Here is a 144,179-nt window from a genome sequence, read left to right on the forward strand (position 1 = left end):
ATTATGTGGATCAAGAGAGGTAGAGATAGAGGTTAGAAATGACCTGAAAATTTGGCCCAGCGACTATGAGGGAGAGAAGGGATGAAGTAGGCAAAAGCCGAATACAGCACCAATGGTGGTCATACTGGGCTGTTAAAGTAGGTGTTATAGAGAGTTTGGAATATCTGCTTACCTAGTTGTCATTGTATTATGATGTCATCCCAGTGTTCCCTAGAATTCTCTGCTTTGTTAACAGTCACAGCCCACTCCTGAGACTTTCCAAGACTAAAAACAATCAGATTTGGGACGTTCTGGTCCTCCCTCCATCGGGGACAATTTCCAAAATTCCACTCGTTTCCATTTCCCGATCTTCTTGTCTCCTGAGTTCACAATTTGAATTCGGGGACTGAGGCGGACAAGTTTTAAAACTTTCCTCATAACTCGCCCCTCCCTTCTCTCCCTTATCCACAGCCCTTCAAAGCTCTATTTCCACTCTCCAAAGTAGAAAAGATCTTTGAGACAGTAAAGGTCCTCACAGGTCAGAGGCTACTCCCGGCGGAGGAAGATGCCTCCGAAAGGATGAGCACTTATGCCCATTCAATTCCACAAACCTTGGAGCACTTATGTGCAAGACACTACTGAACTAAGCACTGAGATGGGGGAGGGGAATGAGAGCGGGAGTTCGACCCTAAGACCCATGAAGAGGGTCTGAGCATTCGGTCTGTATCGACTGCTCAGCCTCCCCTGGCTAGTCCTACTCAGTTCACCCTTAGGCTGCCACTACTCCCTCACATCGCTCTCCGCCCAGCTCTCCCCGCAGGCCCCGCCTCCGCAGGCCCCGCCCCCTCCCCGTCTCCGATCCTCCCTTCCCCCTCTTCTCTCTTTTTTCTTCTCTCTCTCTTCTCTCCCCTCCCATCGGAGGCCACCCCGGTCCCGGCCTCGGCCCTAACCCCACCCCCCTTTCGCCGGCTGCGGCGGGCGCGTAGAACAGCTGGAGCTAGCGGCGGCCCGGACTGGAATGGGGGGTGGGGGAGGGCGGGGTAAGAGGTCAGTACGAGGAAGAGCCACGCCGTCGACTGCAGCCGAGGAGGAAGAGGAGGAGGAAGAAGGAAAAAGAGAGGAAGGAGAAGGGATTCTCGCCACTGAGGAGGACTTAGGCGAGGACGAGGGGGAGGAGCTGCAGGCTGCCTGGGTTCCGCGGCTGCGGGTCCGCAGCAGGACGCGCCCCCGGGCTTGCCAGTCCCGCCAGCCCAGTATGACGCCCTGGAGGCTGCTCCGCTGCTGCCAGTGGACCGCGGCCTGGGTGCCGGTGCTCTTCATCGCCGTGGTCATCTGCTGGTCCTACTACACCTTTGTGGTGGAGCTCTGCCTCTGTGAGTACCGGGGCCGAGGGCCCGGGGAGGGAGCGGAAGAAAAGGAGGAAGAGAAAAAAGTGAAGGAAGGCATTCTGGGGAAGGCGACTCCCCTCCCCCCCCACTGGAGGCCGGCGGAAACTCGGCGGGCGGCTCACCCCCACCCGGCTGAGCTTTTCAGGAATCGGAGAGTCCTTATCGCCCTCGCTGGACTCGGGGGCTACTGGGGAGGTTTTATGTCAGAAGGGGGGGGGGCGGAGAGGATGATCGCCCTCGGGCTAGGACCGCAGGGGGGTGATTATTGTCACCGTCCTCTTCCTCCCCATCCTTACTTCCGAGCTACTCTCACTGAAGCTCCCGCCCGGAGCCTGTCCCGGGAATCTGCCGGAGCCCGTCTGCGGGACTCTGAAGTACTCTCCGCCTGGCCCGAGGGCGGGTTTGAGGGAATGAATGAATGAATAACACCCCAGAGGTCCCGGCCCTCCCCCGGAGCTTCTGCCTTGGGTTCTTCCACAGCTCCCCCGGTTCCCCGCTTCTATCGTCCTCTGCGTGCTCCTGGAGGAGAGACTGTGGTGTTTGCATTTTCATCTGTAAGCACCGCGCCTAGCCCCGCTGCCAGTGCTTAATCCGTGCTCGCTCCTTCTTCCTCCTCCTCTCGCCCTTTTTCTAGCTTTGTATCCCAGTCTCGGCAGGGTCGGGTCCAAAGTGGTTCTTACTTCTCTTCTCTTCTCTTCTCTTCTCTTCTCTTCTCTTCTCTTCTCTTCTCTTCTCTTCTCTTCTCTTCTCTTCTCTTCTCTTCTCTTCTCTTCTCTTCTCTTCTCTTCTCTTCTCTTCCTCTTCTCTTCCTCTTCTCTTCCTCTTCTCTTCTCTCCCCCTTAGTACTTAGTACTGTGCCTAGCACAGCGTCAGTGCTTAATTAAATTTCTCTTCCTTCTCCCTCCCTCTCCCTTTCCCCCTTTTCTTTGTATTCCAAGTGATTAGTACAGTCCCTGCATAGAGTGCCAACCTCCGAAGTGCTTTATAATATTCTCTCCCCCTTTCTTTCTCCCCCTTTCCGCTTCTTTGTATTCCCAGTTTTTAACACGGTGCCTGCTCTTAGAGTTAAGCACTTAATCAAGCACTTGCCAGACTGACCCCTCGCCTGCAAATGTGGAATCGTGTTATTTTCTTCTGAGAGGGTTGAGAAAGATGTTTGTGGGAGCTTTTGAAAAGAAATTTCTTCTGACTTTTTTTTTTAGAGATCGTGTGGGAAGTACTTATGACTTGGAAAAAAATAAAAATAGGCCGATGTGTTATGTGCAGAAGAGAAACGGATTTATTTTGAAATCTAACATTGAATAATAATTCAAATTGGATGTGACACTTCTACACATTACCTTCTGTTGTAGCCACCTTAAGATGCTAAGAATCAAAGCGGTCTCTAGTAGTGATTTTTCTTGTAGACTACATTTACCCGGAGGTTGGATTGAATAACCATGCCACAGAATTCTGTTCTAAGGAATGCTTTTAGTGAAGTTTAGGAAATGAGCCAGATAAAAGTCCTTCCATTATGTTGTTGGAAGCTTATATTGTGATATAACATAAGACTATATATAATTTATGGTAATATTTTACATAATCTGATGGGTGTAGTGGCATCTTCTGACTACAATTTTTATTTCCTTTTTCAGAGAGTTTCTGTGTGACTGGGTTCATTTCTAGGACTCTTAAGTCACTTGTTTAATTTGGCTCTACATATGCTTGGAGGAATTAGTCATTAATCCACAAATATTTATGCTATATGCAAGGCACTATGCCAACCAGTCACTGCAGATTATTGTCTGTAAATTCTTCAGAGATGTTGAGGAGAAAATGGCCCTTTCCAAACAACAGATTTGCAAAAAAGCTTTAGAAACACAATGTTTTCTAAATTAGAGGTTGTATGCACCTCAATACCAGTCAACAGTATTATCTTTACTATTTGTTCCATGATGATATTACTTTAGCCACATAACGGGTTAAAGAGACTGAGGTTCCTAGGCTATTAGAGGTCATAGGATAATAGGATCATAGAATTAGCACTGGACTAGATTTAGTTCAACCATTTAATTTAACAGATGAAGATAAATGATGTTCCCAAGGTCATTAACTAATAAGTGGCAGGGCTGGGATTTGAGCCAGGTCCTCTAATGTGGGATCCACTGTTCTCTCCATTGCACCATTCTTCCATACTACTAGCACCAAGCTTCCAGAGTGCCTTCCCCCCCCCCCCATTATCTTTTGCTCTTGTTGGGCTTTCTTGGAAGTACCTATAATAATATAAATAAACTATTTTAGAACCCAACTTGTAGAACCTAACCATGTGAAAATACATTTGGAGAGCCCAGTTCTGAATATGTCAGGCACACACCTCCTTTACCTTTTTCTCCTTTTCTCTGCCCATTCCTTCAGTGCAGTGGAGGTGACAAACCTTCCCTTCCCCCTTTTCTGCAGGACCACAGCAGCATCCCATTTTTAAGGCTGCAAGGCTAGGGTAAAAAGGAGCAAGGATTCCTGGTATACAAACATTTATAGGAAGAAAATAACTTGGCCAGGTATAAAGGAGCTCTGAATAAATTCAATTTAAGTCAATAAATATGTATCTCTAGACTAGAGATTGATCTGGCCCACTTAATCCAATAAAGAATGAATTCCAACAACAGAAAGTTTGAGTGTTAAATATCAAATTTATAAGCAAAGAGCTGTCAGATTTGCTTTTGGGCTCTTGGATTTCTTTTCTTTTTTCCTCTCTCTCTCCCTCTCCTTCCTGCTTATTTGTCTTCAAAGAAACCTTATTTATTAATATTGGGACTTATGGCAAGTAGTACCACCAAAAATTAATGAAGTTACTCAGATTATTAGAGGTAAACCACTTCTGCAGAGTTGCATTTCTCTCCTTTTTCTTCCTAAAACGTGAGGCACAGAAGGAGAATTGAGCATTTTTGTTTGAGGTCCTGAAGTAAACTTAAAATGATTGAGATGTTGAATCCATCTTGCAATAAGCTGGTATTAATTGTATAGATATAATTTAGAAATGAGAATGGTTTAGTAGTAATCTTTATACTTTGATTGGCAATAGGAAAAGCCTTTATGTGTGTTATGTGGTATGACCAGGATTCATTGTGCTATTTAAAAATTTTTTGCCTGCCCTTGATTGTTCCTTTATCATATCACTAAGAATTGGTCTCATTGTTGTATAATGGTTTAATTTTTATATCTAATATTCTATTTGAAGGAATTTAGTTTATGTCTAGAATGTTATTTTTATAACCTGCTTCTCATAATTTAAACCAGTTCTAATCACTCTCCCCAAAATACAATTTACACATTGTTGTGTCTGAAGGATTTATTCATGTTGTCTCCTTACCTGCCCTCCTTTCTTTGTGGGTTTTTTTTTCCCCCACTTCACCTATTCAATTCTTACCCGTCTTTCACAGCCCAGCTAAAGTTTCACCTTTTTTTTTTTAAGCCATGAACTAATGAAGGAATGAAGCATTAATTAAGTGCTTATCATATAGAAAAGTAATTAAATCCCTTATGTCAAAGAGTTTGTGATAAGATGATCTTTATGGATTCTTCCAACTCTATAAAGTAATGATCCCATGATCTTGCTCTCTTCTGAAATCATATCCTATTTGTTTGGACCATCATTTGACAAGTTTACAAAATCATAAACATTTTAGAGGTAGCTGGAAAGAATGTTAGAAATAATTAGCAAATCTTCACTTTTTAGATGAAAATGAAAAGCCTGGATAGACTTAAGTGGTATGATGGAGGCAAATAGGTAGTGCAGAGGATGGAATGCTGGGCCTGGAATGAAGAAGAATTATCTTCCAAGTCCACATCCAGCCTCACTGATACTTACTAGTTGTGTGATCCTGGGCAAGTCATTTAACCATATTTACCTCACTTTCCATACATCGGTAAAAGTGAGCTGGACTACTCCAGTATCTTTGCCTAGAAAATCCCAGATGGAGTCATGAAGAGTCAAGAGACAAAAACAATCATCATTTCAGCCTAAGCAAAAGCTTATCAGCCCCATTTTCCTCAACTAAAAAATAAAAAAAAGAGATGATAATAATACTTGCCTTAAAGGATTGTTGTGAGGCTTGACTGAGATAATATTATTTTAAAGTGCTTAAGTGCCTGGCACAATAGCCGCATGATATAAATAAATGCTCATTCCCTTATCCTTCTTTTAGACTAAGCTTAGAGTTTCAAGAAATTTTGATTCTCATAGCATAGTGTAGCACTTTTCTGTTCTTGAGATAAGCATATCAAGAATTTGCTTTGATTCTTTCTTAAATGTTGCCAAGGCAAGGAAACCCTGGGCCAGAACAAAATCTATTATTTAAGTATCTTCACAATATTGTGGTGCAGGAGGGAGAACAGCTTTTGGAGTTGGGTCTGTGTTTGAATCTCAGGGTTAGAAATTACTCTTTGATTTTTTTTTAATTAAATTTTTTTTTTACTCTTTGATTTTTGACAAGGTACTTACTTAGTCTCACCAGAGACTTTAGTTTCCTTATCTGTTAAAATAAGGGAGTTGGATTAAATCTCCTTTAAAGTCATCTTCCAGTACTAGATCTATGATCCTGTGATTATCTTTTAGAAAACTTTTTTTTCTTTTCAGAAATAAAAATATCTTAACAACTTTTACATTGTCATGTGGATGTAAAAATTCTTTTCATTTATCATTATTTAAACTAGTCTGTACCAAGAATAGAGAACTTGTCCTTTATTTTAGACTTAGTTAATATTTTGCTTATTGTTTGAAGAGCAGTTTTTAAAGTTAAAAAAAAATGAAAGGACATAATATGAATTAACAAGTTAACACATTTCTTTTAGTCATGTTTTTTAAAAGTTAAGATGGTTTTGAGTCCTTCCAGAACAAAGTTTAGTATTCTCTCTCCTGTTAAGCTCCTTTCTTCCCATTCCCACTCCCACCCCAGCTTCAATTTAGTACTGATAATGGGGAAAATAATATAAAACCTACTTTTGTTCCATCTTACTACAATATTTCAGATAGTTTTCCAATTGCATCTCTACAGTGAGGTATGGTATATGAGTTACAGTGAATTCATAGTGTATCTGAAGTCTCCATATAGAAACTTATTCATGTTCTTATGCCTTGGGCTTAGATTAATGGCATTCAGGGCAAAAGAATTTGCTGTAACCCTTCTTAATTGTAGTGTATCAAGCTAATTTTAAACAGCATGTACATTGTTTTTTGCATGGTTTTGTGAAAGGAGTAACTCAGATTAACAGTTCATTTTCTGGAGGTAGATAGTGTTTTCATCATGTCTTTTAGGATTGCTTTTGTCAGATAATGAGTTCTTGTCCCAAAATTTTATATCTTTAAGTCTATCAAGTATTATGTTACTATGGTCATTTACTACTGTGTATTGTATACCTAATATATTCCACTGATCCACTTCTCAATTTCTTAGCCAGTACCAGATTGTTTTAATGATTACTACTTCATTTTTTCTTTTCTTTTCTTTTCTTTTCTTTTCTTTTCTTTTCTTTCTTTCTTTCTTTTTTCTTTTTTTTTTTTTTTTTTTTTTTTTTTTGTAAACTTAAATGCAAAATAAGTGAAAAGAAAGGGGAAAAAGAAAAAAAAATTGTCATGTGCCCAGTGGAACATAAGGAAGGATTCAGAATATGTAACAATATATTTCCATTTCAACAAAGCATATAAAATAATAGCATAAATTATATATTCATATCTTTCCATCATTTTTATGCTTCCTTGTAGGTTATTCTTTACTCTGTATCTTTTACTTTATTACCTCCAAGCAGGTTAAAGTTAAGCACATATATAGTGTATATATGTATATATATGTGTATGTGTGCGTGTGCACATATATATATGTGTGTGTGTGTGTGTGTATATACACACACACACATAAACATACCTGCACATGCATCTAGAACAATATTATATGGGCTACATTATATAAAGCTTTTTCTCTTGACTGAATCTTTTAGTTTAACTTTGTCTCAGATCAATGATTATTAGCCCTACTTTTTTTTTCTTGGTAAATTCTACTCCTGATCATTGTTATCTGTTTGTCTTATCTTACCCTATCTCTTCTATTTTAATTCTACTGCTTGTCTTACTAACACCTAACCTCTGCTTACCCACGATTCCCTTATCTTTTTCCTCATCTCTTTTCCTCCCTCTTTATTCCATTCCTATTAATCTAATACCCTTCTATACTTCACCTTATCATATGCCACCCTTTTCCTATCTTTTTAATCCTTTCCTGTTAATCTATACATCTTGTTCCTCTCTTGTTAATCTACACACCTTTCTATATCCCTACCTTATCCTATTCCCTCCCCTTCATTTCTTTATAGATTTTTGAGGGTGCTATATGTCCTTCTTGGCATGTATTTATTGTTCCCTATTTAACCAATTTCTGATGTGAGTAGGTATTCAGAGTTATCAGTTCTCCTTCCCCATCTAATGCCTCTGTATATATTCTTCCTCTGCATCTCATTTGTATAGCATAATTCCTATTTTACCTTTTCCTAGACAGTTTTGCTTTTTAAATTCAGATCATACTCAGCTATGCCCCACTTTTTCTTTCCCAATTACTAATGTCAGTCTTAGACATATGGTTTATATTTTCATGTATTAAAAAATTAGTTTATCCTTATCGAGTCCCTTGAAATTAGTTTTTGATGTTGGCTCTTATACATTAACTTTCTTGAGTTCAGGTTTGTTTGAGACTGTCATGAAAATATGAGTTAATTGAATGTCCATTTTTTTTCATTCAATATAATACTTAATTTTGCTGGATATAATGTTTTTGGCCACAGGCCTAGTTGTTTTGATTGTCAGTATGTAATATTCTGGGACCTGCAGTCTTTTGTTACAGCTGCTGATAAATCCTCTGAAATTCTAATTATAACTTGATTATAATTAACTACATGTTAACTATAATTATAAGCATATTTGAATTGTTTGTTTCTTGTGAAATTTTCCCTTTGATCTGGGAGTTTAAAAATTTAGCAATAATGTTCTTATGAGTTTTTGTGGATGAATCTCAGGTGGTAAATGGTGGATTTTTTCAATTTCTTTTGTTCTACGACTTCAGAATAATTTTCTTTGATTGTTTCTTGTATTATTGTGTCAAGATTCTTTTTTTTTTTTTTTTTTTGGTCACAACTTTCAGGTAGTCTGATTATTCTCACATTTTCTCTTCTTGATTTGTTCTCCAGCTCTGATGTTTTTCTATTCCGTTGTTTCATTCTTTGGTTTATTATTTCTTGGACTCATATCTTCATTGGTTTCCCCTTGCCAAATTCTGATTTTCGAAGAATCATTTCTTCTTTAAGACTCTGAATCTCCTTTTATAGTTCATTGATTTTCTTTCATAATTTTGTGTTTCTTGGAAGGTGGTTCTTTTTTTTTTTTTTTTAATTTTCCTCAATTTCTCTCATTTGATTTTTAAAGGTGTTTTTTTTTTTTTTGTTTGGTTGGTTTTTTTTTTTTTTTTTTTTTTTTTTTTTTTTTTTTGAGTTCTTTCTTAAAAATAAGTTTCCATGGTTAGGTTATTTCTCCTCTGTCTGTTCTTTAATTTAAAAAAAAATTATAAGAATTTATTAGTGTAACCACTCTAATCCTGATGTGGGGGACATGGGGCATCAGGTTTACTTTAGCTCTCCCCTCTTTTAAATGGAGAAGCCAGCAGCTTCCCTGCCCCACTGCTTCTGCACCCATCATTCCTTCTTGCCCAGGGCAGTGACTCAGCAGCACAACTGTGCTTGGAATTCCTTATCATCTGGGAAAAAAAAAAAAAAAAAAAAAAAAAAAAAAACCCTGGTGAAAGTTTCTGTGATTTGGGTTGAGGTTACCTTCTGATCCAACTAGCCTCCGGGCTCCCCGCTTGCTAGCCTGGAATTGTTTACACTTCATTCTGGTTAAACCTTGAATTTTCTTTTCTTTGGGTAGTACCAGAGGACCTCTGTTCTGCCCCAGTTTTGTTTGTTTTTCCTTTCAGTGTTTCCCCTGAGGTACAATTTTGTTTTGTTTGTGGGGGAAATCTGGAGAGCTTGGAATTTTCTGACCTATTCCCCTGTCATCCTTGATTACACTTTCCTTCATACTTTTTTTCATTGATTCCCTTGCAATTCTGTTTTTGTTTTTGTTTTTTTTCCCTCTCTGAGGCAATTGGGGTTAAGTGACTTGCCCAGGGTCACACAGCTAGGAAGTGGTGGATGAGGGTGGATTTGAACTCTAGTCCCTCCTGACTTCAGGGCTAGTGCTTCCCTTGCAATTCTTAACTTTTTGTTCATTCAGTTAAATTTTGTTACTATTTTTTTTTGAGCTTTATAAAATAATTTTATGTAGCTAATCATAATGGCACTGAATAAGTAAATTAATTTAGGTAGAATTATCATTTTTATTATATTGGCTTCGTCTACCCATGAGCAATTAACATGACTAACTTAACTTTTTTTTTTTCTTTTTCTTTTTTTTATTATAGCTTTTTATTTACAAGATATATGCATAGGTAATTTTTCAGCATTGTTCCAACTTTTCCCCCTCCTTCCCCCAACCCCTTCTCCCAGATGGAAAGTTGACCAATACATGTTAAATATGTTAAAGTATAAGTTAAATATATGTACACATGACCAGTTATTTTGCTGTACAAAAAGAATCAGACTTTGAAATAGTGTACAATTTGCCTGTGAAGGAAATCCAAAATGCAGGTGGACAAAAATAGAGGGATTGGGAATTCCATGTAGTGGTTCATAGTCATCTCCCAGAGTTCTTTCTATGGGCATAACTGGTTCAGTTCATTACTACTCTAGTGGAACTGATTTGGTTCATCTCGTTGTTGAAGAGGGCCACATCCATCAGAATTGATCATCATATAGTATTGTTGTCGAAGTATATAATGATCTTCTAGTCCTGCTCATTTTACTCAGCATCAATTCATGTTAAGTCTCACATGAGTAACTTTTCACAATAATTTCATTTTTTGATAATATACTTTTAAAAAGAGACTTTTAAATTTATTTAAATTCTGTTTAATATAGGGATGTACAACAAATGATGGGGAAATGCCGTAAATGAAAGCTCAGTAAAATGTTGAGATAGAGGTGGGCATAGAATTTGTTTTGCCATGTTAAAAAAAAAAAGGATGTTTTCAAGTGAATGCTTCTAAAGAAAAACGGAGAATTCTGTTTAAAAAAATGAGGAAAAACTGTTGCTGAAACTCAACAAGGAGGTGGAAACAAATATGGTATGTGAGTAGGGAAGCGAAAACAATGGCCTGATTGGAGAAGGATGATTGTCTTCGTGCCTTCGTGATGAAAGTTAGAGTTATGGAATAGATTGATGACCTAGTCCTAGAGCATAATTCTTTGGGATTATATAGCCTGGGGAAAATACCTTGGCATAGTCATTATTGTCTTTAAGTGCTGGAAGGACTTTTATTGTGAAGGGAGAGGCTTTTGCTTACTCTCCTAGGCAAGAACTAGAATAGTAGGTAGAAGTTGCATAGAGATAGATTTTAGCTTGATAAAAGGGGAATCGTAAATTAGTTGCCTAAAAATAGAATAGGCTGTCCAAAGAGTTACCAGTTTCATCATGGAAATCTTTTTAGAAGAGATTTATGGAAGCATTTATAATCCCTTTTTAGAAGGCCTTTTTATTTTTACTTTTTTCCTCAATGGTATTTTATTTTTCCAATTACATGTGAAGATAGTTTTTAACATTCATTTTTGTAAGATTTTGAGCTCCAAATTTTTCTCCCTACCTTCTTTATCTCTCATTTCAAGTCGGTTATCTAATATAGGTTATATTTGTATCTGCCATTTTATTTTATTTTTTAATTACATTTTTAAAATTAATTTTATAATTATAACTTTTTTTTGACAGTACATATGCATGGGTAATTTTTTACAACATTATCCCTTGCACTCACTTCTATTCCGAATTTTCCCCTCCTTTCCTCCACCTCCTCCTCTAGCTGGCAGGCAGTCCCTGTATCTGCCATTTTAAACATATTTCCATATTAGTCATGTTGTGAAAGAAAAATCAGAACAAAAGGGAAAAACTACAAGAAAAAGCAAACAAAAAATAAAAAGGTGAAAATAATATGCTTCAATTCACTTTCATTCTCCATAGTTTCCTTTCTAAATACAGATAGCATTTTCCATCCCATTTCCGTTGGAAATGTCTTGTAGTCACTGTATTGCTGAGACTACACCTGTCATAGTGGATCCTAGTGATCTTTATACAATCTTGCTGTTACTGTGTACAATGTTCACCTGGTTCTGTTTACTTCATTCAGCATCAGTTCATATAAATTTTGTTAGGCTTTTCTAAAATCAGCTTATTCATCATTTTTATAATAATAATATTCCATTACATTTATATACCAAATCTTACTAAACCATTCTCTAACGATCCACATTCACTCAATTTCCAATTCCCTTCCACCACCAAAAAGCTGCTTATAATGCCTTTTTAGAAGACATTTATAAATGTTGACCATATGACCTCTTGAGATCTATAAATAGTTGGAGTCCCTGCCATAAACTTTGGTTGAATTGGAACTGTATCTTTTTTCCAAATGATAGCCACAAGAAATAGAAACTAAGTCCTCATTCAGATGGACTCCAGAAGAAACTATACTTTTGGAAATTCTTGGAGATCTATCTTCACACCGTACTTATGTGAACACACATTGAAAAGATCCTTAAGGACAAATTTTGCCACTACTTTATACTTTTTAATTCTCCACCGTACTTAATTGTTTTTAATTCCGTAAAGGTCCAGTTTTTGATCAATCAACCTTCATAGAAAGTCATAATCACAGAAAGACTTGGAATTTATTTGGGCTCCTGCTTTTTCTACTATACTGAATTTTCCCATGAGTAATGGATTCTGTGTCATCACAGGGCTTTTCTGGTTCTTTGTAGGCACTTTATAAATACTTGTTTTTTAATTCATTCTTAACTTATAGACTGTTACTTATTGTAGAAAAGGGTGTGTGTGTGTGTGTGTGTTTATGAAAGAACATGAGATTTATCAGTAATATGGGCTCATATAAAAACTTTGCCACTTAATAAACTTTGTGGCCTTGGGTAAGTAACAATTTATCTGACTTTCCTATTTCACAAATAAATGTGAACAATAACATAACATGTTCATAATAATTTAAATAAATGTACATGATAATTATATCATTTATCTTACAGTTGCTGTGAGAAATGTTCTCTTTAAACTTTAATTGGCTATATAAATAGTGAGTTATTATTAATAATGCCATGCATGGTGTTGACCAAAATAGGTATTTTAAAAGGTAGCTGCAATATAGACGTAAGAATAATAATTGAAATATGTGGAAATTCATAGGAGACGAAATTCAAGAAAGGGATCAGAATAAAAGGACAGGTACCTATATGCAGATTCACAAAGTCTGGATAACAAGCAAAATAAATTAGGAGATGCTAATGTCAGAAGACAAATCTGACCTCAAATCTCATCTGGCAAGATGAAATCCACGATTAGAACATTACTCTGAAAGAGTATAACTTATTCAAAAGAAACAATGTTGTATATTTTATATCATTCTTTCTCTCAAACTATACTGTATATGCTCCTAAAATATAGAAGTATAATTGGATTTGAAGATATATACTTTAAAAAAGGAGAGAATAATTATTCCTCTTTAGGGTTTGTGATTAAGGTTTAGCTAAGCCATAATTAGTTTGCTAATACTCTCTAGATTTTGGGACATCACATTTCAATGAGTTTAGAGCAGAGTTTGTTTCTTTCTTTCTTTTTATTAAAGCTTTTTATTTTTCAAAACATATGCATAGATAATTCTGCAACATTAGCCCTTGCAAAGTCTTGTGTTCCAGTCCCCCCCATCTCATCCCTCTCCCCTAGATGACAAGTAGTCCCAATATATGTTAAACATGGTAGAAATATGTTAAATTCATCATATGCATATGTATTTATACAAGTATCTTGCTGTACAAGAAAAATCAAATCAAACCAAAAAAGAAAACGATGAAGAAAATAAAAATGCAAGCCAACAACAACAAAAAGAGTGAGAATGCTGTGTTGTGAATCACACTCAATTCTCCCAGTCCTCTCTGGGTATAGATGACTCTTTTGATCACAAGACCATGGAACTGGTCTTAATCATCTCATTGGTGAAGAGAGCCATATCCATCAGAATTGATCATCGATATAATATTAGAGCAGAATTTCTTTTTTTTTTAACCTGTTAAATCATTTATTAATCTGTTATTTATTTTTATTTTTATTTTTAATTTTTCAGTTAATTAATTTTTATAAAAAAATTTATACATATTTCCAGCATTGACAATCGCAAAATCTTTTGTTTCAACTTTTCCCCTCCTTCTCCCCAGCCCTTCCCCCAGATGGCAGGTTGACCAATACATGTTAAATATGCTAAAGTATAAGTTAAATACAAAAAAAAAAAAAAAATATATATATATATATATACACACACACACACACACACACACACACACATGTCCAAACAGTTATTTTGCTGTACAAAAAGAATCAGACTTTGAAAGTGTACAATTAGCTTGTGAAGGAAATTAAAAATGCAGGCAGACAAAAATATAGGGATTGGGAATTCTGTGTATTCATATGTATTCTATGAATTCATCGTCAACTCCCAGAGTTCTTTCACTGGGTGTAGCTGGATACTGCTCTATTGGAACTGATTTGGTTCATCTCATTGTTGGAGAGGGCCACGTCCATCAGAATTGATCATCATATAGTATTGTTGTTGAAGTATATAATGATCTCCTGGTCCTGCTCATTTCACTCAGCATCAGTTCATGTAAGTTTTTCCAGGCCTTTCTGAAGTCATCCTGTTGGTCATTTCTTACAGAACAATAATAATATTCCATAATATTCATATACCACAATTTATTAAGCCATTCTCCAATTGATGGGCATCCACTTAGTTTCCAGTTTCTGGTCACTACAAAGAAGGCTGCTTTAAAATCTCTTTGGGATATAAGCCCAGTAGTAATGCTGCTGGATCAAAAGGTATGCACAGTTTGATAACTCTCTGAGCATAATTCCAAATTGTAGAGCAGAGTTTCTTAACTTGGTCTATGAACTTGTTTTAAAAAAATTTTTGACAAGTGGTTTTCTTTTATTTTTTTTGTTGTAATAATTTTTGTTGCTTTATGAATCACGTTGGGAGAGAAAAATCAGAGCAAAAGGGAAAAACCCTGGGAGAGAAAAAAATAGAAAAAAGAAGTGAACACAGCATGTGTTGATTTACATTCAAACTCCTTAGATCTTTTTCTGGATGCAGATGGCATTTTCTGTCCAAAGTCTATTGGGATTGCTTCAGATAACTGAAGTGTTGAGAAAAACCAATCATTGCACATTCATCATTTTTATAGAACAATATTCCATTACCAAATGATTTTCTTTGTAATCTTGTGAATTCTATTTTATGACTTTAAAAAGATTCTGAGAATAATGCCATAGGTGTCAGCAGACTGTCAACTGGGTCCATGACACAAGATAGACACACATATAAAAGCGATGTCAGCAGGATGTCAATACTTCAAGAAAAGTATTCTGACCATATGAAGAGAAGTAGTGCTAGTAAGGAAAAGGGATCATTTTCTTAAGAAATTAACATGGATCCATAGTTAGATTGTCTCAGTGGCAAGCGGTCATTGGATATGAACAAATAATTCTCAAAAGAATTGCACTGTCAATAACTTGTGAAAAAATGTGCCATAATAACTAATAAACAGAATGAGATGTTTTGCTTCTTGCTCAGCAAATTGGCAAAGATGACAAAAGATGGAGATGTTGAAGAAGAGGCTATTGAAAGACATTAATGAACTATTACAATTAAGTTTTAATGGAGCTTTGAGTTAGTTCAGTTCCTCTGGAAAGCAGAAATTATGTGAAGAAAAGTGATTAAAATGTCCAACTATAGTGATTTGACCTTAAGATTCTACTACTAGACATATGTTCCAAGGAGGTCAATAATAAAATTAAAGGCTTTGCTCACACTTAAATATATACATAATGATTACAGTAAAATATAAATGAAAAGGATAACAACAAAATTGTCAAATCTGAATGGTGTGATATAATAATAAGCAAGTTTGGCTTCAAAGAAGAGAGCAGAGAAGGTACCTTGGAGATGGGATAATTTGGTTATGCAACAAAAACTAAATTTGTCAGACTTTGTTTTGTTTTGTTTTGTTTTTTTCTTTTGATGGCTAGTTTTGCTTAACTTTTTTGTTGTTATTTTGTTTGTTTCTTAACAGTGATTTTCTGGGAGGTAAAAAATAGAGGTAAACACAGGGGATATTTAAAAGAATAATAGTTATTAAAAGAAATAATCATGTCAATGCAAGAAGGCCATAACATATAAATGTCAGCTATTAATAATCTATACAAAGAAGTAAAGAGCAGCTAAGTAAGAGTTTGGAAAAGACAAGTACAGATAGAGTATTAGAGGAATGAGTATAAAATAAATCTTTAGAATAGTTTCAGAAGTGATAAAGGTCAAAATGAACTAATGCTAGTGAGAAAACCTAGGGAAGAAAAAGAAATTTGGTTCTTAAGCTCTCAACCCACTATTGAGTAGGAGGAAAGATCAATGAAAAGATAGGGCTACTGGTTGGGATGAGTAAAATTATATGATTGATTATAAATACAACATAAAGTAGCTCAAGTTTGTTTGGTTTGGGTTTTGGTTTTTGCTTGGCTTAGCTTCTATTTATTCTGTCAAACAGAATGATCTTAGCATTAGGAAGGATAGACTCAAAATTGTTAATGGGTAGCTAATGCCAAAGATAAATAAGGAGATAGTCACCTGCCTGGTGCCAAAAGAACAGGCAGAAAAGATTGCTGAGCTATTATTGCTCTCAGTTATCTGGGAACGATCTTGGAGAAATCTTGTAAGTTAGGAGAATGGCAGATGTCCTGATTTTCAAAAAGGAGAAAAGGATGCAATATGCAAACTCCAAGCTTTAGAGTTTCACTTCAATTTCTGAGGTCAAATTGTAGGACATATTGTTAAACAGATGGTTAATGAACATCTAGAAGCAGTAAGATGCTTTTTCAAGAATAAGTTGTACCAGACTAACTTTATTCCATCTTTTGGCAGGCTGCTTAAATTGGTAGATATGGGGATCATTTTAAATTCAGTTAACCTAGTTCCTAGCAAAGTATTTGATATACTTTCTGAAGATGTTCTTGTGAGGAAAAAAAAGGGGAAGATGTAGGGTAGGCAATAAACATAAGTAAACAAAATAGTTTCAATAGATATCTTAACTGTCTAAAAAGAGGTCTCTTTTCCAAGATGATTAGTGAAAAAGGAAACAAATCTATTTTAAAATACTTACAGCAGCTCTTTTTGATGTCAGAGGATTGGAAATCACTTGGGATGCCTGTCAATTTGGGAATGACTGAACAATTTGTAGTTTGATTTGGATAGAATATGACTGTGCCATAAGAAATGATGAACTCAGTAAAAAATATGGATAGACTTGCATAAAATGAAGGGTAACGAGCAGAACTGAGAAAATGTTGTATATAGTAACAACATTATTTTTAGAATAACTTTGAGCGACTTAAGTCATTTTGGCTATTACAGATATCCAAATTAGCTAACAAAGAATAAATGAAGACACTATTTGAATCCAGAGAAGTTAACTGACAAATAAATAGATAGAATGATATTTTACACATATATACATACTTATTGGTAACCATCTTGGGGGGAGGAGAAAAAAAAAGGAAAAGTTATATAACTGTTATATTTTTAATAGGAATAGCAAATTGTACATAATATATCTGCAGATTCATGTACAATCTTTTTTATTCTACTACGTTATTCTTAATTTTCTTAATTTTAGAATAAAATAATTTTTTTAAAAAGGGATCTCTGGTGGAGTGTCCCAGGAATATAATATGGGCTTGGCCTTATGTTTAACATTTTTATCCATGATTAGAATAAAAGAACCAGATTTACAGATGACACTAAGCTAGGAGCAAAAACTGACACCCCTAGATCAGGGGTCTTCAAAGTGGGTACCATCCCTATCAATGAGAAGACAGATTGCATTCCACTCTAGATGGGATGGCGATCGTGGAATTTGTGTGAATCATACCATATCCATTCTTATAGCCAGCTTTGTCCTATTCTCTCACAATTTTCCTCCTTTTCCTATTCTCAGCCTCAGGGCAATTATAATCTAAAGTAATTACAGCAATCCTAAAGGTGAAGGGAAAATTTCCTCACTGCTTGCTTTCTAGATTACTTTGTAGCTGCAGCAGAATCAGTTGTCACGTCTTGTCATTCTACCTTCATATTTCTCATACTTCTCAGCTTCTTTATTCATAAATCACTACCTTAGTTCAGGCTTTCCTCAGAGAGAAGAGAATATCAAGAAAAAGGAAATTCATTTTGTGAAAGAGTAGAAAGGCAAGATGAATGAGGGTCAAGAAGAGACAATTAGATTTTGCAATTAGAGATCATTGGTAACTTTGGAGATAGCAGTTTCAGTGGAATAATGAAGTTGTAAATCTGACAATAGATGGCCTTCTCAAGAGATTTGGCCAAAAACAGAAAAGATAAAGAATCTATAGGTAGGGAATGAATGAATCAAGGGAAGGTTTTTTGAGAATGGGTGAGACATGGGCATGTTTATAGGTATCCAAACGATGGGGAGAAATTAAAGATAAGGGAAAGAATGGGGATGATAGAGGGAGCAATATTCTAGTGAAAACATAATGAAATGGGATTACTTGTATATGTAGAAGGCAAGAAGGGTCACCTCTCTGTGGATTTAGAGATGAAGACAATTATCTGGGTAATGTTAGAAAAGGATGGAGGGAGAAAAGGTAGTTATTGCCAAATGACTTATTCTTTCAGTGAAGTATGAGGCAAGGTATGAGGAGGAATGAAAAGATTTCTAATTGCTTCTGTGATGAGTGAGATATCGAATCATTTAGAATGCCTTGCCACAGTGAGGATCCAGTGGTAATTATGTAACATAAATTTGAATTGGATCCAGTCAACATGACTTCATAACTTTCTCTTCTTTGGTAGCATGTGAGTAGGAGTATATAATAAAAACAGAAGTAGAAGTAGATGGCCTTGTAGATCCAGGGCTGTGTCTTGATGGGATAGGGGACTTACAAATACAGTGTAGAGTTAAGCTTGTTCAACAAGGGGTCAAGATGGGGAAGGAAAGAGAACATAGCTAGTATAAGAATGAGGGCTTCTACTGAGGGGTTGAAGTATTGGAGGATACATTGAAGAAGAGCAACAGATTTGGAGATTGCACTGCAGAGGGGAAAATGGAATGACAGCATTGTGCGTAGATAGATTTTAGAGTTCACAGACATGGAAATTGTGCTGAGTATGTGGGTGATGGGAAGATGAAGAATATTATAATTTTTGCATGTAGCTATAAAGTGTGAAGGAGTAAAAGTTCATGTGGAATGGAATATTCCACTATATCATCCATTCAGCTACTTTAAAAAAGTGTCCAAATTAGCTCTCAGGAGGGCCTCAGGATCAGTTAAAGTCCTTAGTCTTTAGGAGGAGAAGTGAAGGAGGCAGGCAAGTTGCTACATGGCTCATTAAAGATGAGTCCTCAACTCTGGAATCTGGAGCCTGAAATCTTCTTTCCTCAGAGACTCTGACCTTCTCCCTCAGTCCTTCAAACCTTGCCTACGATTCAGCAAGCGCCAATTCTGAGGAGAGCCATCACATCACTTTATCAGCTAAGTATCTGTTTATAGAACCATTATCACATATTGAGTAGGATAGCTTTAAGTTCTCTGCTGTCTTAGATTCAAATACACCTTTTCAGAGTTCCAGCCCTCTACAACATTCAAAATAATTTTTTTAACATTTGTTTTTAAAATTTTTGAATTCTAGATTCTCTCCTTTATCCCCACTCACAAATTAAGAAACCACTTGTGAAGTCATGCAAAAAATTTCCATAAAAGTCAAGTTGATAAAAAAAAATAGATTTCCCACCCTAATGAAAATCAAAATCATCAAGAAAAATTAAGTTTATATATACTTCAGCAACAATACTGTATGAAGATGTATTCTGATGGAAGTGGATATCTTCAACATAAAGAAGATCCAACTCACTTCCAGCTGATTAATGATGGACAGAAACAACTACACCCAGAGAAGGAACACTGGGAATTGAATGTAAAATATTAGCATTACTGTCTTATCTACCCAGGTTACTTATACCTTCAGAATCCAATACTTAACGTGCAATAACAAAAAAATTGGATTTACACACATATATCTAGGTTATACTGTAACATGTAAAATGTATGGGATTGCCTGTCATCTAGGGGAGAGAGTAGAGGGAGGGAGGGGAAAATCTGGAAAAATGAATACAAGGGATAATGTTATTAAAAAATTACTCATGCATATAATACTGTCAAAAAATGTATAATTATAAAATTAATTTAAAAAAAGAAAAATTAAGTTTAAAAAGGAAAGAAAGAATGCTTCAGTCTGTATTTGGACACAATCAGTTCCTTCTCTGAGTGTGGATATGACTTTTCATCGTAAGTCAGAGTAGTCATGAATGATTGTATTACTCAGAATAGCAAAATCATTCACAGCTGGTCATCCCAGAATATTGTTGTTGCTTTGTATACAGTACATTTCACTCTGTTTGAGTTCATGAACGACTTTCTAGATTTTTTTTTCCTGAGAACATCCTGTTCATCATTTTCCCTAGAACAATAATATTCCATCATAAACACACATCACACTTTATTGAGCCATTTCCCAATTGATGGGAATCCCTTCAATTTCCTTTTTTTTTTTCTTTGAGAATTGCTAGTAATATTTTTTTTTGTACATATAAGACATTTTCCTTTTTTAAATTTTTTTTTTAATTCTCTTTCTCTTGGTATTCATACCAAGTGATAATGTTTTTAGGTCAAAGGATATGCATTAATTTGTAGCTCTTTGGGCATAGGTTTTTTGATTATTTATCAATTGGGGCATGGCTCTTATTTTTTATAAATTTGATTCATTTCACTCTATATTTGAGAAATGAGGGCTTATCAGAGAAACTTGCATTGAAAATCATTTTACAATTACTATTGCTAACTTTTATTTCCTTCACTTATTATCTCTCTTTTCATCCTGTCCTCAAAAATGTTTTGGCACTGACCACTCCCTCCCTTAATATGCCTTCTCTTTTATCACCCTCCACCCCCTTCCCCTATTCCATTCCCCTCCTGTTTTCTTGTAGGGCAAGATAGATTTCTATATCCCTATTGAGTATGTTACAGTATTTCCTCTTTGAGCCAGTTCTGATTAGAATAAAGTTTACTCCCTCATCCTCTTCTACTCCTTCACCCCTCCACTATTAAAGCTTTTTTTTCTTTTTTTTTTAATGGCAGATAATTTGCACCATTCCATTTCTCTTTCTCTTTCTCCCAGTACATTCCTCTCTCACTCCTTAATTTCATCATTTAAAAAAAATAAGTTATTATCCCTTCATATTCAACTCACACCTGTGCCCTCTGTTTTATATTTCTTCTAACTGCCATAATAATGAGAAATTCTTTTTTTAAAAGCTTTTTATTTTCAAAAAAAGTTTTCATTTTGGGATCTTTTTTAGTAGCTGATCGGTGCATTCTTTCAGTTTTTATTTTACCTTCTGGTTCTAGACTATCAAGTCAGTTTTCCTTGATAATTTATTAAAAGATGATGTTCAGGCTCCTTTTTATGATCATGACTTTCAGATAGACCAATAATTTTTAAATTTTCTCTCCTGGATCTATTTTCCAGGTCAGTTGTTTTTCCAGTGAGATATTTAACACTTATTTTTTTTCCTGTTTTTTCATGGTTTTGCTTTATTGCATTTTGATTTCTCATAAAGAACCACTTTCCCTAATTTTTTGTCTGCCTCTCTACCCAAATGTACCTGTTCTTTTAAACCTTACCTTTTCCCTCCCCCTGTTCCCTATTTTCCTATTTAACTTATTTCTACCTTAGGTTGTGTGTGTGCATGTGTGTATGTGTGTGGACATGTACGTGTGGCCCTGTTCGTGAGATGTTTGCTTCCCTTTCCCACACTCCATATATGTATAATTTTCTGACATCTGTCTTAACAAGACAAAGAGTAGTTCCTCTTTTTCCTCATTTCCTTCCTAGTGTGTTTCTCTTTTTCCTCCCCTTCTTTTCTTTTATTTTCCTAAAACAAATACTCCATCCCCTTGGAATTGAAAAGGAGGGCAGAATGTGAATGCAGAAAATTGTCATGGTGGTCATTTGGATAAGATAGAAACAATGGTATGATCTGCGACTTGCTAGATACCAAGTTTCGAAACTAGATGAGAAGGTCTAGTTAATCCATAGGATGTAACAGCAGTTCAATTGGCATTCAAGAATATTTGAAATTAATTCATTTATGCTATGTCATAAAAGGCACTCATTTTCCCTCCCCATGTGTGGTTATATTCAGTTTTGCAGTATTTGCAATTATTTAAAAATACCATTTTATAACTTATATTTATAAGGTTTATTATTATAATATTAAAACTTATAATTTAGAATTAAATTATGTCATAATAAATTATCTTTGTTCATAAATTTTTTCTTTTGCCTTTTGGTATATTATATCCCAAGTTTATCTTTTCTTTATTATAATTATTGAATATCTTTTGTAATCTCAATTCTGGTTCTTTGGTACTTGATTGTTTCCTTTGTAACCAATTGTAGTAATACTTTCTTGAGCTTGAAAAGATAAATTTTGCCTGTGACAATTCTGGGTGTAGAGCTCTTGAGGCATTTGAGTTTGTAGGCTGTAAGGGGTTCTTTGTTCTCTGGTGTTGATTATTCTGGGCAATTTCCCTGAGGCAATTTTGGATTAAGTGACTTGCCCAGAATCACACAGCTAGGAAGTGTTGTGTCTGAGGTCAGATTTTAACTCAGGTTCACCTAACTTTAGGGCTGGTTTTCTATCCACTATGCCATCTAGATGCTCCTAATTCTGGGCAATTTTCATTTATGAATTTTAAAAATATGATATTCACATATCCAAGTTTGATTGTGGTTTTCAGATAGTTTTATGTATCTTAAATTATCTCTCCTTTACCTGTTTCCTACATCAGTTGTTTTTGATAATAGAGACCATTATCAGTTTTTGGACTTTGCTCTGATGCTTCTTCTTGCATCATTGAACAATTTAATTGTTTGCTCAATTTTATTTTTCCCAGTGTCTGCTATTTGAGTAAAGTTTTCTGCTTTCTGTTCTAAACTCTTTCCAGTTGTTTTAATTTCATTCTTTAATTCTTATTTCCGTTCTAATAATTATAGCACTATCTTGAAAAATTATTGTGAAGTTCAAATGAAATAATAATGGTAGATTCTTTAGCACAGTGCTTGACCCTGTAGTAAGTGCAATATAAATGTTAGCTATTACTTGCTATTCTTATTCTTCCATATTTGGAGTCCTTGTGGTAAAGCCTATTCTTTTTTCTGAGATTTCATCTGTAATTATTTAGTAAGTTAATTATTTGTAATTATTTTCACTTAGGATCATCTTAACTCATAGTTTATTTCCAGTGTATTAGGAGTTTTATTCTGTTTATTCATTTCTACAGTGTTAGTTACTGGATTTAGACTTTGTACCACTACCAGGCTGAGTTCCTCTCACCCTCTTGCATAAAATGACTAGGTCCAAATCCTATTGCTTCTGCAGACTTAAGAGTGGTACCCTATCTGTTCTACCAGGAATTTGAGCTAGCCTTAGCCTTGTCTCCTTATGCTGTCATCTTCCTGGGAAGTTTCTAGTTTTGTAGACCATCTTTCCTGGTACATTGACCATAGCCCATCTTCTAGACTTAATTAATTTATAATATTTCAGATATATAATCTAATTTTTAAAGTTAAACAATTGAAAACAAAATTATAAAACTGACAAACCTGTAAGATACTTGAGGACATTAAGTCCTTTCTAACTTCATCTCTGTTTCCTTCAGTTGGCCCACGGGACATAAATCAAAGACCCTTCTCCTTCAGTCTAGCTAAGCTAGACTATTTACCATACTTTATACATATGCAGTTTTTTACTTCCTACCTTACCTTATGTTGTTCCATATGCTTCAAGTACTTTCCTCACATTTAACTTCTCACACATTATTTCTACCTAGAATATCCATTCCTCAACAGCCAGTTAAGCTGCATTTATATATTCTGCATTATGGTTATTATCCAGTGTATTGCATATTTGCATGTCTGTACATAATGTAATTATTGCATATTTGTATATATTATCTTCTAGAAAGTAAGCTCTATGAGGTTTATATTCATTTTTATACTCTAGTATAGTGAATAGGGCACTGAATCTAAAAGGCAGGAAAACCTGGTTTCAGATCCCACTTGAGATACTTCCTAACTATGTGGCTTTGGGTAAGTCACTTCACCTCTCTGTGCCTCTGTTTCCTCGTCTGTAAAATGAAGGAGTTATATTTAGTGGCTTCTAAGATTCATTTAAGCTTTAACTTATGATCCTGTTGTCTTTATTTTATAATAGTTATATGTTATTTAAATGATAGAATTATAGACTTAGAAAAACCTATTTAGTCCAATCTGAGTAAGAGTTTGGAACATAAATACTGAAATAGAAGCTGCCAAAAAGAGATTATTTACATTCTCTTAAGGATAATACAATTAAACCTTACACTTATTCATTTTACCAGTTGCTTGGTTTTTTTCCCCAAAGAAATGATTGCTTAACTAAGCATAAGGATAGGCTTTTTCGAGTTCAGTTTAGCAATAATTAAATTTGATGCATATGTTGCTTATTAGGCATTATGGTTACAATTAATGGGATCTGTGACCTCCAAATTACAATTTATCCATACCTTATCCTTTGTAGCTCTTTTCTGTAACTTCTACAGAAATTTATCTAACATGATAGAGGACTTTCTCTATATTTGGGGTTTTATTATTTATTTTTTAAAAGCTTGTTTGTTAGTACCAGTCCAACACTCAGAATGACCACATTAACCCTTTCATACCAAATCAAGGAGCAGGGGAGCAGCTTATCAGTCCAGCAAGAAAGGTCTGTCTCACTGGAATGGGAGGGGAATGAGCTCCAACATCAACAGTGGCAGCTAGTCAGCTTCACAGCAGGGAGCCTGCAGTGAGGCTCCCAGCTTGGGTCAATCCATCAGGGAGGCCTTGCCCTCCTGCAAATCAGCAGCATCCTAGGAAAATGAGCAGTCTGTGCAGCACAGTAAGGCTGTACCCCAACAACTCCACCCCAGCACAAGCCACCAACAAGACCTTAACCTGGTTGTTGACCAGTAGTGAAGCTCCAGGGCTGGCCACCAGCAGGACATTGTCCTTGGGGCCTGCCACAGAAAACCCTATTTCTATAGCAACCCAATAGCATGGCCCACTCCTCCAGCTGATCATCAATAAAATTATTCCTTCAGAGCTTTGCTAGCAGAAAAGCCCTGTTTCTATAGCAACATGCAGTTCCTATCTCTGGAACAGGTCAGCAGCTAAATCTTAACACCCATAGGAGACCATCAGGAATCCTCCCTGTACAAGCCAGAAGGGAGCTTACTCTTTGGAGAAAGAAACAGCTAAGCCTTAAAGCCCAGTGAAAGCCAGCAATAAGACCCAGAGCCCCAGCATAGAAAGCTTAGGACAATGCAGGACCAGAGCCCAACTCTGACATAAAAACACCAAGTCACAAAAAAGGTAGAAAAAGAGCAAAAACCAAAAAAAGATTTCGATTATAGAAAGATACTATGGTGATAGGGAAGATTAAGGCATAAACTTAGAAGAGGACCTTAGTGTCAAAATGGCTATATGTGAAGCCTCAAAGAAAAATATATTTTGGCCTAAGGTCCAAAAAGAATTCTTGGAAGAGCTTAAAAAAGGGTTTTAAAAAAGTAAGTTAGAATAGTAAAAGAAAAATTGGTAATTGTGGGAGAGAATGAGATATTTGCAAGACAGAATCATGAAATCAGTCAGTAGCATAGAAAAAGATATACAAAAATTTACATATCCCTTCCCTTAAAATAAAGAGTTTAGAAAGACAACTGTACTGGAAAGAGGGGTGAGATTGAATGGAGTAAATGATCCCACATAAAAGACACATGAAGAAATTATTGTAATGAAAGGAAAGATGGAGAAGGGATTAGTGATTAACAAAGTTTAAACCTTATTCTCATCTAAATTATTTCAAAGAGGAAATACCATACCAACTCAGTTGGATATAGAAATCTTTCTTACCCCATAGAGCTGTAAAAAGGGGGAGGGATAATGATAGAAGGGGATGGGGAAACTGATAAAAGGGAGGGTATATTGGAGAAAGTGGTGATTAGAAATAAAATACTTGTGAAGAGGAAAAGGATGGGGAGTAAGGGAGGAAATAAGAAACTTAAAACAATGAGACAGCATACCAAAATTTATAGGATACAGTCAAAGAACTTAGGGAAAAATACACTTGAAATTTATTAACAACTTTAGCAGAGTTGCAAGATTCAAAATAAACCTAGATAAATCATCAGCCTTTCTATTTTTAATTTAACTATTAAAATGTTTTGTAATTATAATTTTAATTATTTATAATTGAAAAGACTTTGCATAAACAAAACTAATATAACCAAAATTATAAGGAAAGTAGAAAATGGTGGGGGAGGGCATTTATCTCTGTCAAAGGCCCCTCTCAGATATATAGAGAAATGAGTCAAATGTATAAAAATAGAAGTCATTCCGCAATTGACAAGTCAAAGGATATGAATAGGCAACTTTCAGACAAAGAAATCAATAGTCATATGAAAAAATTATCATTGATTAAAGAAATGGAAATTAAAATAATTCATGAAGCATCACCTCACACCTGTCAGATTGAATATGAAAGAAAAGGAAAATGGACTTTAGAGGAGATTTGGGAAGAAAACTAGGATATTAAGGCACTGTTAGTGGACTTGTGAATATAATCCAAACTTTCTGGAGAGTAATTTGTCCAAAGGACTATAAAAATGTGTATATCCTGTGATGCAGCAATACCACTACTAGGTTTATATCCCAGAGACATCCCAAACAAGAGGGAAAAGGACCTATTTGTACAATAGTATTTTTAACAGCTCTTTTTGTGGTGTCTTAAGAATTGGAAATCAAAGCAGTGCCCATCAATTGGGGAATGGCTAAACAAGCTGTGGTATATGAATATAATGTGATATTATTGTACTATATAAGAAAAAACAAGTAGGATGATTTTATAAAAACCTGAAAACATGTGAGCATCTGATATAGAACCAAAACATTGAACATAATAATGATATTGTTGTATGAATTGTGAATATCTTAATTGTTTTCAGCAATACAAGAATCCAAGATAATTCTAAAGGACTAATGATGAATCATTTTATTCACCTCCAGAGAAAGAATTGATACTGACGGAACATATACTAATGCATGCTATTTTTCACTTTCTTTTTTTTTTTCTTTTATTCAAGTCTTTTTTTTTTTTTTTTACAAAATGACTAATATGGAAATGTTTTACATAATTGCACATATATAACCTATATCTGTTTACCATCTCTAAGAAAGGGGAGGGAAAAAATTTGGAACTCAAAACTAAGTTAAAATGTGTAAAGATTGAGGGAGGGGGAAAGAAGGTTAAATTATGGAAGGGGATATAAGCTTTCTAAATGAATTTTTAAAATATTATTAAAGCTTTTTATTTTAAAAACATATAGATAATTTTTCAACATTGATCTTTGAATAGCCTTGTGTTCCAAATTTTTCCCTCCTTTCCTTCACCCCCTCTGCTAGATGGCAAGTAATCCAATATATGTTATATATGTTAAAATATGTTAAATCTAATATATGTAAACATATTTGTGCGATTATCTTGCTGGATAAGAAAGATCAGATCCAGGAAATGAATGTAAACTGTTTGCATTTTTGTTTTTCTTCCCAGGTTATTTTTACCTTCTGAATCTAATTCTTCCTGTGCAACAAGAAATTCAGGTCTGCACACATATATTGTATCTAGAATATATTATAACATCTGTAACATGTATGGGACTGCCTGCCATCTAGGGGATGGGGTGGAGGGAAGGAGGGGAAAATTCGGAACAGAAGTGAGTGCAAGGGATAATGTTGTAAAAAATTACCCATGCATATGTACTGTCAAAAAAAATTATAATTATAAAATTAATTTTAAAAAATAATAAAATAAAATAGTATGTTTTAAAAAAAAAAAAAAGAAAGAAAGATCAGATCCAAAAGGAAAGAAATGAATGAGAAAACAAAATGCAAATGAACAACAAAAATAATGAGAATGTTATGTTATGATCCATACTCAGTTCCTGCAGTCCTCTCTCTGGGTATAGATGGCTCTCTTCATCATAAGATTTATGCTTCTCCTTTTCCAGATGGTTTTTAAAAAGGATAAATGTGAAGGAAAAAAGTTGTCCATTAGAATCCATATCTTTATCATTTAAAAAAAAATGAAAGTTGGTTTGGTGAAGTGATAGGAGGGCTTAATTTTATGAGGTCTTGTTTGTTTTTAATTATTAGGAAGGGGCTATAGAAGAAGTAAGGAGTGCCAAATCTGAGAAATTGCCATGCCAAGGGAGCATGTGAAAGAAATTGGAGGAATAAATAGGACTTTGTTAAATTCTTGCTTGGAAGAAATAGATAGAGTCTATTCAGAGCCTTGTTTGTTCTCAACTTCACCTAAGTAGGAGGTTGGTTCATAATAGTAGTTTCATAGTGTCTTTCAGCATATTCTTCATTCCTATTAGTAGATTCCCTATTGGAGGAAGGGGGGAAAAGGAAATGGGTGACAAACAACCCAAAGGCAAAGCACTCTGTGTTTATTGAATTGAGGTAAGATCCTTAATTGAAAACAGTGAATGTACACATTTCCGCAATACTCACTAGGTTTATCAGTGATTCCCATTGAAGCAATTTGTGTACGATGGAAGAAATGGGACACCTTGGTTTGAATCCTGTTTAGGACACATAATAACTGTCCATAGTAGGAAAATCACACCCTCTATGAGTTTCAGTTTTCTCATCTGTGAAATAGGGATAATAACTCCTGTATTATTTATCTTAACTAGGCTGTTGTATCAGAAGAGATGGCGTGTGGAAAGTGCTTTGTAAGAAACCATGTTCGGCTATTATCATTGTGATGATAGATAGCAGTTATGCTTTGACTCCAAAACCAACAATTCTCTTTGTAGTTGAAAGAATGATGACAAATCCTAATTACAAGTTTTGTCTGTTTCTGATGTTTTATTATGTTTTTCCAGATTTTCTAATCTTTAATGATACTGAGCAGATTTAGGTATTTTCACCTTTTCTATGCCTTTCCCATGAATTTTGCTCTCTGGAAGTTGCTCAATTAGATGTATCAGTTGGTTTTCTTTTATTCCAAGGGAAGATTCTGTGGAGAAGAAAGTAGTAGAATGTTATTATGGTGTAAAATAAAATAAAATAGATAGCACTAACAATAACAGATTAGAGTGAGACTCATTTTCTAGTGTTATTCACTAAAGATGGAAGGAAAGGGAAATGAAATTGTATTTTAAGAGGGTGTTGTCTTCCATTTCAGAGATTAGTCAATATAGCTATGTATAATCACAGTGCAGCAGCTAGGTAGTGCTAGCCAGGAGTCAGGAAGACTTGAGTTTCTGTGTGGCTTCAGACACTTCTTAGGTACATGATTCTGATCAAGCCACTTTGCCCTGTTTGCATCAGTTTCCTTATCTATCACATGCACTGGAGAAAAAGATAGCAAACAGCAAAGTATATTTGCTAAGAAAACTCCAAATTGGTTCATGAAGAGTCAGGCACAATTGATACACTTGCACAACAACAATAAATCACAAATTTCAGTTATATCCTCAGAAAGCATAGACAGAAGAAAGTGAATTTCAAAGAGATTTCATAAATGTTCTTAAAAATTAAAACCATCCAAAACCCCAGATTAGAAATCTTACACTTAAGAAAAATATGAATAAAAATCTGACAGCATAGATGTTTTTATATTGAATACAAAGGAACATTAAAATTAGAAACTTTATGTTTTAAGGCATTTCAAGCATTTAATATTTGAAATGTTTCCTTTCCAAACAAAATTAATAGTACTTTGGATGGTTGGCATTTTTTCATTAAGAGATGATAGCAAATTTTCTCTGACAAAAAAAATTCCTTAACATATATGAGCTTGAGCAAGTCAAAGTCACAGAGCTTGTTTTTTAGTTTTAATTATATTAAACTTAGTGATACTGTGTTGTTAATAGTTGAATTTTGTAAATTTTTAAAGTTAAGTCCTATCCTGGCTAAAAGTTTCTTCTTTGAAATGGATTCTAGTTAATAAATGAAAAAGAACAGCAAAATAACAGACAAGAAAGACTGGATTATCTCTAAGCTGAATATCCTTCGATAAAGTAGTTTGGTTCATACTCATTTGGAGTCTTCAGGGTTGGATGACCTGGTTGGTTATGCTCTTGGGGATAATTATGCCTTTATTTTTTTTTATTAATTTTTATAATTATAACATTTTCTTTGACAGTACATATGCATAGGTAATTTTTTTTTTTACAACATTATCCCTTGTACTCCCTTCTGTTCCCAGTTTTTCTCCTCCTTCCCTCCACCCCCTCCCCTAGATGGCAGGCATTCCCATACATATTAAATATCTTATAGTATATCCTAGGTACAATATATATGTGCAGAACCGAATTTTGTTGTTGTTATTGCAAAGGAAGGATTGTATTCCCAAGGTAAAAATACTCTGGGAAGAGAAACAAAACAAAACAAAAAAAAACCACAATGCTAACAGTTTACACTCATTTCCCAGTGTTCCTTTTCTGGATGTAGCTGATGCTGTCCATCATTGATCAATTGGAATTGAATTAGCTCTTCTCTATGGTGAAGATATCCACTTCCATCAGAATACATCCTCATACAGTATCATTGTTGAAGTGTATAATGATCCCCTAGTTCTGCTCATTACACTCAGCATCAGTTGATGTAAGTCTCTCCAAGCCTCTCTGTATTCCTCCTATTGGTCATTTCTTACAGAACAATAATATTCCATAACAGTCATATACCATAATTTGCCAACCATTCTTCAATTGATGGACATCCATCCATTTTCCAGTTTCTAGCCACTACAAAAAGGGCTGCCACAAACATTTTGGCACATACACGTCCCTTTTCCTTCTTTAGTATTTCCTTGGGATATAAGCCCAGTAGTAGCACTGCTGGATCAAAGGGTATGCACATTTTGATAACTTTTTGGGCATAATTCCAGATTGCTCTCCAGAATGGTTGGATTCTTTCACAACTCCACCAACAATGTATTAGTGTCCCAGTTTTCCCACAGCCCCTCCAACATTCATCATTATTTGTTCCTGTCATCTTAGCCAATCTGACAGGTGTGTAATGATATCTCAGAGTTGTCTTAATTTGCATTTCTTGATCAATAGTGATTTGGAACACTCTTTCATATGAGTGGAAATAGTTTTAATTTCATCATCTGAAAATTGTCTGTTCATATCCTTTGACCATTAATTATGCCTTTAAACTTAGGCTGCTAATCAGAATGACAGCCCAGAAGGAACCACTAATTGCTTTGGTACAATATTGTATATAATATTGCTTTGATTTTTATTAATTTAACAAAATATTTATCATTTATCTCATGTAAAGAGATAGATTACTTTTAGATATGATGAAGATTTATACAGTAATCTTTTATTATAAAAAATTATTTATTATTCCTTTCTCTCTGCTTTTCTCACCCACCTTGTGAGGTGCTTTATCCATTTTCTTTTCTGGGTCCCTCAGAAAGGATCCAGTCAATTTTCCTGATTACATTTTATCAATACTAGTTTGAACAGCTTTTGGACTAATCATTTATTATTATCCCTTACTCTCACAAAATGATTAGCTCATTTATCTTTCTCAGAATGATGACACACCGTGCACTATTTTTTGTTCTCACGAAGCTTATCTGAGCCAACTTTGTTTCTGCCTCTCTCTATTGTCTTCTAGTTTTGATGTTTCTATGATTCTATAATATTCTAAAATTTCAATTAAATAGCATAACTGAAAGAATATTTGTATGGAAAATGATGTTTTGGGCACTGAGGATATGCAGTTTCCCAAGTGCACTGTAAGATCTCTTTGCTTTATTCCATTCTCAGCCTATTTCTAGCCCCTTTAAAATGCTTGTCCCATATATATATGTTGTTGTTATTCAGTCATGTAACTATATCCAGATCTCTTTGTGTCCCCATGGACATACCTGGCCATTAATCTTTCCCAATGTCAGAGTCTTTTCCATTTTCTCATTATGTGGCCAAAGTATTTAAGCTCCAACTTCTGTATTTGACCATCCAGTGAATAGCCTGAATTAATTTATTTAAATATTGACTGATTTGAACTCTTTGTTGCCCATGTGACTGCCAAAAAATCTTCAGTACCACAAATTTAAAATATTGATTCCATGGTCTCCGTGTTCCTTATGGTCCAACTCTCACAACTATATATTGCTACTAGAAAAACCATACTTTGACTAGTTTTTGACATAGTTTTGACTTTGGATCTTTGTCAGCAAGGTGATATTTCTGGTTTTTAGTATGCTATATTGTTTTGCTATAGCTTTCTTCCAAGGCAAAAACATATTTTAATTTCATGGCTACAGTTGCCATCTGCAGTGACCCTGACCCTCCCCCACCCAGTATAAAATCTTACACTTTATTCCTCACACATGGCATTCCATTTCCTGACATCTTGTTTAGTTCTAGCCATTCTTTATACTTGGAATTGTCTTCTTGCTCACCTCCCTCTCACAGTATCCCTTGTTTCCATCAAAACCCAGTTTAAACACCACTTTTTACTCTACCAAGAAGAATGGAAGGGTATTGTGTATACTAGTAGAACTGGGGTACCTTAAGTTACCCTTTACTCCCTTTTAGACAATTCAATATGATTCTGGTTTTTGTTCTTTGGCAAAGACGAGATCACTGACATAAGCTAAGTGTATGATTGAGTTTTTCTGCAAAGTTAGCACCGATTGCCTTCCAAATTGTCTTTGACTCATTGCTCATTTGTTTCCATGAGAGAGATAAAACCTTAATGTTTACCTTAATTATAAAGACGTTAATTATAATAGCTATCATTTATCTAAATTTCCAAAGTACTTTACAAATATCGCCTCATTTTATCCTCATTACATGATTATCATCATTTTGCAGAAGAGGAAACTGAAGCACAGAGAGGTTGTTAGCTGGATTTCACAGCTAGAGATTAACATGATTTGAACTTTGGTCTTCCTAAACTCCTAGGCCTGTGCCATTTAACTATTTTTGTAGAAAAATATATATTATATACATGTAATTTTTACTTTGAGAAAAAGGAGTATAGTTCTGTCAGACAGCTTCAATTTCAGGCAATGTAGGTTTTTTCCTTAGTTAAAAATTCAGATAATATTAATGTGATATAAAATTTTTGTCCCATAAGGAAAGTGATAAAAAGTGGCCAGACTATTAGGAGGAAAAACAGAGGAGAGAGCAAGCAGTGTCAGAGAATCCCAAAGAGGAAAGATTAGAGGTGGAAAATGATGAGAAAGTGGTCAAAGGACATGCATGAATAAACAATTCTTAAAAGAAAGCATTTAAAACCTGGCTTCTGGGCTATCTTTGTAGGCTTTTTACACCAGACTTCTCTCCATGTATTCCAATGTGACATTGCCCTCCTTTTCTTCTGTGCATTTTCACTGGTTGTTTCCTGTCACTGGCTTGAAATTTTCTCCCTCCTCATTTCTGCTTTATGGTTTCCCTAGATCCCTTCAAGTCTCAGCTAAAGATCCTACCTTCTACAAGAAGCCTTTTCTGATTCCTCCTAATACTAGTGTTTCCTTCCTCTGCCTTTTTGTCTTTCCTCTTATCTCCAGTGATTAGCATAGTGGTACATCTAGGGAAAGTTTGTTGTGTTGACTAACATATATTAAATATTGCTCCAAAGGATTATAATAAGAGGAATGCAAATCAGAATAACTCTGAGGTTTTTCTTCTTATGCAGGAAATTGGCAAAGATGATAATAGATGGAAACAGTCAATTTTGGAAAGGCTGTGGGATGATAGGCACACTATTGGAATTGTAGAAAGCATTTATGACCAGATTGTTTGACTAAGAGGTATCAAAGGGGGAAAGAAAAAGTCCCATATACACCTAAAGATTCACTGTAGCCTGTGTTATTGTAGAAAAGAACTGGAAACAAAGTAATTGTTGATTGATTGGAGAATGGCTGGACAAATTGTGGTGTACCAGTGAAGTAACATATTTCTGTTCCATAAGTCAATTAATATGAAGGATCCAGAGAAGTATGGAAAAAAATTTATATGACCTATTGCTGATTGAAGTAAGGAGAAATGGGAAAACAGAAGATAACTATGACATGTAAACAAAAAACTAAAATGAAATTGAAAACTCTGAAATTATGTCAGTTATGCTTGCTTCTAGACAAGAGTTGAAAAAAAGATGTAACTCTCCTTTCCTTGTAGATGTGGAAAATTATTGGGTGTGGAACATTACAGATAAGTAAAATATGTTAGTCTGATTCCCTCCATCCCCCTACTTTATTAAATCCTTCTTAGAGAGGACAGATCCTGTTCTTTTAATTTTTGTTGTATTAATTTTTATATGCCTTTGCCAAATTGTAGCTTTTGAGGAGCTATTTTCTTCCATAAGATTTTGGATCTCATTTTGGTTAACTTTCTTTTCATAATTTTCTTGGGGCTGCTTTAATTTTTTTTCTAATTTTTCCTTGATCTCTCTTGATTTTTTTTTTTGTATTGTATATTTGTTTTGTCCTTTTTAAGTTCTTAGGAATACTTGTTTTATTTCATAAGTTCATAATAAAAAAATTAAATTAAAAAAATTTTAAACAAAGCAAGGGATCTCTGGATAAAAAAGGAATATGGTAAAAATATAATCAGAAATGAATTTAAGAAGAAAATAAAGGCATCATTAAAACTTTTTTTTTAAAGAGATTATTATTCACATACCTTAGAGATTATCAAATCCATTTGTTCCCACTGTAGACATCAAAATTTGGGCATAGTTTTGGGGAAAGGACAGAAGAATGGATGGGAAGAAAAGTGGTAGAACATTTATTGCATAAAATTCATATATGGAATTACCAAAAAGCAAATTACTTTGTTTGAACTGAATAGTGTATATCACAATATACATAGTGCTAGTTTGCAAACATATATCAATGCTGATGTGTCTTGAATATAAAATTCAAGTTCAGTTAAATGCAAAAAAAAAAACTTTGGTAAATTTGGAAATAGCAGACTATTTAGTGATGAGGTCAGAAGCCAGACTGCAAAGGCCTGAGAAATGAAAGCAGTATAAACCATTCATTCAAATGACTGCATAAAAGAAAGATCTTAAAAAGTCACAATTATGGGTATTAGTATACTTCAGATGTATGAGACTTTAACTAGGAAAACATAATTTTCTAAATGCCTTCAAGTTCTATGTAGTAGTCAAATGTTGACAATTTAATTTCTAATTTAAAGAAAAAGATGATTAAAATGAAAAATGAAGCTGATGATTTTCTTGAATATTTAAATGCAATTTTCTTTATTTTTCTTTTATTCTAGTTACTATTGCTGCACAAGAAGAAGAAGGTAAGCATTTCTTTTTTGTAATTTAATTTAATAATTTTATATAATTTAATAAATTTAATATAAATTTTGGCATATTGAGGGCAAATTCCCTTTTAATTCATGCTATAGTAAATACATTAATGTATATAATTATTCCAAAAGGGGAACACTATATTTGTTTCAAAGTTAAACATTTTTAAAAAATAGATGATTCTGTTGGATACTTGACTTTATTCCCATTTATTTAGCATCTTTCCATGGAAATTGGTAATGGAATTTTTAAAGGTTACTATAGTACTCTTAGTGTATATTTATTTCTATAAATACTTAATCTAATTTTTCTCTCCTTAAGCCTCTTACTATTATATATAAAAGGAGTAGTAGTCCTCTAGTTTTTGAGACTGATAATAATACATTCACAAGGCATTGTGAATCCAACTATCACGATAGGCTAATTAATTGGCACATGGTTGAGAATTGTTGTGAAAGAGGTCCAACCTAATTTTGGCAGTGAAAATACTCCCATTACATGAGACAAATATATTCTCCTTAGGAAACCTTTTAGGTTTGCATAATTATATAAGTTGAGCTCCCATTTTTTGAAAATACTCTATATTATCTACTCAGGTCTTTCCTTTAGACTAGTGGTCCTCAAACTTTTTAAATAAGGAGCCAGTTCACTGTCCCTCAGACTGTTGGAGGGCCAGACTATAGTAAAAATAAAAATTCACACTCTTTCTCTGCTCCTCAGCCCATTTGCCATGGGCTGCGCAAACGTCCTCAGCGGGCCACATGTGGCCTGTGGGCCATAGTTTGAGAACCCCTGTTTTAGACTAATTATTAGTCACAGTGTCATCACATTTTGAAAAGTTAAATATAGTCAAGCAGGATAAACAGATTGAAAGAATAATGAATCTTTCTTAAAATATCATATAAGTAGAAAGCAGGTTTCAAAAACACTTAAGAAATGAGATTCCAAAAATAAAACAATTATTTATAGAAATAGAAGAGTTTGGGGAAAGCAGTAGGATATTGTTAATGTTATAAATCTCTATTCTCATTAGTGTGCTCTCTCTAGTGCTGTAGACTCTAGCCTATCATCAGTATTTTTTCCAGTGGTGAGAGCACAAACCATTTCTTATGGCTCTTGCGCATAATTTTCATAAATCTTTAAAAGAAGGTCCACCCAACCTTTTGCAGACTTTCCTTTAGACCTTTTAAAATTATTTAATAATAATAATTGTCGTCATTATAATTAGCATTTTTGCAGTACTTTTAAGATTTGTATAACACTTTACAGTATTATTCTGACAACAACCCTATGAGATAGGTACTTTTTGTTATCCCCATATTACAAGGAAAAAGAAGAGATTTTTAAATACTTGCCTGTTGTCACACAGCTAGTATCTGAGGCCAGATTTCAACTTGAGTCTCCTAACTTGCCTAAGTCCAATGCCCTGTATGTTGTGCCACCCAGCTGCCTCCAGCAGAACATGCAGGCTATATACCAATCACTTAAACAGCTATTATGTGCCAAGCATTGTGCTAAGTGCTGATAAAACAGTCCTGTTCTCAAGGAGCTCACAGTCTAATGGGGGAGACAACATGGACATGACAAGTACAAAGAAGCTATATATATGGTAAATTGGAGGGAATCTTGGAGGGAAAATGCCAGGAATAAGAAAGATTGGAAAATGTTCTCACAGAATGTAGGAAATTTATCCATCTCTTACTACATGATAACCACTTCTTTTTCTAATTATATTAATATCTTTCATATTCTTTATGTCACACACTCACTTCTACATCTTGCTTTTCCATTGCCCTTTTAAACTATATATGTATAACAAAAGAGAGAGAGAGAGAGAGCATCTCATGAAGAGTATTTTGTTTAAAAAAAAAAACTTGGGATCCTCTGAAAGTACAGTGATATTCCCATACTGTTTCTGGAGCCAGAAAGCCTGGGTTTCAATCCTGTTTCTGACCCTTCCTACCTGTATGACTTTGAACAAGTCACTTCCTGAGCTTCATTGTCTTTATCTATAAAATTAACTAGAAGGCCTTTCCACTCTAAACCTGTGTTCCCGGGATTTATCTCTCTTCCTGTTCAATTCTAGACACAGTTCATCATCCATGTTAAGTATCTGTCTAAAGTGTACAGTATTAATAGACCAGTTCTATGGGTTGTCCCTTTAACTGCCTATCATTATTTATACAGTAGCCCTTATTCAACTTGTTTTTTTCTATGTGATAGACCAGCTTCTTTGAGTGATTATAGATTTCATTTAGGAGGATCTAATATTGTAGAATTTGATTCAATCAGCATAGTGTTATTCACAAAAAAGCATCTGAAGGACCTCAGGGTCTATATAGGAAATTTTCCTCATCCTTGCATGACAGTGGCAGATGCTTTAGGAAGTTTAAAGGTCCTGTTTTTATTGCCTCATTTGATCGTAACCAGAGCATTAATGAACCAAGTTTTCTCTATGAAATCTTTCAAGGAATTGTGTATGATTTTTTTGATATATGTATGAGAAACATTTTGTTAAAAGGAGAGACATAGACCACATTTTCCTTTACTGAGTCAAATACTTTTATTATAATCAATATATATTCCAGTATGTTCTTTTTTTGTATATTTTACTCAGTTCTAACTGTAAAAATGTGATCTACTATGGAATCAATTGCAAATATCTGTACCTTTCTCTTACACTTATTTTTTTCCCTTTTTAAAATTATAAAGATAATGTCTAATAAAATGTTCATTTTAATGTGCACTGTAGAACACAAAAGGATTATATGTGAAACTAAATCTTGTTATGTAGAATGTTTCTTTTTAAGTATATCATAAATTCAACATATAACTTTTCAGAGCTATTCCATATTTTATTTCTCCTGGATTTCTGTAATCATTTTCTAGGGGAAGAAGGGTAGGGGGGAGGGTGTGTGTTGTTAATTATACCATCTTTTCTTCCCAAATCTCTTCTCTAATGGAAATAAAATTCTACAAAACTCTTGTTAAAGCTTAACAGTATAGTCAAGCAAAACAAATTTCTGTATTTGCCATGTCCAGAAATGTATGCTTTACTCTGCATCTTCTCTAATGCTTTCACCAAGCATGCCCTCAGTTTACATGCAGATTATTTTCATAAAGATTTTAGAAATATTTGAAATAAGAATGGGTTCGTAGTTATGTATTCTCCATAGCCTTTTTTGGGTATTAAAGTCTATGTTTTTTTCCTCCAACTGTTGAGATATTAATAATAATTGTTTGTTAATATTAATGTAATACCACTTGTCAGAATAAAAATATTTTGTTTGGATCTCTTAGCTGGCAGAGTATAAAAACATATGTAAATTAGGATGAGTCATTTCCTTCTAGTCAAAACTACAGATTCACACAACCACAGAATTTCAAAATTGAAAGAAATCTCAGAAGCCATCTTATCCAGTGCTTAATAAACAGATTCCCCCTTATAGTGTAACTGAAAAGTAGTCATCTAGTCTCTGCTAAGATCAGCCTATTAAGTTCCAAGATGGCCCATTCTACTTTTATATAACTGATTAACATCAGTTCTTTGTAACTTTCAGTCATTTTTTTTCCCTTGAGTCTTCTTTGCATCTCATTTAAAACAACAACAACAAAGCCTAAATTGATCGATAGATTGTGTGTCTGTGTGTTTTCTCATTTTTATTTCTTTTTGGAATGGATCCCTTTGAATATTTAGATTTTCAGCCTAGTCATGGAGTGGCTTCTATTCTGTTTTAGTCTATATGATCCTACTTAAGATTCTTATGAAATCTTTGAATTTTCTTTCTCAAAATCTAGGGTGGATTTTTTACTTGGCTTTCCTCTCCTTTACCACAGATTTTAATAAGTAGTGGGCACTGTTCACCATGGTTTACATCATTCTCATCCCAGCAATTAGTTTCTTCCTGTTGGAGAGAATCAGATACAGAAGAACCCTAAAAGGTAGACAGAATCAAGTAAGCTTATATACAGTCAGAATTGTTCTAGGCAGTTACTTTGGTTTAAATACCTGGAAATACCATAGAACAGAAGACAGTAAATTGTGTCAGAAGTCTTGGGGATGTTCACAGAGCATAATAGAGTACATATTATCTCAAGGTTACCTAGTTGAACAATTTTAATTACTGTAACTTTTATAACTAGCAGCTTCTGATTCTTGTATACCCTTTACATCTTTGCCTACATATCCATGCTTTACCTGATAAAGTCTGCTTGATTTTACTTCTGCCCTAGGGAACATAAATGAAGAGCATACATATAAGGATTATTGTGGTTAGGTCAACTTATACCTCTTTCCTTGCAACACTGATTGTCTTCCATCAATCTTGTTATATTTATCACTGATTTTCATGGCTGCTGAGCCGCTTTCTGTTATTTCCTGGGCTTCAACTCTTTTTCAAGACACCTGCTGTTCTTTCCTACCATTGCTAGGGGATAGCAGGTAATAAAGGGTACTAATAGGGTTTTAAAACCTTGGGAAGAGCTCTAAGGCTGGCTCAATACATAGCTTAGAAAAGTGAGCTATTGTGTTCAGACAATAACTCTCTATTAGTTAATTAACCCCACCATATCTTCCGACCCCCAAAGTCCTAGGATATGACAATTAGAGTTTTGTACATAAATTGTACAGTATGTGTATATATAAATAAACAAGTATGTAAATAACAATAATTTAGCAAAACCTCCAGAAAACCTGAGGTAAAATTTTTTATTCTTTTAGCTGCTTTTTTTACTTGTCCAGTTTGGATTTAGAAAACTCCTTTTCTTTTTTATGAAATATTTGATTGTCAGTTTGTCTGCAAGGCCATTTTTGGAAACTATATCCAACAATATCCTCTGGAAGCTATTTGGGAGCTGAATCTGCAAATTTGCTTCCAGATAAGCATGCAAATAAACATAGGAGCAAGAAAAAAGGACTTGTTGAGTTGTTTAGGGGCTTACTTTCATTCTATATGCCTTCCTTTATTATACATATCTGCTAGAAAAAATTTTTTCAAATGTGCTCAAATGTTGGTCTCCCTACAAAACATCGAAAAAAAATGGAATAATATCTACAAGGTGCTGTAAAGGAAAATCAGCAGTATCTTTACTGTATACATTCTGATATTATAACTATATAAAAGAAGGAAGAAAGGAAGGAAAACAGGACCAAAATTAGTGAACTTCAGCAAGTCTGGGAGATACAAAATAAGTTTCTTTGTTTATTTGTTTTGATTCTGCCTTGTTGAAAACCTTGGGTTTGGGGCAAAAGTTTAACTGTCTGTATTATCTGTTAATTTGATTGTTTTTATTAATGGTTGCTATGTTAATTTTTTCTTTCCTGAGTATATATCAGGCATATAATGGGCTACTAACCTTAAAGAGGTTCAGAAATGCATGAAATTTTGGCTTCATTGCCCTCCCAGACATCTGAATTAGGCAGAATGCCTAACTTGAAATTTCTCACGACTGGGAAGAAGAAATTGACCATTGAAAGGTTTTTTGCTACTTACTTCAGACCTTCTGTCCCTTCCTCTTCTGTCTCTCTTATTTCCCTTTCTTTGCTTCTTTTCTCATCCCCCAGACTTCTAATAGAAGTCTATTCACTCTCTACTTTTTTTAGTCCATTTAAACTAATCTGGGCATTCAGTGTCCCTCGTTGAAAAGTTTTCTCATTCTCTGATCTGAAAATTTGCTCCCAGCAAATGTCCTAGAAATAAAAATTGAAATCATAGATGTATCATTCCAATTTTTTTTTACCCCTGAGGCAATTGGGGTTAAGTGACTTACCCAGAATCATACAGCTAGGAAGTGTTAAATGTCTGAAGCCAGATTTTTTCAAATGTGCTCAAATGTTGGTCTCCCTACAAAGCATTGAAAAAATATGGAATAATATCTGTGAGGTGCTGTAAAGGAAAATCAGCAGTATCTTTACTGTATACATTCTGATATTATAACTATATAAAAGAAGGAAGAAAGGAAGGAAAACAGGACCAAAGTTAGTGAACTTCAGGGCTTGTGCTCTATCCACTACACCACCTAGCTGCCCCTAATTGTTTTCAAAATCTTTTTCTTTCCCTTCTCCCCCAGTTAGTCAGACCACTAAAAATTCTTGGGTTAGACCCATTAATTCCAACTATATCTTGCTTTATGAAAAGTTTGTTTGTATTATGCTGGTTTTTTGCTTGCCTCACTGTTGTTTGCTTGAGTGTTGAGCAACTTAATAAGAGACTTATAAATTTCTTAATATTATCTCATATCTGGGCCCTGAGTGAACATTTTTCTTTTCTCTTCTCTACTTTTAACAATGCCTATGGTGTGATACATTGTACCTGATTAGGGTGGATTTATTGTCATAGGAACCTCTCTGCCCATATATACTAGTTTTCTCCAAGAAACCATTCTTGAAATTTAATTATCCATCCTAGATATTAAAGATTAAATTGTTGACACAGTTGCCTGGTTGTCTAAGTCCCAGTTTCTTAAATTGTGGTTCACGACCCCTTAAGAGGTCTAGTAACTACATGTGGGAGTCACAAAATTAAAATTTTAATATATTTATTAATATATTGATATTATATATTATTATTATATTAATATAATTATAATATCAGTAAATGTTTGATTTGTACATCTATTTTTTGTGCCTATATTCCTGGGGTAATATAAAAATTCTTCAGGCAAATGAGTAGGAAAAGTTTTAAGAAAGCCAGCATTATGCTGGGTATTATACCCTTTGATCCAGCAGTGTTACTACTGGACTTATATTCCAAAGAGATCTTAAAGAAGGGAAAGGGACCCGTATGTGCAAAAATTTTTGTGGCAGCCCTTTTTGTAGAGGTTAGAAACTGGAAATTGAATGGATGCCCATCAATTGGAGAATGGCTGAATAAGTTGTGGTATATGAATGTTATGGAATATTATTGTTCTGTAAGAAATGACCAGCAGGATGATTTCAGAAAGGCCTGGAGAGACTTACTTGAACTAATGTTGAGTGAAATGAGCAGAACAGGAGATCATTATACACAGCAACAACAATACTATATAATAAATCAATTCTGATGGATGTGGCTCTCTTCAACAATGAGATGAACCAAATCAGTTCCATCTGTTCAATAATGAAGAGAACCAGCTACACCTAGTGAAAGAACTCTGGGAAATGAGTGTGAACCACAACATAGCATTTCCAATCCCTCTTGTTTTTGTCTGCCTGCATTTTTTGACTTCCTTCTCAGATTATTTTTACCTTATTTCTAAGTCTGATTTTTCTTGTGCCGCAAAATAACTGTATGGATGTGTGTGTGTGTGTGTGTGTGTGTGTGTGTGTGTGTGTGTGTGTATTGTATTGTATTTAATATATACTTTAACATATTTAACATGTATTGGTTTACCTGCCATCTAGGGGAGGAGGTGGGGGAAAGGAAGGGAAAAGTTGGAACAGAAAGTTTTTCAAGGGTCAATGCTGAAAAATTACCCATGCATATATCTTGTAAATCAAAAGCTATAATTAAAAAAAAAAAAAAAAAGGCCAACACAGTTTAGACCCAACAAGGGATAGCAAATCTAAAGTCATGCCTTGATAGGGAGAACAAGGAAAGCTGTATCCAAATGAACCAATGTTGTAAACTCTGCTGAATATCCTGCCTTTGCTGGTGTTGAGTAAATTTCTCTTTGCAAAATGTTAGATGATCTAACAGGTATCTCATTTCATTCTAATACTGTAACGTGCTATTGTCTCCAGAAATTGCCGATCGCTCTCTGGTCTAGAGGAGAGACTTCTTCCTCCAGAGAGCTGCCTTAAGTCTGGCCCAGACAAGACTCCCTATCTTTTGAGTGCCCCCCTCTTTTATCCTCCCAGAGAATGGGCGTAGGATAACACAAGGGCTTCTGGGAAAAATTACTTCAACCAATGAACTTGCTCCTCCTAAGCATGCAAATTTATCATGTGGAAGGTTTGAATTTGCCTTTTAAACTATTCTCAAAAGCTTTTCCTTTTTCAATTTCCTCTTGCTTAAAACAAAGAAAAAAAAAGCTTATGATGAGAATTCTTGAAAATAGATAGGAAGTCATAAGGGGAATACTTCAGCCCAGATGAAATTTATGTAGAAAGAAAAAACCATCAGGCCAAGAAATATTTGGGATCTGGCTTTTGAGTCAGCTTTATCAGAGAAGGACTAAGGAAAGTTGAGGCAAACAAGACAAAGGAAAATAAAATTACAGGGATCCATAAAGAACTATATTAAAAGAACTTTAAAAAGATTTCTGTAAGGATGTGGTTCCCGCAAAACAAGAGAAGGGAACTGTAAGGGCCCTTTAAATGGGCGCCACAGTGCAACAGGAGATTGAGTGGCCCGGAAGTATTCTCTGTGGATATTAGCACTGTCCTGTGGGTAGGATCTTGACCATCTAAGCTTTTCCTTCTTTCTCTATTCATATGCTCAAAAGGAAGGGGAGAGAAACAGACACATAGAAAGAGGATACCTTGTTACCAAAAAAAAAAAAAAAAAATACCTTTACCCTTCCCTATCCTTAACTTTTTTCTTTGTCCAGCCACCATAGGATACTTTCCCATTTTAATTTTTATTTCTCTGTTCTTGTTAACTATTTAATTGCATTAATTTTAACCTAGATAAAATTTGATCTGTTGTAAAATACTTGTCTGTTTTTAATATTATGTTGCTCGAGATTGTATCCAGAGAAGTTTTTTAGTGATCTATAACAAATCAAGTCTTTAAAAAATGGTTTGAAAAATGTAAATACAGTTTTAAATAAAAGTTTAAATTAACTTCAAATATTGAAATGTTGGATAGAAATCACTTTGGAGAACTAGAAGATTCCATTTCATCACTGAGAATCTGATATTGAAAAAATTTATTGGCTAAAAAACCTCTAATTTGAGGTGCTTTTTTACCAGCATAGGAAGTCTGTACTTTTTCTGTGTTAGCCATGGGCAGATAAATGCTAAAATTTCTAAACAAAGAACTTTTATCCTTTAAATCAGGGTTTGGGAACTTCCACTCCAAAGGTAATGAAATCATTTGCTAAGATTATTGGAGGCAATGATGAAAACTAGGTATCCCAACTTCCCACTATTTGAATTTTGCATGACCTGAAAATGATCTTATAAATATCCAAATGACCCTTCACAGAAAAAAAGGCTCCCCATATTTGCTCTAAGTCATGGTCCAGTAGCAACTGAGATCTTGGATATTTATCACACTGCTGCTCAATTACTATAACAAGTAGTAGTAGTAGTAGTAGTAGTAGTAGTAGTAGTAGTAGTAGTAGTAGTAGTAGTAGTAGTAGTAGTAGTAGTAGTAGAAATAGTAGATTTAAATATTTCTTGTGTAAAGATATGAAGATGGCTGCTTTGGATAATATTTGCTGCTCATGGGGGATTGAGCTGTTTTTTTGGAATACCAAATTAATGGCTCCTTAACCACTTTTCAAGTCCTGTCATCTATACTCAGCTCCCTACTTAAATTTACTCTTTCTCCTCTGTTTCCACAGAGCATTTACCTGTAGAACACAAGATAATGAAAAAGAGAAAAATACCAATATGTCTCACAAACTCTTTGACTGCTCTTCCTAGAAGTATAGCAGAAGAGCCACAGTCACACCATAGAAATAAGAGGGTGAAAGCCTAGATCACTCTTTCTCTACTTCTCTTAGTTTTTCAGAGCCTTGTCTACTTTTTACTTCCTTCAGTTTGCCAAACTGTGACTATTTCTCAAAGATGAGTTGATATAACCAGGATAAACCAGCAATGAAGGTAGTAGAAAAATGGTTTAAATGTTATATCTGGGGTTTTTTTTCCTATGTTAAGTCATGGGTAGATGACATGACAGTTACCTCTGACGTGGAGCCATAGCTCAGATCCATTGTTCCATGTCCAATAGAAAACAAGACTAATGTATCTATTTTCTCCAGCTTTGCAATTAGAAAAGATAAGTGAGTCTTAGCATAACCTTTCCTTATAACCATAACCAAAATAGCAACAAATATTGATATTTTTAATTTCCTTGACATCTATGTCATGACTTTAGTTGTCTACTACTTTCAATGATCGCAAGCTGCTCCCCAATGAAAAGACCCATTTTCAAATACTGATATGCAAATATTGAATTTATGATTGTAAATCTTGGAATACCACAGTCTCCAAGGAAGTAGACTGCAGCATATATCAAGTGATAATTTACATTTTTAAAATTACTTACAGGATATCATTGGGAAATTTATAATGGGATGAGGAGTGGGGGAACTGGACTGGTGACAGGCTACATGTGAGAGATATGTTCAAGCAATGTGTGTGCTTGAAAAAATAAAAAGATTTCTAGCATGTTGGGTAGATCTCCTCTGGGGGATGTATAGGAAAATATGGACAAGACTCATCAAGATGAGAATATTTTTATAAGTCATGATCTGTATAAATGGAAGAGATGCCCTCTTTTGGTGACGTCATAGTTCTGTTGAGTCATTATGTTATAACTCAAGGGAAGTACCTCATAGACCATAGCACACCAGACCATTCTATCCTCCCCCATCTCCCAAACTCTGTCAAGGTTCTTGTTGCCATGAACAATTTTTCTATTTCATCCTTTGCCATCTCCTTCTTTTGCCTTCAATCTTTCCCAACATCAGGGTGTTTTCCAGTGAGTCTTATTTTTCTCATTATGCATTTAAGTATTTAAGCTTCAGCTTCCATGTTGGTTCTTGAGAAGTCTGAATTGATTTCTTTAATTATTGACTGATTTGATCTCCTTGTTGTCCAAAGGACTGTCAAGAGTCTTCTCCAGTATGATAGTTTGAAAGCCTTGGTTCTGTGGTGCTCAGCATTCCTTAGCTTTCCTACTCTTAACATCCATATAGTGCTGTTAGAAAAACCATATCTTTGACTATATAGAATTTTGTTGGCGAGATGTTATCTTTGCTTTTTTAGTGTGCTGTCTAGATTTGTTATATATTTCCTTCCAAGACAGAAACATCTTTTAATTTCATGTTTGCAATTGCCATCTACAGTGATCTTTTTGAGCCCAAAAATGTGAAATCTGATACTGCTTCCATTTCTTCTTTTTCTGTTTAACAGGAAGTGATGGATCCAGTAGCCAGCTATCTTAATTTTTTTGATTAAGCTTCAAGCAGTTTTCACACTCCTCTTTCACTCTCATCAAGAACCTTCTTCACTTTCTGTCATCAGAGTGGTATCTCTGAATATCTGAGATTGTTGATATTTCTCCCAGATCAGGATTTAATTCCAAATACATTTAAAACAAAACTGAATGCAGTTCTAATGTTTAAGTAAATTTACATAAACTGGGGTTAAGTGACTTGCCCAGGGTCACACAGCTAGGAAGTGTTAAGTGTCTCAGAGCAGATTTGAACTCCAGTTCTCCTTGAATTCAAGGCTGGTGTTCTAGCCACTGTGCCACCTAGCTGCCCCAACATAAACTTTTAAAAATATATGTATGTAGGGTCTTTCTCAAAGAGAATGACAAAAATTGCTTCAATTAATTTTGAATTTAAGCTTCATAGAGCATATTGCAGTGATCCAATCAGAAAAGTCACAGCATGATGTTCAAATGGTTCAACATGATTATAGTAATGGTAATAGTAGCACTAGGTTTACATTTTTTGGTAAATGTTGAAAATGGGGACTGAAAAATAGGAAGCTTTTTCTAATCAGCTCTTCTGCTAATAAGGACTGGATTGTTTTATTATAATGCACAATATTGCAATTCTTTCTCATTTACTTTCATTTTGTAATTCCACATGTTGAATGTTTCACAGCACTAAATTACAAATTCAACTATTTTTGCTCAATTAAAAAATTTTTTTATATAAGGCTGAAAAGAAAGTGAGTAAAGGTAGTCATTTTTGAAAGTTTGATTCTGAAAAGCCTTGGCACCAGTTTTATGAAATAACAACCTACCTTACTCATCAGTTACCTTTTTTAAACTAAATTGTTAATGTGGATAAATCCAATACCATAAATTTATTCCCTCTGGTAGAATTCCTAGCAAGTGTCAAGAAAAATTCACATTAAAAAGTTTTATTGACATTTTCATTGACCTGGATTAAATATTTTAGTCCAGCTAGAAAAAAAAATTACTTAAGACTTCAAATATATTATATGTTTTGTAATTTTTACCTACACCCACTGAAACCTTGTTTGTATTTATTTTTATTTACCAGGAAAGGCAGCTATCTACCTTGTGATTTTCCATCTGTCGTTTGTCTTGTTTATGTGGTCCTATTGGAAGACAATTTTTACACCTCCAGTTTGCCCCTCCAAAGAGGTAAATTTAATGTTGGTAAAAACTAGAATCTTTTCACAGATTGAGGAAGTATTTTCCTTTCTGTGGGATTTATTTAAAGCATAATGAAATATGCCTGGTTTTTATTTCATTTCATTGAATTGCTTGATAAATTAATATTGTAAGTTTCAAATTTTGGGCCTACTCTGAAACAGTTATGTGATTTGGTGAAAGAAACTTTAATGTGCATAGTATATGTCTTTTAGCCTCTCATAGTAACATGATATTGTTTAAAAGTTGATTTAGGTATGGATAGTATAGTTCTAATATTTTCCTAAATTTCAAATAAGCTTTGGGATAACTTTTTAAAAGAGGCAGGGATGAACATGAGGATAGTTTCTAAGCAATAAAGTTAATTTTCATTTTGAATTTAAGTTTTGTAGGTATTATTATCTCCATTCATAGCAGAGGACACAGGGAGATTAGTGGTTCATGCTTAGGCAAACTAGTTAAGTGTCAGAAGTAGGATACAAATGCAGGCCTTTGACTAATCTCTGTGAGCCTCATTTTCCTCATCTATTATTATGAGGAAAGAAAGACAAGTAGAAAGGATTTAAGTATTTATATAACTCTTACTACATCTGAGAAATATGCTTGACACCTTTCAAATATGATCTTAGTTGATCCCCACAATAACCCTGAAAGGTAAGTGATTTTATTATTCCCTATTTTACAGAAGAAACAATTAAGAAAAAATGAAGGTGAAGTGACCTTAAATAATTCTAGGGTCACATAGCTAGTAAGTGTCTGAGGCCAGATCTGAATTTCCATTTTTTTGGATCTCCAGATCCAGTATGGACTTTAAGACTGCCACTTTAAGATGGTAGTCTAGGTAATATCTAAAGTCCATGTACATCCAGAAAGAGAACTATGGGGACTGAAAGTGAATCATAGCATAGTATTTTCACCTTTTTTTGATGTTGTTTACTTGCTTTTTTTTTCCTTTCTGATCTGATTTTTCTTTTGCTGGTTAATAAATGTGGAAATATATATAGAACTGTACATGTTTTACATATATTGGATTGTTTACTATCTGGTGGGAGAGAAGGATGGGGGAAAACGGGGAGAAAAATGTAGGATACATGGTTTTGCAGGGGTGAATGTTGAAAACTATCTTTGCATGTATTTTGAAAATAAAAAAGCTATTAAAAATTGAGCCCACAAGTATATAATGAATGGAGAAATTGAATAATAGAAGATAAGCTGAATTTCTAATTTATCGAATTAAATTTTGAAGAAACTATAGGCTGTACTCTAAAGAGTTAGATGAAAAAACAACCTAGTGATATACTATCTGTGAAAAATGGACTCAATATGAAAAATAATAGGCTAAAATTAGAACTATATTGTGATAATACAAGAAAGACTGGATGATCAACCATAATATTAGATAACAAAATTTAAGTAGAAAAGCATTGACAAAGATAAAAAAGGTATTATAAATAATAAAAGCCATAATAAAAATTGAAATATAGCATTGAATTTATGCTCCAAATAACATGGATATTTCCTTTGATACTTAGATTAATCTTTGAGCATAAAAATAGATCTCCATCCAGGTAGATTGTAACCTCATCCTTAGATCTTTCTAAAACACAGAATTTGCATTACTTGCTGGTGACTTTTGCTGGAGGTGTTTTGTATTCATAAGGAGTGTTGTAGTTACATTTGACTTTCACATTGCTGTATAAGTAAACCAGCTCCTTTTTTTTTTTTTTAAATTTTGTATTTTATTGCTATTTCTCATACACAGATCAATATTGAAAACATATCACAATCTACTTTACAATCACTATATGTTTGTCTAGATTCACAGGAAAGAATGTAATTTTTACATTTTACATTTTAAAAGAAAAGATTTCAAAGTATTCAAAGAAAAGATAGGGTTCTGGTTGCACAGAATTCTGGGAATCCTCAGAATTCTGCTAAAACAGCCAAAGGTAGATGGGAATCTCTTAGGAAAAAAGGCCTGACAACATACACACACACACACACACAATTAAGTTAGTGAGAAAGAAGAAATATGTGGCATAGCCCTGTGAAAATAGCATTGAGAACATTAAACCTCAGAATAAGCCAAGAGTAGTGATAGAATAAAATATAGATGATAAGATAAAAAGGATAAAAATAAGATCTTTGAAAAAAATTTGAGAAAGAAAAAATTAGGAAGATAATAGAGCCATATTATTTAGAATTTGAGGAGATCTTAACCCTAAACCTTTATTTTATAGGTAAGGAAACTAAAGCCCAGAAAAAGTGATTTCCCCAAAGTTATGGTACATACCCAGAAGGGACATAAATTCAAATACTCTGGCGCTTTGGACAATGATAACAGATGATGGAGAAAAAACAGATGTTCTCATCTCTTGTTTTGTTTTTGATACTCCTGCTAAGGAGAATGATTTTTACACTGAAAAAGAAAAAATAAAAGTTGATAAATTAGGGTATTGGAATCCAGTCTAAATAAGAGAACAGTTAACTCACCCAAGTGAATTTAAGTTGCTTTTCTTGAGGGAACTACATATCCCAGGTTATTGAAGATCTAATTGCCCAGTCATTGTCAAGTAATCTTTGAAAGATGATGGAGATTATGCTTCAGGGTACATAAAAGTATAGGTACCAATTTATAAAAAAAAAAAAAAAAGAACTAGAAAAGATAAATGTACTAATTTATGAAAAAAAAGAGGAAGAGGCCAGTTAGCTTGATTTCAACTCCTGGCAAAATTCTAGAAAATTATTGAAGAGATGTTTTTAAAATATCTAGAAAAGGTAATAGTAGTTGTCAAGAACCAGCTTGGCTTCATCAGAAATATTTTGTGCTAGAATAATTTCATTTCCTTTTTTAATAGGGTTACTGGACTGGTATATTAAAGAAATGATATACAGACACTCTACCTAGATTTTCTCATGTCATTTTTGTAGACAAGATGGAAAAATTTAGATGCCAAATAAGTGTATTTAAAATTGTATTAATATCTCCTGGTATTAGACCTCTTAGTATTGTTCCCTGTAACTCCAAGTCTTAAGCAGATTGAATGATCTTTTGGGAGGTAGAGGGGTACAGGTTTATTTTAACCTTTACAAACATCAAATAAAATTGGCATCATAGTAGAATGGTTGGAAATGCTTATTATACATGAAATTGCAAATATGTAATGTACAGCTGACTTTTTAAGTATATAAAAAATTTAACACACAACTTTGAAAGCTGTCCTTTTTGTCTTTGATTTCTTATAGACTTGCTTCTGATTTCTCTGGATTTAAAAAAATGCTTCAGTGATCCTTTTTTGCTCAACCCTATTCTTAACTTTTTTTCCCTTTTATCTATTTCCCCAAATTGGGGGGGGGGGGAAACAACATAATGGCCTTATCTTTTTTTTTTTTTTACTATCCATTAAGTCTCACATTTCCATCAGAAGACGTGTTGTATGCTCCAGCGCTATTTCTCTGCCGTCAAGGTTGATTATGGAGTGGATCAGAGTTCTTAAGTATTTCTTCTCTTTTAAAATTTAATTTGTTTTAAATAATAAGTTAATTTTTTTCTCCCTCCAGTTACCCCTATATTGAAAAAAAAAAATGAAACCCCTTGTAATAAATATGCGCAGACAAGCAAAACAAATTCTCACATTGTCCATGTAGATGGACATTTTATTCTAAATAGATACATTTTATTCTAAATTTTGAATCCCTCTCTTCAGGGAGGTGAGAGACATGTTTTATCATGGTTGGTTATTGTGCTGATAAGGTTTCTCAAGTATTTTAAAGTTGACTTTATAGCGTTATTGAATCAGTTATTTTTGGTTCTATTCACTTTAAGAGAATTCATAAAAGAATGTGTAAGCTTCTCTGAAACTATTCCATTTGTCATAGTTTGGGAGCAACGTAATATTCCATGACAAATGTATACCATAATTTATTTAGTCTCTTTGCAGAAGATAGGCATTCCCTTGTTTTTAGGTTCTATGACATTACAAAAAGAACTTCTCTAAATATCTATGTACATATGGGTCCTTTTCTTCTGTCTTTGATCTTTCTTGGGGTATAGTAGTCCTAGAGTGGTTTTGCTGATTTAAAGGGTATGCACAGTTAAGTAACTTTTGGGGCGTAGTTCTAAATTGCTTTCCAGAATGAGTGAATTAAATTTGCAGATTTGTTTTCTGATGTTTCTGGTTTTTTAAAACCTCTCTAACAGTTATTTTCTTTAGTTGTCTTCTTTGCCAATTTGATGGGTGTGAAGTAAGCTTTAAAATGCTTTAATTTGCATAGTCCATGGAATAATGAGTCAAGTAGGGAGGTAGAGAAGGATTGCCTAGCAGTAGTGAGGCCTAGTTATCATGGATCCAATCTGCACAATATGGTGATTTTTTTCTCTAGTGTCATTGTGTTTAAGAGCAAAGGCAGCTAATAGTGGTACTAATCCAAGCCTATGGTTTGGCATAGCAAGATCTTCAATAGGTTAAAAAGGCAAAGGATTTGCAAGAAGACAATATAGTTCACCAGAGTCAAGATGGAAGAAAAATCAGGGCAGGGCTGATGGCCTGAAAAAGAATTAAGGAGGAGAGAGGATTTCCAATCATATGAGGGCAAAAAAATAGGTTTGGGTGTTGCTTTTTACCTGTTTTAATTTTATGTAATGAAAATTGTCCATTTTACCTTCTATGATGCTTTCTATCTTTTATTTGGTCGTGAACTCTTTCTCTTTTTAGTATTCTGGACTTGCTACAGTGTTATCTGCAAATAGAAGCATTTGTACAGCCTAATCCAAGTGAATGGACTGGAAGAGTATGGGAGAGCTTTTACTAGTTTGAATGTGACCAAAGGCTGTATATATTTTCAAATGAATCAACAAGAATTTATTAAGCACTACACTATAGAGTAAGGAAACAAAGGCAAAAGTGAAAGTTTCTGCTCTTAAGAATCTTCTAAAAGAGTAAACATGCATATGTATTGGTATATACAAAGCTGATAGAAGATAACCTTGCATTACCCTTTATGGAGAGACCAGGGATGATAGTGCAGAAAAGTATCTTTTGAACTGAGTCTAAAAGAAAACCAATGATTCCAAAAGAGGGAGTTGAAGAGGCAGGAGAAGTCAAGTAAGGGGGGCAGCTAATACAAATGCAGATTTGGCATTAATGTGCAGAAAAGAATAACAAGGAAGCCAGAATAGCTAGAGTGGGTGAAGGAGAATAATATTTAATAAAATTAAATAATATTTAATAAGTTAGGATGTGGTCAGGTTGTAAAGATCTTTAAATGCCAAACTGAAAATTTATGTTTGGTCCTTAAGAAGATAAGGAGACAGTGCAGTTTATTCACTATCAAGAATGGTGTAATGTGATCAGACCTCTCTGCTTTAGGAGAATCTCTTAAGCAGTTTATATAGGATAAATTGGAATAGGGAAAAATTTGAGGTATGGAAATTAAGTAGGAAGCATTTGTAAGAGATGACAAAAGCCTCAACTAGAAGAGGAGGAGTATAATGTAGTGAAAAGAAGAGCACAGTCAAGAGATGTTGTGGAGACAGAGATTAGTTTATAATCATATCCATATGACCTAATTCATCTGAGATGGACATGACCAGACCTTCAAAATTGATCCACTGAAATAGGAGTAATCTCATCCCATTCTGATTTAAGCAAGATTCCTGCTATAGGCTGATCTCTCATCTGGAAGATTATTTTCTACCCAAAAGCCAGTGTGGCTTCAGGAAGGATGAAGAAATAACAGTGTTTGCTGCTTGACAACTCCAGGAATAAGGCCAAGGGCACAACAGAGATCTGTGTACAATGTTCATCCATTTGACCAAGACCTTTGATACCATTTAGCCAAGGGCTTAGGGTGAAATTGTGTCAAAACTTGGTTTGCGTAGAGAAGTTTTTCTACATTGTCTACCAGTTTCAGGATGACATGCTTGCCCAGGTTCTGGACGATGGACAGCGCTTGAGCTTTCCCAGGAATCAGCAGAGTGAAGCAGGGCTGTGTGCTTGCTCCCATGCTTCTTAGCATGGAGTTTTCAGTGATTGTTAGACACCTTCAATGAGGACACAAAAGGTTGGCTATTGCCCTGGTGGTGAATTATTTAATTTTAAAATACTACAAACCAAGACTAAACTGACAGTAGAGTTGGTGCATGATTTTTTGTTTGCAGATGATTATACACTCACTGCAGCCGAGATGCTACAAAGTAGTTTGTGCTAATTTTAGCTGAAGAGTTAACACCAAGAAAACACGGGTTCTCCACCATCCATATGTGGAATCATTGGTTATAGCAAATGGAGAAGTGTTTAATACTTAACTTCATTTACCTTGGCAGTGTACTTTCTAGTGATATACAGTGTTTGGGAGGCTTCAAAGGAGTGTGGATGAGAAGAGGTATCAGACTGTTACCAAACCAAAGATCTACAGAATCAATTGCTGATCTTATTGTTGTATGTCTGTGAAACCTAGACAGTGTAACAGGGCCATGCCAGACAATTGAACCACTTCCACCTGGATTATTTTAGGAATATTCCAAAGATCACCTGGCAGAATAAGGCACCATACAGATGAATGCCAAATATATCTTTACCTAAAATGCTGTTTTATAGAAAACTCACACAAGGCAAATGCCCACACAGAGGTCAGAAGAAATGACAAAAGGACCCTCTCAAGAGCTCTGGTGAACTTTAGTATATGGATTGTGAGATATGGGAGATGCAGGTACAGCACCATCTAACATAGCATTCCCACTTCAAAGGTGACACCGTGCTTTATGAGCAAAGCAGAATCACAGTAGCACAAAGATTTCATGAAGTGTGCAAATCTAAACATATCTCCATTTTTACCTATAGTAGAACCTTCTGAGCTCATGTTGGAATTATCAGCCAGTCAAACACACTGTTCCTTGATTCCCAACATTATGATATCATGGATCCTCCTCAAATAGAAAGATGAACAGTAGTTTCAGGAGGAGCTAATATTCTTTATCCCATTTTTATGCTTGCTGAAGGAGATAAATCTTCCATGAAGGGAGCATAAGAAATTTATAAGGCCTGATCTTAAAAGGCTGAATGAATTTAGGATCTCACCCCCTTCAGTGCAAAAGTTGGGAATTATGGTTGTGAAATACTGCATATACTATTAGACATAGTTGATGTGTCAGTTACTTTTGCTGAACTGATCTTTTAATGGGGGAAGGAGAAAATTGTCAATAAAATGATATTTTTAAAGTATTAAACTAAGGGATTCTTTTTGAGTGAAATAAGGGTGTTTTTTTTTTAAGTTGGAATACCTCAAGATCAACTTGGTCCTCTCTACAAGACATTCCAAATTCAGAGGATTTTAATATTTTACAATGAGTGAGGGAGCTTGTATGAGTTCTCTACCATGAACTTGGCTGCCCTAAAGTACTTGGAATTTTCCAGATGCTATTTATTTGTGTTTGACTGTACTGCCTTCAGAGACATAAAAGTGTTTTATAACATTGCCAGGTTTGCAAATATCTGGGACAAATATTCTGTCAGCACCATGGACTTTGAAGTCTCTTATGGGGGGCTACCTAGCAAGGCAAGTGGTCTTTCCTATTCCTAATTGGAGTCCAAATCTGGAAGTAAGGAGAAATAAGTGTAAACCAAAATCTAGGTTAGGTTAATAGCAAGATGTCAGCATACTACTGAGGCCTGAGATAAATAGGAAAACTTGGTTACAGGAGCTAAGAAACTTCAGGTTCAAAAGTTCATTCCAGGACAGATAGCAAGATGGATGCTACAGGAGTTGACCATATGGATGCTGGTGGCGTTCTTCACTCTACTTTAGTTAGTGCTGACATACCAAAGAAGTTTGCCAAGCTTCCCCCTGAGTTATGGCCTGAAAACAGACTGGATGCCAGAGACAGCACTGCTCACCTTGCTTGGCCTTAAAGTCTTTCCAGTTTAGTAGAACCTGACAGAGCTGTGTTCTGCTGAATAGATGTTATGATCCAAGGTCACTTTATTCCCTGAGGCATTAAAGGAGTACTTTTGAAGTAGGGAAATACTAATAGAAGTGTTGAATTTATTAAACTTTAAGGTTGAAAGAAGATATACCCCCCTAAAAATTGTATTTCTGTATATTAGATATAAATAACTGAAAGATAAAATGAAAATATTATATTTTAAGTGACTAAAAAATTGAATATTTGGATAATAATATGAAGTAGGACACTTCACAAAACTTTTGAAGTTGATTTCATTAGTGTGTGGGTGCTTTTCCTACTTAATATTGTAACTCTTCCATGTCTTAATAGAAAGTTCTTTATGAGTTATGATGATCAAAAAATGTTATCCTCCTTGTGATCCATCCTTCTAATAAGGAGTCTCTGAACTTAGCTGGAGCAGTCCTTAAAAATTAGTATTGGTACCTAGCTCCTAGGAAAGAGAAAAGTCTACAATGCATCCACAAGCCTTATATGTCCAAGTAAAAATTATTAAAGGAGATTCTGTACAAGCTATAGAGACCTCAGACAGGAGGAATGCTGTAGCTATCCATGTCTACACAGATTTGGGATGGTGATGTGGCAGCTTCCCATATGGCTTCCCAGATTTCCTCTTTTGAACAGGAAGAGTCCCATCTGTGATTTGTAATGCTCCTTTGCTTTTGGGGGTCTTCCAGAATGGTAACATGAGAAAACAATGTGTGTTACCTGTTCATCTCTGCTTTCAGGTCTTCAAGTTAGAATTTTTTAACCTCATAATTGGTGGAAGGATCAAAGACTATTATAAAAGAAAGTAATAAAGACTCTAACTCAACCCATAACTGACTTTGGACCTGTTCTTAGAGATTCCCATTCCCCTGACTGTGATATGAGCTTGTAGAAAGAGGTGCCATAGCTTTTTCATGTTCTAAATTAATATATTTGGGTCTTAATATCTCTTGAAGGAGCCTTCATTCTCTAAAACATACTATAAAAAACAGTGCATAAGTTAACATTCATTCGTGGCCTTTTTTTGTTCAGTTCTTGACACATTAAGATATCTTACACCAACAAGATAGACCAATAAGTAATAACCCAAGACTAAAAAACTGATGAAGTTGAGTAATGAAGAAAACAGCTACTGCTTAATAAATGTTATTGGGGAAATTAAGTCATAATATAGAAGAAAATAAATTCTTGCAATCAGAATTTCTGCTAATTAATAACTTAAATATTAAAACAACAAATAAATGAAATAACTGAGAAACGGAATCACATACCCAAAATTGGAGAGATATAATTTTGTAATTGAAGCATTAAAAACAGTTATCAGAACAAGGTTAATGTATTTAATTATCTAAAAAATAAGACATACAACCAATATCAAAACTAAGAAAAATAAAAGCAACAAAATAGGGGAAGGGTTCATGATAAATATAATGGATAAAAGACTCCAGAATTTTACATGAAATAGAAGTAAATCTACAAGAACAGTCCCCTATCTCCAATAGACAAAATGGTCAAAATGTATAAACAGACAGTTCAATATGTTGTAGTGGAAAGAGAGTAAGCACTGAAGTAAGATGACATGGGTTCAAACCATGCTTCTGACACTTTCTATCTTTGTAACTATAGCAAATCACTTGCCTTCTATGCCTCAGATTTCTTTTAGATGAAGAGATTGGACTGTATGGTCCTTGTCTATAGTTCTATTAAATAACATACTAAATATTTGGGAAAATAGTCCCACTAATAATTGAGGAATTGTTTATTGAAACATTTATGGGAATTAATTAAGATGAATATAAATCATAAAATCCAGTGATGAAGGGCAGTTGTGGGGAAATGAATATACTCACTGCTGACTCCAATGCAGATTACAATAATTTTTGTTGAAGAGTAATCAGATCAGAGTCTTAATAGTCATTTGTTATTAACATTAAAATAAAGATGTGAATTAAAAATCCAATCTCTAATTCAAATATGTGACCATGAACAAAATACCTAATCTCTTTGCTTCTGTTTCCTCTTCTGTAATAATAATAAGACTTACCTACTAGAATGGCTGTAAAGATAAATTAGATAGTCTTTGTAAAGTATTTTGAAAACTAAAGTCATTTATTGTGAAGTTCTGTTGTCTCCAAAAACTGCCAATCGCTCTCTGGGAGGAGATCTGCTGTCTCAACTCAATCTCTCGGCCAGATTTTTCTTCCTGTAGAGAGCCAACTCTGACCTATAGTAGAGACTCCTCTTCCTCCAGAGAGCCGCCCCAGGTCTGGCCCAGACAAGACTCTCCCCTTGCTCAATGGTGTCTTCTTTTATCCTCCCAGAGAATGGGCGTGGAATACCTCAGGAGCTTCTGGGAAAAAATACTTCAACCAATGTACTTGCTCTTCCTAAACATGTAAGCTCCTCCCCAGGAGTTCACAGGGGTAAAACTCCCCTAAAGGCCGGAAATAGAGAATTGTTTAAGTAGTATGGACTTGGCACTTAGTAAGAACCTATCATCTCATTATCTCATTAGCACTTAGTAAGAACCTAACAATTTATATATATAAAAAGTTATTCATTTTGTTTGATTTCATAATCTCAGTATTTGGTGTATTTTATAGGAAAGCATTTAAAGTAAAACTTTTGTTTTTTTAACAAAGATATTTGTATTTGCTCTAAATATAATAAGAAAAAACTAGAAAAAACAACATTTGAGGTTTGGCTAAGTTGGCTGATACACAGGTTAAATTTAACTATGCCAAATTTTTTGAAATTTCATGTAAATCTTGAGTTGTTCTGTTGATATTAGTGTTGCAAGAAGGCATTTTTATGAAAAAAAAATTCTCAACTGTTAGCCAAACATACCTGAAATAACCATGTTTAAACTTTTTCTATATTTTTGTAGTTTTTTTTGCCAAGTACCTTTTTATAATAGAAAATTTTATAGATGATAAAATCTTAGGATCAAAAATCAACACTTCTTCTCCTCTTTTAGTTCTTTTTATCTCAGTCCGATGAAGAACATTATGAAAAGGAAGAACGACCTGAAGTCCAACAAGAAATTTTGAAGAGAGTAGCAAAAGAGTTACCTGTCTACACTATGACTTCAACAAAATGTAAGCAAAACAGATGATTAGATTTCAAAGTATCTCTTCAATTGAATTCACTTCCATAATGAAATATATTGATATATTTGTGATTAAATGAAAGTTATGACTAGTCACAAAATAATATTCTATTGATCATCTATTTATAAGTCATTGACAACTTTTATTGCTATCCCATTTTCTTTCTTTGCCTCTCCCTCAATCACATTACTGTTTTTATTTATTAAATTAAAATATTGAAAATGTCCATTATCCAAATACATTAAAACGGAAAATATTCAGTGATCTATAACTTAACTATTGGTAATAATAGCTATCATATACAAAGCACTTTTAAAAATACTGCTCCAATTTTCCTCACAGCAATGATAGGTGAGAGGTACTATTAAGGTCCCCATTTTATAGATAAAGAAACTGAGGCAGACAGAGATTAAGTGACTTACTAAGGTCACACAACTAATAAGTGTCTGGGGTCATATTTGATCATGGATCTTATGTATCCAGAATTAGTGTTCTACTTACTGCACCACCAGCTACCTCTTTCACTATTTGTAAGAAATGCTTTTTCTTTAAGTTCAGGGTAAACTGTCTTCTGCTGCAGAATCAATGTTAGTTCATTGAGGGCAGGGACTCCAATTTTTTTCTTTTTATGTCCCCATCACCTACCACTGGTGGAAGAAATGAGTATCTCCAGTGTTGCAGTTTTTCCCACTACCAGGTTATCTAGAATGGCTTCTAAAATGGCCTAGGCTGGGGAAGAGGATAAAAGGATGGGGGTGGGGGGAGAAATAAAAGAGGAGTCATTTTTATTAGATCATACTTGAAATTGATATGTTCAGTCATTTAATGCATTTTTATAGTGCTTTATTCCAGTATTTGTGAACTTATAAAAATGTATAGCTAATTTAATTGTAGGATCAGGAATTCTAACAACACATCCTTGCTTGTTCATGTCCCTTTGTGAACTTTCTTTTGTGTATTTTTTTTCCACACCTGGAAACATCAAGAAATATCAGAACAAAATAAAGAGTTGAAAAAATAGAAAAAAAAAAAAAAAAAAAAAAAAAGGAACATGTTAAAAATAACTTACTTGAAAAACAGGTCAAGTAAAGTTAATTTAAGATTCACTGGACTCTCTGGAATTTATTTTCTAAAAATAAACACCCTGAACATTTTAGGAAATGATAAATTAAAACTTTCATATGTACAGGCAATTTTCAGATGGCAAAGTAAAGATAGAAGAATCCACTGATCACCTCCTGAAAGGAGTACACAAAGGAAAGGTCTCTAGAATGTCATAATAAATAATTCAAAGCTTCCGGAAATCAAAGAAAAATAGATGCTTGCAACCAAAAAGTATTAAGTATATTCAGTGAAGGTTACATAAAACCTAGCAAGAAGAGATATTGGAATATAATAATCTAAAAAGAGTATGCTTACTACCAAAAATAAAAATAAAAGTAAATCAACTCTGAAAAGCTAAATATAAACCTTTAGGGGGAAAAAAGGATCTTTAATAGAAAAGAAGACTTGCAGGTATTTATGATGAAAATATCAGGACTGCAATTAAGAAATTTGAAATGTAAACATAGAAGTCAAAAGAAATCTTATGAAGGTTAAATGTATTTGCACCATCAGAGAGGGATATAAATGAGGATGCAGCTAACATTCTAACAAGAGAAAAAGAAACGAGCATCTGGGGCAACTGCATTTTATAGGGCTCAGGAGAGTATGAAAACCCAGGAAAGCAATAATCCTTTTTCCTTAAATGACACCTTAAATTTCATAATTAATTATCTGACAAAATAAACGTCTATAATCCTCAATTATTAACAGTTTCAATAAATGAAATCTCTAGAGGAAGAAGATGGACTTCATTATATATAGTTCAAATACATTTCTTTTGTAAGATCAGTCATAATACCATTTGTGGTTTAACAGAGAGAACACTTGCACTTCAAGAGAATTGAGTTATAGGAGCAGCTAGGTGGTGCAGTAAATAGAGCATCAGCCCTGAAGTCAAGAGGATCAGGTCAAATCCGGCCTCAGACACTTAACCAGTTCCTAGCTGTGTGACCCTGGGCAAGTCACTTAAACCCAGTTGCTTCAGCCAAAAAAAAGAGAGAGAGAGAGAGAAGGAGAGAATTGAGTTCTACACTCAGCTTTACCATCAACAGATCATTGAACTTATATTAGCTTAGGTATTCTTCACTGTAAAATGAACAGATGAATTTAACTAATCCTAAAACCCTTTCCAAGTCTTAATATCTTTTGGTTCCTGTGTATTATTTTAAAGTTCTTAATTAAAAGTAATTTGTTCCATAAATAAGTTTGAAAAGTTAAATAGATTTATTTGTTGAAGTTATTTAAGCAATATTTTGTCCATTTTAATAATGTTCTTTTTCTTGAATTTAGTAATCAGATATTGTGAAAAATGTCAACTGATTAAGCCTGATCGATGTCACCACTGCTCTGTATGTAACAAGTAAGTAGCTTTTATCAGCAGTTTTCATTATCACTGAGCATGGTATTGGAAGTTTTGTCAAAGGGGGAAATCTAATGTTACAAATGTACTGAGTTTTACATTTATACCCTAGTTCTAAAAAAATTTACACTCACTTCTCAAGAAATAAATATTATGGTGCCCAAAAAAGCAGTAATGATATACTGTAATAATCTGAAGAAGAATTCAAAGTAGAAAAGTGATGTATCATATTTAACATTCAGGTTCTCTCTCTCTCTCTCTCTCTTTCTCTCTCTCTCTCTCTCTCTCTCTCTCTCTCTCTCTCTCTCTCTCTCTCTCTCTTTCTCTCTCTCTGTCTATCTATCTCTCTGTCTCTGTCTCTCTCTGTCTCTCTCGAAATAGCTTTTGTTGGTAATTGTTTTAACTTATGCCATCATTCACCCACCTTTCTTTTACCTTTTGGGTGAACCATAACTTTAATTTTTCAGACTTTATAGTAATCCATATAAAGAACAGGGCTATTCAAGTACCTTTGGAATACCATGCATGTGTTTTAAATGAACTAATCCTGTTCTTTTTTAATCTCAATAGAGCAGTTCTATATTTTAATTAGTTTGTAAGTAGTTCTGCCCTATATTCAGTAGTTTTTACTGTGGTTTTCCTTACTTGTTTTAACTATTGTTAACTTGGCCTTTAGTTTAGAACCGAAGTTCTAGGTTCTAAAAAAATTTGTAAAGATCAATCTCGTTAGACAGTCTCTTTCAGCTTTCTTAGAGAATACTATGCTCCTGACCATGGCGGTTATTTAAAATGTTGAATATTATATGTAAAGAAAGCTTAGAACAAGTTAATTTGTTCAAAAGAATTGTCTCACCAAATTCTGCCACACATTTAGATATAACAAAATATAATTAAAGATAATAAATGAGCTCCACTAAGTCAGTTAACTTAGTTTCCCAAAGGATAAAGCAAATTTTCAGATTTTCCTTGTCAGTGAAGCATATGCCTATAAATTTATAAATTTTAAGACCTGTTAGGTCTCAAATAAATTATTAAGAATTTACATTTTTATAGTTTTAAATCTTCATAATTCCATAGGAGAATGCTTGGAAATAAGTTTTATATCCTATAGTAGTTTCACTTGTGTGTATTTTATGCCCCATAGTGATGTCACTTGTGTGTCACTCCTATGACTTCAATGCTGAAACAAGATAAAATCTCTAGACCTGTCTCAGGTCTCTCCCCATTCTATTTCATCTTCTACTGCCAGAGTGATTTTTTTAAAGCATAGGCCTCATCTTGTCACTCCTACCCCCTGCTTATTGAGCTCCAGTAGTTTTCCTGTTTCCTCCAGGATCAAATATAAATTCCTCCATTTGGTATTTAAAGCTTTTCAGAAGATCCCTTCTTACACTTCTAGTCTCTTTACTCACATGTACTTGATGATAAGCTATCCCAAACTCCTTGCGACTCCTTGAACATGACACTACCTTTTCTATTCTGTGCTTTTGCCTTATTTCCACTCTCAGTGCATGCATGAATCCTCATCTTAGCCTTTTAGTTAATTTAACTTTCTTCCAGACTCAGTTCAAATCCCACTTTCTGCAGGAAGCTCCATTCCAATCCAGTCACTCCACTCTATTTCCCTTACCCCTCTTCCCTGATAAGTTGCTAATACTTTCTCCCATCTTAGATTAATTTATACTGATTATTTTGGATATACCTAGTCATTTATATATTGTTTCTCCCATTAAAATGTAAGCTCCTTGAGAGTGACAACCGATTTTACCTTCCTTTATTATCACCTAAGCAGATACCTATGGTTGAATCATTGGTTTGATTCATATAATGTTTATGTTTGTACTTGTCTTATTACCCCCTACCAGTTATAAGTATCTTGATCTTATAGAATCATGGATCTAGAATGAGAAGGAATTTCAAAGGCAAAAATAGTTCAGCCTTTTTATTTTATAAGTGAGAAAATTGAAGTCTGGCATGGTTAAATGATTTGCCTAAGATCACACACACACACACACACACACACACACACACACACACACACACACATCTATATATATAAATAATCACCAGAAGTGTAATTTTAATCCACATCATCTTCTGTATCATTCTAAAATTCCTAAAGGTATAGATTTTTTTTATATGCCCAGAATCTACTATATAAGAAGTGCTGAATATTAATCACCTGAGAAAGTTTTATATATCCTGTTAAAATAAAAATGCTAATTATAATGCTCTTCTTGGATAACATTTTAAAATAAAATTTTAAGTGTATGGGAATTTATAAATGGGAATTTGAAAATAGAATTTTATTGTACTTTTTTTCTTAGATGTGTTCTTAAGATGGATCATCATTGTCCTTGGTATGTATGAAAAATATTAAAACTTTTTTTGGTGGGAAAGGAGATTTTTAAATAATTATTTTTTCATTTAAAATATAAATTCTCCATATAGTTTCCCTACACAATCAATAATATATTCTGAAATGGTTCTAATAACTAAATTATTTAAGAATTAAGATGTGGTACTATTCTAGATGGCTAGATTTATTTACTAGTCTACTAATCTAATCTTTTTTTTCCCCTACTACCCATAACTTTAAAAATTGGTTTAATATAATTTCACTGTGTAATATTCTTTATTTTTTTCCTTTAAATTTGTATTGATATCTTTGTATTACAGTCATTTATCTCCATTGCTTTTCTAGGGTGAATAACTGTGTGGGATTTTCTAACTACAAATACTTCCTGCTGTTTTTATTTTATTCCCTTGTGTATTGTATTCTGGTGACCACAACAGTTTTAGAATATTTTATAAAATTCTGGACGGTAAGTTTGTTAAAATCTTAAATGTATATAGTTAATTTTTCATTGAGATATTATATTGCTATAATATGTTAATGATTAGATATTTGACTTAGTACAAATGTAAGAGCTTATTAACTAGTTTATACTATTTAAAATTTGTAATGAACCAGATAGGACAAGGCAGAGTTTGAATATTCCTTGTTCTTCATTCTTCCAGATTCTTTGCTTACCTCTAACATTCAATAACATGTTCTCTTTTGAGGTTTCATGTTGTCCATATTTACCATCCAAAGCAAGCCCTGGTAGCTATTGTCCACAGATCTCCAGATCACTCCCTTTCCTTCCCCAACAAATTCAGTACCTGATTCACAATTTTTCTCTCCTCCCCTACACCTGCACTCAAATTAGAGCACTTTATATATATTGACTTATATTACAAATTTATTACACAATCTCAACTGGACTTTCACTGCAGCTAGATAATCTTGACTATATCTTTTTTATCAACTCACTTCCACTTCCAACAATGATTTTTCCAAACCTTTTCATTACTCTTCAAGCCTCCCATGGATTACTACCCTTTCCCCTACGTGCTCATTCGGTTTCTCATATATTACAGAAAAAAATTTGAGACCATTCACCATGGGTTCTTCTTCCTTTTTCCTTACCTCTTCACTTAGATACTTTTTGCCACCATCACCCCATCTCATATAATGAAGTCTTACACCTCTACTTGTTCAAGCAATCCCATTATATCCCAACAGCTTATAGCCCCCCATCATTCCAACTTTCACACTTATTTTCAATTTCTCTCTACTGGTTCTTTCTCTCCTGCCTATAAATATATAAATATTTCCCTCATCCCAAAAAACTTTCACTTGATCCTTCCATCCCCACTAACACATTTTCTTATATTTCTTCTGCTTTTTGTGGCTAAACTCTTGGAGGAGGGGGCATCTATAATCCATGTCCCTTTTTTCTCTCCTTTTACTCTCTTCTTAACCTCCTCCAGTCTGTCTTCCAACCTTACACTGAAACTATTCTCTCTATCATTATTAGTGATCTTTATAATTCCCAAATCCAATGATCTTTGACACAGTTGAACATCCTTTTCTTCTTGACATTCCCTTTTCTCTAGCTTTTGGGACATTGTTCTCTCCCGATTCTCCTCCTGTCTATTAAATTGATCCTTCTCAGTCTCTTTTTCTGAATCCTCATACATATCATGCCTTCTACCATGGGTGATGCTCATGTTTCTGTCCTGGACCTCCTATACTTTTCCCTCTGTCTTACTTCATTTGGTGAGCTCATCAGCTGATGGTGCAGTGGATAGATAACTCCATTGGACCTGGAATAGGGAGACTAGGGAATTCAAACCTAGCTTTAGATCCTTTCTAGCTGTGTGATCCCAGGGAAGTCATTTAACTTTTGTTAAATGTCCTCCTCAACTGCTAAATGAGAATAATAATAGCATTTGTCTCACAGGGTTGTTGCAAGGATTAAGTAAGATCATATTTGGGAAAATCACATAGTAAATGCTAGTTTATAAATGCTTATTATCTTCTCACTTCTCCTTCATCAGCTTCTATGAATTTAGTGATGATTTTTATGCTAATGATTCTCAAGACCTGTCATATCTTAAGTTCTCTGTTGATCTCCAGTCTCACACATCCCACAGCCTTTCAGACATTTCAAACTTGAATGTCCAGGAGACATCTTAAACTCAACATGTCCAAAACAGTTCATTGTTTTCCCTCCCAGACCCTCCTTTGGTTCCATATTTTCCCATTACTGTCAAGAATATCACCATTCTCCCAGTCTTCTTCAACTCCTCTTAGCACCAATTCCCCCATATCTAATCTGTTACCCAGGGCTGTGAATTTTACCTCTGCAGAATCTTTCAGGGACACCCCTTCTTGGGTGCGGGTCCATATCATGCCTGAATTACTACTATAGCCTGCTAATAGTCTGCCTGTTTTAAAGCTTTCCCTCCTCCACTCCATTTCTGACTGTGTCACTCCTGCTGCTCCATACTCAATAAATCCCAGTGGTTCTTTATCACCTTCAGAAGTGGCAAAGAGCTTTAGAGGCTAAAATAAAAGACAAGGAAACTGAAAAGGATTTCAAGAGAAAAATAGAATTTTTTAGCTAGATAAGACCTTAGAAATTAATATAATCCCACATCATATTCTGCGAGAGCTAGGTAACAGAGGGGCTAGGTCTGAAATCCAGAAAACCTGGGTTCAACTCTGGTTTCTGACATTTGCTAGCTATGTGACTCTGGGAAGGTCACATTGTTTTACTTCAGTTTCCTCATCTGTCAATGAGTTGGAGAAAGAAATGGCAAACCACTTCAATGTCTTTGCCAAGAAAGCCCTAAATAGAGTCTCAAAAAATCACACACAACTGAGTAACAGCAGCAACAAAACAACTCCATATTTACAGATGGAAAATTGAGGGATAAGACAGTGAAATGATTTGCCCAATTTTTAAATTTCAGAGCCAGGAGTAAGGTAATCTTTTCTAGCACCAGACTTAGAATAGGCTAATCTGGAGTGAAAAAACTCAGACAGTCAAAACCTGAGTGTCCTGTTCCAATTCACTTTCTAGCCCAAACCAAAAGAGACTAGAGATTTTTTGGGAGCACATATGGATTTTCTTCCTTACCTGGTGAAGGATTTGAGCTGATACAGATTGTGCAGTTTTGTCCTTTGAATTTAAACTCTAACGTTGCCTTTGTTCCTGTCCTTTGCTTCCCCTAGTGCAAATGAAACTACAGGTTATTGAAAGCAGTGGTGTTAGGTGGTTATAAGTGATTAGCATTTCACGTCCCATGACCTGGAGGACTAAATTGCCACATAACCCATAGCTTCTTTTTCTCTGGTGCCGACACAAAGTCTTCCTGTGATACTTCTGTGTGTGAAAGTAGCCATTGGTCTTTGTAGCACATCCTAGAAAAAGTCCCTGTTCCTACCACACTAAAAAGCAAATTGTTTAATAGCTCCAATTTAAGAAGATTATGTATACATGTTAGAAAGATTATCATCAAAAATATAGCAGTATGTAAGTAATCTGTGATTTTGTTGACTTGAGAACTCTCCCTTCCCGAGTACAGCCATTTATGACATTCTGACTTAGGGAGTTACTGGAGACTCATAATAATAAAGCTCAAAGAGCCCTTAAGGGTCACAGTTGGGATTTGAAACCAGGGCTTTCTTTCTGATACCAAGTCCAGTGCTTCAGTGCTATAGTGTCATCAAAAATACCTTAAAATATTAAAAGTTTTGATATTTAAAGAAGCATTTCTCCTATTCTTAGAAATTTATTTATACCATTTCAATTCCCAATGATACCAGATAAAACATCTCTGTAACTGTCATCCAATAACATTACTGAAGACTTATTTGTTCAGAGTTAGAATGGTCATGGAAGTGCTGGAGATTGCTAACCCTTTCTTCTTGTCTCTGATTTTTTTAAAACAATCATTAGATAGCTCTAATTTAGAAAACTACTTATATTTAATATATTGGACTTACAAATTTAAGACTTTTTCTTATGTATCTTCATTTTTAAGAATCAAGTAAATAGCCTTTAAAGAGTCCTAGAAATATGTTCCTGTATTTGAAGATGGCAGTATACTCGCATGGAATCTTGTCTATTTTTCTTTTTTCTAGAGGATGAAGGGTAATCTAGTAATCCTTAAATACCAACCAGTATTTAAATTAATGTTTTCAGGTGCTTTTTTAAACTTGATAATGTTATCTTAATATATTATCTTTATTTGTACAAGCTTTGCCGCAGGAAATCTGCAGAGAATTGTCCAAAGGTAAAATGCATTGTTGATGTAATTTATAAGTTGATCTTATTAATTTTCACGATTTCTTTTTTAGCATTGATTATGCTATATTATTATTTGTCTTGAACAAGTAAGCCTTATGTATAGATGGAAATAGGTAGCTGCCTAATTTGTAAAATTTGAGGGGTGCCCCTAAGAGACTTAGGTTAAAAAAATAACTTCAATCAATTCAAATTGCTGAAGAAGTTAATTGTGGGTATTGAAAAGCCTAAAGTTGTCCCATGAAGACAAAATAATGGGAATGCTTGCTAGACAGGGGACAGCATGAAGTCAATACAGATTGCCAAAAGGGAGAAGGAAGTGCAAAGAAAAACTTCATGGTTTTGCTAAGTACAGGCACTAGTTAGCAGCATATATGTAATTTTCACATTATCTTTAAAAAATAACTTCTTCATACCTGAAGTTGTTTTGTGTCAATTTTGTGGAAGGAATTTGATTCTATATCATTTTATAATAGATTTTTTTTCTGTAATTGATTCTATCCATTTTATGTCATTACTCCATCAATATTTTCTTTTTTCTGCCTGTGAGCTAAGTTTAGGAGTTCAGTTCTGCTAATCACCATTCTATTTTTGCCTCAAGGAAATCTGTTATCCTGATTCAGGTGGACAGAGAGTCTGGTCCATTATCTCTAAACTTTCAGGTAGACACCAACAGTGAATATTTCTTAGTCATAGGAGTCACAAGGAGTCCCTCTGAGTTAGTAAGAAAAACTTGTTATTCCTCTACTTTTGGCTTCTGAGGAAATAGCAAGATATCTGGCATATAAGTCCCTGAAGCTGACTTTAAGAGATGCATTGTCCCTGATCTGTACTTATACCATTAATAATGAAATATCATCTCCAAAATGCAGATGGATCCTAAACTCAGTCAGCCAGTCCTCTCTGACAGATATGGTTACTTACTGGCCCCACATGGTACTAGCTTACTCATCTTAATGTAATCAGTAATATAGTGCTTACCTCATCCTGTAACTAGTTATCTTCCCCACCGACTCCCCTGAACTATATTAAAGGTATTGAGCCCTATCTTGGGGTCTTTGGTTGTCCAGAGAGATCATTGATCCAATTTTTTGGTTACTGCTAGCCTAACTAACAAATTGGTCATGCTCAGATCTTTGTCTTTCAGTTTACTTAATTTTCAAACATAACACTATAGTGTACCAAACAAATTATTGAATTCTTCCTTTTGGACAAGAAAATGCTTTTTGTTGTTTTTGTTATCATTGTTCATTGATAAAGCTAAAAAGCTGTGAAATTAATTTTTAAATAACTGATCCATAGTTATATGAGATTGTGAACCCTCTTCGATAGGTTGGTGATTAGATTTAACTCATCTCCTTTTGTGCTTTTCCTGCATTTAGAGTATCTTATTCATATAGTCTTTTATCTTTTTTATATGAAAAAATTTGTTGACATATTTAAGTGTCTAGGAAGATTTTTACCAGAGAATGGTAGACAACCAAATCAAAAACCAGTAATAATAATAATAATAATGGTGTAAATGGAAACATTTGAAAAGATCAGCTGTGCTCTGAATTAATTTTTTTTTCTTTCTTTTCTCAGACCAACCTAAGAAACACACGTGCACAATTCCATGTCCTTTTTCTTTTTTTTGTGGCTACTATGTTTTTCATTAGTATCCTGTCACTTTTTTGCTACCACCTCTGGCTAGTTGGAAAAAACAGAACAACAATAGGTCAGTTGATTTAAATAAAACCATTGCCTGCCCAGGTAAATGTCTGTTATACATTTTGTGATGAAGAGATATTCACGATAGAATCATTAAAAAAAATCAGTAAAATTTACAGATATTTGGTTTTTGCAGAACCATCTAAATTATGAACTAAATGATAAGATTGGAATTATGCATACTAAGCTAAAGACAAATGTGTGTTAACTAATATTAGAGCTGATTTTCTTTGAAACAGGTTAAGAAAAGGAAATTCCATGATTTTTTATAAAAAGGATAAAAATTACTTTTTTTTTTTCCTTTAAAATTTGGAAACCTGACCATTAGAAATAACACAAAATTTTTAGTTGGGCATAATAATCACTTGCCTTAAATAGTATATTTTTCTAATTTGAAACAATTGGGAAAAGTTAAGCATATTTCTGAATCTACTTTTAGATCTACTTTTAGAAGGTATTTCCACCAAAGAATTGGGGTATGAAGGACAGGGGAAAAAATGTTAACAGTAGAAGGAAAAAATTAAAAACTTAATCAGCTCTTTGGGAAAATGTTTTTACATGGTATTAAATAGATTAGTGTCTAATGTTTGAAATTGATTGGCCTTTATTATGAAATTTTAGAATGATCTTTATATTGCCTGCCTTACCAGATAGCTAGGAGGAATGCTTTGTAAGCCTTTAAAAATTCTTTAAATATTGCTTGCTACCACTAATATTACTATTACTTTTAGTTCAGTTAAACAAGCAAATTTGCATGGTCCGTGAATCTAAGACCTAAAAAAAAAAAGTTTCATGTAAATGAGAATTTTAATACAATCTGAAAATATAGCAAAAGTATGCATGTAGAATGCTTTATAAGCTTACAGTGTACTTTAGTCAGTCTAGTATCTCATCATTATGGGGACTCCCTGCAGTGGTATAGATGACAACTCTTTCATGTTTCTTCATCCTTTTTGATTCTACTCCATATCTTACACAGAGATTATCTGTGTAAATGTGCAGATCTATATAGCTCATAGCTTTATCTCTATGCTATTATAGAAATATGAGCTATTCTACTGTTTCTACTTACATAGATAACTGTTATGTGTTGTGATTCAGACCTAAAATACATTAAAAAATTTATTCCATACCTAATTGTATTTTTAATCTGTCCATTGTGTGTGTGTATGTGTGTGTGTGTGTGTGTATGTGTGTGTGTGTGTGTAAATAAAGATTAGAGATCTTTTCCCAACAATATGCTTGATCTAAAATAGTTTTCTTCTGCCATAGTATGAGATGTAACAGAGGAAAATGTTTTGTTAACCTCCTTACAAAGAATATATTGCTTAGTTTCTTGATTTTATTTTTAACAGAGGCATTCCGTGCACCTGTGTTTCTAAATGGACCTGACAAAAATGGTTTCTCTCTTGGATGGAGTAAAAATTGGAGACAAGTATTTGGAGATGAAAAAAAATACTGGTTATTTCCCATCTTTACAAGGTAAGTTACTCAGCCTGAACTCGGGTCACCAAAGTGGTAGATTTTGATGAAATTTATTGTCTTATTTGCTGAAGCTTTATGAGAAATGGGCTTTTGGAACATAGGATGGAGAGGAGGGAAGTAAATGTGTTTTCTGCATTAAAAAACTTAATATACATAACTTTTCCATTGTCTCTTGCTTTGCATCTTGTAAGCCCCTGCAAAGACAGAATACTTAGAATTTATTATAATTTTGAAAGTAAATTGAACTATCAAATAATATTGGAGATTATACTTAGGCAGTGTAGCATAAAGGCAATAGCATTAGAAATTCTGAGTTTAAATCCTAGTGTTGCTGCTTACTGACTCTGACAAGTCATTTAATTTTTATGAGCCTTTGTTCTTCAAAATGAAGACTAGTAAGTCCTATCTCATGGTCTTCATTGGTTTCTCCTAACCTAATACATTGATCATCCTCAGACCATTGTCTTTCAGTGAACCTTAATTTTCAAACATAAGATATCTCTAATAAAAGTCTGATGTAAAAAACATAAGAAATTGCTGCCAAGGTATAAAACAAAGTTCTATTCTACTATACATGGTCATCGAATGATATGAACAGTTTTAAAAAAAAATGTAAATGACCAACAATACTAAATGAATTTTAAAAATGGTCAACATCATTCAGAAGAGAAATTAAGGGGCAGCTTAGTGGATAGAGCATCAGCCTGGAGTCAGGAAGGCGAGTTCAAATCCAGTCTCAAACACTTAATACTTCCTAGCTATATGACCCTGGGCATGTCACTTAGCCCCATTTGCCTTGAGAGAGAGAAAGAGAGAAACTAAACAACATATTATTCTGATTTGATCTGCACAATAACCTTTTGAGGTAATTGCTATTATTATCCTCATTTTAGACTTGCCATGAATCACACAGTATCTTACACAAGATTCAAACATGTTTTTTCCTGATTTGAAATAAATTACAGTACCTTTTAGAAATAAATTTTATTAATGCCTTTTTTTTACATTACCATATTTTTCCCCACTTTTCCTTCTACTACTTCTTTCCTCAGAGACTTCCCAAATAACAAATAATATTTTTTAAAGAGAGGAAAGAAATATAACTGACCATTAAATCAAAGAAAGTCCAAAAATATGTACAGCGTATCACGTTAATTGACCCATCTGAATAAAGGAATAGGATGATAGGTCTTTACATATATGTTCTTTGGAAGCATGCTTCTTTTTAATTTTGTGGCATTCTTTTTGTGAGCGTGTGTGGTTCTTTTCGTTTACATTGTTGTAGTCATTGTATATATAAGGTTTTCTTAGCCTTGCTTACTTTATCTTGCATCATATCATGCTTCTCTGTATTCATCATATTTGTCATTTTTTACAGCACAGCAATATTCTGTTATATTCCACAATTTGTTTAGCCATTTCCCAACTATTGGGCATTCACTTTGTTTCCAATTCTTTGTTACCAAAAAAAAAAAAAAAAAAAAAAAAAAAAAAAATTCTGCTCTTAATTATTTTTGTGTAATAGGGACTGACCTCCTTAGAGTATAAGCCTTATTGTGGAATTTTTGAGTCAGTGGATATGGACAATATAGCCACTTTATTGACATAATTCCATATTACTTTTTTTTTTTAATTTCAAAAGCAGGCAACAAGCCTTATTGCTTTAATTTAAGCAGTTTTGTAAAATTTAAAATAATCACATATTTTAAATCATGCAGTTTAGGTGATGGTGTTCATTTCCCAACTCGCCTCATGATGGATAAGGAACATGTTACTGGCACAAACCACCATGAACACATCAGGAGGTGAGTCACCCTTCCATCTTTTTTTTTTTTTGTATGATGGGTTGTCTTTCATCTGTAGAACATTCAGTTCTGTAAATTAAGATGGTAGCAATATGCATACATTAAATTCAGCTGATTGGCATAGTTGAGGAAAGAGTTCTAGTTGACTTAAATTTTCCTGTTAACTGTGTTTCACCATTTATGTACAGAGTGTACAGCCTTGCACAGATGGTCAAGAATGGTGCTCAAGAACTCTTTTCAGGTATTCATGATTGTACTAGTTAATCTTTTATTTATGTATAAATAATGTAGCATTTTATTAAACTCAGATCTTAATTCTGTTAAATCACCCACAATAGTTTCAGCATTCTTCATTAAAAATACAAAGTTTAACCAAATATAATAAATCGAGGGAATACAGCAAGGTATAGTGGATAAAGGAATCAGGAAGGTATGAATTGAGTCCTACCTCTGACTCTTGACACATACTAAAGCAAGTCACTTAACTTCTTAAATATCCCAGGCAACTCCAAAATTGCAGAGCAATTTCACTCTACTCTTGTAGAAGGAATTCCCTTACTGTAAGTTCCCTCACAATTGTGTCTCTTCAGCAAGAATATACTCCATCTATACTTGGTCCAGTACAACTCTTTCTCCCATCTTTGTTCCCTTTGAAGCCATTTCTACCTCCATGTAATCGCACCTGGTATTGTGACCTTAGGGTTCTAGTGTGCTGATCCCTTCTTGATGGTAAACACAGTTTGTTAGATTATCTGATTTTAGAATATAAATACCTTGAAGGTGACAGGTGTTTCTTTTCTTTGGTTCCCCAGAACTTAACACAGATCCTCACACATTTTAAGTGTTTAATAAATATTTGCTAGTCATCTACATATCATTTTGCATTTTTCTTCTGTTTTTTTTCTCTCATTTTAATGTTTAAATGGTGACATGACTACTTAGTTGGATTTCTGGACAAGCTTTGTCTAAACTGGCTTCACCTACCTTCTGCTTCATAAGGCAGTACAGCTCATGATTGCCTATAATCTTTTTTCTTTTTCTGAAAATTTTTCTGAATGAATTTCAGTTCTAAACTAGTGTTGATTTTGTTCACCATCTCTCTTTGCTTGGCAAGTATTGCAAATGTTTGCTGATTAAAAAACTCTGTGGTTCTTTTGAACTTGATCTTATGGCAGACCATTTATAACCATTAAAATTCTGTGTAAAATTATTGTAATCCATGTCAGTAATGTTTCTGATGTCCATTTCCTATTTTTTAGAACTAATTACTTGCTTAAGTAATTGAGGAGTGGGTTGTTTCCATTGAATACTCTTTATTATTATTAATCTTGCTTTTTACCAATTTTTATCTTTGCCTTATAAGTTGGTAGTCAGAGCTTGCAGAGGCAGCTAATCTAAAAATAACTCCCATATATCCATAGTATCTTATTTCATATCTGTTAAAATATCTTATTTCTTTTCCTTTTTCTTTTTTCTTTTCTTTCTTTTTGTTTGTGTGGAAAGAAAATACTTTTTTTTTTTTTTTTTTTTTTTTTTTTTTTTTTTTTTTTTTTTGCTGTTTTTTTGGTTCCTGGCACCTACCAATTTTTTTTCCCCACACAAACTGGGCCCATTGTATAAACATGTGAGGCTTCTGTGTAATCTCTTAAGTATTTGGTCTCATTTTTTCATGAACCACATTTTCCTTTATATTTATATTCCTTCTTATCTTGGCTTTGAAGTCACCAAGAGTGCTACTGGTTGTTGATAGAATTTGGAGGCTCTTAACAAGTTTTTCATAGATTTTTCCCTACCTCTTTATCTTAGGCAAAAGATATTGGTGAATAAAATATGATTATTTCCTTAATCGTCAAACTCAGCATTTTTAGGGAAATTTAGGAAATTCATTTCCCCTGCTTTGATGCTGCTTTTCAGTCTGTTTTTAACTATACAATCACAGCAACTTAAAAGGAAATGCATCCACATAGTGTCTGACATTTACACAATTATCCACTCACAATAATGACACCAATAAAAATAACAATTTACTTAATTAATGTGTCAAGTCAACAGGCATTTTGTTAAGTACTTCTATATCAAGTGTTGTGCTAAGCAGTGGGGATACAGATTTAGCAAAAGAAAGGTTTCCCTGCCCTCTAAGAGTTTACTTTCTAATGAGGGAAGACTGCACATAAAAAGCAACTGAAGAGAGAGCTGGTAGGGGAGAGAGAGAGAGAAGGAAAGTACCCATGTAGACAACAGCTTAAGAATAAAGAATAATTGGTTTGAGTCCCTCCTCAAAATGAAAGTTCCAGGAGAATTGTACCAGTGATAGAATGAAGCCATGGGGCAGAGGGAGAAGGGAAAGGAAGCAGTTAAATTATGATTACATACTGAAAAGTGAACAACTACTATATGAAAACAAATGAATAAATATTGAAGTAAATCATACTCTTCCACCAATGTACTTAATAAATATGATGAAGAATTGACATCCTTTATAAGAATCTTATCAAGGAAATACCGAAGGGAAGAAAGCTCTTGTACTTAGGCTCCAGGGCTCCACATTTCAGGACTGCTACTGGTCCATTAAGGAACATCCAAACCACAGGAAATTGCTTCTCTGCTCACTGCTTGGTGGTTGTTGATTCTTATCACTCTTTAGTGGGGAAAATTCTCCTCTCTTCTCTATTCAGACATAGTCTTTAGAAGCTTTACAAGTTAGTCATCTCACTTAAAGGAGTTTAGAAAGTGTAAGCTCTTGGTGTGTATAGCAGTTCTCTTAAGCCAGAGTGCTCTAGGCTTATCCAGCTGTTGTGCCTACACTCTCATACTCAACTCAGCATAGTCGGGTAGTAGGAGAGGCACCAGGATACTTTCATTTTCCAGAAGTGCTCAAAAAGCATCTCCATCTGTCTCTGGCCATGATCTTATCAAAGAGATTGTTCCTTCTAATATTGCAGAGAGGACCTATTTTTACCTGCCTGACCTATCAGTCAACAATCATTTATTTTGTGCTTACTTGGCATTAAGTTAAACACTAAGAATACAAAATACAATAAGAAAGTTGCTGCTCTCAAGGAGCTTACATTCTAATGAGGAAGACAATACATAAAAGGGAACTGAAGAAGGGGTGGATATGATATGTAGGCTGGGGACATAATATAGAAATTCATAGTGTAGCCTGGTGAAAATTAAAGAAATTGCCCTCTTTAACTGCACTTTCTAGAGAAGCCATCCAATCACAGGGAGAGGCCATAGGGGCTGAAACATTTCTGAGGAATGAGTTCTAGGGCTTAAGTGATCTTCCAAGATGAATAATTTTTAGGGCATGATGTAGAAGTCTAGATTGCACCCAGGTAAGAAATAAAGATGACCTTATGTAACATGTGTCCATGTTGTCCCAGAAAACAGGTCCAGTGGTTGCATCCAGAATGCAGGAAATCTTCACTTTCTTATAACATTTTGAGGATTGCAGTGAAACATATGTGTTATCCATCATTTATTGCCTACTATGCCCACATTACCAGCCCATTTTTAAAATTTTTTATCATCTCTTCCTTTATTTTTAATTTGTAGTTTTCTACTTATGTTCAATCTGCAGTCACCCATTTATCTTTTACTGATAATTTTAAAAAAATTCTTTAGGGAGCATAGTATTCCACGATCTATCTACATCCATATAACAATGGTGGCAGAATATTGGTATTAAATAGATTAAAATTGGTATTAAGTAAAATTAAATTTTCTTGAAGTGTGGGGTCCTTAAACAAGCTTTGCAATTTCTCAAAGGCCACACAACTGCTTTCCTTCTCTTCTTTAATTCTAGGCCCAATTCATTGTCTGTTTATAACCATCTATGGAAAGCACTGGTATCTGTACAAATGATCTCTGCAAGTAGTCCGTCTAACTGTGTATTATAATCTGGATAATCCAAAGAAAAGACCTCCTTCAGCTATTTTATTTTTATGTTTACCATGGTTAGCATAAATTCTTTTTTTTTTTCATTTTTTTATCTTCTTTTTTGCTGAATGAGCAAATCAATCACACATCAGTATTGTAAATTTATGTGCAAAAGCATTGAAGTAGCTTAAATTCTTTTGAATAGTAATGGCTTTTGTCCAAAAGATCAAAAGAAGCTAAAGAAAAATCACTTAGCTGACCAGCTCTACTACAAATATATGTTACATTATTTCAATTGGATCTTCATTGTTGCAAGACAATCCTTTTACACTTCTCTAATGAATCACTATTCCACTTACCATAGCAGCTTTTCCAAAGCCTTTTCTTTCTTTTTCAGATCTCCCATTCTTTTCCTCCCCCATCTTTTGAAATCTGAACCTTTCCTCATATTTTATAGAAAAAATTGAAACTAAGAGCTCCCTCTTTTGCCCTCCTCATATCACTCAGATGCCTTTTGCCACCATCCCCTTTAGCCCTGTCTCACATGATAATGTTGCCCCTCCTTGCTATGTTGTATAATGTATTCATGAAAAAAGCAGAAGGTAGGTTAGTGAAGTTTTTAAAACATTTGCAATCTAATTTAGTGGCTCATCCTCACGCTCTATTCCATCAAGTGTCTGCCCATTAGATTGTAAGCTCCTTGAGGGCAGGGACTGTCTTTTACCTCTTTTTTATATTCCCAACCCTCTCTGTATGGTACAAAGTTAATGCTTAATAAATGTTTGTTGACTGACTGGCTACTTTATTATCACAGGATTAGATAAGGGGAGTAACACAAGTGAGAACAGGACATCTGATAGTGGTAGCAGGTCTTCCCAATTCTAGACAGATATTCTGAATTGCCATCAAATTTATGAATCTTAAATGATTAAATACATTATTTGTTAATTCTTTTCAGTTCTGGATCGACTCAAAATTTTCCTGTTGGACCACTTAGTGAATCAAAAAATTTCCTGTTGGCCACTGGATCAGAACAAGATGTCAGTTCAGGTAATATATATTTATTATATTCTCTTTTAAAAATGTGTCCCAAAGTCTCAGTGCAGATTTAAGCTTAAACTCTTTCTCTTTTGATTTTATATTGTGTGTGTGTGTGTGTGTGTGTGTGTGTGTGTGTGTGTGTGTGTGTGTGTGTGTGTGTGTTGAGGGGTAGTTTCTTTAGATTAAATGTAATTTAATAATCAGATGTAATATAGATAAAATATAGTAATTTCTATATGACACAAAATTGATATTGTATGATGAGCTCTTATCACAAAATGAAATTGTTATTGAAAAGGCTAAATTAGGTATGATGGCACAAATCTATAGTTCCTACTATTGGGGAGGTTGAGACCAGTAGATTCTATATAGGAATAATGGGAGCTTTATGGGACTCAAGCTTTCTGCATAAAGTCTGGTATGTACATGGTAAGCCTCTAGTAGCCAAGGGACACCAGCTAAAAGGTAAACCAGCCCTTCTTGGGAAAAAACAGAGTGGGTTCAAGCTTCTGTGCCAATGAGAAGAAATCTATCTGACCTAAGAGTAGCAGCTGTGTTTCTAGCCTGGGCAAATAGAGAGAGAAAAGAGGAGGGAAAAGGAAAGGAAAAACTAAAGTATTTGAAACTGCTTTCCAAATTATTTTGTTTTATTTAACATGTATTGGTCAACTGCCATCTGGGGGAAGGGGTGGGAGGAAGGAGGGGAAAAGTTGGACAAAAGGTTTTGCAATTGTCAATGCTGAAAAATTACCTATGCATAAAATTTTTGCAAAAACTAATTAAATTAATTAAAATTTAAAAAAAAAAACCAAATTATTGTTTAAATTTCTGTATAAAGTGGAGAATGGGGGTCCAGCCTTTGGGCTCTCCACAATGAAGGCAGCAGGAAGAACTTATCATTGGGGTAGGAGATGGGAATTGCAGAGGGATATACTGAGGATGAGCAAGTTGCTGGGTAGTACACTATGCTAGATCAAAAAGGCCCCAGATTTGAGGAAAGTCACAGGGCAAGCCTAGTAATAAAGGGAACATGATTTTGAAATCTGAAGAAAAGTCAGGAATAGGACCAGGGAGAGAAGAACGAGCCTGGGACCCTACAAAATGTAAGCTCTAAAATGACAATGGAAGAAGCCAGGGGCAATTTGAGAGATAAGCAGGTATTCCAAGTGAGGAAATCCCAGGTACTGAGTAGAATTTAGGATGGGCTTATGATTTAAATCCAGAGAAATGCTGGAACAGGGCTGAGAGAAGAATGCTATGCAATGTTTTTTTGGGTATTAACCTCAGGTTATATCTATCTACTTACTTAAATCCATATAAGCTTGCCTTCTTTGTCAGTTTCATCTTTCCCACTACACCATTTCTTAAATTTAGGGGGAAACAGCACCATCTTATGAACTTGAATGGGCTAAGATGACAGTATCCTGAAATATAGCTTGCATTTTCACAACTATTATTAGCAAAAGTGTGATTTCATTTCTTGATCTGTTTCTTATTTCTGGATTTATCTGTTTCTGGAAAGCTGAGGATGCTAGACCTTTGAGTGCCATATATACCCATATATAGGGTATTATTATTTTTTTTTTTAAGTCTGCTTTCTAGTTTCCAAATGGAGTAATATTTTTTTTGTGTGTGTGGCAATCTGCTTTTAGGGATGAAGAACCATGTTACAGTTTCAATAGAAAGTTGATGGTCTATTAACATTTGAATGGGAGTAAGGTAAGATTAACACAAAGGCAATTTTTTTATTATAGAAATGAAGTTATGTATACATTTCATAATCACAAAAATAGTTGATTTTTATATAATCATGAAAAAAGTTTTTTTTTTTTTTATATTACTAGTAGCCTAACCTGAGCATTTGGCTGAGTTTTACCTCTTGCAGCTCAAGTCCTCAAAATTTGTTAATTGATTGGTTAATAAAACTCATAAGAATAATCTAATTTTGTGTAGAAAGAATTAAATTCTGTTAGAAAAATTCATTAACTATTTAACAAGTAATTTTTTGCCATTTTTCATCTTAATCACAATTAGAAAAGAAATAAGAGCCAAAGATTTGCTAAAGTAATTAAAAATGGTTATGATTGATAAGGGATAAAATTACTGTGGACAAGATAAGGTTCTAGGACAGTTTACTCGGAAATATATATATAAAGTTTGCTGATCAACTGTCCCTCATGTTCTTGGAAGAAAAAAATTTTAGGAAATGAGTTTAAATTGCAGCCAAAAACATTTGTCAAAACATAAGTAGTAATATCTTGACAATGAAATTTGTTTAAGCACTAAACTTAATCCTGAGAGGTTCATTCTCTCTCCTTCTCTCTCTCCCTCCCTCTCCTTCCCTCTCTCTTTCTCCCTTCCTCCCTCCATATATACACAAGTATTGTTAAGGAATAGGAGTCCCTATTTTTAAGAACAAGTTGACTTTTTTTATTTAACATATATAATTTGGGTTCTTAAGAAGCAGTGTGGTATAGTGGAGAGAGCACCAGATGGGAAGTCAGAAGAACTAGCTTCAGGTCCATCTTCAGAACCTGATTACTCATATTTTAATAAAATATAAAATAAAAATTTTAATCAAGTACCAATCATTTGTTTTTTAATAGGTTTATGCAACATTCTGCTTGAATTCTTTTTTATATTTTATTTGGAAGAACTGATCAGTGGAATGAAACGAATCAAATATTACATAAGATGTATGAAAATGGAGTCTCTGTACAGATAAGTTGATGCTCATAAACATTACTGCTGAGCAGGAAATAAGACAGATGCCTTAAGAACCTTAAATGTGTGTTTATGCAACACTGACTTATCCTGCTTTGAAAGTGACTTGACTTTTTAAAAAAATAATTACTTCATAAAATGCAATAGTATGTTTTATCACACCAGATGTTTAACTTAGTGTATAATTTCTCCTTTAAAGCATGAATAAACATCACAGTTATCTTAATATACATATATAAAAATTGATACTCCAGAAAAAAAAAAAAAAAAGCAAATAGAATTCTGATAATAGGAAGTAGGTAAAGATTCAGGCAGCTTTATACATGGCTGAAATTCACTAGTAAGAATAGCATTCTTCTTGAAGATTTGTACTGTATAAGGAATATAATTACACAGTATCTTGCTTTTTATACTGAGCATTTGCAAGTTTTTTAATAATTTTATACTGTTATTTTTAACAAAGGCCTTTTTTATTGGTGGTTGTGAAGTACCACTCAGAAGGAATTGAAATACCTGACTACAATCATTAATTTTTGCCAACACTCATAGATCATTGTTATATGCTACGCAGAGTAGCATATGACTGGACTTAATGGAAACCTGGCAGTGTGGATGGAGCAAAAAAAATTTTAGCCTCATTTGGCTTTCTGGAGATATTCAGGGGATTTTGTACAAGGAGGGAAACTCTGAAGTACATTTGCTACATGAAGATTCTTATATCCTTTTAGTAATATGGGAACACAATGGATAGAGGACCAACGCCTATGACATGTTCCCCAAATTTTTTTAGAATGTAATACATTGAAAGTGTTTAAATTCCATTTAAATTAGAAAATTATGAAGAGAAATTATTCTATTCCAGTAACAAAATGGAAACTAGCCAACCTCAGGAAACAGAATCTAAATTATATAGTCCATTATCACTTCAACATAATATTCCCACTTTTAAGAAATGAAATCTAGCTTTGTTGTTTGGATAACTTTTTGGAGGTGTTTCTTTTCAAATATAAGGAACACAGGTTGTGGGTTCATCTTCCTTAATATATAACATATTTATTAAATGGAAATACCATGGTGTAATCCTTGCTGCAATTTTCCAAATTTTAGAATATCAGATACTTCCTTAGTCCTGAGGCAAAAAAGTACTCATTTCCGGTAATGAGTTTTTAAAAGTTTAAACTTATTTATTTAAACATGGATTTTAGAAAATTGTCTCACATATAACCCCCCTCCAAAAAAAAAAAAAAAAAAAGCCTACTTATATTACTTGGTAAATGCTTCCAAAATTGCTTAACCAGCTTAAATGTTATTTAAATCTATATTTTAGCATTACTACTGAATATTTTGGCCTTATTTTTTAGATGACTTACCTAATTTTTGAATTACTCAACTAATATCAGCTTTCAAAATTATCTATTTTCCTGCAAACAAAAATAAACTTTAAAAATCCATTTTGTAAACTCTAGAGTATTACTAATTTATTTCCTGTTTATTTTTCAGTCTTATTAGGCTTTGCCCAAATTTGGATCATTCTTAATGAGGTGAAAGGAACTTTATTACCAGACAAATGTACCAATTAGTTTAATCTAACAGCATTTATTTTAGTTATCTATAAATTGAGTAAATTTGATTGTAATCAGAAATATTCTCTACTGGTGCTTCTGTCCATTGTTTGGCCTTTCATATTTAGATTTATCTTTGATCTGCATGTTTTTCATCATCCAACTTATGCAGGTACTTTTATGGTGCTTGGTATCTCTTTCAAATCCTTTTACTTCAATACATTAAGTTTCATTCCCCCATCCCTTAGTGTAAGCAAGCCATATTGTATAGTTTGCTTTGACTTACCGGCATGTATGATCTGATCTTAAGTATCTCAATTTGTTATCAACACATTAGCACCACTCTGGAGTATGTGCCTGTTTCCTTATGACCCAGTACTGAAGAAATCAGGGGCAGTGAGTAGATTGGTTTAGGGAAGGCTGCTATATCTTTATTTGTTCTGGCATTAACTTATACTGTAATCACTTTCAAGAAGACAAATTTTTCAAAATGATTATCTGTTTACAAACCAAAAGTACTTTTTCTCCCTTTGATTAAAAGAATGAGAATTGAAGAAAATAAATTGAAATGGAATTCCAAGTGATTTTTTTTTTTCAGTTAACAAATGTATCTTAAATTTAACTAGATATTCAGCATCCTATCAGTATCACTACATGAAACCAAAGAGCAGCTGAACATGTTTACAAAAGTCCAGGTTCATCTTTGTGTAGGGGGGGTCTGCTTTTAATGTATTTTTACATATGTAGTGATCTTAGTTAACATAAATAAATAATCATTGTCATCTTAAATCAAATATGCAACAACAGTTACTTGAATTTTGTTTCCACAAGGTAGCTGATTTTGATCATGTTTACAGTATCCTTTATTCAACACATTGAACATTTGGGATTTTTACACATTAATCTCTAAAGCAGATGAGTTAAGAGGTTAGTGTTAGGATTTCTAAATTGCTAGGACCCAAGAATTGATAGTGTCCTGCAGATTTCTACTGTTTACATTTTTGCCTAGGCCATAGAATTAAATGCTATATATCAAAATACATGCAGAGCTTATAACATATTCACTCTAATTCATGACATTTTAGCCAGAATAAGGACCATTATCCAATACTTCATTATGATTTTTAAACAATATGTAGAAATAAAATCTGTGTTCCATGTCTAGATTATGTATTTTTCAACCTGGATTCTAAATAAGTTTTTTAAAGTCCATATTTTTCTAATGACTTCATCTTACATCATTATGTTACATAAAAGAAGCAAAGTATTGTATTTAAATCTGTATGGATCAACAGAGCCATGAAATATGTCAAGTTTATATTTGTATATGATTGCAGATGAGACTGTTCCTACTTACTTAAAAGGAAAATATGGCCACTTGTAATATTTTGAAATGTTTTTTTTTTCCTTAAATGCTTTTATATAAACAGATTTAAAATATTTTGTTTTGGTGTCTTCATATTTTTACTTGTATCATAACTCATGTGTATAGTTTTCCACAAATGTAACATTAGACCATTATTTATGTTGAATATTTACATTAAGCTTCTTGAGCTGTTTAGATAAATTAACATGAGGATAAAACATTTTAAGTTCCTTTTTTTCTTCCAAAAATGATGTTTGATGTCTTTATTAAATAAAGATGAACACCAGAAAATTAAAAATTTTAATATTGTCTTTGTCCAAGTCATATTTACCAAATACTTTAAAAGGAACCATGATTTTTTTTTTTTATTCATTTTTCCAAATTATCCCCTCCCTCCCTCCACTCCCTCCCCCTGATGGCAGGTAATCCCATACATTTTACATGTGTTACAATATAACCTAGATACAATATATGTGTGTAAATACCATTTTCTTGTTGCACATTAATTATTAGCTTCCGAAGGTATAAGTAACCTGGGTAGATAGACAGTAGTGCTAACAATTTACATTCGCTTCCCAGTGTTCCTTCTCTGGGTATAGTTATTTCTGTCCATCGTTGATCAACTGGAAGTGAGTTGGATCTTCTTTATGTTGAAGATTTCCACTTCCATCAGAATACATCCTCATACAGTATTGTTGTTGAAGTGTACAGTGATCTTCTGGTTCTGCTCATTTCACTCAGCAACAGTTGATTTAAGTCTCTCCAAGCCTCTCTGTATTCCTCCTGCTGGTCATTTCTTACAGAGCAATAATATTCCATAACCTTCATATACCACAATTTACCCAACCATTCTCCAATTGATGGACATCCATTCAACTTCCAGTTTCTAGCTACAACAAAAAGAGCTGCCACAAACATTTTGGCACATACAGGTCCCTTTCCACTCTTTAGTATTTCTTTGGGATATAATCCCAATAACAGCAATGCTGGGTCAAAGGGTATGCACAGTTTGACAACTTTTTGGGCATAGTTCCAAATTGCTCTCCAGAATGGCTGGATTCTTTCACAACTCCACCAACAATGTATCAGTGTCCCAGTTTTCCCACATCCCCTCCAACATTCATCATTATTTGAGGAACCATGATTTATTAGCATAGAGGATTTCCTCCATCAATGCATATCACCACCACATAATGTTTCTGTTGTATGAAGGTTTCTGTAATTAAAAAAATTCATCACCAAGAGACTAACCCATGATGAATCTCTCATAATTTAATGAGATGACAAGAATACTGTCCATCAGAGAACCCATATTCAAAATCTTACCAGTGTTTATTTGCCAGAGCTTGTACTCTGCTTGTTTAGGGCTTTCACCAAACAATATAAACATTTTTCTTTTAAATTCTGCATATTCATGATTTTGATCAATTTGAAAATAGGGTTAATTCATTTCCACAGACATTGAGTTTAAGGGCAAGGCACTGATACACTTTTGGGGGCTACAAAGATAAATACAACTCTGTAGGCTTAAATACTTACAATTAAGTGGAGGAAAGACATGCAATAACTGATATAAAAGGGGGAGAGTGATGACTGCAAACTCCTTATTATAAGAAAGCAATTTGGTTATTCCCAGTTTATCACACATTATCCCTACCTTCAATGAGATTTTTTTGGTCCATTCCTCCTGTGAAGTGTTCCCTTATTAATTTATCCTGCCAATTGCTTGACTCCCAATAAAGAAACTTTCTTAGCTTCCTCTGTTAAAATATTCAAAAATATGGAAGATGGGCCCAAGGTTTTATGAACCAAATTCAAAAGGAATTTGGCCACACCTGTGCTAAAGGAGCTATGCCCATATCTTAGCCAAACATTTTTGAATGTTTATAAACAAGGAACTTTAAAAGTTTTCTTATCATTATTGTATATTTTACAGATGGCCCCTCAATCTACATAAATTTTTTGACTTTTATTCTCTCTCCACATACACACACATATATACACATATTTTATATATAGTATATATTTTTATATATGTTATATATTCTGTGTCATCATCTGGCCTTCAAATATTACATGCAGCTTCTGCAAAATTAAGGAATAATTCCCACTTAATTTCTTATGCTGACCCAAAATGTCAAAATCAAAATGGGACAAGTCATGATTTGGAAGGGATATGTAAGTGTAATATATAGACTCATTAACTTTACAGGAAGAAGGGGAAAAATTTCAACAATTGGCCCCCCTCCCCTACAATAGCTAATGAAGAAAAGACATTATTTACCTTATCATCCTTAAAGCTAGACTGCCATGTTTTATTTGGTATTTTATGGCAAAAAAAAAAAAAAAAAAAAAAAAAAAAAAAAAAAACCTAGGCTTTGAACCCAAAAACCTAGATCCTGCTCCTGGTGCTACAACTGGTTTTGTGGCGGTACACATCATCTGCTCAGAGCCCCATTTTTCATATTTATAGTCTACATATACAAAATGAACTACAATTTTTTGATGTTTTGATTCTCCAAATAATGTGCTCACTGTCAAATGACTTGGAAGCTTCAGCTTTTTCTTCTATAACACTAAATTAAGATAGGTAATCCAGATCTATTATCACCTATGAAATTCTATGACCAATAGTTTCATTATCTTCAGCTCTTAGGAATCCATAAATTAATGCTCAGGAAGATGTGTTCAGATCCTACCTCTGACACTATCTTGTGCGACTATAAAAAAGTAATTTCACTTCCATGAACCCTATGGGGGAGTGGACCAGATGCCATTTATGAGGTCTATTCAAGCATCTATATAATATGATAGAGATTAGCTGTGAGACCTTCCGTCACAATTTCTCAGAATCCCAGATAGCTCTCTAAAATATAGGATAGCAATTTAGTCGTGTTCAACTGTGAACTCATTTGTAGTTTTCTTTGCAAAAGATTTTGGAGGAGTTTGCCATTTTCATCTCCAACTCACTTTTACAGATGAAGAAACTTAAGGTAAAGAACTACATGACTTGGTCATAATTATATAGCAGATGTGGGCTCAGCAAGATGGAAGTCTTCTCAATCTCCACTGTGCCCTTAGTTGTGGATCTTTATTAGTAAAAAGGAAATTACCTTCCACAGATTTTCTTGCATTGATGAAATCGGAAGTCTAGTTCATGTGTGCACACATAGATGGCTCCAGATGTTTCAAAAGCAAAAATGAAAAAAAATCATCCCTGTCCACAAGGCACAGACATTATCCTAAGAATTTGAGGAGGGAAAGAACACTGATAACTAAGTTGACCAGGAAAGACTTCCCATAAGAGACAGCACCTGACTTGAGTCTTGGAGCAAACTAAGGATTCTGAAGCAAAAGTAAAACAAAGTACATACCAGCCATGGAAAAAAATTAAACGTTGGGAAATTAATATCAAATTCAAGGAAAACAAAATAGGCCAGTAGAATGGAGGGAATGAAGTAGATCAATGTGAAGTAGTCAAGAAGGATAGAATGGAAACAGATTGGACCCGGACTGGAATAGCTTATTTGGAAAAACAAACAATAAAGATTGAAAAGCATTTTAAGAAACTATATATAAGTGAGGAATGCTTTAGTTTCCTCATTTGTAAAATGGGGGTGATAAATAATAGTACCTACCTCTTAGGGTTGTTGTGAAGATCCAATGAGAACATGAAAACCAGAGTGCAAACCTTCAAGTGCTAAATAAATGCTAGCTATTGTGGGTGGTACAGTGCACAGTGTGCCAGACCTGGAGTCAGGAAGATTCATCTCAAGTTGGAATTAGGCCTGAGATACTTAAGAGCTTTGTGACCTTGGGCAAGTCACTTAACTGTGTTTGCCCTCAATTTTCTCCTCCATAAAATGAATTGGAGAAGGAAACGACAGATCACAACAGAGTCCAGGAAAACCTCAAATGAAAACTGAAGCAACTGAAAACTTTTTGAGTAGTATTTAAGATCTCACAATGTTTAGAACTCTGATAACACATTTATAAATTGCTTTCAGATTTATAAAGTGCTTTCCTCACAACTAACAAAGATGAAAAAAAAAATTACCTTCAATTTAACTGATTTAGCAAACCGGTGATGGGCACATGGGATATAGTACCCAAGTAGATCCAACTTTACTTGAAGAATGACGACCACTGTCACAGCTATTAAATGATGTTGCTAGATCTCAAATCTAAACTGAAAGTTTTCCCCTCTAGACCATACTATAAGTTGAAATGTTTTCTTTAATGAAAAATGAACTGATGTTTTTAAAAAAGTAACTGAGAAGTAAAATAAGAATGAATACTCATTTAAATATTTTAACTATCCTAGTTGTATTCCTAATTTATAAACCAAATGTGAAAAGACAGGACTTTGCTTTTACTTGCATTTATTTACTCATGACCTACTCTTTAACCTTTTGACCTAATCACTTTTTTAGGCAGTTAATACAAAAGACATCAATACCATTTGATATGGATGACTTCTCCTTCCCTCCTAGAATTCCTTTATTTCTATACTCTTAATTCTCCTATTTGACAGGATCACAGTCTGAGCTGGATCACAGAGCCTCTCCTCGTCGTGGCTCCACGTTCCCTATGGCAGGACCGGGGAGCGGCTGGCCGCGTGCTAGACGCGGACTAAAACAGATGATTTAGTACAACTCTTTTCTTTAGATGGGTGGGAGATGAGACAGGTCCATAAATCTTTGATATTTACAAATACACAGATTATCTAGCTCACAAATACCACCAATGTCAAATTGAAACAATACAATAATTAATGTAGATTAATAAAAATCTCCTTTTACCAAGTTCTTTTAAACTTACCATCAATTAAGTCACTTATGCAGAAGTTAGAGGTACAATACTAAAAAGTTACTGACAAAGCAGGTATGAAGCTGTTTTTTCCAGGCCATATTCATCCGTGTCCACAGGCTTTGGATCACCCTCTTTCCAATGTGCTATTCTCCAACCCCCCCCCTTTTTTTTTTTTAAACAAATGAGGAATCTGAGGCTGATAAAGTGATTTCACTTTCACTAAGGTGACACTGTTAAGTAGCGGTAACACAACTCGAGAACTCAACTCCAAATTTAGCCGTGTAATAAGGCTATAAGTAAGGGGCTCTAAATGCTAGATTTTATATGTGATTCTAAAGATTACTTCTATCTCCTTAAGTCAGAGAATCACTGGAATTTATTGAGGTAACATCCAGACTCATCCTTCATCTGAATAAACGAGAACTGATAACTAATTCCCTGGCTCACAATATTTTTATTAATTTCCATTTTTCACCTAGACTCACCCATTTTCAGAGTTAAACCTTCAATATTAACAATTTCCAAAAACAATTCTAGCCACTTCAAAGAATTCATTTCCCTTTATGTTTCGACCAGGAGTTCTTAACCTTGAGGGGGGAGAAGCTGTGTCCTTTTTTTAGTATTCTGGCTTCAGGATAACTTCCTTTGTAAAAGTAGATATTTTACGTATTTAGAAACATTTTGGAGTCCACAATTTTCGACAGATTGCTAAAGAACTCCAATACAAAAGGGGGAGAGGGGAATTCCTGGCTTATAAAACAATTTAAATCACACCACCATTCCCAAAATCTGGTAGAAAACGAATGCTAGTTTCCCTTACCCAAAATTTTATCCTTCAACACAGAACAACAAGGAGTATTTTCAGCTTTATTTAATCTTCCCTCCATAACATTTCGGCGTCAGCCTTCCAGAGTTTTGGGTGACCTCCTACGAGCCGCCGCCTCCTCGGAACAACTCGCGCCACCGCGGTCAGGGATCCCAAGGCGAGGATTACCGAGCGTCCCCCTCCCCCCCGCAGGAGGCCCGAGCGCATCACACGAGGCGTGCGAGGCTGCGGGAGGGAGGTAGCTCTGGGCCTAGAGAGTCCGGGGTGGCGGCAGCGGCTCTCACGACCACTTCTTGGAGACGTTGAGGTGATTGAGCTGGTCCGCGACCAACTTGTGCGGGGGAAACTTGGACATCTGCGCCAGCTTGATGGCCTCGAAATTCTCTCGCCTGCGGGCGACGGAATGGTTGAATTCCTGCTCCGCCGTCATGTACGGCATGCTTAGCCAATACTCGTTCTCCGCCTCTATCTCTAGTCTGCGGATCATGCCCTGCTTCATCCCCCAAGTCACCCTCCGCGGCCTCCGGTGCTTCCCGATCCACTGCTTCCCGGGGATCCGGCTGCCGCGCAGGAGAACTGTCAGGAACATGGTGTCTGCGGGGAGGGGATAGAACGGCCTGAGCGCGCGGTGCCCCCTCGAAGAGGCTACCGCGCCGCGCACGCCGCCCTCCCCCCTCTCCGACCGCCGCGCAAATCGCCCAGATAGGTCCGCAGTTACCTGCTCCAAACGCAGCGCTCGACTCCCGCAAGTAGACAGCAGCAGTGCTGCAAAAAAAAACACTGCCGAAAAAGCTAAGGTGCTGCTGCGGCCAATCGCCTTCCTTTTCCTTCTCGCGCGAGAGTTCCAGTCTCGCGAGAAGAGAAACGAGAAGAGCCTGTTCCTCCGAACCAATACAGTTTGGGGTGCGGAGGGATTCAAAACTCACCGCGGCTTGCTCAAGGAATGGTTGTGTGGTACTTGCAAATACTGCTGCTTTCTCCGAGCTGATTACTGCGTGCCAGGCTCGAGCCTCCCGGATTTTGGTCATGGATCCCGTCGGCAAGTTCTGTGGGAAGCTGCGTGATTTGGCCGTGACTCTGGAGAGGGAGACGGCTCATCTGCAGCAGGCTCTCAATGGAGAAGAGACTGGTGAGGGACGCGAAGGGCTAGGCGTGTTTCGGGGTTCCCAAGGGAATATTTAAAAGTATTTGTAAGCATAGAAGTCTAGGATAATATGCTGTTTATATCTTAAAACTTCCTTTCCTTCTGACTTCATTATATATTTTTCTTTCCTCACATTTATATCAAAGACTTTGAAGATTCTCCAATGAGAACTTTGCATGACTTGCATCTGGAAGTGAAGACTCTCAAGGTATCACTTGGACAATGTTAATTTGTCTTGTTTCAGTGCTTTGTAACTTTGGTTATTCTAATGACATTTCTCACCAAAAATTGGTCATATTTCTTTTCCCTTTAAAAGGATGATATTAATATTCTTCTTGATAAAAGTCATTCAGAGAGGCAAGAAAGAAGCAATTTTATAAAGAACACCAAATTGCTGATGGAAAAGAATAAAATGGATATCATGAAAATAAGAGACTTATTCCAGAAATATGGATATAAGCCAAGGGACATGGAAGATCCAGGTTTGAATAGTTTTTATTTCCTAATTAGTTATTTTAGTATCAAAGAGTTAGAAAGACCTGAAGGGATTATCTCCTTTTACCACTTCATGTTGTAAGTAAAGAAACTGCAAAGAGCCTAAGTACCGTGGAAGACTATGGTAAAATAGCAGAAACCCAAGACAAAAACTTTCTGGTCTCATGATGTGACTTTAAGCATATTACTTTTGATTACAGTTACCTAGATCCATTAAAATAAGAATCATTGAAACTTGTCACTGTCATAGGGTACTGTAGGGACAATAAGTGTGGAATTAAATATTGAGTTCTTTGGGGAAAAAGCTATGAAAAATCAATTTGGAAAAGTAGTCCCTTTTTTGGATTTTGATTTAAGCTTCCCTTGCCATTTGTAATTAAACATATTATTTGTTTTCTCTGTGCTCCAGAATTCTCATTTGTATGTAATAATTTCTCTTTTATTTGAATAGAATGATTTTTTTAAAAACCTATAGCACAATTTTAAGATATAAATGTTTCTATTGTATTTATTTCAGTTTGGAACTGTGATTTCAACTATGTAGAAAATTCTATCCATGAATGCAAAATGATTTTTGTCTTTGAGATGACTAAGTCACACAACTGATGTGTGTCCCAAAAATACTTGAGATCTAGATCTCCCTGACCTGGAGTCCAGCTCCATATATGTTATATCACATTGCTTCTTGTGGTTTATATGATAAACTAAAAAGTAGAGCAAAGTTGTAATATAGATTCCAAGAAAACATAGTAAATAATGTGTTCGGTCACAGAAAATAAGAAAGAATGACTAAAACTTTTAACTGTTTTCATCTATCCTTTCCACAGTAAACATTTTAAAATTGAAATGTGGGGAAGCTGTGGTTCGAAACCAATTAGACTGTCTAAGCAGTTCTAACTATAACCTTTTTACTTGAGGCATGTAAGATTTTATATATTAATGTTTGACAGTTGATATATCTCTTTGATTTTAAATGTGTTTTTCAGTGCCAAAGGAGGATATTAATGTTAAACTGGAGGAAGTTAAAGGCAAAGACTCTCCAAATTCTGAGACAGGGAAGGAAGATACATCTATTGGTTCTGTTCAAAATAACCATGTTACTCAAAGTCCTCCACGTAGTCCACAGCTTTCAGATTTTGGACTGGAAAAGTATATGTTTTCCAGAAATTGGAATATTCATCCACCAGCAATGAATATTCCTAAGACAGAGCAAACAACTATGAATACACCTTTGAAACAAATCTCTCCTAAAGTGTTGAGAACTCCAAAATGCACTTTAAAGATGGATGAGTATGCGGTGGTAACTCCTAAGCTGGAACACTTCGGTATTTCAGAACATACCATGTGTTTAAATAATGATTACACAATGGTGCTTAAAAATGCCCAGAAAAATAAAAGGTAAGAAGATTTGGTAATTAAGTCTAAGTTGCTGTTATTGTTGTATTACATGCTTTTCTCATGTCACTTACTGTCTTTATATTTTTATTTAATGTAATTGTCTAGGGGGAAAATGGAAGGATTTTTGTTTTGTTTCCCCCTCCTTCCCAGAAATTGAGATTTTGATTTTATTTTTGCTTTTTTAATATCCCTTCAAAAAGATTTACTTGACTTCTAAGAACTACCCCTGTTGTATGAAAAAGGGTTTCATTAGATGCATTTTCTTATAGGTTTCATTTAATCTAGAAAGTCCTTCTAGCCTACCTATACAACATTTGTGGAATCATCATCTGTAACTATAGTCATCAACCACCTCTACTTATAAAGCTTTCTGTTGCCATATACACCATACTTTTATGAATGGGGGAAGGGGAATTGTAATTATAAGAAATATTCCATAAATTTCCTATTAATCGTTATTTTTAAAAATCAAATCTTAAGTTGTTTCATTAGCTTTACTCTGCCAATTATTTTCACTCTTAAGGTCTTATTTTTTTCCTCAGCTTCTGAGCTATAAATTACAGTCTTGAAAAAGGAGGATTTTTTGAGGACAGCTTGAGTTCAAGGCACAGAGGATTAGAAACAAGAGATGAAGTCTTGTTTATGAGAAACAAAGGAGGAGGCTAGTTTAGTTTGCTGAGTGTGGAAGGGAAAATAATGATTCTAGAAATCTAGATTGGGTCCAGATTTTGAAGAGCTTTAAAAAAAATTTTTTCCTCAATAGTATTTTATTTTTCCAAATGTATATATAGTTGTCAGAATTCATTTTTGTAAGATTTTGTTTCAAATTTTTTCTCCCTCCTACCCTTACCTCTCCCCCCTACTCAAGACAGCAAGCAATCTAATACATATATACATGTCTAATACTTTTAAACATATTTCCATACTTGTCATATTGTGCAAGAAAAATCAGACCAAAAGAGAATAAACTATGAGAAAGAAAAAGTAAATAAGCAAAAAAAGATGGAAACATGTCTCCATTCAGTCTCCATATTTTTCTTTCTGGATGTGAATGGCATTTTCCATCCCAAGTCTATTGGAATTATCTTGGATTACCACATTAATGAGAAGGAGCTTCAAAAATTAAACAGAAGAATTTTTATCTTTAACTGATAGGGATCAGTAGAGTTTGAGTAGAGAAGTGATATGAGCAGCTCTATACTTAAAGAAAATCAGTAATATGTAGGTTATACTGTAGTGAAGAAAGGCTTTATAGCAACCAATTAGATTGTTGTAATAACCTAGACAAGACATAATTAAGTTGGTGAGAAGAGAGAAGGTGCCAGTTGTAAGAGTTGTTCTAGAAGTAGAAACAGCAACTGTTTGGAAATGTGGGGTATGAAGAATGAGAAATTGAAGTAATGGCAGCATGAACCTGGGAAACCTGAAAAATGTTGATGCTTTCAACAGGAAAGGCAAGATGGGAGATGGGGGGACAAGGGTGACAATAAGTTGATTCTAGAAATGTTGACTTTTTGATGTCTTCAGGATATCTATCCAGCATGATATGTCCAATTTGCAGCTGGATAGAGGATTTGAATCAATAAATCTAGGAGTCATCTGCATGGAGATAGAACATGAAAGCAAATAAGGTTAACGAAAGGAAAAGGGAGAAGAGGACTAGATCAACAAATTTTAGGAGGTATGACATAGATAAGGGATCAACAAAAGGGAGACTAAGAGGAAGCAGACAAGAGGAGAATCAGAAGAGAATAGTGTCACAAAAATACAGATGAGTATTCAGATAGGTGGAGAAGGAAGAGGACTAAGAAAGGATCCAATTTGGTAACTAAGATAGGACTACCTCATTGGCAGAGCTGGGGATGTGAAGAGGTTTTAAGATGGGCGGAAGATGGTAAAATAAGAGATGAAGGCCTTAGCTGAGAGTGATAATCAATTTGGGGTAAGTACAGGGGACTTGAGAGAGTAGAAGGTTTGGGATAGTTCATCCAGAGAATGAGATAGGGCATCAGTTAGTGAGGAATAAAGAATTGCCTTGCTACACTGAACACCCAGTTGAATTTAATTATGAAATTATAATTTACTCAGCACAGTTGTGTAACTTGAGAACTGTACAGCAGCATAAATAAGGAGGAGGAAAATTGTGGGAAAATTCAGGGCTGGGGTATTGGCAAGAAATAGTGGCAACAGGGGAAAAAAGTTATAGATGTTAGAGGAGGACAGTGTAGAATCTGAAATAGCTAACTTTGGAACTGAGATTAGAAAGAAAGAATATTGATAGGCAAATTGAGTGTTAAACAAAAGAACTCTAAAATATTTGAGAGTGATTAAAATATTTTGAACTAGAAGGAGAATATGAAAAAAAAAGAGAGAGAGAGAGATGGGGTTAATTTCCTAGTAAGATCTCTACTTTTAAGAACAAAGGGAGAGAGAGAATGCTTTAGGCATGCATGACCTGTACAAAATGTGTGTAGTCAGAAGATGTCAAATTTAAGAAAATCCAATGGGTGAAATATAGAGATCATAAAGAAGGATAATGGGAAATCAATCTAGAAAAATGAGTTGTCAGGTTATAGAAGATCATAGGTAACCAGAGCAGTAACTTTAAATTTTGTTCAAAAGGTAATAAGGAATTAATGTATGTTTTTCAATAGAATTGGGATACTGACACAAGGGAATGCCTTGGAAAAATCATTGACAACTTTCTGAAATATGGATTAGAGAAGAGGTAGCAAAAACAGAAGACTTTTACAATAATTTAGGCAAGAATAGATGATGCTCTGAATTAGAGTGTTTGCATGAAGAATTGAAAAGAGATGGAATTTATAGGATTTGGCATTTGGATGAAGGAAAAGGAAGAAGCAAAGATGAGACAGAAGTTAGTTTCTGAGTTACTGGGAATTGGTCCCTAAAACATAAGTAGACAAGCTTTGAGTGGGAGGAGAGAAATGTTTAGTTTTGGACATTACATTTGAAGTCCTGGGAAACACATCAGCAGATGATATCCAGACAATAGGACATAAGTTCTAAAAGGGATTTAATAATAGAGTGATAGACAGGGATACTATTCACTTAACAATGGTGATTGAAACCATGGGAGTAAATGAGAAAACTAAGGTGGAGAAGAGAGAACAAGAGGACCAAACACAACCTTAGGGGGACCTTCGTGTATAAGGTATGGCAATAGGATAAGATGCTAGTAACGGAGGATGAGTCAACAGGCATTTCTTAAAGTTCTCTGTGCTAATTAGGAATCTCATAAAAGGCATAAATTGCCCTTGGCCTTGTCAGAGAAAGAAAAAGAATCCAAACTTAATTTTCTAAGGGAAAAGAAAGAGAAAGATTAAAGATACATACTAGAAAAGGGATAACTGATAAAGCAAGGTCAAATAAGAGATAGGCTTGGAGGGACAGGTAAGTAATTTAGATTTGTCAAATAGGAGAGCCACTTCTTTGAAATAAAGATGATGAAAGGTTTAAATAGAAGCTTGATGTCAAGTGGCCCCAGTTTTCTCAATATTGTAGGATTGTGTTAAAAGTAAGAGAAGGGTATATTTGGCTTAGAGAAGAGAAAGCTGAAAAAGCTATTGTAGAAAAGGTGATAGAAAATCACCAAGGGTTGAATAAGATGATTTTATGCAACAGTATAAATCCATTTGAGTTAGGTAGCATAAATTTGTGGATCCAATCACCACCCCATCCTTCCATGTTGTTCTGCCCTTAACAATGCATTCTCATGCTACAATTACTACATGCTATAAACTGCAGATGAATCGGTTAGTTGTAACCAAGGAAAAGAATTCAAGGGCACTAAAAGAAATGTTAAAAATGGCTCGAGTAGGAAAACCAGAACAGGATTTGTAATCAAAACTAGGAAATAGGGAAAAACTGAGAAGTTTCCAAACGAGAGTAAAGAATAGACATATTAGAGGGGAAAAGGAAATGGTTGACATATATGTATTTAAAAGCTACTGTATGAGTATATCAGTGGATATGAGGGGGAAAAAAAACAATGGCAAAGTACAACATTCATTTATGCTACAATCCTCCCAAAAAATGGATATACAAAAAAAGGCTAGTTTTTAATTAAAAGTTTACATCTAAAGCCAAAAGGTAGCATTATTTGCAATAACAAATACTAAAAACTCACAGGAAAGAGAGATTAAACAAGGATGCTCTCTATTCCTTCTATTGATGTAGTTCTAATAATGTTAACTATAGAAAAAAGATAAGAAATTAAAATTGGCAAAGAGGGGACCAATTTCCCTTTTGGCAGATGACATGATTGTTTATTTTGAAATCCCCAGAAATCAGTAAAATAATTGAGAAAATAACATCAAGAAAACTGGGAAGGTAGAAAAATAATTTGAATCAACATTGCTATGAAGTAATAATGATCAAAAAGAAATAACAGAGGAAGTATAATTCCATTCAGAATATCTGGGAGTCGAATCTACCAAAACATATTGAAGATATAAATACAATTACAGAGCACTTGGAAGGAATAAAGAATGAATTAAAATAATTGGAGAAAATTAAGAGAAATAATAAAGTCATATGGTACTGGTCTAAAGAATAGAAAAGTAGATTAGTGTAATAGATTTCCATGAGTTTTGTTTTTGATTTTTGATTAATAATCCAGTCTTTCATGAAACCTAAGTGTATTACCTACTTGAGGAAGAACTGCAAAAAGTTGAAAAAAGCCTAGCAAAAAAAAAAGGTTCAACCCAGCAATGTAACTGGATGTTTGGTTTTAGTATAAACAAAACCAAAAAAATTTGAAAGGATAGGTTTTTGTTTTGTTTTGTTTTGTTTTTTTAAACAGTGATGGACAAGAAAAGCATTGGCAGAGGATCAAATAAATTTGATTAAATGAGTTGGAAAGATTTTGCAATAATCAGTTCAGCTAGGGTAGTAAGAAAAGATCTCAATTGGAAAAAAAAACCTTTCATTAAATATCTCATAGATTTGATATTTAATTTACATAGGAATTGAAACTAAATTTTACATATACACATCTCCAGATTCCATTCATTCCCCCAAGAGATACATGGCCACAGATATGAAGAAATAATTCTCAAAAGATATACAAACTAGTTTGGAGTTGTAAACTGATTTAATCATTCTGGAGAGCAATTTGGAACCATGCCCAAAGGGCCTGATGTGCATACCCTTTGATCCAGCAATACCACTATCTAGGTCTCTATCCCAAGGAAATGAGAGAAGGAAAGGGACCCATTTGTACAAAAATATTTATAGTGGCTTTTTTTTGTCGTGGCCAAGAATTGGAAAATGAGGGGATGTCCATCAATGGCTAAACAAGTTGTGGTGTATGCTTGTGATGGAATATTACTATACTAAAAGAAATGATGGGCAGTTTGATTTCAGAGAAACCTGAAAAGACATGAATTGATGCACAGTAAAGTGAGCAAAGCCAACATTATACATAATGATAGTAATATTATACAATGAACAATTGAAGTTCTTAGCTATTCTCAGCAATATAGTGATCCAAGATAATCCCAAAAGACTTCAAGATGAAATACTGTCCACCTCTAGATAAAGAACTGTTGGTTTCTGAATATAGATCAAAGCATATTATTTTTCACTTTCCTTCTTTCATTTCTTTTTTTTGTTTCAAGTTTTCTTCCACAAAATAACTAATGTGGAAATATGTTTTACACGATTGAACACGTATAATCTATGTCAGATTGCTTACCCTATTAAGGAAGAGAGGAAGAAAAGGATAACATTTGAAAAAGAAAAAAATCCAAATATTAAAAGATGTTTTTACATGTAAACGGGGAGGGGCAATACTTTGAAAAAAAGAATTGCAAACTATATACCACATAAAAGATTGCTTTAAACAACCAAATAAACTCAAAATAACTTGATTATTTTACCTCACCCATTCAGCAAAATTAAAAATGACAGTACAGAGAGTTTAAATGTTAGATGCACTGCAGTAAGATAGACTTAACTCAATCTGTGGATAAGTACAACTATTGTAAAATGATCTTGAAAAAAATCTGTGCCCTTTGATTCAGAATTCTTACTGTATATTCAGAGCTTACAATTAAAGAAAGTCAAAGACAGAAATGTCCTCTTTATACCATAGTATAGATATTGCCACACTAGGGTAGGAAAAGACCTGGAAACAGAATTGGGGGAATGACTTTTTTTTCTTTTTTAATCTATTATGTGAGAAAATGTTTATAAACTGATGCAGAGTAAAGTAAGTGAACCCAGGAAAAACAATATACACAATGACTAGAACAATATAAAAAATAATAAAATTAAACTAAAGCTGTGTAGTAATGAGTGAGCAAGGACCTAGAGAAAAATGAACTTCCATTGATGAGGTCAGCAACTGTGAATTGTGGTATATTGCACCTATTGTCAGACACATTGAAAATATTGGTTTTTTATTTATTTTTTTTTTTTAATCATTGTGATAGACTGGGTGGGAAGGGAGACATAAGAATGTATTAGTGATATAAAAGGACAATGAAAAGTAACTTGCTTTTTAGGCAATTAAGGTACAAAATTTCTATGATAGTCTGGTTAAATTTGATTATTAAAGAATCAAACTTTTCTCTTCTCTTAGTTTATCTAAAAATAATACTAATGAAATAAATGTAGAAGCAAAATTAGAAAGCAACAACGTCCTAATCCCTCCTGATTCCACCATACATGATCAGCTGAAAGAAAATTGTAAGTATAAACTTGAATCAAATTTCTTGTTATCTGTTACCTTTGCAAAATATTTTTGAAAGGCAATCTATCATGGTGTATACAACAACATGGGGTCAGCGAGTACTAGATTTTAATCTTTCAGATATATGCTAGCAAGTAAGTAATCATATGACCCTGGTCAGGGGATTTAACTTCTTTATTTGCATTGTTTCCTAATCAGTATTGTTAGGGTATTTTCCATAGTTCTGCCACCTTCTAGGTTTCATAAACTGTGTCCTCTTAAGGACCATTTAGGAAAAAGGTCCTTTGTGGACCTTAATAATTACCTCTCCAGCTCTTAGGAATAATATACATCCCCTTTTAAGGAAAAGTTCAAACATAATAAATGCTTTAAAATGAACATATAGTATGAGAAATAACAGGAGTTTAAAAAAAAAAACATAAGATGACTAAATTTCAAGCTTAGAACAATCTTAAATGAATCTGGGTTATGCGTGGCCTCATTTTTTTCTTTTCTGATTGATCCTTTTCTACCAGTTCTTATTCTAAGATTTTTTTTTCTTGTTGCTATTCTTTGTTAGTTGAAAGGGTGACTAGTATGTCAGCTTTCCTGTAACCTTTTCCCTAGCCCTCAACTCTAGGTGGAATGGCATAGGGCTTTAGGGTTATCACCTTCTATAGTTTATGAATTCCAGTTTGTGAACTTCTGATATGTCTCTCACCTTAGATTTGCCATAGACATAGAGAAAGCTCTCCCTTTCTTTCTCAGAAAAAAAAGAAAAGGCTTTTTTTCCTTTGACCTATCACTTAGTTTTACCTTTCTTCATCTTTCTTTTGGAAATCTCTGTGTTCTAGCCTTTTAACCCTGATAGGATTTGGATAATTAGGCAGATGCCACGTAAAGATCCAAAGTTTCATCAGGCAGAAATGTTAGAAGGTGCAGGGAGGTCAGTAAACAAGTGATAAATGATTTTTATTAGTGAATAGGTTTTACGTAGATTGGTCATTAGTTTTTGTGATTGAAGTAGATCATTTCTTATAAAGACAGACACATTAACAGAACATTCTTCTCACCTGTGGTCAGGACCCAGAAAGGAACAACAGTTTGCAATTCCCTTTCTTCCTAATTAGTTTTGGCTATCATTTTGTAGGCTTTTCTGATGAGAGCAGGGATTGTCTGCATCTACTTGTGGGTTTTAATTGTACATAAAAAGCTGGGATTATTTTCCCCTAAATCAACCCTTTCCCTGCCTTTTTCCCCATCCATAGAGAGAGTCTTACCAGATTTTTTCATAGTTCATTTCAGTAGGCACAGTATTTTCATTGCCCTTAAGAGCTTAAGTTGTCTAAGTAATAGGAGTAGGAGATAATCATTTTCCATTGGCCCTTATCCTTTATCCTTTTTTATTGCTATAAAAAATCAAGTCTTAATATCAGTCTCTAGGTATTCTATTACTAATAAAAGCCTGAATATCCTGTTTTTTAATTAAATGAAGTAAATTTGTGGCTTCATATAAATTATATGAAAAGTTGACCATTGAGCATCATCAGATCCTTAATTAGGACTATAACAGTTTTTGGATTCAGTGTATATCATTTTGACTTATGACACTAGTAGGAAAATTTTATCTTATACTAGCATACCACTTAACACTTAATTATGTTTTTATTGCTCTTCAATTTAAAATAGTTCTTGATCTTTTTTTTTTAAATGAGAGCTAGACTAAGTCTGTGGTTTCATTATTATAGATAGGGAAAGCCATTGTGGAAATTATATACCAACAAAGATCAAAAACTTTCATAGTTTTTAGTATTAGGTGGGTAGTTGCCAGAAGTAGTGGGATATTTTCAAATGACTAGTCTGATAACATACCATGGTATATGTGAGAGACAGGACTTCTGAATCTAAGGCCACAGCCCTACATTACAACACATGATGTTTCTCAGAATACCTACTCTGTATAAAATCAATGGTTCTCAAACTTTTTAAATAGGGGGCCAGTTCACTGTCCCTCAGACTGTAGGAGGGCCAGACTATAGTAAAAACAAAAACTCACACTAGACTCAGCCCATTTGCCATAACCCAGCAGGCTGCATAAACGTTGTCAGCGGGCCACATATGGCCCGCAGGCCATAGTTTGAGAACCCCTGGGATAAAATACTTTGGGAGATATAAAGAAATATGAAAAATTTTTTGATTTGTTCTAGTCTTATCTTTCTAATTAGTTCATGAACTCCATTAAGAAGATTAAAAAATTAAGTAGTTGATTTAAAAAATTATCTGATTTATAAAAGAATACTTCATCCTAGTTATCCCAACTATAAATACTTACTTAAATTTTATTCTGCAGAGCTTCATAGCCCAATTTAACTCATCATTCCAAAAGAATCCAGTGAAAAAAAGAATAGTCTGAAGATGTATTGAAGGAAAAGGAAATGATTGAGTTAATAAGGATATGAAGGAATTAGGAAGTCATTTATTAAAAATAACTTCAGGATTTGTTTTAGTTGAAAGGGGAGGGTAGTTTCCAAAAATAAGGGAGGAAGGGATTAAAAATCAGTGTTTAAAATATATTTCCAAATTAATCATGCTAGTATGTCAAAAGTTAAAATTTTTATAACTTACTTTCCATGTTACATATGTATCTATCTTAGGTGCTAACCATGTCAATTCCTCTTTGGAACCTGAATTCTTCACTCCTGGCTTGAAAATACCTTATAGAAACAGTAATCCAGTTTTAAATGTCCCTAAACCTAAAGATCTTGGTCTCTCCACTAATGACAAAGAAAGACTACTTTATCCAAACTTTAAAATGGATGGGTTAAAAAAAGAAGCAAAGGTGAGTTTATAAATTAGAAAAAAAAAAAAGTACACCAATGTGTGATCTGATAAGGAAACATGCCACATTTACTAATAATGATTAATATGAATTATGTATGCCTTCAATCCTGAACTGTCTTGCTATTTAGGATTTATTTGGATTCATTATCTTTACATATTTGTATGTTATTATATACATGTGTGTAAATATACATCTATATATAGCCATTTATGTACATGCATATGTACATCTATATAAACATTTATATATTTATATCCCTAGTGCCTAGCACAAGGCCTGTTACACAGTTGATGCTTAATGAATTATTGTTGATTGATTTAATTCTGCTTGCCAAATAAATTTTACTATCATATAAAATATTGCTCACTTTTATACAACAGGGGATAACAATTCCACCAACATCAGGCTCAAATATTTTGCCAATCAATTTGGATTTGGACGATTGTACTTCATTGGTTTCACAGTCTTCCCAGTACTTAGAACATCTTGAAGATCTCTCTCTTCCTAAGATTTCTGACAGTGAAAACCTCCTAAGAACACCTACACCCCCAGAAGTAACTACAATTCCAGATGATATTTTCCAGGTTATTTTTTTTCTTAATTATAAGTGTTGTGTTTGATATTTCTGTTTTGTTCAAACTTTTAACCATTCACCATATAATGTGAATATCATTTTTGTAGAGTCCTATTCTTGTTTCCACTACTATTCCACTTTTTTCATTCTTATTACCCTTGTTTTCCTGTATATCAACACATTCTTCTTTTTCATTTCCACCTCAGTAGGAACATTTTGCTCCCTTAAGCTACATTTCTCCAAGTAGTCTGCATTCATTGTTTCTTCTTCTTCATTATCCAATCACGCCTTCATTTTCTAAAATCTTCCTCACAATGTAAATTTAAGCTTCTTTAAAATTGTTTGCAATTTCTGCATCTAGTAGTTTGTTGTAATTTACTTTCTCAAAAGAATTTTTTCAAAAAGATCAAAAAAACTCTTTCAGAGGTACCTTTTTTCTATCTTCTCCCTTACTTCTCAGTAGTAATACTATTAAATAGACTTTCCTCTTTGGTTTCTGTGACATTGTAAATTTTTTTTTCTCTTCTGCCTAATATTTCCCATCCAGCTACATTCTCATACTAATCCAAGATCATTTCAGCTTTGGAGCTCATACCTCTGTTCCTAGATCCCCTTCCTTCCTTCTGATTGAAGGGTGGAGACCACTTATCCCAGAACTTCATTTAAGGAGGATGCCCAGCTCAGCTGTCTCTTCATTTCCCACCTAGTATCACTAACAGATTTCTCCATTATGCCCTTGTGCTAGATAACCCTTGTCCTCCTTTCTTTTCTGCTTCTATTTTGTACATTTTTTTTCCTCTCATTAGATAACAAACTCCTTGAGAACAGGAACTTGTTTGCCTTTCTTTGTTTTCCCAATATTCAGCAAGGACTAGCACAACTATCTGCTTTCCTGTCTCCTGATCCTTAAATACAGGAATTCTTCAAAACTTGCTTTTGATCCTTTTCTATTTACTCTTCCTTGACAAGTATAACTTTGAGTTCTATCTCTCCATTTCTACAATTTCTTGGTAGGGATCTCTGATTATTACTTGACATTCATAATGTCCAAAAACAGATTCATAGCTTTATCCAAAATTTATGCTTCCTTAATTCTGTTACTTATAGAATTAACCATTCTAGTTACCCAGGCATAAAAAACTTTTTTCTTTTACCCTTTGCTCTCCATTCTACACATTCAATCAGTTACCAATTCAGGAGACTTTTATCAAATAATTTATAAATAATTTTAAGTTAATATCAGATATCTTACATTTGATAACTTCTACTGTACTAGACACTGAAGATAACACAGTAAAGAGACATTCCTTGCCCTGTAGAAGCTTACAGTTTAATAACACATACAAGTAACTGATACATTTAAGCATGGTAAGTGCATAGAATACTCATATAAATTGGTATGCAAGTTCTGAAAAGAAAGGATTGCTTTCCATATATGATATTATTCTAGGTTTCATAGTGCCTTGTCTTCTATTTTGGGGTAGTTCTAATATTTAAAAACAAATTTTTTTTAAACCAAGTTGAAATTTTCTTCACTAACTGCTATCCATTTTGGCTTTCAGGTCTTGCCTCCAGCTTCCACATAAAATTTTTCTTTTCTACTTCTTATTGTTAATTTTTCTAAAGGGCAACGGTAAACAAAATTTACATATACGTTTTTGTGTAATAGACATATACATACATTAGACAGAATATTGATGCTTTTCTAAATGTTTTTAATCATCCTCCAAATGTACTTTTTTCAGGTAACATGCAAAAATGTTTTGTTTTTCAAATTTTAGCTGTTATCAAGGTATGATTCAAAGTTAGCCATTCCTGAACCATTTAAACCAGAACCCAGCAAAGCACTTTTCCCTGAATTTAAATGAAAAATTACTCAAGAGGAATACAGCACAATAATGTACTAATAAGAGTAAGTGATTTTATTGTATTCTAAAGAAGTTATTGTCTTGTTCGGAAAGTTTGTTTAAAGTTTGCTTTTTGTTTACCATTGATAAGTTGTGATAATTATTCTTGTTTACTTAGATTCTTACTTTTAATAAATGAATGAAATAAAAACCACAAAAATGGGAAGATCAGTTGTGCCAAATACAACATATTTAAAGGGCTTCCATGAATAATTTTTAAGACACTTGAGGGATAGATTCTCAAAGAACCTGAAACAAAGGGGGTATTTTGCAAAAGTGTCATAGACCTTATTTCAACTTCCCCAAAAAGTGACAAAGAAATTATCAATAATTTAATTCATATGCCTGCTTTCTAATTTCATCAAAATCTTTAGGGGAATATATTTATATTAAATTTATTTGTTATATTTTAATAAATTATATTTGCTTTCTATAATATGTATAATTATATGTTAAAGGCATTTACATTTATATATTAAGGGCATAATTAATGAAGATAGAAGAAAATTGGCAGACTTTGCAAATAACTACCATTTTTACAATTTAATTAAAGGTGTTGGATATACAACTTACTGTTCTTTTTTTGTTTGTTAAAAAAAGGGAAATTTTTGCTTTGGTGGAGCAAAGTACTATCTTAAAGACTCACTTCTGTTTACAAGTCAAAATCATATAATGGATGATCTTCCCCATAAGCCAAATGGAAGAAGGAATCCCTATCGATGAAGTCTTCCAGATGTTCCTGTTTCCAAAAGTCATCAAAAGAGATCTCTGATTCTAATTATGAATATAAAAGAGGAAGGATATGTGTTTACCAACAACCTTTGCCACTGTTGTGGATGATATTTATCCCACAGGCCAAATGGAAGGAGGATTCTCTATGAATGGTGAGGTCCTCCAGTTGTTCTTGTTTTCGTATGATATTGTGTTGGTCATAAAAGAGTTGTCTTGCCTATCCAAATAGGAAAAAGACAAGTGGATGAAGAATATCTTTTCCAGACTATGAATGAACAGCACATATATTCAGTTCATTAGTATGTAAGATCTTAGACAGAATTATACATAGATAATGAACTGAGACTAGATCTAAAAGAGGAAAAAAATGTACTAGATTACTTTAGGAAAATTCTGTAGTGCTAATTTTAATGATTTCAAGATTTTTCCTCAAAACAAAAATCCATCTTTTTCAACATAAGCATTTTACCATTGATGCCATACAGTTGCTAGCAGTCCTGGAAAATCTAAAATTGTCAACCAACCAAAAGGCAATAGAAATACAATCTGAAATTTATAAAGTACTTTTTAAACTCTCCCCATTTCATCCCTAAAGTAATTCTGTGAGGTAGGTTTCTGTTACTGTGTGTGCCTGGTTTACAAAAGAAGAACCTGAGGCTCCTGAAAGGTAGAGTAAATCACTTGGGCTCAGGTAGTAAGCATTCATGGTAAGATTTAATCCAAGTCTAAGTGCTGGTCCAGCATCCTACCCATTCTGCCACAGTGCCTCTCTAATGAAGAATTAAACAAGAAAAGTAATGTAAGAGGGTCAGTTCCATTAAATAGAAAAGGAACTGAGCTGATCATGAAACAAGAAATAGGAAGACTTCTTTGCCCATTGGTATCCATATAATGTCTAGTGATAGATAAATAAAAAGATTGAATTTTTTTAAAGTGCTTACTGTGTGCCATAAACTATGCTAAGCATTTAGTATACAAGACAAAAAACTAGATTATCTCTTCTCAAGGAGTTTGCTTTCAAAAGGAAAACAAAATATAACTGGAAGACTAGAAGGCAAGGGCCAGAGATGGAATGTGATAAGGAAGTTATACATTGGGAGAATGTGGGGGGGGATAGTTGTGCTGGTGTGGAAATGGAATAGGCTAGAGAATAAATTAAGCTCAGGGTAAAATAAGAATGATTGGCACCTTTTGTGTGATGATATCTCTGCCATGAGTCCTCTAAATTGTCAAGTACCTGGCCAGGATTAAGAGTTAAGACTCAAGCACGTTGGTTGGATTCCCAGTGGACAGTTTTCAGAAGGATCCAAATATGAATTGCACAGTATGAGAAGGTATTAGTAGTATTGAAGAACTATCTCAGTACCCTGAGACTTCTTGCTTAAATAAAACATTTCTTTATTTCTTATAGTTATAGGGGAAAAGATTCAAAGATTTTTCCTACCTAAAGCCTTTGTAATATGTCAAAATATCCTAGAAGCACAACAAAAGAAAAAAGACAGAAATTTGATTCTATGTATTTTCATTAGGATCATACAGTAATTCAAGATAGTGTCATCAACCAGTTATCAACATAAAATTGATTCCCCATTAAAATTTATGTGGAATAAATTCTATTTTCTTATTGATGGTAGTATGGTGGTGTATATGTGTAGAAATTCATAAGAATACTGTGAGGAAGCATATGACTATTTTACTTTAAAATTCCATTTTGCCATTCAACCTTGTATCCAATTTTTATATGGACAATAAAAATGTTGAATTTGCAGCACTTACATATTTTCTTTACAATTTGTAGTATGAAGTCTGTCGATAAACCAAATCCAAGAATGAATTCTTTTAAGATTCTTTTATTGATTGTTAGCATTTATTTACTATTTCTAGAAGGATTCTATCTACCTTAACACATACATAAAACTATGAAAACCTTTTGATAGGAACAATATTTAAGCATTTTTATATCAGTCTCTAAATTTACAAAGGTGGTCTTGATGGGGGAAATAGGGATGGCTCATTGTTAAACCAAGATGGTAAAATTTAGAGCAGATCAATCTTTACTAATCTTGCAATGTTATGGTGAAAATGAACAAGATATGGGAGCAAATCTTTGCAGTTGTATACCATGAATCTGGAGTCAAACTTTTAGTCTTACAAATGGGAAACCCATTCATACAGAAAAAACAAAATAATGGGGAATGGGTCAGGAGGATCCTGACTTTGGCCTTTGCTGAAATGTCATCCTGACCTTTCTAGCATTATGTAGTCACCTGTAACTTATTTAAATGTAGATGTGCAATTCCATAATTCTTAGTGACATTTGACATTTTCCCTAGCTTGGTAGGTTGCTATTTTTTCAACATTAACACTTTTACCAGAATTAAAGTGAGATCTTAGACAAGTGAGATTCTGATTCACACAGCAATTCCATTCCTTTTCCTTAAAGCAAGATGAGATTTGTTACCATTCATGCTGGTATATGTTAGATTTATTTACATCTCCAGCATAATTTTGAAAAACATTGGGGTTTATTTAGTGAAGTTCTATTTTCCAAGAAGTAAATCACCAAATTCATCATTTACAATATGATAGCCTATTTCACATTACCTTCTAAATATTGCTAATTTGTGAACTTCATGATACTCACAAAATGCATACTCATAAAGCAAATTTATTCTTAAAATATTGGAATGAGTTCAATATAAAACTAACGTGCTATAAAATATGTAGTTGGAAGGCAAGTGTAGCTTTCTTTAGACATTTTATATTAATAAGCTTGTTCAGATGTTACAACTTAGAAAATTCATTTAGTCATCAACTCAAATTTTCTGAATTCCATGTTCAAAGGACTATTAGCGCCCATTAAAATATATAGGCACATTTCTGATTTGGGGTTTAACTTAAATTCATGGCCTGCCCTTAGCCTGTCAGTTATAAAATCACACTTGTTCTTCCTCTACTTGGGAATCAGAAATTGAAAACAGTTTGGGGTTGCTATTAATTAATGCCTGTTACACAATTCATTAATTTTCTTTAAAAATGTCTTCTGATTTATGCTTAGGATTTTCTTCCAATGTCCAGAACATCTTTCTGTAATCCTTGTTATCTTTTAATTGAATTTTAAGTTTTTACTGTATTGATACTCAAACTTCCTTGTAATTATTTCTCAGTTTCTATTTTGTCCTTTCCATTCAGTAGTTTGCAAATATTTTGCAGATCTTACTCTTTGAGTCATTAGATTTTTCTTTGTATATTTATATTTGACTTTTCTTTTAGTATACTTTTTATCCAAAACTACTTCCAAATCATGTTTCACATGTTTAAATAGTATCATTAGTTGTACTTTCTCTTTTCTCAATGTTTCTATGTGCAGATTAAAACTCTTTATATTGGACTATATTGTTTTGCAATTAATCAGATGTCTTTGTTTAAATTTGCCAAATAGTTGGATTCTTTCAGGATTACTTAATCAGATTGACTCACATGTATAAATGGAACTCTTCCTACTAAAAGTATAATATTGATTTTTTTTCCCAACCAAAAAACAAAACAAAACAAAAAAAACCTTTCTCAGTGGATGAAACTTCGTCTCTTCTAAGCTACCAGTTCTCCCATATAACTTATTTTCTGAGGACTAAAGAAGCTTTCCCCTTATCCATGGAAATTTAAATTACTTCTAGTAATAAGTTGTCTTGACCACCATTCAGTGAAGTAAAATAACCTTCCACTCTGGGGCTAAGTCTGCACAAAATGCCTCTACTATGCAAAAGATAATATTAAGACAGCTATGAGGTTAAACTTTTTAAAATGAAAGGCAAATTGTAGAGTGAAATCTAAAGCATTTAGGACACTACATGGAAATGCCCATTTGTTAAAATAAATTTGACTATGAAATTCAGTACAAATTAAGCTTTATTTTCATTATAATTGGCAAATTTTCAGAAGATCATATTTTATCCTATTGGTTTATTTTCTCTTATATACTCTTCAAATTTAATCCCTCTCAAGAATGAGAATCTTTTCTCATTTCCATACTCATCTCCTGAGTGACCAAAGTCTCTTATTTTTATTAGAGTGGTTACCTACTCTAATATGAAAATGAAATATGAAAAACTCTTGCAAGTATAAAGTCATCCATACAACCAGAAAGACAAAATAGTTAAAACTTTCTGGAATCGTTTTTGGTTTTGACTCTTGCTTGGATGGCAGTTAATTTTTTCCCCCTACAGTCTTACAAGCAACTCCTTGCCTTGCATTTTTCCCCTTGTTTTTAGGTATATTTTATCTAGATATTTATTTAAAAACCTTACATCTTTTACTACTATATCAGCTATGCATAAAATACGCAGGTGTCTTTAGGAGTCATGGATGATTATGGAGTTCCTTCACTTCCCACCAAGTTACCAAACAGTTTACACATAATACAAAATAGATGCAGCTAAATTTGCAAGGGGTCTGGGGTGAATATGAAAATTGTAGAAGTTTTCCATCCCAAGTCAGTTTTTTACACCATATGTAGCTAAAGGGGCAGAGGTCATTGAAGGAGATGGCAGATGGTTGCCAAGTAGAGGCTACCAATTTAAATGCACTCCAAAGTGTTTAAACCAGGTTTCATGCTCACCTGATAATTTTTGCAAACCGGCAGTAGATAAACCTGGCAAATAGGACAAGGAAATTTTGGAAGCTTCTGATAAAACAAGCATATAAACTCTGTAGAACAGAAGAAATATTAGCCTTTCAGATAAAATGCTAGAGCCACACTTTAGCTGCTTAGTGTAAGCACATTATCTGAAGTCAAACAAAAAAAATTCCAGATCCTTTCGATATCCACCCCTTCACCTCATTTCTACCACTATCCAGGGAAACAGAACCAACACCCTTTCAAGACACACTGTTCTCCAGTTCCTCCACAGAAGATTTTGTCAGAACTAGGTACTACGAAAGACTGTAGAGAACCCTTGTATCTTTGGTCAAGTTTGATATACACAAGTTACTGATACTAGAAACTAGCTTAAACTAACCAGCTCACAAAGTAACTAAAACAGAAAGGATTAAGTTTTAAACTTTAAGTTGTCAAGCTGAGCCAGTTCATCTAATTGCTTACCAAGGTGGTGACATGAAACACTCCTAGGAATCCTTTCATGTTGCCCAAACTGTACTTTTACTTTCTGGTCATTTGAGTATTGGCTGATGAGTTGTTTAGCCAAGAATCCAACCCTCACCAGATCCCTTTTATAGAGGGTTTTTTTTTGTTTGTGTTTGTTTTAATAAGTTTCTTTACCTGTAATGGAGCTTAAGTGGTCAGAGAGGGAAAAAATTCATTGAGTTAGACTAATGGCTCCTGGCCATCACCATTATCAAAGAATTGATCCACATAAATTTTTTTGCTTCATCAAAGTATTTCTAGAGTAGCAAAGAAAGACATTCAGTCAATGATGATCTTAATATTATGTAAAGAAACTTTTTCTCAAGCTAAAGGCAGATTTTTTTTTAAATAATTTTTTTAGAAAGAAGTTATCAGGAGGTGGTATAGTTTTGGAAGATAAATGTAAAACATAGTTAAGTTAGAAGGGGAAATGATAGTTTTATTTCAATGGAGTTGCCTATGGCAGAGATCAAGATTTCCAGTCATGTGATGTCTAATCTAGTAATGGCCATTTTGAGCTCTAGAAGTAAAAAGTAATTCAAGAATATATAATTGGTGCTTTCTTTACCTTTGGAAGTGGAAGTCCCATCAATGAGTCACTGTAGAGTGGTGGATTGGAGTGCATTTGAATTCTCTTAATACTCTCTGTGATCATGGGCAGGTCATGTCACCTCTCTTTAGTGGGGATGATGACACTAGTACCTAACTCAGGGTTATCATGATTTGATGAGAAAGGATCCACAAAACAATAATAAACTTTGAAGTGCTATATAAATTTATTTTCCTTGAGCTCATACCCACTGAAACATTTGGATATGATTGTCCTGTCATTGCTATTCTAAATAGAATTTTGATATTTCAGAGCTACTTAGCTGATGATTTAAAACCCTGCTTTTCTTAGTTTAATTGCAGAAATTATTATGGATGCATCTATTATAGGTACTGGAAAAACTAAGCTAAAAACATTGGACTGATTTTCAGCTTCAGAAATTCAAAAAGAGTCATCCTAAATTCTTTCTTCACCTTCTACATCTAGTCATTTGCCCAATCATTGATTCTGTCCAGCATATCTCCATCCATGCAGCCTCTATTTTAGTATAGGCCTCATAATTTCTTGCCTGGGCTAATAGCCTATTTGAACTTCCTGTTTTAAATCTCTTCCACTCTCCAAGCCATTCTCCACAGTTGTAAAACTGATATTCCTAAAATGTAGGATCCACTTATCAATTTGAAGATCTTCAGTGGTTCTTTTACCTCTAGAGTTAAATATAAAAAATACGTATATGTTACATGTAAAAACAAATATGAAATTCTTAGTTTAGCATTTAAAACCCTCTGCAAATGTCACCTTACTTATTTTTCCTTATTTACTGTCATCCTTTACCACCTCTTTGACCACCCTCCCCTTGGGAGCCTGATAGAGATAGCCCAGGATCCTGGACACAAGGGAACAGTAGTGAACTCCAAACTAAAGCTTCTTTAAACTGGATTGTGACTCCATATGAGATTTCATAACAATGTGGGGGTTGAGAAATAAGATTTATTAACCATAAATGTTTGACTTGTTTACCTATTTTATTAACTTATAAACCTGGAATCACATAAAAATTTCTTGGGCAAAAAGGAGTGGAAGGTGGAAAAACTTTAAAAAAGTCTCCAAATCCCCAAATTTGCTTCCAGGATATTTCCTGCAACCATCATAAAAGGAAGAAATTGTTATGATTAAAAGGATGGCTTTCCTGATAACACTGACAACCCTAACTACTACCACCACTTTAGCCACCTTCTTCCCTCATATTAGAGAATCCAGAACCTTGACCCAAAAAGCCTTTGGAATATCATTGCTTCCAACCAGTATTCACAACCATCACCCTAGAAAGCAACCTGGAGATTCATCTTGGCACCTACTTTACTGGGGCTACAACCCTACCTACCCACAACTCAAGAAAGAAGTTGTTTCCTAGCACTGTCAAATAGTTGAGTGTTAGAAAGTGCCTTTCAAAATAATCTCTTAAAATGACATTAATGAAGAAATATTCCAACCTGTTTTGCTGCTGTACCCTAAAGGCCATGGGACATTTCCATTTAACTTGCTGCTGAAACTTTCCATATGTTCCATAATCCCCATTAGAATGTGAACTTCTGGAGAGCAGGGATTACCTAATTTTTCTATTTGTACCCCCAGCCCTTAGCATATAGCAAACATTTCTTATTTTTTTACTTTACTCACTCATTCTTATTTCATATTACTCTTCTTCCTGGACACTCGTTTTCCATCGACATTGGTCTAATGACTGTTCTCTATACATAACATGCCTTCATCCAGCTCCATGATTTTGCTTAGGGATGGTTCCCTTTCTCTGGAATATACTACCCCCTCACCTCTGCCCCATATTTGCCCTGCAGGTTCCTTGAGTTGATCTCAAGTGCCACTTCCTCAAGAGTCTTTTTCTAATTCCCCCTTAGTGTTCTTTCTCTCTTGAAGTTTCTTTATGTACTTTATACTTACTTGTATATATATTGTATGATGCCATAAATTGTAAAGTCCTTATGTTCTTGTTTTCATTTCTGTATCTCCAGTGACTTTCGTCTAATAAATGCTTATTACATGTAATTAAACTGTTGGAATTTTATGCAAACAAAAAAATGGAAACATTGTATCACATAGCACTTTCTTGATGATTTATTACAGTTAAGATTGCTTTTAACCTTTTAGCAGGCTTGTGAAGGTCTACTTCAATCCAATCTGCAATTATCTAACATTTCCAAATGGCTGTTCTACTGATTTCAAATTGACTTGTGTCATTTTAGCTTTATTTTGATATTACATTCAAAATATCCAAACTCAACAGTTCATCTCCCATTTCCATGCATTCTTTCACATAAATAAGCAAAACCTATTCATGGGTTTTTAATATGCCATAAAAATAGCTAGCATTTATATAGTACTTTAAGGTTGGCCAAGTTCTTTATAAATATTATCTCAGTTTATCCTCACACTCTGGAAGATAGGGCCTTTTATTATCCTTATTTTACAGATGAAAAAATTGAAGCAGACATATTGTGACTTGCCCAGAATCACAAAACAGCTGTTTGAGGTCAGATGTGAACTTGGGACTTCCAGATTTCAGATCCTGTCCTCTGTCCACTGTACCCACTTGATTGACTCCTTATACTACAACTTTAAATCTGCTTCTCAAAATAATTATCTTCCTTCACAGGCAATACCCCTGCCAACCTCAGTTCTAAAATTACCTTTTATTTATTACAGTTAAGTACTGTACAACTATCTTCCCCAACAGAATATAAGTTCATTGAGAGCAAAGATCTTTTTGTTTTCTGTATTTCCAGCACCTAGCACAGGGGTTTGTGAAATACATGATCACTGATGTTTGACCTGATCTTTAATGGTCATCTAATCCTTTTTTTAAATGATGAAACAGGCCCAGAGAAATGAAATAATTTGATCAAGTTTACAGTAAGTTTCTTTCCACTAGACCAGTGCTTTCCAAATCATTTGGCCCCAGAACTCCTTTTCACTCTTTTTTTTTTCAGTTTCTTAAAAATAAATTTAATATACATGGCTTTATGAATCATGTTGAGAGAGAAATTCAGAACGAAAGGGAAAGACCATGGGATAGGGAAAAAAAAAAAAAACAGAAAAAAGAAATGAACATAGCATGTGTCGATTTACGTTCAATCTCCATAGTTCTTTTTCTGGATACAGATGGCATTTTCTGTTCAAAGTCTATTGGGATTGCTTTGGGCCCTTTTCACTTTTAAAAATTATTGAAGGCTACAAAGAACTTTTGTTTTGTGGATTAAATTGATATTTACTACATTATAAATTAAAAACAAATAAAATTTTAAAACCTTAAAATTTTATTTTAAATAACAATAAACCCACCACACATTAATATCTTTTTTTAATTTTGTTTTTTATTAATTTTTATAATTATAACTTTTTTTGACAGTACATATGCATAGGTAAATTTTTTTTACAACATTATCCCTTGTACTCCCTTCTGTTCCGAGTTTTTCCCCTCCTTCCCTCCACCCCCTCCCCTAGATGACAGGCATTCCCATACATATTAAATATCTTATAGTATATCCTAGATACAATATATATGTGCAGAACCGAATTTTGTTGTTGTTGTTGTTGTTGTTGCAAAGGAAGGATTGTATTCGCAAGGTAAAAATAATCTGGGAAGAGAAACAAAACAAAACAAAACAAAAATGCTCATAGTTTACACTCATTTCCCAGTGTTCCTTTTCTGGGTGTAGCTGATGCTGTCCATCATTGATCAATTGGAATTGGATTAGCTCTTCTCTATGTTGAAGATTTCCACTTCCATCAGAATACATCCTCATACAGTATCATTGTTGAAGAGTATAATGATCCCCTAGTTCTGCTCATTACACTCAGCATCAGTTGATGTAAGTCTCTCCAAGCCTCTCTGTATTCCTCCTATTGGTCATTTCTTACAGAACAATAATATTCCATAACATTCATATACCATAATTTACCCAATCATTCTCCAATTGATGGGCATCCATTCATTTTCCAGTTTCTAGCCACTATGAAAAGGGCTGCCACAAACATTTTGGCACATGCAGGTCCCTTTCCCTTCTTTAGTATTTCCTTGGGATATAAGCCCAGTAGTAGCACTGCTGGATCAAAGAGTATGCACAGTTTGATAACTTTTTGGGCATAATTCCAGATTGCTCTCCAGAATGGTTGGATTCTTTCACAACTCCACCAACAATGCATCAGTGTCCCAGTTTTCCCACAGCCCCTCCAACATTCATCATTATTTGTTCCTGTCATCTTAGCCAATCTGACAGGCCACACATTAATATCACTAACGTTTTATGAAAAATGATTTTCTAAAAAAAAAATTAGTGTCATTATTTTACATATTTTTGCAAATTTTAAAAAACATCTAACTTGAGATAGTCTTATTCTTTTATCTACTTCCGCATTCAATTTGTTGTGATATGTGGTTTTGGTTGAAATGTATAGAGAAAAGCTTCACACAGATATGTAGTTAGTAAAGGGAGAACCTGTTAAGAGGTAAATAACAGCTTAATATTTATTATAAAAATAGTAAAAGTGTCTTGAGTGTCTGGAATGTCTAAACATCCACATTTTGAGAAATGCTGTATTATTCCACGCTTTCTTCTCTCCTGTGGCAATCTTGTATTTATAAAGCATTATTAAGAGCCAGGCACTGAACTGAGGATACTACGACAGACACAAAATAACCTGTGCTCTCTTGAAGCTTACCAGAGGGCTAGAGGAAGGCCCATGAGTAAATGAATATAAAATATATTCAAAGTAATTGGGGTGTTGTGATACAGGAGCCACCTGCCAGTGGCTGCTGGAGATCCAACCCAGACCTGCAGAATGGATCTCCTCTTGTGAGAAGACAATATCTGACTTCTGTCCTCTTTCCTCTGTCTCCCACTTATTTCATTCCCAATCCACAAGGAACATCTGCTAAGGCTGCTTTGCAACTTCTTCAACTGTTATGATTCACAGCTGTGAAGGCTCTCGGAGAATTGACCTGACCCTTCACCCAGGCATGGTCCTTAACATTGGGGGAAGTCAGTAACAATTAGGAGAGCATTGGAAGGCTTCCTCTTGAAGGTGATGGTATTTAAAATGAGAGGTGAAGAGGTAATGCATTTCTGGTGTGGGACAAAAGGGAGACAGTCAGCAAAAATAGGAAGATGAAAGGTGGAATGTTTTTGTTTTTGTTTTTTGTCCCCAATAATGTTTTTATTTTATTAAATTTATTAAATCTCAATTACATGTAAACAAAATCATTTTTTAAACATTCTGAATTCCAAATTCTCTCCTTCCCTACCTGCTCTCCCCCATCTTAAGAAGGCAAGCAGTTTGATAGGGATTATTCAAGTGAAGTCACGAAAAATTTATTTCCATATTAATCATGCTGAAAAAAAAAATAAGAAAAATAATGAGTTACTTCAATCCACCAAGAATGTATTAGTGTCCTAATTTTCTCTCAGGATTGTCATTTCTGATAGGTATGAGATGGTACATCAGAGCTGTTTTAATTTGCATTTCTCTAAATCAATAGAGCATTTTTCCCCCCTATGACATGCATTTTTGCATAAATTTAAAGATACCTTTGATTTCTTCTTTTGAAAATTTCCTATTTAGGTTATTTTCTGACCAAAAAATCAAAGCTGGCGCAGCTAGATGGCACAGTGGATAAGAGCACCAGCCCTGAAGTCAGGAGGATCTAAGTTCAAATCTGATCTCAGATTCTTAACACTTCCTAGCTGTGTGATCCTGGGCAAGTCACTTAATCCCAATTGCTTTGGCCAAAAAAAAAAAAAAATAATAATATAAAATAAAAGCTACTTTTAGTCATAGGGGGAGGGAATGGTCTAAAAATCACTATTGATTAGAGAAATTCAAATTAAAATAATTCTGAGGTACTCACCCCACACCTGTCAGATTGGCTAATATGACCAAAAAATAATAATAATAATAATGATCGTTGGAGGGGATGTAGGAATACTAGGACATTAGTACACGGTTAGTAAATCTGTGAACAGTTTCCAAGTGTTCTGGAGAGAAATTTGGAAATTTACCAAAAAGGCTATGAAACTGTGCATACTCTTTTATCCAGAAATACCATTTTTAGGTCTAAGAAGTTCATTAAAAAGGGAAAAGGACCTACATGTACAAAAATATATCAACTTTTTAGTGGTGGCTAAGAATTAGGAATCAAAGGGATGCACATCAATTAGGGAATGGCTAAACTGTGATATATAATTTTTTTAAAAAAATTTTAAATAAAGCCATTTATTTTCAAAACATATGCACAGATAATTTGACATTGACCTTTGCATAGCCTCATATTTCAGATTTTCCCCTCCTTCTCCCACCCCCTCCCCTAGATGGCAAGCAATTAAATATATGTTAAACATGTTAAAAATATACATTAAATACAATATGTATAAACATTTATACTGTTTTCCTGATGCACAAGAGAAATCAGATCAAAAAAAGTTAAATGAGTAAGAAAGCAAAATGCAAGTGAACAACAAAAAAAATGAGAATGTTATGTTGTGATCCACTTTTAGTTCCCACAGCCCTCTCTCTGGGTGTAGGTGACTCTCTTCATCACCAGATCATTGGAACTGGCATCAATCATCTCATTGTTGGAAAGAGTCACGTTCATCAGAATTGATCATATAATTTTTATGTTGTTGTGTACAATGATCTCCTGGTGCTGTTCATTCACTCAGCATCAGTTGATGTAAGTCTTTCCAAGCCTCTTTGTATTCATCCTATTGGTCATTTCTTACAGAACAATAATATTCCATAACATTCATATAACATAACTTAGTCATTCTCCAACTGATGAGACATGTGATATTTAATTGTAATGGAATATAACTTGAAAAGATTTACATGAACTGATAAAAAGTGAAGTGAACAGAACCAAGAGAACATTGTACAAAGCAGCAGCAATATTGTACAATGACAATTTCTGATTTAGCTATACTCAGCAATACAATGACCTAAGACAATTCCAAAGAACTAATGATGAAGAAGCACACTATCCATCTCCAGAGAAAGAACTAATATTGTTTCAATACTTCAGACTGAAGTATGCTATTTTTCCCTTTTTTATTCTTGTTCTTTCAAGTTTCTGGTGTAAAATGACTAATATGGAAATGTTTTACATGATTATATGTATAACATGTCCAATTGCTTAGGGGGAAAGCAAGAGTTAGAATTTGGAATTCAAAACTTTTTTTAATGTCAAAAATTGTTTTACTATGTAATTGGGGGGAAAATAAAATATATTAAATCTATAGTTTATTTTAAAAACAAAACTACACATTAACATTAAAAAAAATACATATTAATCTCCTTTGACCATTTATCACTTGGGAAATGACTTGTATTTTTACAAATTTGGCTCATTTTTCTATATGTTTGAGAAATGAGGCCTTGATTATCAGAGCAATTTGCTTTAAAAAATATTTCCCCTAATTTTCTCCTTTTCTTCTAATTTTGACTGCATTGGATTTTTTTGTGCAAAACCTTTTAAATTTAATATTATCGAAATTATCCATTTTACATCCCTTAAGTTTCTCTAACTTGTTCAGTCATAAATTCTTTCCTTATCCACTGATCTGACAAATAAAATTTCCCATGCTTCCTTAAGTTGTTTATTATATCACACTTTATAGTCTAAATCATGAACGCATTTTGACTTCACCTTGGTATTGGTGTAAGATGGTGGTCTATACCTACTTTCTGTCAAACTGCTTTACAATTTTCCCATCAATTTTTGCCAAATAGTGAGTTCTTGTTTCAAAAGCTTGGATCTTTGGGTTTATCAAAGGCTAGATTATTATGGTCATTTACATTTTGTGTATTGTGTACCTCATGTATTCCACTGATCTGAAGGGGAATGTGTTGCTTGAGGAGAACCTCAAATATGTTTAGATGATTTGTAGAGCACTTGAAAGTAAATGAAACCCACCTGAAATAATAGGGTGGAGACGGACTGTCAGGGATTTTAAGTTTTGAACAAAGGAATTTATATTTTATCCTAGAGGCAATCAGGAACCCCTGAAGCTCTTAAATAGGAAGTGACATGGCCATGCTAAATTAACAACCATTTATTCAATATTAATCATGTACAAGGCATTGTGCCCAGGGCTGGAGAACAAAGAAAAGCAAACAGATTAATCCTCAAAGGAGTCATACAAACAATTATGTACATGTAAAATATATTGGGGCAAATTGAAGATAATCTCCATGGATAAAGAAATAACATTGTGGTGGATCTAAAAAACTTCTTTCAGAAGATATGATCCAAGTTAAGGCTTGAAGTAAGGCTAAGGCAAAGAGAAGGAAAGAGCCTTTCAGGAATGAGAAAGGGCAAGTAAAAAGTCACCTAATGAGGAATAAAATCTAAGTATTGGAGGAGCACCAGAAAGAAGGCAAGAAATTATAGGGAGGAATCAAGAGTAGAAATCAAGACTAGAAAGGGAGGAAGGAGTCAGGTTGGAAATGGCTTTAAAAGCCCCCCAAGGTTTTATAGTTGATACTAGGAGTAACAGGGAGCTATTATAATTAGAGTAAGGGGAATGACATGTTCAGACCTGTGCTTTTGGAAAACTTCTTTGGCAGTTAAATGAAGACTTAAGGCAACCAGAAGGCTACTGTAATTAATAGTCCATCTGAGAGCCTCCACAAAGGAGATTTAAGAGATATTGCAAAAGTAGAAGTAAGTAAGTGAGTAATGGAGTAAGACTGGAGCATCTATCTGATAATATCCAGGTTTTGAGCCTAGGTGATTTGGAGGATGGTTGTGACCTTGAAAGTAAAAGGAAGTTAGAAGGGGAAGGTTTGTGGAAAAGATAATGAACTTAGTTCTGGACATGTCAAATTTAAAATTTTAATGGAACATTCAGTTTAAAATGTTTAATAGGCAATTGGAGATGGGAAACTAGAGCTAGAGGTCAAGAAAGGTCAAGATTAAATAAATAGATCAGGTAATCCGCATAAATTGAATACATGCATAATTTGAATACATGAGAGCTAATGAAGTCATCAAGCAAGGTAATATAAAGAAGAGAAAATTTGTGCTTTAGAGATAACAATTTGGTTATCTGGTATTTGGATTAGAGAGGGAAAAGACTGGGGAAAAGCAGACAAATTGAAATATTGTAATCAGTTAAAGTAAAGCAATAAAAGATTGACCTACATTGCTGGCTATATGGGTATAAAGACAGACAAATGTAAGAAATGATAGAATGCTATAATTTACTTTGAGAACTGATGATATATAGGAATTGAAAATAAAGAGTTGTACTTCCAGTTGATCAATGATGGACAGAAATAACTACACCCAGAGAAGGAACACTGGGAAGTGAATGTAAATTGTTAGCACTATTGTCTCTCTACCCAGGTTACTTATACCTTCGGAATCTAATATTTAATGTGCAACAAGAAAATGGTATTTACACACATGTATTGTATCTAGGTTTTATTGTAACACATGTAAAATGTATGGGATTACCTGTCATGGGGGGGAGGGAGGGAGTGGAGGGAGGAGGGGATAATTTGGAAAAATGAATACAAGGGATAATATTATAAAAAAAATTACTCATGCATATATACTGTGGAAAAAAATTCTAAATAAATAAAAAATAAATAAAGAGTTGAAGATGACTGAGGTTTTGAATCTAAGGGACTAGAAAAATGGTGATGGCCTTAAAAGAAATAATAAAATAGAAGGCAATGGAGAAAGTGGAGATGGGAAAAAATAAATATGCTGACTTTGAGAAATTTATGAGACATACAGCTAGAAAAGTCTAGAATATAATTGGTTTAACATAACTAAAGTCAGGAGAAAAATGATGGCTAAAAGCTGGATTTGGGGAAATCATTCACCAAGAAATAGAAAATTATCCAGGACAGAATTTTGAGATACACACGTATCCTCAGCAATTAACCCAACATTTGACACATAGTAGATAATAAATGCTTATTCTTTCATTTTCTAAGCTTCTGTTTCTGCTATATATAATATAAATTACATATTAATATAAGATATAAATATAATATAAAATTAGAGTGCTTCTGATGAGAGCCTCTTGCCACAAAATTTTATGTGAATGCATTACTATTATGTTACTATTCTATAAATCTGTTACTATTTTAATAAGTACATAGTGATATTATATTTCTATATGCCTTTATGAATAGATACAATAAACACTTTTGACAAAATACAACACTCATTCCTACTAAAAACATTCAAAAGCATAGGAATAAATGGATTTTTTCCTTAAAATGGTAAGATGTCTCTACTTAAAATCATTAGCAAACATTATATCTAATGAGGATAAGCTAGAAACCTTCCCCCCAAAAAATTAGAAATAAAATAAGGATGCCCATTATCACCAATATTATTTAATATTATATTAGAAATTCTAACAATAGCAGTATGAGAAGAAAAAGAAATTGAAAGAACCAGAATGAGCAATGTAGTGATAAAACTATCTTTCTTTGCAAATAATATCATGGTATACTTAGAAAATCCTAGTGATTCAACTAAAGAGAAAATTGAAACAACTAATCATTTAGCAGAATATAAAATAAATCCATATATCAACAACTTTTCTATATATCACTAATAAAACCCTGCAAGAAAAGAAAGTAAGAGTTACCTCATTTTAAATAATAGTAAACAATATAAAATACATAGTAATATACCCATCAAGACAACCTAGGAGCTACATGAACATAATTATAAAACACCTTTTGTAAATATAAAGTTAAATAATTAGAGAAATACTTATTCAGTGTTATCCACTTAAACTACCAAAAATTTCATTGAGCTAGAAAAAACAATACAATTCATTGAAAGAACAAAAGGTCAAGAATAATAACTAATAGAAAATTGTAAAAGGAGATACATCCATGCCAAAGCTTAAGCTCTGTTATAAGGCTGTAACTATCAAAATTATATGCTACTAAGAAATAGAAAGGTGAATCAATCAATAGAACAGAGTAAACATATTACACACATAGTAAATTACTATAGTAATCTTGTGTTTGACAAAATTCAGGTTTTGGGGATAAGAATTCACTATTTAGTTTTAAAAAAAAAGTTGGGAAATCTAGAAAGCAGTCTGGCAGAAATTAGGTATAGATACCATTTATCAAATTAAATATAAAGGGAGATATCATAAGATAGAACATATAACACATTATCTATCAGACTTATGAATAGGAAAATAGTTAATGAATAAATAGGATAGAGAGCATTGCAAGATGTAAAACAACTAATTCTGATTATATTAAAAAGAATATATTGTTGGTGGAGTTGTGAACTGATTCAAGCATTCTAGAAAGCAATTTGGAAAAATGCTCAAAGGGCTGTAAAACTCTGCATATCTTTTGATCCTCTCTAGGCCTGTATCCCAAAGAGATCTTAAAGGAGGGAAAGGCATCCACATGTACAAAAATGTTTGTGGCACCCTCTTTGTAGTGGCAAGAAACTGAAATTGAATGGTTGCCCATCAATTGCAGAATGGCTGAATAAATTATGGTATATGAATGCTCTGGAATATTATTGTTCTGAAAAAATGACCAGCAGGATGATTTCAGAGAGGCCTAGAGAGACTTATATGAACTGATGTTGAATGAAATGAGCAAGACCAGGAGATCATTATACATGACAAGAAGATTATATAACAATCAATTCTGATGAATGTGACTTTGCAACAGTGAGATGATTCAGTCCAGTTCCGATGATCTTGTGATGAAGAGAGCTATCTACACTCAGAGAGAAGGCTGGGAACTGAGTATGGACCACAACGTAGCATTCTCACTCTCTTTGTTGTTGTTTGCTTGCATTTTTCTTTCTCATTTTATTTTCTTTTTTTGATTTGATTTTTCTTGTGCAGCAAAATAATTGTATAAATATGTATGAATATATTGTACTTAACATATATTGGATTACTTGCTTCTCTTGGAGGAGGTAGGGAGAATGGGCAGGGGAATTGGAGCATAGGGTTTTGCAAGGGTTAATGTTGAAAAATTATACATGTATATCTTTTGAAAATTAAAAATTAAAAAGATTTAATTAAAAAAATAGAAATGAGCAGGCTGTTTTCAGAAAAGCTTGGGAAGACTTATATGAACTGATGCTGAGTGAAGTGAGTAGAAACAAGAGAATATTGTACACAGTAATAATATTATATGATGATCAGCTCTGATGGACTTGGCTCTTTTCAACAGAATTGATTCAAGGCAATTCTAAGACTTGTAATGGACTCATCTGCATCCAGGAAAACATTTGTATATAGTAACAATATTGTTCAAAGAATAATTGTGAACAACCATGTTATTAGATACAGAAATAAACTATAAGAGACCTATAAAAAATTGTTATATATCTCCAGGAAAAGAACTGGTAAATAGAACTACACATAGTATGGTTTTACATATATTTATAAATCTTTGTCAAATGGTGGTCTTCTCTATTGCAAGGTAGGGAGGAAAGGAGGGAGATAGTTCAGAACTTAAAATGTATCAAATAAAAAAATGACAGAAATTTTTTTTAAAGATTTCATATGCCCTCCCATAATAATATTGAAAAAAATTTTAAATATATAACATGCTTTAAAAATTATAAAGAAATATGCTGATGCCTAGTTTATTTGTAGTGAATTAATTAGAAAATTGTTTTTCATATTCTTTAGCTTTGATCATTACTTGGGAATTTAGATAGGTTTTATTGAATACCTGGAATGCTTAACATGGAAGTTACTACAGTATTGTGGCTTTTGTGGCAGCCAAAGAATCCTAAAGTTAGCCAGAACCGAAAAATAGACAAACCTAGGAAAGTCTCAGCCTTGGGCAACAGGAGGAAGTCTAGACATATTGGTAGAATATCTGGGGAATTTATCTGCAGATAATTAATGAAGGTCCAGACAGGTATCATCATCATGGAAGTTCAGCCTTGGGTGGTCTGCAGGAGCCTGTTGACAGATGAGATGCAGAAGTCCAAGATAACAAAGCAATTAGGACTGAGTAGCTCTGGCAGCAGACATCTTACTAGATGAGCAAAAGTCCAGCATTTGAGAAATTTAGCAGTAGATAATAAACAGAAATTCACCAACAATTAGGGCACAGGATTTAGGAGCATTATTCCTGTCTTGTGAGTATTAGAGGGAAGGGACCAATAGTAACAAAGCAAGGCCCAAGCTCAGAAGCATTAATAAAACTAGGTAAGTCACCTAGAAAGAAGTTTCATCTTCAGAGGAAGTAGGAAGGATAAGGAGTTAGATACAAAGTAGGAGTTTGATTACAAGAGACAAGGCAATACCCAATTATCAGAACCAGGGCATAATGTCAAAGAGAAACCAGCAAAAAGTTACATAGGTATGATACTGAGTTTCAGGATCCTTGTTCCTAGAGCCTAGAACAGTTAAGTATAGAAGCAGAGAACCAAATCCAATTGTCAAAACTATTTGTAAAAGTGAAAATTTGGGTCCTCGGTGGTATGCAACTGTAACACTATTTCTGTGTATTTTGTTATTGTCGTTATTCAATCAGTCCAGGCATGTCCAATTCTTTGTAATCTATTGGGATTTTCTTGGCAAAGACATTAGAGTGTTTTGCCATTTCCTTCTCCTGCTCATTTTCTTGATGAGGCAAACAGGTTTAAGTCTTCCTAGAGTCACATAGCTCTGTGTATTTTACTCTTTAGCAAAAGATGGGAAGGTGGTTTGAGGCCTCAAGTCCTTCTTCTGGGTTGCTGGGGCTGGGGCTGTGCTGGCCAGATCTATGCTAGGACTGCACTGGACTCCCATTCTAGTGTAAGGGATCTTTCCCATTGACTTTCTAAGTTGTCTTTGACTGGAAAATTGTTCCACTCTGTCTTTTTGTGTGTTCTAATGCTGTAAAATTTGTTTAGAGTCAATATTTAAAGATATTTGGAAGAATTTGAGGGAGATTTTGGTTGAATTCTTACCTTAACGCCTTCATATTGGCTTTGCTTCTCACACTCTCTGCCCTAAGTTGGTTGCATTTTTGTAGGTTTATAAATCTCTTTTCTCATAAAACCTCCTGTGAAATAATGTAAATATCATTATCTATATTCTAAAAATGAGGAAACCAAGATTCAAAGGTTGTAAATTGCTGTGAAGATGTACAATAAGGAGTGATCCAAGTTCCATCAAACAGTGGGAACAGAACAATCACCAAGCCACATACTAGATGATTGAGAATGTTAACTGTGGGGGGGAACGGGAGTTAACTAGGCAAATCTAGAAAAGGCTATAAGATTCTGCATGACCAGAGACATTGGGTTTATAATAGATCAGATGGAAGGCTCAGAAAAAGAGGCAGGATGGCAGCAAAGACAAACTTTGTTTATTTTGCATTGTTTTGTAAGTCCTCAGTCATCAGATGTCTCACTGAGAACTGCTACCTTCAGTTGCCACAGCCAACTCAAAATAAGGATTAGTTCAGAAGTCTGTAAACCTCAAATTCTTCTAATCAGTCCATTTTCCTCAATTCAGATTTACCCCAGACCAGTTGTCTATCTCTTAGAGGAGCCGGAGCTGCTAGCACTTTCAGAAAGTATGCTTGAACTAGGCTCAGTTTCCCTGGGCTGGCCATCCTGCCTCAGAGCAGTGATTGTCACAGGCCTTTTAATTGAAGAAGCCTCAAAATTAACCTTGGGATGGCCATTAAACCCCGCCCCCCCTCTCCCCCCCCCACCCCGGGTTCAGAGCATTTTAGAAGCCAAAAGAGCATCAGTGGCTTGGTGAGAAGCTTATGAGGGTCTCCTAGCTGACCTGACACTGAATGCATCACACCCTTAATCCGGCCTGCCTGCTCCCCGACTCCACCCAACCAGAAGAAATTAGCTTTCCTGAAAATGGGAAAGAAAAATGAGTGGATTATTCTCAATGACACCCTAGACTCTAGGCAACTTAACACTTTTACTAAGGATGAGAACTTTTTTTGCTCTTAGCATTCTCCTAATTTTCTTGATTGGTATTCTATACCCTGCCAGTAATTAACTCCTTAACTCCTTCCAGCTCTGTGTGTAGTGGGGGCATTCAGCATTGTTGGGTGGGCTATCAGCATTCTTAAAGGCACCCTACAGACAGGACCTGATGCACTTTTTGCAAAAGGCTCCATTCCCAAATGTCATCATCTCAACCCTGGATGACACTCCACTTTTAATCTGCTCCTGAGATCTGTTTTCTCTAGGTTTCAAGCTTCGAATTTTCAACTGCCTTCCAGCCTGTAGATCATGGGATGACTGATTGGGACACACACAACACCTCTTAGATGCCCTGCCCTGCTGCTGTTTTCAGATCTCACACCTCCCCTCCTGGCATGAACCCTCAAATGAGGTAGGGACATCTCTATGACCTTTGTCAGCTCGAAGAAATTACAGAAGAGATCTTAGCCCCTTCTACCTCACTGTTTGAGGGGGAATGATGGGGGGAAGCATGAAGCTGTCCTCTGCCTTTGGGGGGAGCGCTTGAGAAATTCTCCTTTATCTCTTGAGAAGCTCACCCTGTGAAAGACATGCCCCCAGAGAATGAAGATAAGTACTTTCATTCTGCTACCACCTATTGAGTTGAAGATTAGTTCAGGGACACTCATTCAATTAGAAATCTTCTTATTCAATTGGAAGATTTCAGTCTGATTCCAACTCAAATTGCCCCCAGTTCCCAGACAAGATAAAATAGGTTTCTGCTCACTCATTTCTTTGCAGAGGCCCAAAGCAGGACCATGGCAAGCCAAGGGACCTCTCCTTGGCATAGCTGCCTGCGAGGACCCCTGCCTGCTGAGGAGACACCCTTTTCTCAGCATTAACCATTCTTTATCTCTCTGCCAGGACTCCTCTCCTATACCTTTACTTCTCTGTCAGGACCTTGCCACTGAAGAAGTCAGCCTTCTAGCAAAGACTGACTTCTCATTGCCAATAAACTTCTTTTTGCCAGTCTAACTTTTCGGGTTCGTAAGTTCTTTTACGAAGGACCTGCGCTGACCAGAAGGGGTTCCCTTGACAACTGTGCCCTGCACCAAACCTCATCAAACCAAAGAGAGACAGAGACAGAGAAAGAGACAAAGAGAGGAAGAGAAAGAGGGAGGGAGGAAAAGGGAGAAAAGACATTGCATACATAACTGTATTATATATATATATATATATATATATACATATATGTATATATATATATGTATATATATAAATAAAATGATGAATATAAAGAATTCAGAGAAATTTGGAAGGACTTATATGAACTGCTAGTAACATAAAACCACCAAGGAAAGAAAAACACAAAAAACTGCAATAATGTAATTAGAAAAATAAAGATAACCAAAGACAGATTAAATACAATGGATGGTGCTGCTTGCAAATTATTAAAGTTTAAGTATACATCATTTCTTTTAACAGCAAACAAAAAAAAAAAATAGAAAATGACATTTATTGTCAGTTACATTCATGCAAGACAGTTTTACTGAAGTCTTAACAGTAATATACCACGAGTAGTGTTGTTTGAAAGGAAGTGACTATGCCAAGACAAGAATCAATATTTTTTTTTCCAAGAATGAATACTATCGGTGTTTTGGAGTGCAAGAGTCTGGTTCAATCATAGGTCCTGGGTGACAGGCAAGCATTATGTCCAGCTCCAAGGTCAATAGGATGATCAACCCTTAACTACAAAGCAGTTAGCATTTGGACTTTCCAGATCTCCCCACTTTCTCTTTACAATTCTTATTGGTTTCAACTCCAATGCTTTCACCAAACATGCCCTGGTTTCACTACCCCAGTTTTTTTGTGTGTGTTTTATATTCCTTCATAAAATTGTAAACACCTCAAGGACTGGGACATTCTTTTATTATTTTGGTATCCCTACCACATAATACAGTTCCTGGCATATATTAGACACAATTAATTTGAGCTGTTATTCTGAACTTAAATATCATAAAAGAACATTTCTACATACACAACAGAACACACACCAAAAAAAGATTGTATATGAAACTATGGATCTACATTTCATATCATTTGCTTTTCTAAGAGCATATGGTAATTCCATGTTACGTTTAAAACTATCCTGTTTGAATGTGCTTCTATCTATTCTCTTCTGTGCAATTTATAGCCCTCTTTTAAATTTTTATTTTTATTTATTTATATTATTTTATTTTAACATTTTATTTTTCCTATTGGTATTTCCAAATTAGTTATACTGTCAAAGAAAATACATAAATACTTAAGAAATAAAAAGTATGCTTCATTCTGCATTCAAACTCTATCAGTTCTTTCTTTGGAAGTGGATAGCTTTTTTTATAAGTCCTTTGGAATTTTTGGATCATTGTATTGCTGAGAATAGCTAAGTCATTCACAATTGATAATTGTACAATATTGCTGCCACTGTGTACAATGTTCAGGTTCTATTCAATTTCCAGGTTTTTTCAATTCCATATCCCTCAGCATTTTTATGGCACAATAGTATTCCATCACAATCATGTACCTCAGCTTATTTAGCCATTTTCCAATTGATGGGCATCCCCTCAATTTCCAATTCTTTGACACAACAAAAAGAGCTGCTATAAATATTTGTGTATATATTGTTCCTTTTCCTTTAAAAAAAAATCTCTTTGAGGATATAGACCTAGAAGTAGTATTCCTCATCAAGGGATATATATGATATTTGGGGCATATTTCCAAATTGCTTTGCAGAATAATTGGATCAGTTCACAACTTCACCAATTTGCTTTAACATCCCAGTTTTCCCATATCCCCTCCAACATTTGTCATTTTCCTTTTCTGTCATATTAGCCAATCTGATGAGTATGAGGTGGCAACTCAGAGCTGTTTTAATTTTCATTTCTCTAATTAATAATTATTTAGAGAATTTTTATAGGGCTATAGATAACTGATTTCTTTTTTTGAAAACTGCCTTTAACCATGTATCAATTGGGGAATGACTTGTATTCTTATAAATTTGATTGATTTCTCTGTATATATGAGAAATGAGGTCTTTATCAGAGAAAGTTACTGCTTTTTTTTTTTTCACAGTTATGGTTATTATGTATCTCGATGTTATTTTTTAATTTTTTTTTTTTTTTTTTTTTTTGCTGAGGTAATTGGGATTAAGTGACTTGCCCAGGATCACACAGCTAGGAAGTGTCAAGTGTCCGAGACCACATTTGGACTCAAGTCCTCCTGACTTCAGGACTGATGCTCTATCCACTGAGCCCCTAGCTGCCCCACTGTTCATTCTTTTCTCTCTTTCCTTTCACCCTTTCTCTCCTCAAAAATATTTTGCTTCTGACCATTCAGCCAATCCACCCTCCTTCTATAAGCAACACTCCTTATCTTGTCTCCTTTACCTCCTTCTTCCCAGTAAGGTAAGATAAATTTCTATACCCAACTGAGCATGTATATTATTCCCTCTTTCAACCACTTTTGATAAGACTAAACCCAACATTGTCAACTACACAGCCCAATGTTCTGCTCTGAAAAGTCTTTTGTGAGATAATCTACTCCATTCTACTACTCCCTTGACCTTTCTTTCTCCAGTGTTTTCCCTTCTCACCCTTTATCTTATTTTTTAAAAATCATCTCACAAATACGACCTCTTTCTATGTATGCTCCTTCTAACTTCCATAATAATGAGAAAGTTCTTAAGACCTACAAGTATCATCTTCCCATATAGGAATTTAATAGTTCAGCCTTATTGCATTTGTTAAGGTTTTTCTTTGCTGTTTACCATTTTATACTTCTCTTGAATGTTGTAGTGTGAGAGCCACCTGCTGGTTGCTGGAGATCCAACCCAGACCTGCAGAATGGATCTGTGAGAGGATGATACAAGGAGACTGAGAGCAGTTTCTGTTTTCTGACCTCTCTCTTCTTACCTCGGCCTCCAATTTATTTCATTCCCAGTCCGAAACACCTGCAACTCCTTCAGATGTTATGATCCACAACTGTGGAGGCTCTCGGAGAATTGATCTGTCCCTTAACACTTGAGTCTTATACTTGAAGGTCAGATTTTCCATTCAGTTTTGGTCTTTTCATCAGGAATGCTTGAAAGTCTTCCATTTCATTAAATGTTCATTTTTTAAAAAATATTCTAATGAATTAAATTCACTTTTGCAGGGTAGATAATTCTTGGTTGTAATCCTAACTCCTTTGCTTTCTGGAATATCATGTTCACATTCTTTGATCCTTTAATATAGAAACTGCTGAATTTTATGTTGTTTTGTTTGACTGTGTCTCCAGGATACTTGAATTATTTATGTCTGCCTTCTTGCAATCTCCTTGACCTGGGAGCTCTGGAATTTGGCTATAATATTCCTGGGAGTTTTTATTTTGAGATCTCTTTCAAGGGGTGACCATTAGATTCTTTCAATTTCTATTTTACTCTCTGGTTCTATATCAGGGCATTTTTACTTGATAATTTCTTGAAAGATGATGCCCAGGCACCTTTCTTAAACAAACATGGCTTTCAGGTAGTACATTGATTCCTAAATTATCTCTCTGTTCTATTTTCCAGATCAGTTGTTTTTTCTGAGGAAATCTATTTCACATTCTCTTTTATTTTTTTCATATTTTTCATTTTGTTTTATTTTATTTTTTTGATGCCCTATACAGTCATTAGCTTCTACTTGTAGAATTCTAATTTTTAAGGAATTATTTTCATTAGTGAGCTTCTCTTCAGTGTATTTTTGTACCTCTTTTACCATTTGGCTGCTTTTGTATTTTTAGTTGTTATTTTTCTTTAATATTTGTCATGCCTTCTTTACAAAGCTATTAACACTTTTTTCATGGTTTTCTTGCATCACTCTCATTTCTTTTCCCATTTTTTTTCTCTGTTTCTCTTACTTGATTTTAAAAATTCTTTTTGAGAATTTTACAGAATTTTTTTGGGGGAAGGGAAACTGAGACCTTTCCATATTTTTCTTTGAAACTTTGGATGTAGCTGTTTTGACTTTGTTGTCTTTTTCTGAGTTTGTGTTTTGATAATCCCTGACACTACAGTAACTTTCTATTGTTTTGCTCATTTTTTTCAGTCTATTTTTTTATTTTTAACTTTATGCTAAAGTTGGTCTTTGTTCCCAAGATGGAGGGAAGGGAGGAATTATCTTAAGCTTTAAGTTTTTCATGCTGTTGTTTTCCCTGCTGTTGTTTTCCCTGCTAGTTCTGTGGTTCCATAAGTTTCTAATTCTTCCAAGGTGGTATTATGTGAGGAGAGGTGTAGTCACTGATCCCTGACCTGTGTTCTGATCCATGAGCAATCACAGTTGCTGGACATTTATATTAGAAGCTTCCAGATCTTGTGTAGTTCACTGAAACTTGAATTCCCTTGTTTATAACTTGCAATGAATACTTGCAAGTGGATTTTTTTGTTTGTTTGTTTTGTTTTGTTTTAATGTGAAAACTCTCAGTTTTGACTATGATATTCCTGACACATTTCCTTTTAGAAAGTCCCCCTTTCAATAATTCAATATTTACATTGCCCTCTATTTCTAAAAGATCTGGGAGATTTTCATTTTTGATTTGCAAAACATAGTATCCAGGTGTTTTTTTTTGTTTGTTTTGTTTTTTTCCAAAACTTGGTTTTTGGGAAGTCCAGTGACTTTTAAATTATATATCAACCTATTTCTCAGATCTTAAATTTTCTTTCATTTTTTTCAATCATTTAATTTCATTATACTATTTATTACTGTCTTGTTGAATTATTGATTTATGTTTGGTCAATTCTAATTTTCAGAGGTTCTATTTCTTGTTTAAAGTTTATCATTTTTTTTTCTAAATTGTTTATTTTTCTTCCAATAGTTTCAAGGGCTTTTCTTTCCTTTTTCCTCCTCTTACTTAATTTCTTCTATATAATGATCTATACTTTTTGTAGAAAAATCTATTTTTTCTTTTGAATCTCTGCGTATAGTTGTTATAATTAGATTTGTAATAATTTTTTATGCTTATAGGTGGTTTATTAAACTTACTCTTTTCTCCAGCTTTAATGAATTGTGACTTTATACTACTGCCAGGTTGTGCCATTTACTATACTTTTGGTTGTCACAGTAGATCCTGCTTGTTATTTTTTTAGGTTGCTGAGTTACTTACATCTCCCATGGTTCAGCTCCCCTGGATATTTGAGGTTCTGGGTGGTAGACCTCCAAAGTCCTCCCTGGTTTCTCAGTACAGTGTTAAGGACCTCTCAGCCCCTGGCCTAGGGTGTCCTGGTTTTGATGCTGCATGCTGGTTGACACATGCTTTCATTGGATTTCTTGATCATTATGTGTGTGTGTGTGTGTGTGTGTGTGTGTGTGTGTGTGTATAACTAGGAATGGAAATTTAATGGAACAAGAGCATTTTTAGCATTTCTAATGAAAAGGCTAGAGTTGAATAGGAATTTTGAAATACAAACATGGATCCAAAGAAATATAGAAAGGTGATTTTTTTTTTTTTTTGAGTAATTGGAAGTAATTAGAAGGAGCTTACTGATGATGTAGTGTTAACATTCTAATAGGGAGAGGAAAAAAAAGCTTCCACTGGGTCTCAAAATGTAGATTGAGCTCTTGTGGCATTTTGGACATGGAGTTTTAGGTCTTCTCCCAGCCTTTCTTCTCACTGTCTCCATATCTACACTAGGCTCTTAGATGTCCAACTTTTCCACATTGAAAACATCAATGATTTTCTCTAGAAGTCCCTTGCCAAGAAGGACTGTCTTCCCACGTTCAGCATGGTCGAGTATTATAAGCATTTGTGCCCACAGTAGCACAGCATCTTATGATCTCCTTTAAAGGAGCATCTTTGTGTAGTCCCCATATAACTCTTTTGCAAACCTCATTGGCATTTTCCATAGCCAGATGTCTGGTCATTATTTCTGTAGCTGCATTTTCTCCAATGGTTCTTGTGACAGTAGTTTAGGCAGGGCTGCTGTTGAAAGCCTGCCAACACTTTCACCTGTTCCTATCCAATGGGAAAACTGATACATCAGTGTGGATAGAACAGTGGCCCTTAGCTAGTGATAAAATATAGGCCTTTTTGGATATAGTACAGGAGCAACTTGACCAGTATTTGTTGTAAGAAAGAAATCTGGAAAATGGAGGATACTGACTGATATAAGGCAAATGAACAGATGGAAATTAAGGGAACTCTTCAGCCTAGACTTCCATCTCCTCAATTGCCTAGATAATGGCCTCTTTGGGTTATAGACATCAAGGATTGTTTCTATTCTATCCCTCTAGATAAGGAGGATATGAAAAGATTTGGCTTTTCAGTGCCCAGCATTAACTTAGCTGAGTCTTATAAAAGACATGAAAGGACAGTTTTGCCACAGGGAATGAAAAAGAGTCCTACTATGTGTCAAATGCATGTTGCTTTTACTCCAGTAAGAAAAGCATTTCCTGCAAATTAAGACAACTCTGAGATATCACTACACACCTGTCAGATTGGCTAGGATGACAGGAACAAATAATGATGAATGTTGGAGGGGATGTGGGAAAACTGGGACACTAATACATTGTTGGTGGAGTTGTGAAAGAATCCAGCCATTCTGGAGAGCAATCTGGAACTATGCTCAAAAAGTTATCAAACTGTGCATACCCTTTGATCCAGCAGTGCTACTACTGGGCTTATATCCCAAAGAAATACTAAAGAGGTGAAAGAGACCTGTGTGTGCCAAAATGTTTGTAGCATCTCTTTTTGTAGTGGCTAGAAACTAGAAGATGAATGGATGTCCATCAATCAGAGAATGATTGGGTAAATTATGGTATATGAAGGCTATGGAATATTATTGCTCTGTTAAGAAACAACCAGCAGGATGAATTCAGAAAGGCTTGGAGAGACTTGCATGAACTGATGCTGAGTGAAATGAGCAGAACCAGAAGATCACTATACACTTCAACAACAATACTGTATGAAGATGTATTCTGATGGAAGTGGATATCTTCAGCATAAAGAAGATCCAACTCACTTCCAGCTGATCAATGATGGACAGAAACAACTACACTCAGAGAAGGAACACTGGGAAGTGAATGTAAAATATTAGCACTACTGTCTATCTACCCAGGTTACTTATACCTTCAGAATCCAATATTTAACGTGCAACAAGAAAATGGTATTTACACACATATATTGTATCTAGGTTATACTGTAACACATGTAAACTATGAGATTGCCTGTTATCTAGGGGAAGGAGTAGAGGGAGGGAGGGGAAAATCTGGAAAAATGAATACAAGGGATAATGTTATAAAAAAAAATTACTCATGCATATATACTGTCAAAAAAAATGTATAATTATAAAATTAAAAAAAAAATTTCCAAAAATAATGTTATTACATTACATGGATTACATATTGGGATGTGCATCTGAGAAACAAATGTTAGAAGCATGTCTACAAAAGACTGAGGAAGGTCATGCAGGGTTATTCATTTTAGAAAGGGTAACGAATACTCATAAAAGTTGAGGGATGTGGCCCTGGCTATACTAAACCAGGCTTCTTAAAACTTCCACTCAGAACCCCTTTTCACCCAAGAAATTACAAGCCCCTGGGTTTATAGGTATATAAATCATTTATTGAGAGTCATACTTTTGCAATCCCCATTGTTATGCAACTCCATTTGGGATCACAAGTTTAAGAAACTTTGCATTAAATCATGCTGTCTTTCATACTTGAATTATTGCAGTTTAGATGACTGAGTTCCTTCATTCAGTCTATCCTCTCCCTTCTGTCTTGAATATTTCCACTTCTAAAATTTGGTCTACCTCCCCAATATCTCTTAGCAGATTCTTAGGTTCTACTTCATCACATACCACATACTACATTGTTGGTCAGTTTATTCCAAGTTCCTTTGCTCTAAATCTCGTACTAATGCCACTTTCAAAATTGAAACCCATTCAAGCTCCAGTCTAGACTTTGTCTTAATCCCAACTCACTTTTCTTGTCCCTTCTCTCTAGAATCTGGTAAGTTTCTCTAAAATGTGAGATGTGAGGGCTGGAGCTATTGGGCTTGTATTTCACATTACAACAATTAAGTAGTTTGGATATCTCATGTTCCCCAGTATTGTTTCATGTTACAGAAATGGTTTAATTATATAAGCGTATTTTAGCAAGACACTTTCAATCAGAATGCTAAGAGCACTTTTATGTTCTTTATGTTTGATACAGGATTTAAAACATGGCATCTCATCTGTCAATATTTACACAATAACCACTAGAACATAGCCAATGTTTAATTTTTAAAACAGATGATAGGACTTCCAAAGCTTAAAGGCAATAAAGAGAAGAACTGATATTGACACAATGTCAAACAAATGCAAGAAATAGTAAAGTTTAATATGGTCTCAACCGTCCTGAGGGAGGTGGTGCCCGATTTGGAGGAGTGATTGCTATATCCAAATAATCTCCTATTTGGAACTTCTGAGACTGTAGGGTCATGGAGTCATCAGTCCCCTTTCTGCCAGACATAGTACTGCCAATCTCTTTCACTCTGTAGAAAAGGAAACAAATTATCTAAAGTGTCAATTATTTATATTTAATTACTTTGAGAATATAGAAAAATTTACTAGTAGATAAATTCATCTCTTACATTATCTTTAAAATACTCCAAAGATGAGGGAGTTAATTTTATCTATGCCCTGGATAAGCTTTTAACACCTACTATATTGATATATAAACACAGTGAGAATGTTTTCTAACTAGATTTATAGGAGTTACCTACCGATAACCAGGTCTTTTGAGATCCGTAAAAACAATAGCAAAATTGAAGTGTGTACCCTTCTTTCGAGCTTCTGGGTAGACCTCTTTTACTAAACTAGTCAATTCTTTCAAGGTTGCATCCATCCTAAATGAAGAAAATTTCAATTTAATTGAATAAATAACAAAATAATAATGAAACCACTATTTTAAATTATCAACAAGAAGTAAACACCAGAAGCGTTCTTAAGTTATTCTTGTTTTATAGCAAGTTGTTTTCAAGAGCTCTGCAGTTCTTGCTCTTAAACACAAGTTTAGTTTGAGAAACATTGCAAAACCATTAAAAATGTATCCTCAATGTATCAAAGGAAGTTTTCATTTTTTTTTTAAATATAGTTCACACATGTTCTTTAAAAAAAAAAAAAAAAAGGAAAAAAAATCCCAATAATTCTATGCAGTTCAAGTTTTTCTTTGAACTTTTCCCACAACAGCTCATTCAGAAGCATACCAGGGAAATATATATTTAAAATTTTATTGATGTCTTATTTTTACATCAGCTATTTCTAGATGTCCTTCACAAAAGTACCACCACTACCATCTTCTCCCAAGAAAGAAAAGCAATAGTGAAACTATGCTGATAGTAGATTAAATATTCTACATCTTTAGGCCCTTACCTCTATCAAAAAGAGGTGTACTTCAACTTCAGTTCTTCAAGACTGATTATTAGTCATTCTAATTACTCACTTCTGCTTCCCTTTTTTTAGATTTTTTTATTCATATTACTTTAGTTGCATATGCTCTTCTCCCAATTGTGACTTTATTCTGTATAAAATCATACATGTCTTGCCAAGTTTCTTTCAAGACATAATAGATGTTACAGCAAAATAATTATTTTTATAAATACATAATTTGTGTAACCATATCCTAGTCAACTGGTCCCCACTTCTCAATTTTTGCCAACAAAAGTGCTGTTTTGAATATTTTCCACCTATACAGGGTTGATGTTTGTCCTCCTAGTGGGGTAACGGAACCACTCTTCTTGAACTTTTTTTTTTTTTCTACCCACTCCCCTTCATTATTGTGCCTGCCTTCTCAAAACCTTACCAAAACTTGGGGAGGGGGAAAAAAAAAAAACAGTGAAGAAAAAGGGAGAATTTTGAATTCATGAAGCCTGCTCAGAAACAAAAAGAGTAGACAATTTTCAACTGCTTAAGGGCATAGGTACTAAGTAGAAAAAAATACTAAGCAGCAAACTAAATTCTCATCATTATGTCTCTTATTAGACATTTAACTTAAAATAAACAAAACCCCCAATATATTGTGTTCTCCAGGAGGGGGTCTGTCAGTCTCATTGCTACAGCCACAGGATGATGAATTTGGAGGAAAAATATATATGATATTCTTTTGAATTCATGTAGAATAACTGGTTCAGCCTTCCAGGATCTATGGATATCTGAGTCTCCTCCAATCAGCCCACAGCAAACATTTTTCAAAAGTCTTTGTTCACTACGAATTTACTTCAAAGTCAGAGGCAGGTGAAGTTGTCAACAGCTCCCCCAGACTACCCCAAGATTTAAACAATAACTACTCAAAGACACCAAGATTCCATGGGGGTGCGGATTCACTTTTCCTGCTCCAGCACTTGAGGTCTAAGACGTGGGATGGGTCTGTGATGTGAAGACTGAATACTCGAGGATTTGGGTCCAGAGGAACCCAGGTTCAACTCCAACCTCTAAAAGTAACCCTGGGCTTGGAGGGAACAAACCTATTAAAATGGCAACATGAATTAATGCCAAGGGTAGCTCAAAGGCTAACCAATCAACGAACAAATATTTTAAAGTGCCTACTCTGTGCCTGGTGCTTGTGGTTTGTGAAGCTCAAAGGGCGATCTCTTCAAAAAGTTCTGCAAATTTTTAAGCACTACAGAAACGTCTAGCGTTACTTTTACTGGTTAAGGAACTACCAAAGGCTTCAACAAAGACCTCTTCTCTCCCAGGGGGCCCAAACTACCCGAGTTGTTTAGGGCTTTCTCGAAGGTTCCCTCAAAAAGGTACTAAAACTGGTAAGGTCGGGCAGGTGCTAACCAGGTTGGGGCGCGGGAGGGTCAGGGGAACACCTCGGGGTCAGAAGCGGCCCCCCCCAGACCACCTCTCACCAGGTGTAGATCTGCAGCTCGCTCGAAGGCACGTTTCCTCGGGAGAACTCTTCCACTCGGTGGTGTCGGCCGTTATTAGTGGTGAAGACCCGCAGAAGCAGCGGGCACGTCTGCGTGCGGGGGCGGAGAAGCGGAGATGCCAGTGAGCGAGGAAGGAGGCTCTGGGCCCAGCCCCCTCAGCGTGCGGCCGCTCCCGACCCCGCAGCCCCCTCGGCCTCCCCAATCTCCCCAGCAGATGCCGCCCGCCCTTCGCAGGCCGCGGTTCCCCACCCCCACCCGCCAGAGAGGCTCCGCCCCTGCCTCCGCCGGAACCCCAGCGGCCCCGGGCCCTCACCTTCTCCCGGTCAATGGGCTTCTCCGGTTCCTTCTTAATTTCCTCCTGAGTGACGCGGGACTCCACTGCCATCTTCCTCCTTCGGCCTCCTAGACGCTCACTATGACCTCCGACCCCGGCCGCGAGCATGAATGAACGAAGTCTCTCGCGAGGAGAATCTCGACAGACTTATAGGGAGGGAAGAGGCGGGGCAAGGCGAGGCAGCTCTCCGGCGCAGGCGCACGATATGGCCAGGCCTTCCCAACGGCGCGTGCGCATCCGGTTCCGGGAGCTTAGAGTCAGCGGGTGGGGCGGATGGGTGAAACCAGTACTGGGGGCGGGGTCAAGCGAGAGGGCGTGTCCTGTTTACTCTTCTGGCCCCGCCTTCTTCCCCATATCTCCTCCAGCCTCTGGAGTGCTTACATCTCTTTCTTAAATGACCCGGTTTTCACCTTCTGTGAGAAAATAACAATTTCCACAGAATGCGGAACTGATTTTATAACAAAGTTTCTTAAATTAACTCCCTCCCTACTCCCCCATCCCCTCAGTTCCTCCCTCCAGTCTCCTTCTGCGGAGGTTCTTCCCCGGCTTCCTCCTGACCCTCCTGGGCTCTTCCTTTGGTACTCTTTGCCATTCTAAAGGTTGCTTTTGGGCGCAATAGATAGGTCCGCACCTAAGCCTGCTTACCAACAATCACTGAAGTTCTATGGAAGGGCTTGGCCGAAATGCTTTTACTCGATTGGCCCTTCAAAGCCTAATTGACATCAAGCAGTACAGGGGACCAAGTGTTAGAGATTCAGAGACAAAAGGCAGTTCCCACTCTCCACCTAATTGTCAGCACATGCAAACATATTGTACAAACCAGGGCTTGAACTCAAGAAGACCCCAATTCAAATTTGATCTGAAACACTGGCCAAGCCACTTAACCTCTATCTGCCGTAGTTTCCTCTTCGGTAAAAGGACCCGATAATAGCAACCACCTTCCAGAGTTGTTGTGAGGATCAATTGAAATAATTTTTATAAAGAGCCTTGGTGGCTCATAGGAAGTGTTAAATAGATGCTGGCTGTTATTTATTATCTTTGAGCCAAATCTGACGAAAGATTCACAGTGTCCCCCTCTCTTCTTTCTCTCAAATATAATAGGTTTCCTTTGCCTCTTTGGGAGATGTACTTTCCCTCATTTTACATCCACTTTTCCCCTTTCCACCACTAGTTCCTTTTTTATATTATAACAGTAAAATCAAATTATACATGGACTCTCTATGCATACCCATAACAGTACATAGGGGGCAGCTAGGTGGCGCAGTGGATAGAGCACCAGCCATGAATTCAGGAGGACCTGAGTTTAAATCTGGTCTCAGACACTTAACACTTCCTAGTTGTGACCCTGGGCAAGTCACTTAACCCCAGCCTCAAAAAAAAAAAAAAAAAAAATAACAGAAATACAGTGCTCAAGAGTTCTTTTTACCTTTGTGGGGGACATAAAAAGATCCTTACCCAAAAATGACTACTCAGAGATCACTCATGGAAAGCAAATTATTTATTATAGTGTCTCATGAGAGGTGGAGCAATCCCACTGAGAAACAGACTCATAGCAGGAGGCCCACTCCCCTGAGAATGTCACAGCTTTTATACATTTCAGACAAAGAACCCCCCCAAATCCCACACTCTATATGGTGTGATTGGCCACATAAGTCTTTATTCCCTTATTTGGCTAGTAGAATGCAGAAAATGAGGTAATGGTATAGCTACTCTGGCCATGTATTCTTTTTTAATCCCTTTGGACAATGAAATGTAGTCCAGGCCTTACCTAAAATCACATGACTCTGGAGAAGCCAAAACTAAGGCCTTAAGGCTTCAGCTAATTTAGCTAACAGTCACTGATCAATATGTGCTTGATCTGTAAGTTCTTCACCTTTTCACATACCTTTTTATGCTTCTCTTGAGTCCTATATTTCCTGTTTCATTGAATGCCCATCTTCTTTCCTGGAAGAAAATGCTCAGTTTAGCAGGATAGTTTATTCTTGGCTGCATTCCAAGTTCCATTGCCTTTTGGACTATCAGATTTCAGGGCCTTCAATCCTTTAATGTGGATCCTGAGTAATCCTTATTGTGGCTCCTTGGTATTTGAATTGTTTTTTTCTGGCTGCTTACAATATTTTTTCCTTGGTGTGATAGTTCTGAAATTTAGCCACGATATTCCTTGGAATTTTAATTTTGCAGTCTCTTTCAGGAAGTGATCAGTGAATTCTTTCAGTGGCTATTTTACCTTCTGATTCTATGACTTCAGGTCAGAAATCTTTGATGATTTCCTGAAAAACAGTGTCTGGGCACTTTTTTTCATCATGTTTTTCAGGGAGTCTAATAATCCTTAGGCTGTCTCTCCTAGATCTATTTTCCAGGTCAGTTGTTTTCCCAAGTAGGTATTTTAAATTTTTTTCTATTTTTTTTATTTTTTAATTTTTGGTTTTGCTTGACTGATGCTTGATGTCTCATCAAGTCATTCATTTCAATTTGTTCAATTCTGATTTTTAGTGAATTATTTTCTTCATTTACTTTTCTTCTTTTTGTATTTGTCCAATTGTGTTTTTAAATGAGTTGTTTTGTTCTATGGAAGTTTTTCCCATTTCACAAATTGTTTTTAAGGAATTATTTTCTTTTTCCACTTCACAAATTCTGTTTTCCTGGGAGTTATTTACCTTTTCTATTTCACAAATTCTGTTTTTCAGGAGTTGTTTTCTTTTTCCACTTTATCAAATCTATCTTTTAATGAGTTATATGCCTTTTCTAAACCCTCTTGCAGAGTTTTCCTTGCCTTTCCCCATTTTTCTTTTAGCTCTCTTGAAATCCTTTAAAATTTCTTCTAGGAGAGTCTTATGTGGTGGGGCCCAGTTTATATCACCCTTTGGAGCTTCATCTGGAGACAATCTGCTTTTAGTCTCCTCAGGGTTTGAAATCTGTTTTTCTCTTTCATCATACAAGCTATATAGTTAGAGCTTGCTTTACCTTTTTACTCATTTTTTAAAAAAGTTGGGATCTGCTGTCAGGGCAAAGAAGGTTTTCCAAGTTTCCTCTACAGGCAACAATGGAGTGGCAGCTCTGTGCTGGGATTGTGCTGAGCCACTCCCAGTGCTGGGTGGGTGTGGCCAGCTCCCATGAGATTTTGGTGTTTTGGGGTTCACTACTGATCTTTTGTGTTTGTGTTGGATGTTTTATAACTTCTCTGCTGATCTACTGGCTTGCAACCAAGACAGAGTGATCACTGACACTGTGATAGAGTCCTCCCTGTAGATTCTTCATCACAGGGAGTCTGCACCACCCCACAGAGACCACACCTCCCTGAATCTGCACAGCACATGCTGGCATCCTGCACCTAACCAAAACAGACCTTTCCTGGGAATCTTCAAAATTATCTTTTGCTATTAATTTGCTGCACTCTCAATATTTGCAAATTCTGCCAGTCTAGAATTACTTCAGAGGCTGCTTTTGGTAATTAGTTGAGGGTTCAGGGAGAAGTTCAGAAAAGAGCATGTGTCCTCTCACCATCTTGGTTCTGCCCTTCCATTACATTATTATATTCTCTATTTGAAAGAAAATTGGTGATATGAGATGGAGGTTAGCAAAGAGGTTGGCTAGATTCAAGAATCATCATGGTAGCTAAATCTATGGGAATTGATGAGATCAGCAAGTGAAGAAGTATAAAGGAAGAAGAGAAGACCCAGGGAACCCTGAGAGAAGCCAACAGTTAGAGGGGAAGATCTGAATGAGAATCCAGCAAAGAACTAGAAGAAATTATCAGATAGGTAGGTTACCAGGAGGACATCCAGGAGAGTAGTGTCCCAAAAACTTGAGAAAAGAGAGTATCAAGAAAGAGAAAATGATTAGCAATGTCAAAGGCTGCAGGAAGGGTGGAGAAAATGAGGATTGAGAAAAAGCCCTATAAAATCAGCAACTAAGAGATCATTGGTGAGTTTGGAAAGAGCAATTTCAGTGGAACAATAAGATTAAAAACTGGATAAAAAGGGGTTAAGAAGAAAGTAAGAGGAGAGAAAATAGACACCTGCTGTAGATGGCTTTTTTGAGGAATTTAGATACAAAGGGTAGAAGAGATGGAAGATGATAGTAGCAGAGATAGAAAAGATAAAATGATGGCCTTCTCAGGATGGAAGAAAAAAAAAAACATGACATGGGCTATTTGTGAGCAGTAGGGAGTCTGTTGACAGGAAGAGATTGAAAATAAGTAACTAAGAATGACAGAGGGAGCAGTCTTCCAGAGGAGACAGGATGGAATGAGGTCCTTGAACGAGTAGAGGAGTCAGCCTGGCTAAGATCTGGGATCATGGGAAACAGGAATGAAGAAGGAGATAGTGGTAGAAGGCACCTGAGTGATAGGAAACAGGGAAAATGGGAGACGAGGTGCCTTATGGCTAATATCCTTAACTTTTTTCTTTTAAATCTGAGGTAAGGATCTCAACTGAGACAGAGAAGAAGGCCATGGGAGAACCGGGGAGGGAAAAAAAAGGGCTTAGAAGAATCCTGTAGAATGAGACAATAAGTTGGTAGGGCAGATATAATAGGATCCAGTTGAGATTGTCTAATATGAATTTTGAAGTGGACTTCGTTATAATGGTTTCAAGATTTTCATCATTTTTATTCAGCAGCTCATGTGTAACAATAAAGGTAGTGAATGGTGGGAGTTATCCAAGGCTAAGACTTGGCAAACAATGAGTAACCAATGAATCGAATTCAACATAATAGGGAATTTAAAAAAAAAAAATTGTCTGTCATGTGGGACACTGGGGAAAAAAAGAGCCAGGAACTTGGAGTCTGGTGACTTGGGGTTTAATCTCACCACTAAATGTTCACTACTTGTAATTATCCTGGTATAGCTTGTTTATACTTACATGTCTGCTTATTATCTCTCCCATTAGAGTGTGAACTCCTCAAGGACAGGGACTGTCTTTTGTTTCTTTCATTGAGTCTTCAGAGTTTAGCACAGTGTCTGGCACATAGTAGGCATTTAACATTTATTGACTGAGGCATGGATATACATATATTAATACATATATTAAGCAATTACTATGTGGAGACAAGTACAAGCAAATAAGATGATCTTTGTTCTCAAGACTTTAAAATAGGAAGAGACAACAGACAAAGGGATGCTGGAAAGGAGGTAGGGAGGATACCAGAGTGAGGTGAGGAAAGTATACAAAATAGAGTAGAAGCTTATTTCTGAACTGATAAAGCAAAAAGTTCACTTATCAATGTGGGAGAGAGCTGTGGTTGGAGCCAAAATTCCTCGTGGTGAGTAAGAATGTAGGGCAACCATGGGATGTAAGGTGGAGGCTTGGCTCCCTGAAACAAGGCAAAAAGCTTTTTTGCTACTTTTTTGCTATGAGAAATGGATGAAAGGGGGCATAGTTAGATCATTCTGGACAATCTTAATCCTTTTGTACTTCATATAACTGAGAAAACCTAAATTGAGATAGGTTTGAATGGTATTATATGGGTTATGACCATGGCACGTGGTTTCACAATTCCTGGGCCTTAAAAAAAAAAAAATTCCTTCAAAGTATGTCATGTATTTTTAAAATATGTCATTTACCTGCCATCCCAGAAGGCCAGTCCTCTTTCTTTATTTTTTACTGGTTATATTTGTCAGGATTTTTTTTGAGGTCCCAAATAAAAGTCATTACCTCCTAGTGACTTTCATTATAGTTGTATTTGAGAAAATTTCCAAAATAAGGTCTTCAGTATAGAAAATCATATGCAATTAACCTTTCAAGCTATACTTACACTGGCAAAGACTGATTTATTCATCTAGGTCAGGGCTTCTTAAATTTTTTTCATTCATGACCCCTTTTTGCCTAAGAATTTTTTCACATGCTCCTGAGTATGTAGATATATAAAATAGATATACAAATCAAACATTTACTGATAAATCATAATTTTGTAACCCCCACATTCAATTATGAGACTCCACATGAGGTTTGAAAACCAGTTTAAGAAGCTGGAGTCTAGGTTTCAGCTATTGTCTACATCTAGTGATTTTATAGCATGCAAGTGTTTGCAAATTAATTTACATATTAACTTCCCACTTTGAGATAGAGCAGAGAGATATGCTTTTAAAAATTATGAAACAGGTATTTTTCTTTGATTCACCTCTATCCCAACGTCCCATTTAGGTGCCTCTTTCTTCCTTTTCAGTTTACACCTCACTCCTAGGAAACAGTACACTTTTGCTGTTCCCTATTCCCCTTTGTTCCACATCAACCTAAAAGAAACTAAAGATTTTGCCTCATTTCTACTTCTTAGCACTTTCCCAGGGTCCTGAGATAGATCAATCAATACATAGATTAGATATAGACATATAAATGTCATTGACTTATTTATTAAAAAAATGTATACTGTTGTGAATCTCTCATTTTATGTATGTGTGTATTTCTGGCCAATGAGATATCTGAAAGTGCTCTTTAATCGCAGCAACAAGTTAAAGCAACTTTTAAGATTACAAAGAAAATAGAGGCTCCAATTTTCTCTACTATCTAAAAGACTTAGTGAGGTTGCTTAATTTAGGGCAAGTCATTCCTCCTTTCTGGCCTTCTCTCTAAAATGAGGATTCTAACGTTTATACTCTGTAACTTAAGAAGGTTGCCAAGGATATATATAGAGGAATAAACACACGAGGGCACTCTAACCAACCATAATAGAGGGAAAATATTCAAGGTTTTAAACTTGTTTTGTTGATTTGTCCTTTGTTGATGAT

The 144,179-nt window shown here is 34.7% G+C and overlaps 4 protein-coding genes across 5 annotated transcripts; 2 read left to right on the plus strand and 2 right to left on the minus strand.

Moving 5' to 3' along the window:
* Positions 1 to 252: 252 nt before the first annotated feature.
* On the plus strand, positions 253 to 80,424 carry ZDHHC20 (zDHHC palmitoyltransferase 20). 2 transcript variants are annotated; one of them, XM_074303673.1, is made up of 14 exons: positions 259 to 1,352; positions 35,065 to 35,091; positions 47,273 to 47,376; positions 58,314 to 58,434; positions 60,841 to 60,910; positions 63,238 to 63,270; positions 63,615 to 63,735; positions 67,505 to 67,540; positions 69,136 to 69,268; positions 70,617 to 70,743; positions 72,465 to 72,551; positions 77,392 to 77,483; positions 79,127 to 79,193; positions 80,081 to 80,424. In XM_074303673.1, exons 1-13 carry the CDS (start codon positions 998 to 1,000, stop codon positions 79,162 to 79,164), a joined length of 1,344 nt encoding a protein of 447 aa, XP_074159774.1. In that variant the 5' UTR covers positions 259 to 997; the 3' UTR covers positions 79,165 to 79,193; positions 80,081 to 80,424. The 2 variants fall into 2 exon arrangements, with proteins under 2 accessions (XP_074159775.1, XP_074159774.1); XM_074303674.1 differs by lacking the exon at positions 67,505 to 67,540 and having other exon boundaries at positions 253 to 1,352.
* Positions 80,425 to 88,912: 8,488 nt separating this feature from the next.
* On the minus strand, positions 88,913 to 89,600 carry MRPL57 (mitochondrial ribosomal protein L57). Its single transcript, XM_074303676.1, has 2 exons — positions 89,483 to 89,600; positions 88,913 to 89,358 (listed from the first exon to the last, which is right to left on the minus strand). Exon 2 carries the CDS (start codon positions 89,351 to 89,353, stop codon positions 89,045 to 89,047), a length of 309 nt encoding a protein of 102 aa, XP_074159777.1. The 5' UTR covers positions 89,354 to 89,358; positions 89,483 to 89,600; the 3' UTR covers positions 88,913 to 89,044.
* Positions 89,601 to 89,631: 31 nt separating this feature from the next.
* On the plus strand, positions 89,632 to 106,324 carry SKA3 (spindle and kinetochore associated complex subunit 3). Its single transcript, XM_074303675.1, has 9 exons — positions 89,632 to 89,893; positions 90,055 to 90,116; positions 90,225 to 90,390; positions 91,390 to 91,801; positions 98,409 to 98,515; positions 101,153 to 101,337; positions 101,721 to 101,924; positions 103,696 to 103,826; positions 104,422 to 106,324. Exons 1-8 carry the CDS (start codon positions 89,791 to 89,793, stop codon positions 103,780 to 103,782), a joined length of 1,326 nt encoding a protein of 441 aa, XP_074159776.1. The 5' UTR covers positions 89,632 to 89,790; the 3' UTR covers positions 103,783 to 103,826; positions 104,422 to 106,324.
* A 27,478-nt stretch (positions 106,325 to 133,802) lies between these two features.
* SAP18 (Sin3A associated protein 18) lies at positions 133,803 to 137,677 on the minus strand. The gene is made up of 4 exons (XM_074303677.1): positions 137,435 to 137,677; positions 137,101 to 137,210; positions 134,971 to 135,093; positions 133,803 to 134,739 (listed from the first exon to the last, which is right to left on the minus strand). Exons 1-4 carry the CDS (start codon positions 137,561 to 137,563, stop codon positions 134,583 to 134,585), a joined length of 519 nt encoding a protein of 172 aa, XP_074159778.1. The 5' UTR covers positions 137,564 to 137,677; the 3' UTR covers positions 133,803 to 134,582.
* Positions 137,678 to 144,179: the final 6,502 nt, after the last annotated feature.

This window comes from Sminthopsis crassicaudata, chromosome 3 (assembly GCF_048593235.1).
Source record: "Sminthopsis crassicaudata isolate SCR6 chromosome 3, ASM4859323v1, whole genome shotgun sequence".
Lineage (NCBI taxonomy): Eukaryota > Metazoa > Chordata > Mammalia > Dasyuromorphia > Dasyuridae > Sminthopsis > Sminthopsis crassicaudata.

Coding starts and splice junctions, on each gene's coding strand:
- MRPL57 (XM_074303676.1), bottom strand. CDS start 89,353: ATGTTCCTGACAGTTCTCCTGCGCGGCAGCCGGATCCCCGGGAAGCAG.
- SKA3 (XM_074303675.1), top strand. CDS start 89,791: ATGGATCCCGTCGGCAAGTTCTGTGGGAAGCTGCGTGATTTGGCCGTG. Junction 90,117..90,224: donor TGGAAGTGAAGACTCTCAAG/GTATCACTTGGA, acceptor TCCCTTTAAAAG/GATGATATTAATATTCTTCT. Junction 101,338..101,720: donor GGTTAAAAAAAGAAGCAAAG/GTGAGTTTATAA, acceptor TTTATACAACAG/GGGATAACAATTCCACCAAC.
- ZDHHC20 (XM_074303673.1), top strand. CDS start 998: ATGGGGGGTGGGGGAGGGCGGGGTAAGAGGTCAGTACGAGGAAGAGCC. Junction 63,271..63,614: donor ATGGATCATCATTGTCCTTG/GTATGTATGAAA, acceptor TTGCTTTTCTAG/GGTGAATAACTGTGTGGGAT. Junction 70,744..72,464: donor TTATTTCCCATCTTTACAAG/GTAAGTTACTCA, acceptor TAAATCATGCAG/TTTAGGTGATGGTGTTCATT.
- SAP18 (XM_074303677.1), bottom strand. CDS start 137,563: ATGCTCGCGGCCGGGGTCGGAGGTCATAGTGAGCGTCTAGGAGGCCGA. Junction 137,211..137,434: donor AGCCCATTGACCGGGAGAAG/GTGAGGGCCCGG, acceptor CCCCGCACGCAG/ACGTGCCCGCTGCTTCTGCG. Junction 135,094..137,100: donor GAGCTGCAGATCTACACCTG/GTGAGAGGTGGT, acceptor TTCTTCATTTAG/GATGGATGCAACCTTGAAAG.